Below are 138,511 nucleotides of genomic sequence, written 5' to 3'. Positions count from 1 at the left end.
TCAATTGTGTTTCCAGTTTGAACGACTTGACAAGAGGAAGATACAAGTCTTGGCAATTTGTTATTCTGAATCTCATGGCCTGTTACAAAGGTCAACGTTGCACAGAAGATTAGAAATTGAGCGTAACCCATTGCCCTTAAAGCAGCTAAAAGGGAAGCAAAAGTCATCTAGCTGCTGGGTTGAACAACCAAGGCTGTTGTAAAGGCAATCTTACGTTGACAAATTGCAAGTACCTTGTGTATCCATGTACGTGTGTGCTGCATGCATCAGTTGTCCCAGAGAGGACAAGGCATCAAAAATTTAACAACTGAAAACATTGCAAACCTCAAATAGCAATGCTTAAGCAGAGTATACAAGACGCTACATAGAAGAGGTGCCACCAAGTAAGTGCCACAAGTTTACAATTTTAACAAAAGAAAAACTCACCATTCACACATCCATCCATTTCAGGCTCCTTTCTTTTTCCAAGTATCCCGTTCTGTACATTGGTCTCCTTGAACAGATAAGAACCTTCATCATTTTTAAAATCTCTAGCATTATTGTCATGTTCTCCTAATTTACTAGGCATTAGGCTAGAAAACTCCTTTGCCTTTTCCTTCTCCCTTTTCCTATTTTTATCCTTTGATTTGCTTTTCTTTTCTCTATCTCGGCCCTTTTCTTTGTCTCCCCTACCATCAGCACCCTTGTGTTTTTTCGAATCCTTTCGCTCCTTTTGCTTCTCTGTAACCTTATCTTCTTGGTAAGAACTTCCTTCAATATTTTTTTGAATTTTGGGAGGAAAATTATGAACAAAACCATTTGCAAATCCAATGCCATTAATTTTGACAGTTTGCCCATTAGGTATCCTATTTTTTTCTCTCTTGTCCCTGAATTTTTTATTCCCATCATCCAAGACACCAATCTTGTGCTCCAACACTTTCCCTGGTGGTGTGAGATCTCTATTAGTGATTCTTTCCAAAATCTGCAATTCTTTTGCTCCATCGTCCTTCCTAACTTTGTTTCCCAAATCAACAAAAAGTCTAGAGTCCTGAGTCTCACCAACCTCTAAGCCTGTTAGACCAAACTTCTCACTGTTTTGATGGTCTGAGAAGGCTACAATTGTCTTCTCGTCGGAGGTTTTCTTCTCTTCTTTATTGCTACTTTTCTCCTTCTTGTCTTTGTGCCTGTGTTTTTTGTCTTTCTTTTCTCTGTGTTTTTCACTGCTTTTTTCTTTATCCTTTTCTCTTCTCTCTTTCTTTTCTTTGTCCTTCTTGTCCTTCTTATGCTTCTTCTCTCTGGGTTTCTCCTGAAAAAACATTTATAGAAAAATGTAATGAAGAAGAAACAACAGAGCCATACTACAGCACACTGCATCTAATTAAAGAACCATAAAAGCCAATAACAAAGATCATTTTCAGAGGCAATAAAAGCTACCCAAGATAAGACATTGAAAAAGGGAGAACAATCTTAATGAAAGAAAAAGGAAACCAACAAAGACTTAAACAATGAACAACTGTTGACAAGCTCTGCTTAGTCACCTTCTAGCTCCTGTCTAACTTTTAATTAACAATCAACCAGAGTTCAAGCAAAACACACTTTCAGTAAATGACTTTGTCAAGAAGTCAGAGAATGCAACAATGTCAGCAAGTATATGCTAATTGCTTTTATACCCACATAGGAAATATGGATACATATGACTGGAAATTTATGGCGCACAATGATTATGCAGCTGCGACGTCAAAGAAAAACAAATGCTTACAGCTTTGGCATTCAACCCATGTTGCAAAACCCAAACAACTAAGCAAGAATATAGTCCGTATAAAGCACAAAAATATCTGGAAAACTTTAATTGGAAGTTTCTATCCTAGCGACATATTCCATTTAATACCATGTGCTGGATGTGTCATACTTAATATCCTGATAAATAAGCGAGAATTAAAATAGTTATTGTGTCTGACAGAAGAAAGTAAATAGTAACACAAACAACAGAGAAAAAACATTAAGATATTGCACAGGTAGTCCAGCTTACCTCTAGGTTTACACTTTACACAGAGTAAAGTACTATAGGAAGTTCGAGTGTTATTCTGACTTTCAATCTTATACGAAGAAGCTTCCATAAATGCCCTAAAACACAACTCTAGTTAGCAACACTGGCACCACTAACATCTTACTTTTCACCGTAAAATTCCAAACATAAAAGTTCATGTACATCATGGCCTCCATTTGGCTTCTAGAGAAGTAAACTTGGTTACACGATATTTTCTGCTCCCAACTCAAGCCTTAGTTATTTAAAATGTAAACTTTTGTTATAGCTGCACATTGTAGTAAACAATGCAGAGATTACGGAAATTGACAAAAACTGAAATTACATGTTTGAGAAAGGCTCCTACGGTCATGTTGGCAAACACAGCAGGCGGAAACAGGAAAATCAATCAATTCGAAACATTTATCGTACATAACAATGAAAATGAGCATCCATTCCTCAGATTTTCAAAGACATGCGGTGAACATTCAAAGAAAGGAACCGAAATAGTAGATATACTCTGCTCAAATTTTTAACTAACCTAATCAACTTCTTTAACAGATGACCAATTCATAGCACAAAAATGGTGTACTTATGAAGATTATCTTTATTTGTATTTGCTTCACATATGACTATATGAGGCACATGGTACACTGAAGAATACATGTTTAATATAGGCCCCCACATTTCAGGTGACAAATCCCTGACATTAAATTACCATAGAATGCCATGTACTAAGCATCAAGTTTATTTCTTATGTTTTCAAGAAAAATAAATAATAGAAAGCAACCAACAGATTGGGACAACCATAATAAACTTGCCAAACAACCACCAATTATGTCACTTCCAACCATACAAGTCTTGCTTGCCCAACCATACAAGTCTTGCTTGATTTGTAGTATGATCCTATAACTTCAATCTCATGAAAGATGACACTGTTGATAAACCGTCATGCAAAAGAAATAGGTAGACAATGCCATCCAAAATGAGTACTGAACTGCATTAGAAGATGACAGCCAAAGGAAACTAGAACTATCCAACAGACGAAGCGTGCTGACAAGTACTCTACACTGATTCACCCAGAAATGCACACGAGTTGGCAAGGAAAACACATCATACAGAACAGACAATTCTTATATATGAAGCTATTTACTCTCCAGCCGAGAACAGAACATTCAATCAAAGAAGGAGAAGTACACCGCTGCCCCAAAATTGCCAGTCATTCACACATTGCATTGCAATAACCAAACTGGTAGAGGAAAAGGTAAAATCTTACCCAAGCATCAGGGATATTAAGATACCCCAAGCTTGTAGTTCATAAGATTGTTATAACAGTCATCAGATTGTTACATGTATTCAACTTTTTCCTCCACCTAGGTATATTATCTTCTTGCTTTGAAATGCAAATGAGAGGGAAACAACATCAAAGCCCCTAAGCTAAACTTGGCCTGTGAATTTTTGAGACAAACAAGTCCAGATTTTTGGAAATTAAGATATGATGAGTAAAGTAGTTCCACTTGTTAAGTGGCAAGATGCTGTACCAGCTTACTATCTGACAAATTCCAACTATCTTAAAAGATCATGCATATAGGGCCATAGCCTGACAAATTTATCAACTACTAATCTGGTTAAGAGAAAATCATCATCAATGGTTCAAAGTATGTTGCTTCTCCTGCACAAAATTATCATCTTCCACAACCTTAAGCCATGTGATAAACAGGTAACAGATGCAATGCCGCAAATACGTTATACCGAAGCAAGCTTGCCCAAGTTAATTCAAAATGATCCACAATACTACTATTACTCCCTTTTCTTCATCCAAGCGATTTATCTCAAATTTCACCATAGGTCTGTCTGAGATTCCCCAGGAACCAAATGATATAGGAAGAGCATTTGAATTCAGTGTTTAATGCATTCAATAAACGCAATGCTACCAACATGAGTAGAAACCAGCTACAATTGGTAAAAGCTCTTAAGCTTGTATAAGAGAGTAAAACCTTTAGTAACAAGTTTGCATCTTCATCAGGCCTAGTCTTCTTTTCATATCCGGGAGGTGGAAATGGAAAGCAGCGAGACATTGCACGTGATTAAGGAAACAGCAGAATGGGAACTTTCCACCAGTGGTAGAGCTTCCCTTAGTTTCTGCTTGTGCTGTTCCAGAATGGGAACAGACCACAGATAAACTTCTTGCCCATGTACCATATCCTTGCTATCATTTCCAGATTGGGCATTAATCCATGGTCTTCTTGAAAGATCCCCAAACAAAATTTCCAGAATCCCAGCAACCGGATCCTCACCTCTACTGGTGGTGAAATAATAAACCAAGATATTGGTGAATAATTTAGATAAACTACGGCACTGAAGTGCACAACTAATGCACTGAACAAAATTGTCTCAACCTGAATCACACGTTGAAGAATCAACAGGTCCACAGCAATCTGATCCACAGACAATTCTACTAGAGAACTACACCTGCCCATCATCCAAAACCAAAATCAGGGCCTTTTTCCTGAACCAAGAGAAATATCAATAATTCAAACAACAGAGGCAGCAGTAAACACCACAACCTCAAAATGCAAAAACCAGTTAGTTCTCTCCACCCCCTATCCTAATCCGAACTGATATTCAAACAACAGAGGAGTTTCCTCAACTCTTTAGACGGTTCACAGGGCCAAAACTCCAAACTAGAGCTACAGAACACGCACTAGCTAGTCTCAAAAAGACAAAAATCCAATCTTTTAACCGAACAATGTTGGAGCATACCACAATCTAAACTACTACAGGAGACTCCTTTAACCCAGTAATCCGATCTCTAACCATTACTCTGATCATAACCCTATTTGTTCAACATGGGCAGTTCGTACTCAATCCAACAGATCAAAACCTAACAAGATCAGTCAAGAAAACCATCAAAATGCAATTCCCATTCATTTAAAAGTGAAAAGAAAAGGGACCACTTAAAAATTCATTAAATAACAAGAAAACATTCTTAAGTCGAAAAATTTTTTACAAGATTGAAATCAATATTATTCTCTCTCTTTTTTTTTTTTCTCTCTTTCTTCTCATCAAGAAACCATTTAGAAAACAATTCCAAAGATTTCCAAGAAGTACCATTAAAATATTTATTCTTTACTGGTTTTAAAATACATAGGCATTGTCAAATACACAGAGAAGATCAAGAAAAAAAGAAGAAATAAAGGAAAATCTCAAAGTGTCTCTCCTCTTCTTTCCTCTTTCTTTCTACCTCTCTTGCCCCCAATCCAAAATATACACAAAGTGGGTTTTCTCTGTAAGTGAGTTTTTTGCTTGCGTTTGTTTCTTCTCTCCTCAGATCCTCAAAAAATCTTTGCCGCAGTTCTCGTACATGGGTTTTGCCCAGAAGAAAGGCCACCCCACCTCGCGGATTTTAATCCCAAAAAAGGGGAAAAAAAATTGTGCCCCCGGGGGGCAAGCCCCTCTATTTATAAAGGGTGACCAAGAGAACAAGAAAGAGGTAGAGAGGGAGAGGTGGGGAGAGAAACGTGTTAAAAAAAGAAGGATCCAGACGCATACGATGAAGGGTGGTAATGGGTGGCCAATTGGGAAATAGGAAACCATTCTTCTGTTTCTGTTTGTTTTTGCAAACCTACACGTACATTTTTATTTTATCTTTTATTCTAACTTTACTCGTTTTTTTTTTTTAACACAGGGGTATCCAGGTCAATTCTTACGGGATCCGACTAATTTCCTGTGGCTCGGGCTCGACGCTCCAATCCAACCCGAACGTGATAAATGTGCGGAGAAATCTAGTGGAACGGAGACTCGAACTTGAGACTTTAAGGATCAACGGTAAAAGACGCTACCATTGGACCATTCACGCGAAGCTATTCTAACTTTACTTCATTCAAGCCTTTTAACATTAACCTGGCTAGGGTACAACAGTTGCATATGCAAATTCCGTGTCACCTCACAAAAGTCACAACTCGCATCTGCATATGGGCACGCAGCAGAGCAAAGGTATGTGCATTAAGGTAAGATGTTGCAATCTTGGCTTTCAATCTGTCAAAGAGGTTAGTTAGAGGCCCCGCGGCAAAGGTCGGATATATGTGGACCAAAGCTTTCAATCTGATAAATCTTGGCTGTTTTTTTTTTTTTTTGGTTAAATAAATCCCAGGATTATTGTGTGTTGAAATCGAGGAATACGAGATATATATATATAGTTACTTTCTTTTTTTTTTCCCCTCCCTTTTCCCAAGTAGTGCCAGTTACGAGTAGTGTTCCTAAATCATAACAAGGTAATCTAACGTGTAACCTTATCAATTGGGCATTCATTTTTTGTTATCGAAACAACTTGTAAATGAGTGAATTTTATAACTCGTTGCATTGATTATCTCTGACACAGAAAATGCGGTCCTGAGATCAGGCTTGAACAGTATTATCTATTCAAGAAAAACATATAGTAGCATATATATATATATATATATTATGGTCATCCTTTTCGCTTCATCCGTTGTATCCAAGAGTCAGTCACAAGAAAGAATCTGAACCATTGATTGACCTAATTTAGGCAAACTTCGTTCATTTAAGCATTTGCTCCGTCTGGGGACAGGTTGAAAAAATAAAATAAAAAGAGCACTCGCCACTCATCTCATCATTACCTGTCCGTTGTGTAAAAGAAAACGAATCGAATCTCATGGTCATATGCCATAATAATACTACTACAAGTTAAGAGAGAAAAGCAACCATAAGCTTTTTCGCTGGTGGTCATCATCAATGCATCAAAGTTTAGTTGATCCCATTAATTTGTCATGTTTTTTGTTTAAAAAATTCAGATGGATACGTAATGCATCCATCTGGTTTAATAGTGGTTCGATTCCTATCAAATTACTCTTAGACTTATTCAGGTCCTTCCTTTTTCCCTAATGTAGGATATCTATCGTATCGACAAAAAAAAAAAAAAAAGATTAAGAGAGGAAAGCATTTGTTCCTATTAAGTATGGTGATTGCTTTGTGCATCCTCCATATATACACCAATCATCTTTAACGATGTACATTTTTTAATTGTCTGCACCTAAAATAATGAAAGAATTCATTAAATAAAATTTTAGTAATGCTTGTGAAAAAAATGATATTTTAAAACTGATATATTCTTAATTTTTTTTTTGTTTAATAGAAGTCACGAAAGGCTAGCTGCAATGACACAACCCATAAAATCATACACTTAATGTTCTTAGTTTTTTTTTTTAATTCTTGATTTAGTGAGAGACTTTAATATTTGCAAGAGAGAGAGAGAGAGAGAGAGAGAAAGGAAAGGGTCAAAAAAACAGGTACGTTAAATGTAAAATAGTTAAAAGAGCTTATTTTTTGGGCTGAAGCGAGGAGCTGTATTAAAATCTAATATAAGTTGGGTCCAAGATGAGAGGCATCGACGTGCATTGTCGTCGCCCAAATACCTGCTCCCTGGAGGAGGCCAACATATTATTCTTCTGGACCCGAGTCCACCCTTAAGCGGGATAGAAATGACAGTTGAATCCGGTTCTTTATGGGCCCAATTATTAGTTAGGTACATGGGCATCCTTTGGGTACAACTGCTAGATAATGTAAGTTTGTGTGCAACATGTTACCTTACATGTTTTCTCCAAAAAAACCAAAAAAAAAAAAAAGGAAAGTTACTAGTAGAAAAGGTTAGACATACACTCCACATTGTAACACGTGCAAATTATTCTTGAATTTATGGGACTAATATTCTAACTAAATTGTTAAAAAAAAAAATAGAAACATCATGTGATGGCTATGAAAAGCCACCCAAACGCTTCTTGAAGTACTGCCCTGCCAACTCAAACAGGTATTTAAGACATTTGTTGATAAAGTGGGCTGAGCCATATCCAGTTATCAACTGCCTTAAAATCGGTCTTTTATTGGGCTGAAGTTCTCTAATTGCTCCCCATGGATTGGGTGGTTTGCGTGAACGGGTTTGAGGACGAAGGTGCGCACGAAATCCAATTATCCATGGGCCCAAACCCCTTTCGCAACAACAGTAAAAGACACGAAAGCAAATCCATATGGTATGATACAAAACGGAACATCAATCATTTGTTTGTTGCCATTCTGTATTCTCTACTCTCTCAAGTTTTATTTATTTATGGCTGGAAGTCTTTTTTGACTTTATCTGCTGAAACAGGATTTGGTTTTGCAATTGTAATCTTCGGTAAAACGGTAAAAGGTTAAAATGCAGCAGCATGGTTGGAAAATATCATGACAGAATAGCCAAAACATTTTTCAAAATACTTAATTGCAATTTCTGATCTTATGTTTCCACCCGGAGATTGTATGTAAATCAACCCCAAGTGCTGCTCTGCTCGTTAATTATTACACGGGATTGATAGACAGACAGCTAAAGGAGTGGGGTAGTAAAGATTGGTTCAGTTTTCTCTACATTATATCATTTTAGACAAGCAAGGTTAATTTAATACAACATAAATGACTTTCTCAATCAGGAATACAGGCAGCTAATAAATCACCTCTTTTTTTTTTTCTTCCTTTTTTCGATACAAATTAAGGAGAGGAAAACACCTCTCAGCATACGATCAATTTGCACACCTATTTCCTTCTCTCCGAACAAAATAAGTTAATCTGCATTCCCAATCTCGTTGTAGCATTTCCCTAATCTGTTTCACAGCATATTGAAGTATGGACCTGGGAGGGAGTGTGAGGGTGCTCTTTCGTTGCGCGTGCATGGACTCAATTTTCCAAAATCCTCGATCACAAGGACCACGGAGAGTGAGGAATGGTGGCTCTTTGCTGTTTTCTTTCAAGTTGAATGGTAGCTCACGACAGGACGAATTAAATGCTTCAAAACAAAGAAAGAGTTCCAGTACATATGGTAGTTTGAGCAGCGCCACATTGAAATACATTAATTCGAAATCAGTTTCATTGTAGCAAATGAACCTAGCTGTCTGTACCCAGGCATAAATCCGCAAATCTCTTGTTTTGGAAGATCATTACAATGATTTTTGTCTGCTATATATAAGCAGAAATTTGTGAAGAAGAACCCGGTGTTATGCGAGCGTAGAGCTGTTAATTGGAACGAGCAGCTCGAAAGCTCGATTGAACTCGACTCGATAAGGCTCGAAGTCGATATATGCTCGTTTAATTAACAAGTCGGGTAAGCTCGACACATTTGTTATTCGAGTAGCTCGATTAGCCTCAATAAGAAAGGGTATATATGTCATTTCACAATTCAAAAGTATAAAAATTGAAAATTACAGATTTTTAGTGGAGTTAATTTGTACGAGTTTGAGCTCGTGCAAGTTCGGCTCATTTGTGATAAACGAGTCGAGCTTGAGCTATATGTCTCATTCGGCGAGACGAGTCGGAACACATTTCAAAACTTGTCAATCTAATTGAGCGAGTTCGAACTTTGCTCGAATTAAACTCGAGTCAAGCTCAACAGCCAAATACTCGGCTCGACTCAACTCGATTAATAGTTTTATGCGAGAGCATTTGCCTTCCCATGCTCGTGCGGGTGCGGGCATGCCAACACCAGGCAACAAACATACAGGTGCATAGTTTCTGAAAAAAAAAAAAAAAAAAAGGTAGAGAGGTGCATAATTTTTTCCCCATTACTTTTGAGTGCCGAATTCTAAAGCCATATTAAAATTTAGACTCGGAGCCAGTGTTTTCAACACTTTTTATCTTGTTCATGCTATTGATGTATTTGTTATCATAACACTTGGCCTACAATCAAATTATACTGCTATATCGAATACCATGAAACATTTTATTTGTGTAGACTATTTTTTTCCCCAATACAACAGTATCACATGATTATACACTAAATAATGTAACAAATACAATAATAATACAGAATTGGACTGAAGTACAAGCTTACCTGCCCCAAATTCATAAAATTTAGTAATTCCCCCATCCCACTTTAATAGGCTTATATTTCCTTTCCATCCGTCTCAAATTATAATTTATTTTTTCATTTAAACATGTAATTAACTTACTGCTTATCTAAAATACTCTTATTTAATGTAGGTTATTATTGAGTACAATCTAACTTATTTAATATAAAAATAATCAGTCATACTCCATTTGATGTAACTAAGGGTGTTTTAGAAAGATAGTGAATTAGATTTACTTTTTCAACAAAATTAACTGACTAGCTTTTATTAAACTGTGCGAGAGACAAAAAAAAAAAAAAATCAAACCTATCAAGCTGCATGCCCAAGGCTAATTTCTCATATTATTTGCATTTAAAAAAAACAACCATCAAATACACCTCTGTCAGGATCGTTTCTAAATTGTATAGCGGCCGTGCTGATTGGACACGGCCCCATGACTAAAAGTTTGACCGAATGTTCTCTGCAAAAAATTTAGTGATGCACGGTAGGTGTCAGACAGGGACGTGCTGACTGGGCACGTCCCGAACTGACAGAAAACTGAGTCGGTCAAATTAGCTGTCAGACCGGGACGTGCTGACTGGGCACGTCCCGGCTGACTGAAACTGACCCAGTCTGGGCATTGTCCCCGGCTGACAGAAAACTGGTTCGTCTGGGCATGAGAAGATTCTTGGATATAAAGCCTCCTCCTAGCATGTCTTACAGAAATGTGCAAAAGCTTCTTGTTCTTATCCTCGAAGAGATTACAACCTGTATATATTGATTTCATAGCAGATGAAACTCGTTATCAATTAACTTTATCAAATGGTCCCTGAAATGATGTTTCGGGTCCATTATGGAAAAACTCTAAATGCAAAAGCAACATATCCCACTTAATAGAGAGTTTGGCTAAACTAAAAGGCAGTCCTACAAGACAAATGCAAATTCTTAAAACATCACTTTTTTTTACTAACCTTTTATTCATAATCTACTCAAATTTAGGCTAATCAGACTACCAAAGTGATTAACAAATCTACAAACAAAAGATTATTCAGTCTAGTTTTTAAAGTTGTTAAATTAAAATTCTAAACTTAATAAATTTACTAAAACCCCTAATTATACCTGAAAAGTCAGAATTAATTCACAAAAATACGCATTACCATCATAAAGAAAGGCCAGAACTCCAAACATGAGAAATTTATCCATTTTTGGCACATGTTGAGACCCTAGCACAATTATGCAAAAGTTAGGGGACAAATTATAAATATAAATTATGGACTTAGATCAAAATAAGTGAACATAAGAACAATGTGCATAATTTTCAGAAAATTAAACAATGCCTAAAACATATAAAATATCTAAAGTTGCATATTAAAAACAAAACAAAGGAAAAATAAAAATAAAAGTTTGGTTTTTAAATGTTGGGTTAAAAACCAAGAAAAGAATGGAAACATAAAACTAGAGCTAAATGCCCAGACGAACCAGTTTTCTGTCAGCCGAGGACAATGCCCAGACTGGATCAGTTTCAGTCAGCCGGGACGTGCCCAGTCAGCACGTCCCGGTCTGATAGCTAATTTGACCGACTCAGTTTTCTGTCAGTTCGGGACGTGCCCAGTCAGCACGTCCCTGTCTGACACCTACCGTGCATCACTAAATTTTTTGCAGAGAACATTCGGTCAAACTTTTAGTTATGGGGCCGTACCCAATCAGCACGGCCGCTATACAATTAGAAACGACCCCTGACAGAGGTGTATTTGGCGATTGTTTTTTTTAAATACAAATAATCTGAGAAATTAGCCCATGCGCAACCCGCAGCAGGACTAGTAATTTACCGGCCAATCGTCCGTTGACTAATCAGTACACGTTGCACGTCTCATCGCCATTCAATAAGCAACCTAACCGCTTATATAAAGTGTGTGCGTGTGTGTGGTTTTCTTGGGTTAATCATCATCATCGGACGGCGGCATCAAGTAAGTTGCTTCCCACCAACCAGTCTGCTAAACTACCGCCCGTTAATCACAGTTGATCATCATTAAGACCAGGACATAAATTCTCTGAAATCAGAAATGTTGATACGCATAGGTCTTGCATCTATGCTCCATTAGAGTATACCATTAAACATTAGAAGAAAGATGCGTCATCAAAACTGTCAAAATATCACTCCCGGCCTTAATTGCTTACGATATTTGCTTCTTAAAAAAAAAAAGGTTACATTTCAAATAAAAATGAAAAAAAAGGAAGAAGAAGGAGGGGGGAGAAGATAGATCCTACCTTTTATCCAGTAATCTATAGCAAAATGCAGAACGAACACCCTTGCTATATAACTCCACTCCAATTTCAACTTTCAAGAACCAGACCCTAGTCTCCTTTCTTGCATGCTGCATGCTACATGCTACATGCTTTGCTAAAAGGGCAACTTAAAAGAGAAATACTCCCTCCGTCCCGTTTTGTTAGTCTTGGTTTTTTCTTCACACAGATTAAGAAAGTGTAATTAATTTGGTTGAAAACATAAATTTAGATTAATAATTTCCTAAAATACCCTTATGCTAATCACGAAAAGTGCCAATTAATATCAGTTACAGCTAATGGGTTAGTATTGGAAAAACCCAACGTATTCAATGTAGTGGGTTAGTATTTAATAACAATGTATTAATAACAAGATATTTAATAAGGGTATTTTAGACAATTTGAAAGATTACTACATTTTTTAATGGGAAAGTGGACTATAATTTGGGATAGACGAAAAAGGAAAACAAGACTATCAAAGTGGGACGGAGGGAGTAATATAGAGAGAGAGAGAGAGAAGGGAGGAGTTTTCGAATTTCAATCACTAAGATAAGAAGATCGGGGAAGAAACTCACTCTAAAGAAATGGAATTTAATGGCGGACACCGTCTCCATGTGGTAATGTTCCCATTTTTCGCATTCGGTCACATTAGCCCATTTGTTCAGCTGTCGAAGAAGCTATCCTTGCATGGCGGCGTCCAGATCTCTTTCTTCTCTGCACTCGGCAATGTCAACCGCATCAAATCCATGCTCCACTCAGATTCAGCACCCACAACAACCCAAGTCATCCCTCTCACTCTCCCACCCGTCGAGGGTCTTCCCCCCGGCCTGGAGAGCACCGCCGATCTCTCACCTGCTCAGTCCGAGCTCCTCAAGCTAGCACTCGACCTCATGCAGCCTCAGATCAGCTCGCTCTTGTCCCAACTCAAACCCCATTTCGTACTCTTCGATTTCGCCCAGGAATGGCTCCCGCCTCTTGCTTCTCAGTTAGGCATCAAAACCGTCTTCTACTCCGTATTCGTCGCTCTTTCTACCTCTTATCTCACCGTCCCCGCCAGACTCCCTGAAGCAGAACCCACCAGACCTCCTGCGATTGAAGACTTGAGGAAACCGCCGCCTGGGTTCCCCGAAACCTCCATCAAGTCCGTGAAAACCTTCGAGGCCCGGGATTTCCTGTACATGTTCAAGAGCTTCCACGGTGGGGCCAGCGTGTACGACAGGGTGCTCAGAGGCCTCAACGGCTGTGACATCATCCTCGCCAAAACTTGCAGAGAGATGGAGGACCCCTACGTTGACCACGTGACGCAACAATTCAAGAAGCCCGTGCTGCTAGTTGGGCCGGTCGTTCCGGAGCCCAGGTCAGAGCCTCTCGAAGGGAGATGGGCTTCATGGCTGGGTCAATTCGAACCCAAGTCCGTCATATACTGTTCATTCGGGAGCGAAACATTTCTGAGTGACGAACAGGTCAAAGAGCTGCTGCTGGGGTTGGACCTCACGGGACTTCCATTTTTCGTGGTCTTGAATTTCCCTGCGAACACTGACATCTCTGCGGAGTTGAAGAGGGCCCTACCTGAGGGGTTCTTGGAGAAGGTGAAGCACAAGGCCGTAATTCACGCCGGGTGGGTGCAACAACAGCAGATCCTGGCCCACCAGAGCGTGGGCTGCTACGTTTTCCATGCGGGGTTCAGCTCAGTTGTAGAGGCAATTGTGAACGATTGCCAGCTGGTGATGCTGCCCGTAAGAGGAGATCAGCTGCTGAATGCCAAGCTAGTGAGCGGTGATTTGAAGGCTGGGGTGGAGTTGAATAGGAGGGATGAAGATGGGTATTTCGGGAAGGATGACATAAAGGATGCTGTGGGAAGAGTGATGGCGGACATTGACAAGGAGCCGGCCAAGTCCATCAGGGGTAATCACAAGAAGTGGAAGGAGTTTTTGCAAAACAGTGAAATTCAGACGAAATTTGTCTCTGACCTGGTGAAAGAGATGGAGGCCGTGGCCGGGCTTCGTACAGTTTAATCCTCCAGTATTTGATGTCATGTGTCCTTTAATTTTACTTACTCTTTTGAAGAAGAGTGGTTTCTCATTTGTTGCTTTATGATTCGAATCCATCGGTTACAATAAAACATGTCATGTATCCTTCTTTTAAATGAGAACCTCTTAATTAAGTTTTATTCGTCCAATGTTATCGGGGCTGTACTTGTTGAACACTTGAAACGAAACAGGAGGTTTCTACAATCTACACCACCAATATGGCTTTACAATGGGTTTTTGTGTATGCGAATTGATCAATTTGTTACCATTTTGAGCAGTGTAGTCATCATTTTGGTCATTTAAGATATATACTTGGTTGTTTCATGAGAAGATGAATGGACTGAAGTGTAACCCAAAATTGTTGATGGCCTCGGGCCCCCAAAAAAATTTACAATATCTATAAGAAGAAAAGGAAAAAGGGGATACGAGTATGGGATGGGATATGCTGTGATGTTGTCCCATCTTTCAAAGTAATCATACTTTGGTTTGCCAAAAAAAGATCTTTCGAACTAATCATACCAGCCATCAGCACTTGGGCTGGTGGCCACCGGCAATAACCCTTGTCTCCCATTAAAATGTCACTCTTGTGACTCTGATTTAAATTCAGACGAATGTGTAGTGCATTCGTTTGATTCGATAGTAGTTCTATTTTTATTGATCTTTCATAGACTTAATTAAGCCTCCTCGTAATTAGAGTAAGAGTAGGAGTGAGAACGACAATTGATAAAAAAAATAAAAAAAACTAATCATACCAGAATGCCCCCCAAACGCCTTCTGATTGATAAAAAAATAAAAAAAAAAAAACTAATCATACCAGAATGCCCCCCAAACGCCTTCTGAGTCGTCGTGATGCTTTTGTGTCCCACAAGAATATATTTTTTGTTTCCCAGAAAACAAAAATTACAAACGTCTGTTTGAACTTTCTCTTAGCTATGGCCATTCCTGACTTTGACTGATATGTAATTAGTGGCACAATAATAGTCAACAAAACCTAACAAAGTTCCACCACTGGAAAACGAAACACAAGAAAAAGAACAAGATGTACACAAAAATAAAAAAATTTTTTTAAAAAAAAAAAACCGAGAGGGAGTAGTAGAAGATTTCAATCAAGGCACAAGTTCATTAGAATATTCCCATTACTTTGTCAACGATATAAGTAAGTATTAACCGCAGTTAGCACGTAATTTTTTCTTCTGCTATAGTATTCCCATGTGAAGAAGCACGGAACTTCCCCTAGGAGAGCTGACCTGATCAGCTCGGGGTGTCGATGGGAGAGCTGATCCAAGACCTGCACAGCAGAGAAGATGGGCTAACAGAGGGGCCCGAGGGTTGTCCCCAAGGGCACTCCGACGGCCAAGTTAGTTTTCCGGTGAGTAAAGTTCACGGGAAGTAGTAACAACCGGGAGTAATTTGCCTAAAGTGAGCGTCCTTTGTACAGTGGATGTGTGTTATTATTTATACCTGCAAGGGACTCCGACCTCCGCACGACGCGGGACTTGCCCAGTATAGATAGCATCCCGCACTCAGGGGGATTGCTCCCGATCTCCTCGGGGCGGCCCTTCGCCTCCCCTGGGAGCCCTAGTCGGTGCGGCCCAGGACTGCCGCCAGGAGTCTGGGGGCCAAGGCCCAGCTCAGTCCCTCCTGAGCTGCCGCGTGTCCGGGCCTAGAACGGGGCCTCTGCACTAGCCCCCTAGATTAGGTAGGGCTGTCAGGCAGACCTAATCTATCTCTGCCACGTGGGAGGCCAGAACCGCGCACTACCCTGCCGAGGTCACCTCTGGTACAGTGCTGTCACAGGGACGCTGTTCCCACGTCCTTTCAGCTGTCCCGCCTCTTCGGTTTTCGTGCCCGCATTAAACGCGTTCACATGGGGGTCGGTTCAAATTCCCGACCGTTTCCCCCCATCCCCCCCATAAATAGGGGTTACCATATTCCTGCCGATTCTATTTGCCATTTTCCCCTCTCCTTGCGCCTTCCGTACTCCACTTTTTCCTCCGTGCACTCGAATTCCCCTTTTCCAGCGGCTTCCGGCGTCCCTTTCCCAGATTCCGGCGAGCCTTCCATCCTTCTTCCACCTCGACGTTCTCAGTAAGTTCCCTTTTGTGGTTTCTCTTAGTGTCTCCTCCCCTCCCGGCTGCTCCTTGCTCTTTATGTCGGGTTACTCCGGCAACGCCTCCCCAATACCCCGAATCATTATTTTGTCTTCGCCGTCCCCTTCATCTTCATCGCCATCCTCTCCTCCTCCCCCTTCCTTATCTCCTGCCTCTAGCCCAGACTCCCGAGCTCCCGATTCGCTGGAGCCTTTACCCGATATGAGCTCCTCTTCTGGCCACTCCCCCTCATCTCACTCCCCCACAGCCCGGGAACTGATGGAGGCGGCCGAGCTCGACGCCCGCCTCGGACAGTCCTCCACTTCCTCCCCCAGGTCTCCCCATGGCTCCCCTGGCGGGGCCCAGGAGGGAGTTGGGGAGGACAGGGGTTCTTCCGAGGGGACCCCTGACGATCCGCAGGGGGTCGACCCCAAATTCAACTTCGGCCACCCTGACCGAGAGGAGGCCACCCTCTCACCCGAGGCGGTGGCCGGCCTGGTCAGGGCCTACTCCATTCCCCGGGTCTTCGAGCCGAGGGCTGCGGGGACCGGCGATCGAGCCTGCCGACCTCCCCCTGGGTTTGTGGCCATATATAGGGAGCAGCTGATCGGAGGTCTCCGCCTTCCGGTTACCCCAGCCCTGGCCGAGATCCTGAGCTACTTCGGGCTCAGGATCACCCAGGCTCACCCCAACTCGATCAGGATCATCATAGGATTCCTGATCTACTGCCAACTCTGCTCCATTCCTTACTCCCTCTCCCTCTTCCGAGCTGCCTTTGTCCTCAAGGCATCCTTCCCTGGGTGGTATTACTTTTGCCGCCGGGCTGGGGACCAGAGCCGGGGGGACAAGGGCTGCCAGGAATTGTTCTACAAATTCCCCTCTTCCGTCAAAAACTGGAAGGGGGACTTTTTCTTTGTCAAGTCCATCGGTCTTGATGCCACCGCATGGAGGGTCGGGCCGGTCAAGCTCGACCCCTCCCCCAAGGATCTGGACGTTGAAACCCTCTTCCAGCTGCTGACCTCCAAGGTGAAGCTTACTGCCACCAAGTTCTCCAGCAAGCAGATCTCGGCGGCCGGACTGATGGGGACATTGTCCGGGTCCTCTGGCGAGGTGGAGGCCTCCCCTGTCGACCTTGACGCCTGTAACGCTGGCCCTAACCCTGTAGCCAGTTGCATTTGCATACATATACATATAAGTATATCTACTTACCGTCCTGCTCTGACTGTTCCTGTGATTCTTCTCGCAGTGAGGAAACTGTCCCAACTGCTGGGGGCGTCTACTGAAGAGGCCGTTTCCCCTCCTCGGCCCGGAACCGCCCAAGGGGCTTCTGCAGCCTCCCCGGGCTCAGGGGGCGGCGCAGCCCCCCAGACGGAGGCGTCGCAGCCATCTCCCTCTAAGCAGGCCGCCAACAAGAAGAAAGCGGCGGGGCAGAAGAGGGGCAGGGCTGAGGAGCCCTCCCAGGTCGGGCAGAAGAGGCCCGCGCCGGTCGTTCCCCAGCCGCTCCCTCTGGTGTCATCTGGGGGTCCAGTTCACGTGGGTGTTGGCTCCGCGGAGGAGCACGCCCTGGAGTCCCCTCCTCCGAGCTTGTGGCACTTCCGCCACATCCTCCCCCAAAAGCCGGGCCAAGCCCCCACTATGCACGATCCCCGCCACTTCTGCCCCTCCTGGAAGCTCTCCATCAATGACCGGGTCCAATTCCCGGGGGCAGCTCGGGAGCTGATGGTGGGCTCTGTCCTTCCGCGGGACAGGAAGTGGATGGAGCTTGCCGACCCAGCCGAGCTCCAGGATATGTACTTCTCCTCCCAGGCCCAAGTAAGTTTTTCATCCCTGGGATAATTTTGCCTTCGTGCCTTGGTCAAGTAGCGTGACATGCTGACCTGTCCCCTTTTTCCCTTCAGGCCAACGCTGCTGGCGCCGCCCTGGTGACTCGCTTCTCCGAACTGTCGCCCGACCTGGAGAAGATGCGGAAGAGGAACCTGGATGCGGAGAAGAAGCTGTCCCAGGCCCTCAAGGAGGCGAGCTCCCTCAAGGCCAAATTGGACAAGGCCGAGAAGGAGCTAGACGCTGCACAGGTCCAGCTCGCCTCCACCAGGTCGGAGCTCGACCAGGAGAAGGCCGGTGTGGCCAAGTTGAGGGAGGAGCATGCCATTGAGCTCTCCGGCACCGTCAGCCGGGAGCGGAAGAAGGCTGTTCGGGAGTTCCTTACTTCCGAGCAGTTCGAGGAGGACATTGCTCACCTCAACCTGCCCATCCTCCAGGTTGGCTGCACCCGGGCCCTGGACCAGGTGAAGAAGCTCGACCCTCCCGGCCTCGATTTGACGAAGTTCAAGGACTACAATCCTTCGGCCGAGGCCAGGGTGGACTGGCTCTTCGACGGGTACCGCAAGGGGCACTCCCTGAAGGAGCTGGCGGGCCGGTCTGACACTGGGGCCGAGCTGGAGGAGGTCCCCTTGGAGGAGGTCGGGTCTCCTGGCCGAGCTGCCGGGAAGGAACCGGTGGCCTAGGGCGGCGGCCACCCCAGGAGCCCTTTCTGTCTTCTTATAAGGATGTGACCATGCTCCAGTTGAAGATGCTCTTGGAGGTCCATCTAAGATGGAAGGGCTCCCCCACTCCCGGGCTCCTGGATAGCCTCCGCCATACGCCTCTCAACATGCCTAAGATGTACTTTCAGCTCTTGCTCCGGACGAGGAAATCTCTCTCCATACGCCCCTCACCATGTTTAAGGTGTACCCTCAGTTCCTATCCAGGTCGGGCTACCAGCAGGTAGAACAGACATCGAAGGGGGCTGCCCACTCGGGAATCTCGCGATAGATAGGTAGAGTACCTTGTAATAGATAGGCGGCTCAGAGACTCTGTAAGTCCTGTAATAGATAGGCTTCGAATGCATGTATAAAACTTGAGGATTATTCTGCATTTCTTGAATGCACCAATTCTGTCGATCCGACCTCCTTGGCCGAACAGACCTCCTGGGTCGAACACTTCACACTGTAAACCTTAAGTGCGTTCATGCCGACCTCCCGGGTCGAACACTTCACCCTTCAAACATTAAGTGCGTTCGTGCCGACCTCCTGGGTCGAGCACTTCACCCTTTGAACATTAAGTGCGTTCGTGCCGACCTCCTGGGTCGAGCACTTCACCCTTCAAACATTAAGTGCGTTCGTGCCGACCTCCTGGGTCGAACACTTCACACTTGATCATTAAGTGCGTTCGTGCAGACCTCCTGGGTCGAACACTTCACACTTGAACCTTAAGTGCGCTCGTGCAGACCTCCTGGGTCGAGCACTTCACCCTTTGAACATTAAGTGCGTTCGTGCCGACCTCCTGGGTCGAACACTTCACACTTGATCATTAAGTGCGTTCGTGCCGACCTCCTGGGTCGAACACTTCACACTCTAAACATTAAGTGCGCTCGTGCCGACCTCCTGGGTCGAGCACTTCACACTTGATCATTAAGTGCGTTCGTGCCGACCTCCTGGGTCGAGCACTTCACCCTTCAAACATTAAGTGCGTTCGTGCCGACCTCCGGGGTCGAGCACTTCACACTCTAAACATTAAGTGCGCTCGTGCCGACCTCCTGGGTCGAGCACTAAACACTTCGTTACCCCTAGCCCCCCACTAGGATATTGAGCGAGGGAATGCTGAATGTGCTAGTGTAAGGTGCAGACGTGAAAATTGTAAAGTGAAATAATTACAAGTAAAAGTGGAATTGTGAATTCAGGCCTTTATTGACTGGAAAAACAAGATTTCTGATTCCAGAGTACAGACTCGGATTTCTAGGCTACCCTATACTACAAATAATCGCAGATTGGAGAAGTGCCAAGCACGGGGTACCTCGGATCCATCCATGCTGGCGAGCCTGCAGGACCCAGCTCGACTCACCTCGATGACCTTGTAGGGGCCTTCCCAGTTAGGGTCAAGTTTGTTGGAGCTGTGAGCTCGGCTGATCGAGTTCTTTCTTAGGACGAGGTCCCCGGGTTGGTACTGTACCGTCCTCACTTTGGCGTTGTGATAGCGGGCGAGCTGGCTTTTGTACTTAGCCATTCGAACAGCTGCTTCCTCACGCCTGGCTTCGAGCATGTCTAGGCTACACCGAAGCTCTTCCTCGTTGGAGGTTGCCACGAAGTTCTGGGTTCTGGGTGAGGGGAGCCCGACCTCCGCTGGCACCACCGCCTCTACTCCGTAAGTTAGGGAGAACGGGGTCTCTTGGGTAGCCGTCCGGGGCGTAGTACGGTAAGCCCAGAGGACGCTGGGGAGCTCATCCAGCCAGCTCGATTGGGCGGACTCCAGTCTAGTCTTCAACCCTTGCAGAACAGTTCGGTTAGCGTTCTCAACCTGGCCATTGGCTTGGGGATGACCAACCGACGTGAAGTGTTGGTTGATTCCGAGCTCAGCGCACCAGCTCCGGAAAGGGTTCTCGGCGAACTGGCGGCCGTTGTCGGATACCAGGACATGCGGAATCCCGAACCGGCAGACTATACTCTTCCAGAAGAATCTCCGAATTACCTTCCCCGAGATAGAGACCAGGGGCTCCGCCTCCACCCACTTTGTAAAGTAGTCAATGGCCACCACGAGGTGCTCATATCTCCCCGGGGCTCGGGGGAAGGGACCCAGGAGGTCTATCCCCCATTGAGCGAAGGGCCAAGGACTGTGGATGGGAATCATCTCCTGAGCTGGCTGATGACGCAGCGAGGCGTGTACCTGGCAAGCCCGGCATTTCTGGACCAGATCTGCTGCGTCTCGGAAGACAGAGGGCCAGTAGTAGCCCAGAAGGAGGCACTTTTTGGCTAGCACCCGAGATCCCACGTGTGCCGCACATATTCCTTCATGGACTTCGCGCAGGACGTAATCCCCTTCTTCGGGAGTCACGCACTTTAACCAGGGGGACAAATACGACCTCCTATAGAGGGTACCCCCGGTGTAGGCGTACTTAGCAGCCCGGAGCTGGATTCGGCGTGCCTCGGCTTTGTTTTCGGGGAGGGCACCCGAGCTGAGGAAGTCTATGAGAGGCGTCATCCAGGTAGCCGAGCTGTCTATAGCCAGGACCTGAACCCGACCGATACTTTTTTGTTTTACCACCTCTACCAAGACCTCCTTGCTCAGGTGGGCAAACGAGGAAGACGCCAACTTCGAGAGGGCGTCTGCCCGCTTGTTCTGGGACCTTGGCACCCGCTCTATTTCAAATATTCTGAACAGGGCCGCCACCTCCCGTACCTTAGCCAGGTATTCCTTCATCACCTCGTCCTTGGCCTCGTACTCCCCGCGGACCTGGAGGACGACGAGCTGAGAGTCGCTCCGAACTCTGATTGCGGTGACGCCCATCTGGTGGGCTATCCGCAGTCCCGTCAGGAGGGCCTCATATTCTGCCTCGTTGTTGGACGCAGGGAAGTCGAACCTAAGCGCATAGGTCAGTTCTTCCCCGGTGGGCGAGGTGAGCAGCAGGCCCGCTCCGCTCCCTTCCTTGCTCGAGGCGCCATCCACGAATAGCACCCACGGCTCCTCGGCCGGGGTGTCCGTGGGGGTCGGGGCTAACTCTGCCAAGTTTAAATTAGCCCCCTCCGCAAGAAAGTCTGCCAAGGCCTGAGCCTTGATGGCAGCGCGAGGCCGGTAGCTAATATCATGCTCGGCCAGCTCGACGGCCCACTTGGTCATCCGGCCCGAGACCTCGGGCTTGGTGAGTATCTGCCGTAGGGGCTGGTCGGTCAGGACCACAACGCTGTGGGCCTGGAAATAAGGGCGGAGCTTGCGAGCGGCATGTACCAAGGCGAGAACCAGCTTCTCGGCGGGCGAGTATCGAGTCTCTGGCCCCTGCAGGGCTCGGCTCACGTAATACACCGGCCTCTGAGCCCCCCCATCTTCCCGCACCAAAACCGCACTGACGGCCTCGTTGCAAGCGGACAGGTATAGAAATATGGTCTCCCCGGGCTCTGGTGCGGTCAGAGCTGGTAGCTCGGCCAAGTAGGCCTTTAGGTCGGTGAAGGCCTTTTGGCACTCCTCAATCCAGTGGAAGTCCTTCGGCGCTTTTAGTACCTGGAAGAAGGGCAGCCCCCGGACCGCGGAGCGCGAGAGGAACCTGTTCAGGGCGGCCATCCTTCCTGTTAGCCGTTGGACTTCCTTCACGCTCCTCGGGGGGGCCATATCCACGATGGCCTGGAGCTTATCCGGGTTGGCCCGGATTCCGTCTCGTGACACCAGGAAACCAAGGAACCTCCCCGACCTCACCCCGAAGGTGCATTTCTTCGGATTTAAGCGCATCCGGCTCTCCAGTAGGATGTCCAAGATCTCCCTCAGGTCGGGTGCGAGCCGTTGGTCCGTCCGACTTTTGACGATCATGTCGTCCACGTAGACCTCCATGTTCCTGCCGATCTGGCCTCGGAATAGCTTGTTGACCAGGCGCTGGTAAGTGGCCCCCGCGTTCTTGAGTCCGAATGGCATGGTTCTGTAGCAGTAGGTCCCTTCTTCAGTGATGAAGGAGGTCTTATCCCGGTCCTCCTCGGCCATCTCTATCTGGTGGTATCCCTTAAAAGCATCCAGGAAGCATAAAACGTCAAAACCCACGGTAGAGTCTACTAACCTGTCGATTCTAGGCAAGGGAAAGCAGTCCTTCGGGCAGGCTTTGTTGAGGTCCGTGAAGTCTACGCACATCCTCCAGGTCTGGTCCTCCTTCTTGACTAGGACCGGATTGGCCAGCCAGGTCGGGTAGTAAACCTCCAAGATGATTTTGGACTCCAGCAGCTTGCCGACCTCCTCCTTGATCACCTCGTTCCTCTCAGGAGCGAAACTCCTCTTCTTCTGCTTCACCGGCTTGAAGTGGGGGTCGACGTCAAGGTGGTGGACTGCCAGGTCCGTTGGAATCCCGGGCATGTCATCCACCGACCAAGCGAAGACCTGGGAGTACTCCCTTAGCAGAGCCTTCAAGTCCTCCTTCTCCTTGGCGGGTAACAAGGCTCCAATGCGGAGAACCTGGTTGGGTCGATCCTCCCTTAGAGGGAATTCCTCAACCTCATCCTGGGTTCCCAGGGGCTGGACCTCATCCCCCGGAATGTAGGGCTCCAAGCTGGTTGTGTGGGCGACCACCTTTTCCTGCCCCCGGAGCGTGGCCAGGTAACAAGCCCTGGCTACCTCCGGGTCGCCGTGCACCTCGGCTATCCCTCCCGGGGTAGGGAACTTGACGCTGAGATGGTAAGTGGAGGAAACAGCCCGGAGGGCGTTCAAAGCAGGCCTCCCCATGAACACATTGTACGGGGACGGCTGCCTGACCACCACGAAGTTGACGGGAACAGTCCGGCATTTGGGAGCCTGTCCTACCGTGACCATCAGGGTGATCATCCCTTCCGAGCTGATGGGTGGTCCTGCAAATCCCACCAGAGGTGTCCGGACCGGGGTGAGCTGGTCATCCCTTAATCCGAGCTCCTTGAACACCCTGTAAAACATGATGTCGACCGCACTACCCTGGTCGACGTATACCTTCTTCACCCGATAGTTGTTGGTGACAATGTCTATCACGATGGCCTCATGGTTCCCAGAAGCCAGGGGGACCGCATCCCTTGGCCCGAAGGTGATCTCCTCTTCCATGCGCAAGCGCTTCAAGGAATCGTCGCCTTCGGGGGGTGGTCGCTTGTTCTTCCGAGCTGCATGGCTGTCCCCCCCTGTGGGACCTCCGGCAATGGTGTTTATCACACCCGCCAGGTTCTGGGTGTCCGGGTCGGGAGAGTGGCCCCGAGGAGCGTCCCGCCGCTCTGAGCGGTCCCGACGCCGTCCCTCGTGCCTGTCCCCGTGGTGGTGGCGCCCGGGCTCCTGACCTGGTCGGCGCACGAACCGCCCTAAAAGGCCGCGCTGGATTAGGTCCTCTATCTCCTTGCGCAGGGCCCAGCATCCCTCCGTGTCGTGTCCCACGTCGCGGTGAAAGGCGCAGTACCTGTCCTGGTTCCTTTTGTTTCGGGGCGTCCCCATTTTTGGCGGCCGATCTCCTAGTCCTTCCGCCTCCATAACGGCCAAGATCTGAGCTCTGGGCCGTGTTAGAGGGGTGTAGGTCTTCTCGGGGAGTGGCAGCAGAGTAGGGGTCTTCTCCTTCGAGAGCCGGTCGAAGACGTTTTTCTTGGACGGGGCGTCCTTGTTCTCGGGGGGGTTTGTCCGACCTCTCCGATCCCCAAGCTCCCGATCTGACTCCTTCTTCAGACGGCCTGCCTCCTCCGCATTAGCAGCCTCGTGCGCCCTGCGAAGGAGCTCTTCCAGGTGCACGGGAGGCTTCTTGGCCAGGTCGTAGAAGAACTCCTCTACCCTGAGCCCGTTCGTGAAGGCAGCCATCACCACTTTCTCATCCCTGTCTCTGACCTGCAAACTCTCCGCATTGAAGCGGGTCATGAAGTTCTTCAGTGACTCGTCGGGCCTTTGCCTGATGGACATCAGGTGGGTTGCGTTCCTCGCGTAGACCTTCGAGGACACGAACTGGGCTGCAAACTGCCGAGCCAGCTCGGGAAAGCTCCGTATAGACCCCGGTTTCGACCCCTGGAACCAGAGCCGCGCCTTCCCCTTTAGGAACATGGGGAAAGTCTTGCAGCGGACCTCATCCGCGGCGGTTTGCAGGCGCATATGCGTCAAGAAGACCGAGAGGTGGTCCTCCGGGTCCGTAGAGGCATCGTACATCTCGATGCTCGGAATCTTAAACCTCCGGGGTAGGGGGTAGTCCTCTATCTCCCGGGTAAAAGGCGAGGTTGCATAGTTGTCCTCGTATGGCCGGGGCCTCAAGATCTGCTCGAGCTCATCCCGAGCAGGGTCCAGATAAAGGGGGTCGCGGGGCCGGCTCTTGACAGACCGAGCCCGGGAACGCTCGGACCCATTCCGGGCGGGCTTCCTCGGAGAGGGGTCTCTGGGATGGCTCCCCGCGGACCTGTCGCGGGAATACCTCTCGCTGTCTCCGACCACCGAGGCTCGGGGGCGGGGAGGAGTCCGGGGGCGCTTCCTCCTAGGGGGTTGGTCTCGCGACTCATCTTCCGAAGGGTCAGGGGGTAACTCCTTCTCCTTTCCCTTGGCCTTGGAGGTCTGCGCACCCCCAGCCCCCTCTCCCTCCTTCGCCTGCCGGATTATATCTTCCAGCATAGGAAGATTGTCTGTCACAAACTGGAGCATCTGCTGCCTACGTTCCCCTGAAAGGGCTGAGCCCCCGGCTCCCCGGGATGCCTCAGCCTCCTTTCGTTGGGATTCTTCACCGCCCCCGTGGTCGGTGCTGCCCACCGCTCGCTTGGATCGCGTCTTGGCCATCAACACAATCTTACTTACCTTACGTTTCCCACAGACGGCGCCAACTGAAGAAGCACGGAACTTCCCCTAGGAGAGCTGACCTGATCAGCTCGGGGTGTCGATGGGAGAGCTGATCCAAGACCTGCACAGCAGAGAAGATGGGCTAATAGAGGGGCCCGAGGGTTGTCCCCAAGGGCACTCCGACGGCCAAGTTAGTTTTCCGGTGAGTAAAGTTCACGGGAAGTAGTAACAACCGGGAGTAATTTGCCTAAAGTGAGCGTCCTTTGTACAGTGGATGTGTGTTATTATTTATACCTGCAAGGGAGTCCGACCTCCGCACGACGCGGGACTTGCCCAGTATAAATAGCATCCCGCACTCAGGGGGATTGCTCCCGATCTCCTCGGGGCGGCCCTTCGCCTCCCCTGGGAGCCCTAGTCGGTACGGCCCAGGACTGCCGCCAGGAGTCTGGGGGCCAAGGCCCAGCTCAGTCCCTCCTGGGCTGCCGCGTGTCCGGGCCTAGAACGGGGCCTCTGCACCCCACACATTTTAACAATTCAAAGCCCGGAAGAGAAAATATTCCCAATATCCAAGAGTTTACCTGATTCATCAAGAATCAATCTTTTAAAACGCTTACTTAGCTTAAGGTGCAGACAATTGTACATACCACTTTCATAACTTTGTCTAGGTGTCAGTCAACGCAAATTTAATTAAGCATGTTATGAAGGTGCAGCCACAGAATGGATGATCCACCAGATTTTGATTGCTTGATGCACTAATTTCTGGTACCGTCCAAGTTTGCAAGCCTTCCATTCCATCCTGACGCTACCGTTGTTTCCCGAAGGATGAAATTGATCGAACCTGAACACCCAAAACATGGTAAACCCCAACCAAACGGACGAACTACACAGATTTCCGATACCACTATTACCCTTTTGTTTGATACTTCTCCTCAAATCCTAAACTTGAATATTCAATCTCTGTAAAATTCTCGGGAGCAGAGCACGCGCTGTGGATGATTACAACTCTACTAAACAAAATGCAGGCCAAATAAAGTTGACCAAATGAACCGTTAAAGTATTCAACTGTGTAGCATTCACAGACTCGCAGAGCACTTCAGTCATTAGGAGCAGATGAAAATGAGCAATCACATCTACATCAGTTAAAATTGGAAGCCCTTCCCTGCCATTCATCAACATCCTGAAGATCCACGCATTCCAGCGTCCATACATCTATATAAAAAGAAAACCTTCTATACATTGTTCCTCTCGGCGGAATACAGGAGAAGATGCTGTACATTAGCGGTTCACATAAAACTCAGATAAATATATACACAGAAAGGAAGGCATGACGCCATACATATTTATGTAACCCAGTGGAGTCAGTTGTCCTCCAGCTCACATATGGTGCTGATGTATTCTTCTGCGTCCCAAAGGTATGAACCAAAAGCTATGGCCTCCAAAACATATCTCTTGAGACTTGCAAATGATGTAGAAATTACCTCATTAGTTTCTAACAGACCAGTCTCTTCATCTCCAAACAGTGCAAAACTCTGTCTCTCAATTAGGTTCGCAGCCTCCTTTGATTTTGGCTTCGCACACATTTGCAAACTTTCAGGGTCAAAACCCATCACATAACACCTCAGCTTGTCACCTTTGTTTGCCTGATTAGATGACACTTCGCTCACTGATGTAGATCGCGTGCTCAGGACACGGCCAAACATAGCAGCCTTTGACCCTAAAGCCCACATGTCCGCAACTGGAAAGTGGCTTCCCACATTCAGACCAAGATCAAAGTTCATGTGTAACAGATTCTTTTCCAGAGTATGCCTCAATGAGGCAGCCTTAAGGAAGTATCCATACAAAACCGAAGCTGTATAGACTTGACAGAGCTGAAGCCGAGAGATCTGAGTGACTGCCCACTTGTCTGTTACACTAGAGTTGGCTCTCCAGCCTACGAAAGTGGTAAGGTGCTCCCGGATCATTTCCAATACCTCAAAGCTGTGGATAGATTCAAGTTCCCAGTCCTTAGAAGGCAATATCTCAAGTCTGCCGTTGTACATGCATTTGGAAAGTTGAGGAACCAAGTGCACTCTAATTTCATAAAACTTGGAACATATCACCACATACATAGCATCTTCAATTGCTGCTTGACATTCATGCTCTTTCAATTCAGCAATCCTCCTGGAATTCAGCAATGTCCAAAATCAATAGAAGAATAGGAAATACAAGACACCATTAAGGGGCAAGAATTGAATTCACAAACTTTCTTCATATATTCAATAGTCAAATCAAATAGCTGAAGTTTTAATTATCAGAATTGATTCGTCTAGCTAACAGAATTTCATTTAGGCATTGCACATGTCTTTTTCTCATATAAGCAGGGTGCTGGACAAACATGCGTATCCGTAACTTGCAAGACAAGCTGTGGTATTGAGAGTCTTTTTAAGGTGATCCATCAGCAAATTACACTCACCTTTACAGGCCCAAGAGCCAAACTTTAAACAAAAAGCCAGGAGGCAGATTCAAGGACACAATATGAGTCAAGCATAAACCTGGCAAGTATATAAGCTTAGAGCACTGGATGGAATTCAAACAATGCAGGGACGATGAGGAACACCAATGCTTGCTCCAAGTCCATGCATTGCCTTGCTGGGAACAGAGGTTTGTGACAAGGCCACATGCTGTCTGATGGCGGATACAAGTACGCCATTTTCCAGGCCATGCTGTACCCTCCCCCGACTATGCCATGTTTGTGCTATCCAACAACTATACTATGCAAGTCAAGAGAAGAAACAGGAATCTAAGATATCTAGTTTACAGTACAACATACATGTAATGCAAGAAGTCACATATTAAATACTGACATCATGGCCATCACCAAAAGCAATGGACCCACCGGCAGCACTGACATCCTAATAAGCTTCTTAACGCAATTATGCAGACGCAGAGGCCTATGACCAAATAGAGAAAACAGACTCTCGGGCAAATCATATTTGGGGATACAAGACCGTTACTATCCATGATATTGCCTTACAAGTAAAAGCAGATTACTGGAAATACAATAGCTTCATATGACTCGAAACCAAGACATAGAATGGGCATAATCTCTACTACATGCCAAACATACGCATGATTACCTATTTCCACATTAAGCACTTATTAATCTAGAAATAGCTTAATGCATTTGTTTAAGAGGACTCCTAGCTTCATGGTCACATGTGTCATGATGATAAATTTCCAAATCACAATCCTAAGAGCTTCTTTCCAGTAAAAGTGCATTATAAATATTACAGTAGTAGCTTTGTTTTGTGTTGTCAAGAACAGAGCAAAGAGTACGGAAAGAAACATGGCAATCAAGAATAAGTAAAACCTAATATAGAAAACCATCTTTGACGGGCTGTAGGCGACCTTAGGATAGTAACTGGCTAGAAAGAAGCCAAATGGAATCGTGGAAGATAGTGTCATGCAGTTACGCGCAACTAAAGATAGGAACAGAAACAACATGGTCACAAAATATTATGAGGCCTAGCAAGCTGAGCCAAATCTTGGTATGCGCAGAAGCCTAAGTTAAGCATGATTTTCAGTCTGAAATAAAAGATAAGGCTATAGCCTGAATCTTACACTTGGTATAATCTAAAGCCATATGCAAGCACCGGGGGACAAAAGAGTTATAACAAGAACAAGAAGTAACAGGGTCACAAAGCAACATTGTTCATGACACTGGGCATTGTGACTAACCTCTATTATCCAAATTCTAAACAGCATGAGCAACACGTTAGAATACAAGCAATGTAGTTCACCCATGTTTGTGTCTCTGCAACTCCACATCATTACGAGCCCCAATTTTAGCTAATTAGGCATTTATTTATGCAGACTTCATCCTTACATACCGAGGATTTACCAGATATTAGCTCTTGTTTTGCCTCAAGTTCCTCGATAGAATAAAGAAAAAAGGTTTACATGATTATCATTCTTTAAAAAGGTGGAATTCTTTTAAACTTTTTTAGGTTCAAACAAAAAAATTTTACCTTTCTAACAAATCGTCACTGGCTAAGAAGACAGCAAACAGCTATTAAGCGAAGGAACACTAAGCTAGAGCTCCAAACCAAAAACTGACAGAGCAGAACTTGACAAAATTCATCTTATCAGAACAATATGATGTTGAATCAATGATCTGCTTGAGAGAGATGCTAACGCCCACTCTCTCTGTCTTTCAATCTATGTCTGACACTCGCGCAGAAGAGACACGTGTATGCCACATCAAATTTACGTATAGGCAGCAAATTTCAGCAATAATTTTACTCCAAATATCTATTCCTTAAAATCTTGAAATAACCCTCAAAAGAGAGAAAAGAAAAAGCTACTCCGCAATGAATTGGAAAGGTGAGAGCAGTACCTATGAAGGCAAGCTTCATGGGAGGCAGAGCTCAGGTTCATTCGGAGCAAGGCCTCATAGCGGTCAACCGCCAACTGCTCCAACTGTTTCTGGACAACTTGAGGAAAATAGTCGGGATCATTCAACAAGACAGTACCGAGTAACCTCCCAGCCGGCGTCGTGGGTTGCACCGGCGTGTACAGACCCCTGTACTCTCCACACTCACTACCAGTACCACTAGCCGCTAACACCAAGAACCCTCTCCGATAAGGACTCCTAGTCCTTCCACCAAAATTGATCCGGCGGGTGATATTTCCGGCAAAGTTGAAGGGCGAAACACGAGAAGGGTTCAACTTGGGAGGCAAAGATGATTGGAGAAGAGATAAGGAGGAAGGATACTTGTGAGCAAGGCAATGGTCCATTCACTGTTGTGTTTCAGTTAAACCCCTTATCAGGCTTTTAGCGGTTTACGGGTTTATGGTGGAGTTTGGGGGCACTGCCATAAGGTACGAAAGTACACATGAAATGATGAAATAATGGAATGAGATGATAAGAGGATAAGGACTCGGGGACCGAGAACCATCATGATTGATTTGCGGAAACGGTGGGCTCATTGTAGGGCCTTCCCCACCAATATAATCAGTAGAAAATTAATACTCAAATCACCCCTCCTTAGTCCTTCCTTCCTTCCATCCAAAGAAAATATGAAACCCAAAATTACAAAAGGTTATAACATATAATTTCCCCTCTTATGCTCATTCAAACACTCGCGAGTAAGGTCCGTTTAGCGTTTGTTAAACCGAATGATCAACTCGACAAGGAAAAGATAATTCGAAATCAATCTATTCAAGAATGAAACTAAACCGAATGAAGAATTTGCAGTACTGTAGCTTGAAATAAACACATTCTAGTCCAAATTAAAGGGTTAAAGGTGAAAAAGAAATTTTTATTTGGGGTCATCCATCAAGGTCAATTACGAATTGTCAGTCGTCCAACGAAAGATATTTTAAGGTTGTGGGTCAGTTTAGATATTGCCGGCCGTTTAACTTATTCCAAAACTGCCTTCTTGTAAATGTCTGGTTGATCACAGGTCTCCATCCAAGGAGAGTGACGATGCCAAAATGTGGGGTCTACGTTATCCAATTGCTATGCATTTATCTATCCACGAAATGATTAAAACTTGAAGCATTAGCTTAGTGCTACCGCTAATGTAATGATGATGATTAATTAACGTAATACACTCCAATAATTTTGTCTGAACCCGTGATGGCTCAGCAGAGGCGACTCATTAGGGCGTTCTCTGGTCCTTTGAGGATTCCCCCAGTATCGTTCCTTTGCCTGTACCCATAAACTTTGTCTTGATCGCAACTGTTTCTTCCGTCTATTTTTTATTAGCAATTTTCCAGTCCATTAGGGCTTTCCCAGTCGAAGATCTTCTTCTTATTCTCCAACTCAATATCTACTCATAGTACGTTGTTTGGCCTTCGTTAAAGAAGACGAAAAGGTTAGGCCGTGCATTATGACATAAGCCAAGTTGATGATTGATCGCGTTACACCTTTACCAATTCATCATGTATTATATAAATTCTTTAACAAGGATCCAATTGAAGACTGTCTTGGAAGGCTCAATATGGTACCCATTTTCTAATCCAAACAGGACAAACTTCATCCATATATAATAATAATAAGGGATAATTTGAGAAACCTCCCTTTAGGTTTCTAGTAATTTCAGACAGCTCTCCTCACGTTAAAAAAATTATATATACTTCTCCTCGAACATAGGTTTGGATTTCATCTTGATGATGTAAGATCAAAAAAGTATATGAATGTCCAAAATTGCCCTCATCTAAATTTTCTTAATATGAATAATAATTAAATTTTTTTAAAAGTCAAGAATACACTTGTATACTACCAAAATTATGAGTTTTATTACTGAGCCAATGCCTTGATGTTTTCCATCCTTATAATTTTTTACATCCACGCAAAATTTCAAACTCTTATCGCTTCTTCTTCTTCTGAACAAATTCTTTGTCTAAAATGCCAAAATTCACTATCTTAATTCTTCCTTCACAATCTTTACCCCTTTTATAGGTTTCTTCCATATATTGGTTTGTTTGGAAAGTATAATTGGTAGGTTATTTGAAATTTTAAGAAATTGGCGTTTGTACTGTGTAAAATAAAAAGTGGGATTTTTTACTGTGTAGAGTTCCGACATTGGATTCCTTAGGTGCAGCCTTTTGCACTAAAGTCATGCAAACAATTCATTCGCTCACGTGGCAACTGATTTTTTGAAAGGGCTGCAATAAAAATAACCGTTGGTTGAGGAGTAAAGCCACAGTAAAGGCATTTACTCCTGAACACAGCACAAGGGCTTCACGAGCTCCTCTGTTCGGGCCTCTCTTTACCATTTTCATCTACCAACAGACGGGAAAAACAGCAGCAATCAAACCCAGCCTGCGGCGACGTCCGGCAAACAACCAGATTGACTGCGTTTTGAATCTATCGGACGCATTTCACCCTGCCGCGGTCGACACTTCCAACACCCAAGCGGAATTGGGTGCTCCAAGGCCATTCCACTTTCTCCCTATCTACAGCGGCAGGTACAATTCCCTCGATTTACCATTAGCTGCAATTTACATTCCATAAACCTGCGTTGATCTCTCTTTCTAGTTGTCCACGGCTTCATCAGCTGATTATCTCCCTTGGACACCTGATTTTGTGTTGGCTGTGTGCGAAGAGTAGATTTTGTTTATGCTAGATTAAAATCTACTTAGGATTAATTGAACCCGAATCTGTATGAATGGTGGAATAAAGCTGCTCTGGCCTTCCAAATTGGAAGGTTATGAGCATTAAAACTGGATTAACTGGATAAATTGCAAGCAGGGAGATTTATCGTCTTTGGGCTTTTTTCTTATCATGGAAACAAAAAAATTAATGGGGAAAATAAAATCTGTCCTGAAATTATTAGGAGGATAAGTCGATGTTAGAAGTTAATTTTGCTTTGGAATATGTCTTATTGTTCGGAGTTAAAAACATGTATTATAGTGGACTGCTAATCTCCAGAATTAACAGACGCATGGGATTTTTTGTTTCACACTGGAATTTGAAAGCTAACATGCTGGGAATTTGTTTGGATGCAAACTCCCATTTGCTGTTTGGATGCATATTTTTTTCAATGAGTTAATAATTTTACTGTCCAGCTGCTGCCATTTCGGTTGTTGTGAGGCAGTTCTCTCTTCGGTTATGACCGCTGAGAAGAGGAAGAAGCCTTCTTGTGATTGTATGTCCTTCTACGCTGTATTAGAAAGTAATGTGCGCAGCATATTAATTGGTTAATAATACTTTTGGTTCGAATTTTGAAGCCTCACCTGTTAGTTGTACGTCCCATTGCTCTACTTGTTCGTCAACTGCATCCAACAATTACATCAAGTGCCTTGAGGTCTACCTTGAGGCAAGTGCCTTCGTTGAGTTCCTTCTGCACCTGTTTTTGCTTTCACTATTGATGGTCCAGATCTGTTTCCAAACCACTTTAATTCAATTTATGTTATATCAGTCCACTGCTAACTGTTTTTTCCCATCAAACTTAGCAGATGGCTTCTAGGATTCACTGGACTGATGCAATGGATGAAGCTTTCCTCACAACCTACGTCAGTTGGCGGGAAAATAACATTTGGGACAACAGGAAGTCGCTAGAGACCAACTACGACATGTTGGCAGCCCATTTGACGAGCAATCACATACTGACTGTGACTGGCCAACAATTGCAGACCAGATTCTATCACATCAAGAAGAAATGGGACCTGTTCTGCAATCTGCGTGGGATTTCATCAAAAACAGAGACCGGGGTTGGGTGGAGTGAGGACAGCTACTGTTTCACTGCTGACGATGAACATTGGGCCAACTTGGAGCAGGTATGGACTTGTCGCTTGCCTGACTTCTGTTAATTGAATTTCTCTGTACTTCAGATTTGAAAGGTGACTTCTGCATTCCCTATTGAACTAAAATCTGAGCACTCAATCTTGTTTAAACTGCACTTGTTATTCTCACTTGTGTCTAATCCTTGATGTCTTTTCATCCTTGAGTTACCGGTGACTTCATCAAGTTTTATATGCTGACTCCACTTGTTATTCCATCTTATTTTTAATCCTCGAAGTCTTTTGATGGGTTACGAATTGTAGCTCAGTCATTACATCCTTATTAGATTGAATGATGAAAAGAACCTGTAATTTGGTGCACAACTGAAATATTCAATTCTGAATAGAACTAGATTTGGGTTATAAAGGGTTATAAGGGGAGGTTCCTGAATAATATAAGCATTTTCCTTGTTAAAATAACTTGAATATTTAGAGTTTTCAGTAAGCGCATGAATTTTGCTCTTTAAAAAAAATACAGCTTCAATGAATTCGGATGACAACTCGGGTTACATCCTTTTTCATCCTCGTTGTTAGTCTTTCTTGCTGAATCAGCTTTTTTACGAGTGTGTTTTGGAGGCTTGGTTGTGTTTTCTGTTTCTTCACAAAGTAATCAGTGTGGCTTTGGATTCTTTTATCCTCTCTGTATGGGTTATATTGGAAGTAAGATGTGATAGTAGCAAATCAAGGCAGCATTAGTGAGTAAATTTATAAATCTGGGTTCTTGTTTCCATGATATGATTTACTTGAAGTTGGATTATCCTTCGCTTAGTTGACCATTCTTTTCTGGGCATTGAGATTAACTGGATTAGCTTTGATTGGATTATTTGACTGCAAGATGTGAAAATTGCTCGGCTTAGCTGCTGGTGATTTATCATTCACAACTCTTTGTTTAATATACAAAAAAATAGCTATCGACAAAGTTTTGGATCCTGGATTTAGCTATCGACAAAGTTAATTGAATTAGCATTTTCCTTGTTAAAATAACTCGAATATTAAGATATTTTCCTTGTACAGTATCAACTCCTGTAGGCTGACTTCATATTTGCATTTGACCAGACCAATGCCTCGTACGTTGACTTCAAAAAAGAGAATTCATGCTACTGGTATGATCGGTTGACACCTCTACTGCTTGGAAGACATGCTACAGGCAGCCGTGCCCAGTCTGCAAGCGAGGTAGTTCAACCGGAACCGCCTCACCGAGAACGGTCCAACTCTGCTACTAAAAGTCGGAAGGGAAAAGGTAAAGCCTCTAGCTCGAGGGTGCCTACTCCGGTGAACGTAACAGCAGTTGAGGATGACGACGACGTCTACTATGTGCCCCCAGTTCCTGGTGCAGTTGGACAAAAACGGTCAGCCTCAAGCCTAGGAACCAGTGGTGAACCTGAAGGGAGTAGAGGTTCAAAATCGACACGGTCATCTACTGGTCTTGAGGATGCTCTAAGCAAGATCGGGAATTACACCGACTTCATTCTTGAGGACAGACGGAGTAGGTCGGAGTACGACTCCATCCACGGCATAATGCAGTGCCAGGATGTGATCACCTCAATGGAAATTCCGGACACGTGGAGACTTGAAGCTAACTGTCACTATGCCAAATATGACAACGAGGGTGAAAGGATTATTTTTCTTAGAGCTTCTGCAGCCGATCGCTACGGCTACATCCTGAAGTTGATGAAGGCGAAAGGCTTGGCCTAAGAACACTTTCTGTGGCATGCCACTTATGTGGAATGTTTGTACTATTAAAGATCAGTCCATTGTGGATGATTGTACTTGTATAACGTGGTTGTTTGTGGATTACTTGTCCATTTTTTATTAGAGATATTTGGTTCCCAATATTTATGTGTAATTTGTTTCTTCGTGATTGTGCATAACACTTGCTTGTCCTTGATGCTAATGTCATTAACTTGTCCTGAAGCATATTAAGCGTCTTAGACAGTTTTTCGCATATTTATGTGTCATAGACAGTTCTCCTTGATTAAGTTGCTTCCAGCCATCTTCACATTGATGTTGCCAAAAAAGTAAGTCATTTATATGTCTATCAGGTGATATTTTTTTAGTTCTTACAGTTCAAGTGCCTTAGCGTGGAACTCACCTGTCCAATTTTTTTGCAGGTCATAAAGGGCATGTTTGGAGTACTTAGGCCAATTTTTTTTTTAAATAGTACTTCTATTTTTCGATCTCTCTTCAGACAAAAAAAAAAGAAAATATTATCCATCTCTTTATAAAAAGTTAGTTGAGAGTCTCCCTTCACTTCTCAAAAAATTACGTACATACAGAAAATTGCTCCAATCTTTACTTGTATTGCTTGCTTGACATTTTTAATAATTGCAAAAGCCTCTAAAAATCAAGGGGGGCAAAAAATTAATTAATAGCTATTTTGTTTCTACACTTCAAAATCGATGATACTACAATTCAAAATCGATATGTTAAGAATGGCTACCTAAGTAACATATTATTCCTATTTTGTTTCTTTCTTTTTTTTTTAAAAAAAAAGAAAGATTGCATCTCTTTATGCAAGAGGCAGTTTTTTCTTTTTATCTGACTTCTAAGTTCTACTAATTCGAATAAGTTTGCCAAAGTAAAAGCATACTACTGACATCCGGACTTGCTTGCAGAGAAAGAACCAAATTCCCCCCATCTTGTCTAATGTCATGCTACTTTTTTGTTTTCTATTAAAGCTCATGGACATGGACGTGATGTTACTCAAACATCACGGGTGGTAGTAGTTGATTTGAAAGATGACTGGTCCATCCAAAGGTTTATTAAATAGCAAAAAGATTCTTTTTCATGGTCACGGGTGGTATTTGTCAGCAAGTTTTAATTGTCAGAAATGACTTTCCGAAGATGTTCCTAGTCAGAAATAGGAATGAAAATATAAATCTTCTTGCAATCACTTGAGTTGTGTCAACATAACTGAGCAAGAATTAGAGAGCAGCAGATACGGAAGGTGGAGAGATACGGAACTGAGCAAAAGAAAGTGACTGAGGAAGAAGAAACCCACGGCCTTCGTCAGCTTCCATCTTTCATTGTGGAGAGGCAAAGTTGCTTGCTAAAGATCGTTCCAATCTAATCTTTTTGGCTGTTCAGGTATATTACTCTCTCTCCGTATGTTAAAGTTATATCCTTTCCATGCTTCTACTCGGAACTATGGATTTTGTTGGAAGGAGATGGGAGGAATATTTTTGGTTATGATCTTTAGCCTAAAGCTGTTATCTTTGGCTGTTACGTTGCATGATTGGTATGTCAGGATCTGTAGTGTGTTTGATTATGGACTCCTAGGTTGTAGTTTTGTGCAATTTTTAGTCCAAAATTTTGAGGCACAAGTATATTAGTTAGTCCTAAAACAGTTGTTTAGTTTAGTTAGCACTAAACTAAAAGTTTTTTGTCCGTAAGCACGTAGTAGTGCATATTAAAAAGATACACATGCGAGGAAAGTCATGGCAATCCTAAGGTATAAAATCCAACTTAATCCAGTTTTCTCAAGTTGGCAATCCCTCGGTTGAGATAGTACGGCCTGTAATTAGTTTCGCATGAATTGTTGTTTTATATACTCTTACGTAATGCATTTATATATTTATATTAATATACATAATATTAATTATACATTTATACATATTAATTACATTTATAGATCTGTCTCCAGAAAGATTCAGAAAGCCTTATAAAGGTACATAATTTTTACTTTTAAGCATGCGGATACAGGTTGTAATGTGTTGTTCTAGCTTTAGTTTCTTTGAAAAATTAAATAAATAACATAAAATTTTTTTTATGTGACGTATATGAAATAAAAAATAATAGGGAGAAATATATTTATGATATAAGTAAATAAATTTGTGTAAATAATCTATTATTCAAACAAACTCATTATTGTAAACATATATACAGATATATACTCAATTATCATGGCCTGGAACAACCGCCGTGGTGCTAGAGGACGCAATGCGAACCGCATGAGGCAAGATGAGGAAGATGAGGCTTTACTTCTTATGAATGCCTCGTTAATGTTAATGCATCCGTCACTTGCACACGTGGATAATAATCAACCACTTCCGCAACATGATGGTTCATTCACAGATAGGCAGTGGGTGGAACGCGTACTCTACGGTCATCATAGACGCTCAATAGACAACATGCGTATCACGGTTGATAATTTCTTGCTGCTGTCCAATATCCTTGTCGAGAGACAGTACGTTCCGCACAATTACCAACAGCGCGTGCCCATACAGGAGGCGCTTGCTATGACCTTAATGTTGGTCAGCCACAAGCATACGCACCGTGTCTTGGGGACAATTTTTGATCGATCCATCGAGACGATTAATCGAAATATAAAAAAGGTGCTCCGAGGCCTGTGTCTATTTGCAGCTGAAATAATACGACCGGGTGACCAGACTGCAGTTCATCCACGCATTGCAAATTCAACTAATTTTTATCCATGGTTCAAGGTAATGTTGAAAGAATCGAGTGATTTTTGGCTTGATGTACTAAGACGATTGTAGAAAGTTGATTATATATTTTTTACACATATTAGGATGCTGTGGGAGCGATGGATGGCACTCACATCTCAGCTTGTCCTCCGACAGGCGAGCAAATGGCATATACAAATCGGCACGGGTGGCAATCACAGAATGTTCTGGCAGTTTGTGACCATGACATGCGCTTCATCTATGTGTATGCTGGATGGGAGGGAAGTGCACACGATGCGCGAGTGTTGGAGTCAGCATTAGCATATCCGTCCGATTTTCCACTGCCGCAACCTGGTAAGTGATGGGTCCAATATTTCAAGTCAAGCATGTGCTATGCTTTATGTCCACAACTCCTATTTTTTATCACGTTTATTAATTAGAATAATTTTGTCAATTAGGCCAGTACTACTTAGTTGATGCGGCATACAGGAATGCTCCTGGTTTCATGCCCCCGTATAAGAACGTGGGGTCCGAATTTCCGGCAAAAACCTTGTTCAATACTCGACATTCGCAACTTCGCAATGTCATTGAGCGCACATTCGGTGTGCTTAAGAAAAGATTCAAATGGTTAAAGGGTCCGGTAGATAATTTCTATATGAGCACTCAAATCAGTATAGTCATTGCTTGTTGTGCGTTGCACAACTTTTTAAGGATGCACCAACCAGAAGATGCCCATTTTCAACGGTTTGAATCAGAAGACGTGCCCTTAAATGAAGAGCAGGCCATAGGCGGGCTAGCACCTCAGCCGTTCGCATTAAACGTATCTCCTGCAGAGCTAGCGGAATGGAAAGCTAAACGAGATTACATAGCGACTCAAATGTACGCAGCACGGGGGCGACGCCACCGTTAGGTGTTCATCGCATTACAAAGGATTGTAATTGTCCCTAAAATTTATTTTCCCATCTGTAGAGTAGTTTACTTAAACTGCCCTCGATTTCCAACTTCTAAATTAATCTGTACCGTTTGTGTATTAAGTGAGAGTATTGGTTTTGCGTAAACGTAGTATAATGTCAAAATTTTCAAAGTCAAAGTCAAAATTTTCAAAGTCAAAGTCACTTGCTTAAATTCTATAATGTGCACCTGTCCAAACGCTAATTTACACGATTTACCTACTATCCAAACGCTTATTTCATATTTACGCAATCTTAAAAAGTTACCTAAAAAATATCCCAAATAACTTACAATCCAAACAAACCCATTGTCTATCAAACTATTAATCATAAAACTCACAATTCTTACCTTTTCCCCAATCAAACGGCCAAGCCCTCGGTACCAAATTCTTCTAACCTCTATTCTCAATATTTGGGTTGGTCATACTAAATCGGCCCATATTTTTTCTTTAAATTGAGAACAAGTTTGATTTCTATTAAGAGGAATTAGGAAAAAATCAACAAAGTACAAGTTTAGAGTAGTAGTTTTAGTACAGTCTATTAAATTATACTTTCTCGTAATACAGTTACTTTTTTGTGCTCAATAATACGAATAATTGGATTGTTAGCGGTGATGATTGCTTCTATCATTGTCAATAGCAGCTTACAATATATTGATGAGGTAAAAGCTTTTAATGAGTTTTCTATGTGAAAATTTTAGATTTCCATTTTTAATGGATTTTTTGTGTGAAAATTTTAGATTTTCATTCTATTTCAATATATAGATAGAATTATCAAGATTTTAATAAGTAGGGTAGCAAAATAAAAAAAAGTTACAAGTTTCGGATTAGCATTTATAAGATCAGAAATTCAAGAGACGCTTTGAGAAAGGTGATAGGGATGGTGATGGTAGGGTGATGCTAAGGAATGAGACATCTACCTTAATTAACATATTTGAATGATAGAAAGTTACAATTTAATGGTCATAGTTGAAACGGTTTAGCCACAATATATGCCTCGTCAAAAAGAATTTTTTTTATTTTCTTTTTTCTATTATCTTTTCCTTTTTTGATCAATGGCTTTGCCTTTTAAAAAATTATAAAGGTTATTATAATCATTGTTTATCGTTGAGGTAGGTAAGTTAATATTAAAAATCTCAAGAGAGTTCAGTGTAATCGTCAGAAACCTCAAAAAAGGTTTTTGAAATTATACCTAATAATAATAAACCTAAATAATAATAAGAGATAATATCAGAAACCTCCCTTGATGTTTCTTCTAATATCACATGATACCTCTGAAGTTTTTGAAATATCACTTTCGTCCCCTAATAATTATAAAAAGACTCTATTAACCCTCACTTGATATATAATTTACATATAAAATAAATGAAGCTCAAAAAAAGAAAAGAAACGAAAGCCACTTTTCTTTCCTTTTTTCATCATTTTCTCTTACTTATTTTTTTGAATGACTATACAATATTTTAGTTGTAAATTATAATAAATTGAATTTTATTTATCTTTTATTTTTTATAATTGTGATAAAGACATGTATGATTTATTTGCTTATTTTGAGTTGATTTTTATAATGATTGGTACAATTTAATGGTTTGGGTAATGATTGAGAAGATGTTAAACAAAAAAATATAAGGTTCATAAGAAATCGGTTTTGAGTATATAAAATTAAATTGTTGCAAGTGTGTTTCTTTTCAAATATCCTTTTTATTTTTTAAATTTATATTTTTACAGGGTATAGTATTATGATGTGGTAGTACTACAAGAGATTGTTTTTAAAATGATAGTTTTCTTGAAATAAATAAAATATTTTAGGAATATTTTCATTAGCAAGTGAAAGGGTAGTTTAGAATTTTTAAAAATTTTGTTACACAAATAACAAAAGTAAGGGAGATAAGTGATATTTTTAAAATTTTAGGGGTGTCTGTGACGACCCCACCTCCCCTTAAGGCGTACCAGAGGGTTCGGCGGGCCGCCTGCCCAACTCTCGTCGGGACTCAGTCGTTGTTTAATCAAATCCAGAACAAATCACAAGAATAAATAGGGCAGCAATCCAAACTTAAAGTGGAACTTATATACATCGCTATCTCAAAAGGAAGTACAACCATCAAATGTACAAAGGTTCTCACTTCACCATACAACTAACCCGTGCCAAGCACTAGGGCGAGAACCATTACAAAAGAAACAAAAGACCTAGACTAGGCTAGTCTATGCTCTCATCCTGCTCACCGTCCCCTGTTAAGGAAAACAAAACTAAAGGGGTGAACTAAAATCTCAGTGAGGTTCCAAACAGATAATCAAACAATCAAACAATCAATTCAATATATTAAACATGGAGTATCAATAATTCAAGAAACATTTACAATGGAAAGCAATAGTAACATTCATTAAAAGGATACGGCTCACAAGGAGCAATTCGTTCATTCGTTCATTCGTTCTCCTGACATTTCCCCTTATTCCTCCAATCATTTGAAAATACATTTTTCGTTTATCAATAAACCCTCGTTCGTTCGTTCACCCCCGTCCTGGCCGTTGGCCAGTCTCCACCAACCTACAGGGTAATACTCGAGTATACCAAACGTTCACCCAAATCCCTAATCGCCCGACCGAGTCCGCTTCTGGCTCGAGACGACCGGTAACAAGGGGCAATGGCCAGTTCAGCCCAAAAGACTTACATTCATGCGCAAGTAACATTTCAATCATTAAATCCTTGAAAATTGCACAGTTATTTAGGTCGAGTGCGATAAAGTACACACTCGCCTAGAAAGATCGTTTTGAAAATCATTAAAAGCAATTAACACATTAGCAAATGATAACAACGAGCCATAAAGTCAAATAAGGAACACTCACCTAGATATGCAAAATAATGTGCAAAATATTCTTCCAGATATTACCCTTAGTCACCAATGAAACCTAAGGTTGAATAAGAGAACATATTACAGTTTATCGAGCAAAACATTTAAGGGAAACAAAGAAACCCGACTAATTAGGAGTAAAACGTATAAAGATGACTTTCAAGTAAGAAGAGGGTTGTTTGAACCCCAGGATGAAAAATCATGTTTTAAAATGGAAAATCGGTCATGATATTGGCCAAACAAAAGTATACAAGTTCAAATAGAAACCTAACCCTCGAGCGAAAATTTGGTCAGCACGCCTTTTGTGTTTACCTAATTTTCCAGCCATTTTGGCTTCATTATTTTCCCTCAACCACAATCCAACATCACACATAAGCAATTCAAGTCAAGAGCCGTTCCATAGGCTCACAATATCATAAGAATAAGAATTACAACAATCACAAGTGCAGAAATTCAACTTAGCACAAGACAGATTTGATGTACGAATGCGGAAATAACATATCCGAAACTACGCTTATCGGATTGAGACGAAACCTATGCCGGTTCGAAGCTAAGACACAGAGCTACAACATTCATGAAGGTCACTTAGTCCAGTTCCTAATGTAACTTAGTCAAATTCTCAAATTACTAAACCAGAAACCAATTCGTCGGCTGTTTAAACACAGAACACTGTAATGGACATATCTCAGAGTACACAAGTCCGAATCAGGTGTTCTTAGAGGCATTTGAAAGCTAATTTAGAATACTACAACTTTCATGTTTTGGCAAAAAGCTAAATCAGAATGGATCTCAGTCGAAAAATGTGATAAACTGGACTTAACTGATCACACGGACTGCTTGGGAAATACTTAAAACAGTAAGGGTATTTTGGACTTTTCACGTCCTACGTTGCTCCGATTGAGCTGAAATTTTGTAGGCACCTATAAAATACCATTCTCTACAACTTTCCTTCTTTGACCTAAGGCCAATTCGACCTCTAACATAGGGATTCAAATTCGGACAGAATGTTGGGAAAAATTTTCCAGATTCTGGAATTTTTTGTAAACAATGGAACTTTCTTTAATTTCTTGGTCTAATCACTACCAAAGCCTCTCTTATAACCTTAATTTCAACATATATACTTCATACAACAAATTGGGCAGAAATTCATCAAGCCCTAGCTCATCATATAAATTGGGGAAAACTTCCAAATTCATCACACCCACTTGCATAATCATGAAATCAAGCCAAAACTTAAGCTAAAACACATCTTAAAGCAAGATTCAAAACAACAAAGATCATGATCAAATGTTGATACCTCAAAAGCAAGGCTTGGTAGAGTGATCCTTCACCCCCTTTGATATTTCTTGGTTCTTCAAGCTTCCCAACTCACATTTAGTACTTTAATCGGTTTAGAATTGGATTTCTTACTTGGGTTGAAGCAAATCAAGAAGGAAATTTTGTTTATCTTGCTCTCCTTTTCTCTCTCCCTTAGCTCAGCACTTAGCAAGAAAAAATGAGGGAAGATGGAGCTTAGTTATCTTATAGGAAGTCAAGAAGATTAGAGCTAATTGTGACCACAATTTTTGACCAACACTTGGCCTAATCTTGACCACAAAATTTTTCTCTTTCTTTCCCTTGCATATGAGCCACAATTTCGGTCAAGCTTGCTGCCAAGAGAGAAGATATTTTGCTCAAGTTCAATAAATTTGTTTGGTGAGAAAAATGGTGGTCAAGTGGTGCGTTCAATCGGTAGTGCGCGGGACCCGCCGGTTCGCGCCGTTTTTCTTAAAAACTCACGTACTAGGGTTTTTACTTCCCATTCACTAACCTTATATCATTGCTACCAATCACATATTATTTCTCACTTAAAAGTCACTTTTAATCCTCAAATTTAATCCTTACTCTGTACCGAAAATTCATCCGGTGAAAAATCGCGAAAACCCTAATTTTGCTCCAAACTTGAAACCGAAGCGTAAAACCCTATTTTCTAGGTTTACTTACACTTATTGTGAAATAATTGGGTAGTGGGCTTTGACAAATAATAATTTTCAAATAAAAGGGTATTTTTGAGAAAAATACAAGAAATTTGCGAGTCCTCACAGTGTCAGGTGATATTAAGAGAAACCTTAGAGGAGGTTTTTTATATTATCCCTAATAATAATAATAATAATAATGTTGATGATGATGATGGTGATGATATTATTTGATTTTTTCATGTGGACGGCTTTCTAAAGCAGAAGTTGACTTGTCAAGCAACGATTCACCTGGGGCTGCAAACGAATCAAGCCGCTCGTGAGCGGCTCGAGTCGAAATCGAGTTCAAAATATTAAGGCCGGCTCGCGAGTTCGAGTATATATATAATATTTTTTATTTTTTTTTATTTTAAGTACATATATATTTTTTATTTTTAAGTATATATATTTTTTTATTTTTTTATTTTAATAGTAAAATTACATATATATCCTTAATATTTTTATTATTTATTAAAAAATATATTATTTTATTTATTTTTTAAAAAACAAAATAATTATTTTTTTAATTTTTTTCGAGCTCGACTTCGAAAATTGCTGGCTCGTCGAGCTCGAGCTCGAACTTGGTAAAATTTAGTCGAGACTCGGGTCGATTAGTTCAAAACTCGACTCGACTCGACTCGTTTGCAGCATTCACCCCGTCCTAAGTTGGACCTTTTTTTTTTTTGGGTGGGGGCATCTATGCTTATGGGTAAGAATACTTTTTGTGGATTGCATAAGAATACTTTGTCATTTGTTCTTGTAGTTTTATTTGATGTGAGGGCATAAACCAAGTAACAGGGCATCACAAGCAACGATTCACTGTGTCCTACGTTGGACCTTTATTCTTTTGTGGGGGAATCTATGCTTATGGATAAGAATACTTTTTGAGAATTGGATAAGACTACTTTATTTGGATAGTCAATTTTTTTTAAAAAAAATTTCGCTTGCATCATAAACACATTTTTTAATATATCATTTTATATTTTCAATCATCTTTTTATCTCACATACATCACATCACATCACATCATAAAAAGTGCTACAGTAATTATTTTAAATAATTGTTTGGAATAATACTCTGTCCATTTCATGGGGGACATAAACCAAATAATTATTTGGAATAATTATTTGTTATTTATTTTTGTAAGTTTTATTTGATGCGAGGGACATAAACCAAGTGACTGGGCATCACACAAATCGAAATCCTATTGAAACTTGTCATAAAGTATTCTCTCAAACTTGTCATAAAGTACGTTACAGTAGAAACAACTATAACCAGTACTTATTAGTTATTACAGCTCATAATAATTTTGTCTTTTAATGGGGTTATAATTTTTGGGGTGTCTGAAAAGTGAAAACATAGGAACATAAGCATGAAACTGTGTGGTAATAATTTTGAATTCCTCGACAATAGCAACAATCACCGGAAATATGGCATAGCATCTCTGTTCTGTCCCATGGAATGGAGTTGGTACTCGACTGCATGGAAAGAGTTGCTGAGAGAGGCATGCCAAAACTAAAGAGCATGCAAGCAAATTTCTTCAATTACAAAACTTCTAAATTCTCAAAAATTCGGTGTCAAATTTTTCCTAGTTTCGGTTGTTGATTCATATCCATATATGCCTCTGAAAAGTCACTGGTTCGGAGCAACAAGCAAGGCTCAATAGGCCAAAACTCTTGAACAAACTTATCAGATTTTTTTAAAAGACATTTTACTCCCTATTAGGTTAGTATTACTAGTAGTTAAGCTTTGGGCAAGGAGATTCCTGGTCCCTGGATGTTCGAGTGAGTCAGTCAGATCCCGATTCCGATTCCGATTCGTCAAAAGAATCTTGAGTGGTGGTTTTAAATGGCCATTGGCCTGAGGAGCGTCAATTTAACAACTCTTTCGGTTTGTAAAAAGTAACAGTGTAATACTCAATTACTAGTTTACTACTTCTTTAGTTCTTTGGCAAGCTTTTGGCTCAAGATCGAAACAAACAAACATCCAGTTTGTTACTTCTACAACTCGTTATTCTTGCTTCTGCACACAAGTAAGTTTGCTCTCCTATTGCCCCAAACACAAGCCAAGTTTTCTCTCCTATAAGATACTAATGAAGAATGATGATGTCTTGGGAGATGGCATCCCTTTTGAACAGGAACGTACCCTGAGGCAAATGTGCTATCAATTGCTCAAGTTGCCAGTAGGGAAGAATAAGAATCTGCAATTTCCAGGGTTGCACCCAGTTTCGCTCAATCGCGAAAACATACAACTGCTAAAGCAAAGAATGTATTATGCAACATGGAAAGCTGATGGAACGCGATATATGATGTTGATTACCAATGAAGGCAGTTACTTGATTGATAGGAAGTTTCGGTTTAGGAGGGTTCAGCTTAGATTTCCTTGCAGGCACACTGATGGTTGTGGGGGGAACGCTCACCACCTCACTTTACTTGATGGTGAGATGATAATTGATACAATACCCGGTTCGGGGGAGCAGGTAAGAGGATACCTGATATTTGATATAATGGCTATTAATTCAATCTCCCTTGTGGGGCGACCTTTTTGTGAACGTTGGGAAATGATTGAGAAGGAAGTGATTGAGCCCAGAAATTATGAAAGTAATCAAATTCAAGGGAGCCAGAATCCTCATTATAGATATGATTTGGAAACATTTGGGATGAGAAGGAAGGATTTTTGGTTCCTCAGTACAGTCAACAGTGTGTTGAAAGACTTCATCCCAAAGCTTCCGCATGCTGCTGATGGCCTTATCTTTCAGGCTTGGTTTGATCCTTATGTTCCTCGAACACATGAGGGTCTTCTGAAATGGAAGTACGCAGAGATGAATTCAGTTGATTTTCTGTTTGAGATGGTTGGCCATCACCAACAGCTTTATCTTCATGAAAGAGGGAAGAAGAAGCTGATGGGAGCAACTAAAGCTGTGTTCGATGATGGTAGCAGTCCCTCTTTGTACTCTGGGAAGATCATTGAATGTTCTTGGAATTCTGAACATAGAGCATGGAGTTATATGCGGATTAGGTCGGACAAATCAACTCCGAATGACTATCGCACATATCTACAAGTGATGAGAAGTATAGAGGACAACATCACTGAAGAGTCCTTGATCAATGAGATCAGTAGAATAGTTAGACTACCAATATATGCATGTAGGATACCAAGTGCCAAGAAGCCTAATGATATCAATATCATTAACATTTATGTTGGTTCCCAGTAGAATATGTTGTCTGCCACTCCAGTCGAGGAATCTAGTTCCCAGCCCTGCAGAAGCGAGTGCTGCATTGAGAAAAGAGATTCTTCATCAGATTACATCCTTGGGATTTGAGAACTTTAACATTTAATTTCTGAGATGAGATTTTTTACTGGTAAAAAGTCTCTGTTGTGCTGGGCCGTTCACACACTTTTTTCTCTTACAAGTTGCAACAGGAGATGATAACTTAATGATCTGATATAACCTACTGATTTTGAAACTTTGAAGTTTATAAGGCCTGTAGTTTACTGTTGAATATGCATGCAAACATATTTCCCTAAATAGAATGTTGGGAGCATTATGAGTGGATAAAGAGGTATTCCAAAATCTGAAGAGTAGCTTAAGTCCCTGTTTAGAATCAAGAACTTGATTAGCCATTTTTCACAGACGAGGATAAACGTAATAGCTGTTTAGCCTTGTTGAAGTTAGCTTGGTTTCAGTTCCGGATTCTTTCAGAGAATTTATTTGTATTTGTTTGTGGTATCCATCCTGTATGTAAAGTTAGCTTACAAAGAATTACTTGGGATTGACAGCGAAAATTTTATGTTGGTCCAAAGCAACTACTAATCTGTAATTGCTCCTTCATGACGAATGGAAAAGTACTACGCGAACATATAAAGCCCCACTTAATTCCATTTCACATGTTAAGTGGATCTCATTGAGCATATGAATTGACAAATGGGATTTTTATATATTCACACATGGAACTTTTTTTTGGTTACTCCTAGATCAACTACAAGGCATGCCAAGTTGTTGTTTCAGATTGACATAAAATTTATCGTCACATAGCATAGGCTGGTATGCTGCTGAGAAAACCAGAATGTGGTTACATATTTCTAACCTCTTTAAGAATAAACTTCCATTAACAGGATGTATGTTGCTAATAATACATGTAAGAATGAAGCCACTCATAAAATGGTGCAATAACTACCGAGTCAAGTGTGAGGGTAATAAAACAGAGCTTCGCTGATCACAGATTCCTCGTTACTTCTCAGAAGGACTGATCCTACTAGTTTCAAGTTTCAACATTTGCTTGACAAAACCTACGTATCTAACACAACTCAAACCATCACCTCTCCAAGTGGTATAAGATGTTTCTGATAATGTTAGAAATTGAGTTTTGAAACTGACCAATGTTCCCCATAAGCAACAACTTCAAGCAGGAGCAACCTAACAAACGCTTTCGTAAATGCATGTTGATAAAAGGAAAATTTGCCATGCATCCAGAGCCTCTACTGCTAAAGAAGGCAATTATTCCAATCAATTCCAAGGGGGTAACCAACGTCAAGTGTTGAGAGCACACAAACACAAACTCATCGAAGAAATCACATTCTTGGACGCATCAAGCAAAGTGGGCACAGAATCATTTTTCCTTGCTGATTTCTTAGATGACATGAACCCTTTTCCTCTGAAAAAGAATGGAATTATATAGCGTGATGTCATATGGCATCTTTCAATCAGCCAACTTCATCGATATATTCTTGTTAAGTGAAATACAATTAGAAACCGCTTACTCTTAGGGGTCGATTGTCCATCAATGAATATTTTTTGAACCAAGAGATCCAATTGATTCAAGCTTAAATGGTCAGTAATTTCTGAGCAAATTTTCCGTATGCTAATATCTTGTGAACCACACCATTTTTCTTCACTTTGGTTTTATAAACCACATAAACCAAGAAGAGAAAAAAAAATTGATAAATACTTCTAAATCTTCCTTCCATCAAAGCGCGCTGATGTTTGAAATAATTGTACCACTTTTAATCACGAGGACGGGAAGTACAATACAAATATTCAATGAATTGGCCTATCAAATTAGCATGTTGTTATGGTTAAGTGTTTAGTGAAGCTGGGAAAACTGGTACAAGTGTTTAATACAAGCCATTCTCTCCCAAAAAATTTCTACTTTTTTCGTAAACATATTTTTTCAATTTTTTTTAACCTTCTATATATCAAATCAAAATGGTACCTTTTTTTTTATATAAAAACCGCAGAAAATAGCAATCCAAAGAAAAATTTTCTCAATTGCACCAACAGAAAAGTTGGAATCTATCTCAAACTTAGCCCATTCACAATATATCTTCTAACACGCTAAAACTTAAAGAACTCAAGTACCAAGGGGGCATGGGGAATGGAATCAAATGCTGCTAGAAAAGACATTGTAGGAAAGGGATGACAATGAAATAATGACAATTCCTATTAGCAAAACAGGAAGGAAGGATAAGATGTACTGGAGAGGAAATGAGAAAGGAATCTACAGTGTCAAATCTGGATACATGTGGGCAAAGCTGCTAAAGCAAAGAAGGAAAAAAGATGATCGAGGAGAATCGAACCAGAGTAATAACATGGAGGATCTAGAGTATGGAAGGAACTATGGGGACTAAATATGAAGTACAAACTAAAACATTTCATATGGAAGTGCCTAAGAGAGGTCTTACCAGTCAATGAAGTAGTGATGAACAAAACTAGAAAGGGAAGTCCCATGTGCAATAGATGGGGGGAAGCAGTGGAAACTTTGGAATATATGCTATTCCATTGTAGAAGAGCTGATTTGGAAAGCAGCACCTATACATTGTAGAAGGTCCGACCGATTGAACTGAAAATTGACCAATCACTCGGTTCGATTCTCTTTAATAAACCGTTATTCAAAGACTGGGTTTGACCGGGAACCAGTAAAATCGGATTTTTTTTCCAAATTTTCCATTCTAATGGTTTTTTTTTTTTAATTTTATAACAAGCACCACCAAACAGCAAAGTAGAATCAAGTTAATAAGAAAGCATTGTGTTTTTGTTAGAATCTCATGCAACATCCTCTGTACTAAATTGAGGAATTTTTTTAAAAAAAAGGTTGTATAACTTTAAAATATCCAAACTTAAAAACAAAAAAAAAAAGAAAAAAGAAACCAAACTCACTACCATCCCGATGGCTTCTTCCTTCCTTTTTTTCCTACTCCTTTGATTTTTGAATAGCGCTAAGAATTAGTGTCGAATGAAGTTAGAAATCTAGATTAGGAGAAAATTTTCATTCTCTAAATTCACTAAACCCCATTTCATGCAACTAAATTTTCAAAGATTTGAAATTAAATTGGAGGAAAAAAAAGGAAAAGAGCAAAGAAGGGAAGAGAAAAATAATGAAGAAAAAGAGAGTTTTCATATGTGTTTGATGTGTTTGGTTTGTGTGGGATAAAAGAAAAGGAGAGAATTATTGACCTTATGATAGAGAGAGAAGAAGGAACAAAGACAAGATAAAAAGGAAAGAAAGAAGGAAGAGGCGGCTCCTGACAAAAAAGAAGCATTAGGTTTAGCATTTATTAGCTTTAGAAGCCCTTCCTCAAAATTTTTTTTTATAAGTTTAGTTTGACCCCATATTGTTTTAGTAAAGTATAAAATTAACCTATTATATTTGTACTTATAATTTTTAAATTTTTTAGGTGGAATCCTTTTGGATTATATCTAAACTCATCAAATATGTATATAAAGTTATAAACCACCAATTTTAGGGAAATTTTTATATGTTATATTAATTATATATATTTGTGACGTATCGAACCTATCGACCCCTGACCTTTGAACTCTATCGAATCACTATCTAGTCCGAGTTTTAAAACATAAGCTTAGAGAGGCTAAGGAATTCATTCTGACATTGGTGGGAAGAACTGATACAGGCAACAAAGGGAGAGGAGGGGCAGGACCATATTGTTGTGACCATAGTTATTAAAACCAACCCAAGCATCAACTCGGCAGGAGGACCGGATTGACAGGTTAATGGTTCAACCGGCGAGTTATACTGTATAATAAAAAAATATAATATGATTAAATAAATTTATTAATTATAATACAAGTACAGAAATTTTAAAATATTAACAAACCATAATCTATTCATATTTCATAGGTCATACACACAATCCATACTTATATATGTTCTTTAGTTTATGAATTCGTATTAATATTATACACAAATATAAATGGCAAATCTAAGTATCAAAGAAAGAAAATAACCCTAATTTTTCAAATTTCTTTTCAATTTTTCTCATTTAATTGTCAAAAAGATGACAAATGCCCATACTAGTGTGGCCAATCAAATTAAAAAGTTGGATAAAAAGGTAATTTTAGAAAATTTCCAAAACCCGCCTAGTTCAGAAAAAATTGTCGGGTTTAGCGGATCACCGGTTCGATTGTCCGGGTCAAACGGTTCAAAACGTGTCATCCGCAACTCCGATCCAATTGCTAAACCGGCTTTGTTCCATGGTGGATCCACTAATTTGACCGGTTCAACTGCGCAGACCGGATTGGGTTTAATAACTATGGTTTTGACAGCAAACTTGCTATGGCAAGTCTGGAAGGCAAGAAATGACAGCCAGTTCAATGAGGTGGAAAGGGACCCTTTCATTCCAATCAACAAAGCTTTGAGAGAATGGAGAGAATACCAAGAAACAACAAGGAACCAGGAAGGTGAAGAAAATGAGTGGATCAAAGACAAGATTGAATGCAGAAAATGGGAACTCCCCGAGAAAGGGAATATAAAGATTAATACAGCTGCAATATTCAACAAAAAATTGAGCAAGACAGAATGGGGAATAGTTGGGAGAGATGACAAGGAAAGGTTGATACCAACTTGGGCTGTTCCAAGAACATGCAGCCAAAATGGCAAGATGGAAGAGAGTCTAGCGATAAGGAAAGCCATCAAAATAGTCACACTGGAAGGCTGGAAAAGGGTGGAGTTTGAATCAAATTGCAAGGAGACAGTGGACAAGATAGCATTTGCAAATCTGGGGTTTAATTTGCGTGTGGATGATAAAATGTCTTTTCCCTATCTAACTATATGGTGTCATTGTTAAATTGCTGTAGGATATTAAACAATTAAAAAGCATCGTACTCGAGTATCCTAATGATTGGAGAAAAGAGATTAATGGGACGAAAGGAGTACTGATAATATAGATTAATCGTCAAGACATGCAATGGAACATTAGCCGGAGAACATGACATAATAACGGCTTGGGATCCTCCATAAAGATTTATAGCCGTTGAAACTCTGTAAAAAGGGGTGCCGACAGCAGATGGCAACGTTCACTAAACAGCACCTCTGCAAATCTGGTATGGCCCGCCCATTTTAGTCCAGTGAATGCAGACGGAGGAGTTGTACAAGTTGCAGAAGAATGCACTTGAAAATGTAAAACAAATTGGGTACAATTGCCTTTGACAAAAAGAAAAAAAGAAAAAATTGGGTCCAATGGCGTTTGGTGATTTGGGTTTTGGGGGGAGGAATTGGATACAATGGGTGAGACTGGCACGAAAAAAGGAGGACAAAAAATTGGCACTCAATTTTATTGGCCAAAAAATAAGGCTCTTAAGCACTAGAGAGATGTTAAGATTCTGTATCCGAATTCTTTCCAGTGATCTACTTCATGCTGACTTCAAAGGGTGACACTTGGGAACTTGCAAGATCCATAACCTACACATGAAACATGGCTCGAGAAATCAGTACTGCGTAAGAAAAGAATAAATATGGATGCCAACATTTAAACTACATCAGCAGCATAAACATGCCCCATGAAGCCAAGGTAGTAATCCCATCCAGCCATAATTCAAAGCAGTGGGCAAATTCCGACCGGTAATGAATAGGTCATCTAGCATGGAGTTACCTGTTATTCTGTCACCAACCCACAACGTTCTACTGCGCTATGTCCACTGCTATTAAATGCCCTGCACGTTCTACTGAGCCATGTCCACTGCCCTTTCTCCCCCCACCACCACCACCACGCGGTTTAATTCATTCTAGTATATTATTAAAGGCGGTCTTTTTTTTTTTTTTTTTTTTTTGAGGAAAGTATTTAATTCTAGCAGTATTAAAGCTGTGCAAGAGTATTATTAAGAAAGGAGCAAATAAATGGTCAAATTCAACATTCATGACTCAAGCATTCAACAACGTTCATGCAGAATAATAATCACAATTGTAGTACTTACTTGGATCTCGGATGGTCTGGGTTGCAAGGCCGCTGAAATAACAGGTCCCACCAACCTTCCTGAATTGGGCCCAATATGAGCTAAAAGCAAAACTCGCGTGGTGGACCAGTGAATTCGGTTCATAGCATTTCCCACCCGGTTGAATCGGGTCACAGGTTCCATTCCCCTGCCCACATGCATAACCCAGTGCCGCCGCCAATGCCGTCCGGTTTGCTCCCTCGCCCACCACGCACCAAATCTTCCCCTTGTAAGGCTCATTATTAGTCGGCTTCGGCAACGGCTCGTACTCGGATTCCGGCGTCTTACCAGACAGATCAATCTCATACACACGAGTCCCATTCGGGTACAATAACCCGAAATGCCGCTCCGTGCCCGGACCCGGCTTTTGGTTTTCGTTGTACAGAGCAAAAATAAAAGCAGGCAGAACCACGCCGGGTCTGGCCGGTGTCCCGATCTTCGGCTTAGCCATCAACTTCTTGACCACGTTCCGGTTGTAAGTGGCAGCATTGTATATGTTCGCTCCAATCTGGTCCACGTCCCCGCCGTTGGGCCAACCCGTTTCCGCAATAAATACCCGGATATTCGGGTACCCGAGCTTCTTCATGGCAAAGATGACCGCGTCCAGCATTTGGTCCAGCAGGTTAGTGTAGGTCAAACCGGAAACCGGATCCGTGTAGGTAATGTTCTTGGACGCCAGCAGCGCGTAGTCAAGATTGATGCTGGCAGGTTGGGATGCCCACGCAAAATAAGGGTACACGTCAATGAAGAAAAAAGACTTGGTCCGATCTAAAAATTGTAACAACGGCTTCAAGACTTTATCAGAAACGTCGGACCTAAAAGAGCCACTGGACGGAGGGAACGAAGATCCCAACACGTCCATAGCCAATGGAGTTCCGACCTTGACTTTATTCAGACCAAATGTTTTGACCGAGTATCTGATTCTTCGCATGGCCGGAACCAGATTAAACCAGGTTGTTTTGTCGGGGCCGCTTAGGATTTCGTTGCCGACCAGGAGGTACCGGATTCTAGTCTTGCGGTAGAAGGGGACCACGTTGGTCTTGACCCATTGGTCAGCTAGGGTTTGGTTAGAGGAAATGTTGGTGATGATCTCATTGGGCACCATCACCGAGACTTGAAGGGGGGTGCCCCCGAGAGCGGCTAGGATTTTTGGGTTTGCATCGTAGATTTTGACACCTTTGGCTTTGAGGCCTTGGATGAGCTCAACGGACTTGCTTGGGGTGGGTAGGTTGTTCCCCAGTTGGCCGTAGCATATCCCTACCTTGGCTGACATTTCTGCGCCTGCAATATATGAAAAAACACAATATGCACAATGATCAGAATGTGAAAGTTCACTGTGTGTGTGGAAAAAATAATCCAGATGAGCGTTTTGTTGATGATGAAACTTACCGGTGATGGAAAGGGAAGCAAGAAGCAGAAGAGAGGAGAACGCTAGAAAAGTAAAACGAGCCATGCTAGTGTTTTGCAGCTTGGGCGAGAGAGATGAGGGTTTATTGAGTGGGGGTCCGGGAGACGGGAATAACTAAAAAAAATTTTTAATATACGACAGCAGAGGAGCATATGTAAGTAACTATGGGAATTGAGCCAAGTGAACGGAGAGCAAGAGGTGAGCTTTGGGAGCGTATAAAATGTAAAATGTCTCAAAAGTGAGCCGAAAGAGACCCCTAAAAATTAAAATTACAGAGTGAGTACTGGTTTTGGGTGTGTTTGGATTGTATGTTCCGTTATTTTTTATGAAAAAAATTATTGTAGTGATTTGATATATATGAGAAAAAAAGATGATAAAGAAATGTGATCACGAAAAACGATAATATTTTTTGACAAAAATAAGCAATCCAAACACACCCTTTATCTTCTTCTTTTTTTTTTTTTAGAAAAAAGAGGAGAAGCGTAAAGAGATAAATCAGGGGAATTATGCAGAGAGTGGTTGTGTCTGACGAATAATGATGGCGGTGGGAGTTGGAATGGAAGAATAGGCAGGAGAAACTTCACCCCAATTGGCCAACAGAGGGAAGATCGTGAGTGGGTAAATCTGACTCCTTTTGGGAATTATTGAGGCCCAGAGGAAAGAGGAAAGGGGGCTGGGAATCGAATGAAAAGAAAAGGAGAAAAAGGTAACTTGGTCTTGCTCGTTCGTTTATTTGCATTGATGATTTAATAATTAATACTAATTCGGGAATAATTACGAAAAACTTTTATAAAGCAGTAGATCTGCATAATTGTAGAGAGATGACGTCAATCTTTTTGGTCAACAAGATTGGCTTCCAAATTTTCGTTTTGTGCATAAGAGTTGATAAAAAAAAAAAAAAAGATAATGTATAGACCGACGACAACAGCGTGTATAAAATTAATTTCATCCAAAAATGACATGCTCCAGTTTTTGAACTTCTCCCGTTTTTTGTTTTTGGTGTTAATCATTATGTAAAAATACAACGGACACTGATACGGACGTATTCTTTGATGGCAGAATCGTACCTGTCATTGTTGGTCTCTCCCAAAGACTGCTCCTTTATTAGGCTTTTAACACGCCTTTGTTCTGCCTTTATTCGGCTGTGCTTCCGCACTTCCTTCTAGAAAGAGTCTCAGAGTCCACCACTCAACAGTCACCATTGCATTGCTTTATGCTGCTTTCCTTTCCTTTCCGCTTCATCAAGACATCAACCGTGTGTCGCACTCTTGATGGTTTTTCTCTAACGAGGCTGAAGAAACCCAAAATCCAATTATTGTTACTTCGCAATTTGTCGACTCTTAGCAGAAGTACATTTTTGTTTTTTTTTTAGTACATTAAATCAGCTGGTATACACTTTTTAATCTTGATTAGGCAATAGACTTCGAACTTATTAACCCACCTATTGATTAGGAGAGAGCAACTCTAAGATCCATTTTTCTAATCGGCTCCGTTTGATCAAAGTCTCATACTGGCTATTACTATATTACCCTAAGAGTATGAGGAACTCATAGTAGTAATTGGAGCAATACAATAAATTTTTTTAAAAGTCTCATACTGTCTATTACTATATATTACTATAATTGCTGTCGATGGATTATTAAAAAGAAAAGGGATAATTGCAGAAACCTCCCTTGAGATTTCTGATATTTGCACTGACTTCTCCTGTGATTTAAAAAATTACATTGACCTCCCCAATTAGTAACCTCAGGGGAGGGCAATGTAATTTTTTAAATTACAGGAGAGGTCAGTGCCAATATCAAAAATATCAGGGGAGGTTTCTGCAATTATCCCCAAAGAAAAAGAAAAGATGATTAAAAGAAAAGGACTCAGGCTAAGGTTGTTCAAAAACAGAAATTGTTACCTTGGAGTTGGAACCTTGAAGGAGTGTGTACTTTAGTCGGTTACGTGATCAACTTGCATTTTCAATGTGCATTATTATCTGTTTGACCGTGTTAATTACGCTTTCATTCTGAACCACGCCAGTACGTACGTACATAATTAATGATGAGTGATCACACATGGTGGATAAATTATAAGGCGGGTAAAATACAGAAAATCACCTTGTGATTTTACCATTTGACACCGTACTTTTTCATTATTTAAAAACATCCACACTATCTCTTGTACTTTGGACTAAAGTAAAATTTGACCAGTAACCTATATGTTACCTGCAAGTGATGCATTATTATTTTTAAATATTTTTTATTTTATTATCATTTTTTCTTTCAATTTTGATGCTTTGACTTAACTAATGAATTTTTACAAATTTGAGAAATTAGTGATGCACTTTTAAAATTTTTGAAAAGTTATTCATACCCTCTTATTGTTTTGCTCTGCCGTCTCTCTCTACTGATGCTAGTCGCCACCACCGCCCGCGGCTTTGTCTCCAAAGATTCTTCCAAAAACAATGGCCCCAAAATCCAAACTCATCCAAATGTTCGAGAAAAAATTTCATGAATTTCATAAGCTTCCATCATAAAATTCTTGAAAAATTAGACAAATTAGATGAGTGAAAATGGCATCCCTCTTCGTTTTTCATTTTTCGTCCTATAATCCGGTAACCGCCGGATGATTCACAAGAAAGGCAGTAGGTATCAAACCTAGCTAACTAACTTTGAAAGCCATTAAAAGAAATCAAATTCGAGGTAATTATAAGAATTTTGCTAAAAGGGCATAGCTCCAGGAGCAGGCTTTCCACCAGTTGACGTTGTTGGGACCGGAATCTTCTCAATCTCGAATGCCCTTGGGATCTCTGGAGGACTTGCGCAACGAATCAGAGCCCAATTTACACCTTCAAAGAAGGGATGCTGCTTTAATTTTGGTTGCCCCGCGTTTTGTATGCCAACCTATATTGTGGCTCTTTTACTAGCAACTCTCTTACAAGATCTCTAGCCGAAAAACTGACAACAGGAGGCTCCGGAAATCGAAGGGGCTGCCCGGTAAAATTGAATAAGGTTGCTTGATTCCCAGTTCTAGTGGAGGGGATGGTGGTGTGAAGTGGTGGAGGAGGAGGAGAGAGGAGGAAAAAGAAAGAAAAGATGAAAATGAAAAAAATAAAGAATACAAAAAATGAGCTAATGCCAAGACGCCCTTGTTTCGATATTGTGAGTTATGGAGAACGTGAAATGGAGGAAGAAGGAAAGGAAGAATAGAAAAGAAAAGGAAAAAAGAGGAAAGGAAAGGAAAATAAAATAAAAAAGAAAAAAAATAATAATAGACAGGCTACCAGTTTACAGCAGGTCAAAAAACGTAATTCTATTTTAGTCCAAAGCATGAGGGGTAGAGTGGGTGTTTTTAAATAATGAGGAGGTAGTGTGTCAAATAGTCAAATCACAAGGAGATTTTCTGTATTTTACCCTTATAAGGTTGATAATTAGATTTATTGAATATTATAAATAAATATTTAAAACTAATGATAGGTGCAAAGGGTAATATAAATTAATAACTTAGTTTATAAAAATAAATTTAAATAAGTTTATAAAAAATTAAAATAAATGAAATATAAATGAATAATTAAATTATTCAATTTATTTTTTAATTTATCTAATTAAATAAATATAATTGAGTTGATTCACTTATACTCTAGTACTCATTTTAATCAATCTAAACCCGTGCAAATCACTCATCTCGACGGCTCTACTTGTGAGATAACTGACAGAAACTTTTACTAATAATTGGACTGCAAGGCAAGGGGACATTGAGTGGGTCAGCAGGGCCTCTCATTTTGCAATCTTCTCGGCATTGAAAATCACAGTGGTGAGTGCTCCACCGCCTATCAGCGAGGTGGATCTCTTCTCATGTCATTCTTGCATCTTAGTAAATTACTCCCTCCCTTTTTTTATAACTGACGTTTAAGGTTTTGCACACCAATTAAAAAAAGTTTTTCATTGTTTAAATCTATACACTACTTTCCTTTTATACCCTCATTAATTGTCCAAGGTTTTGCACACCAATTAAAAAAAGTTTTTCATTGTTTAAATCTATACACTACTTTCCTTTTATACCCTCATTAATTGTCCAATTCACTCATGTTTTTTCTCACTAGAGTATTAAATGGTGCTATTTTACTAGGCCAAAAGCAATGCAAATTAACTCCCACCAATTATGAAAAGAGAGATAAAAGGGTAAAATTGTGAAAAAATAATTAATGCTGCATGGGGATAATAAAACGACAGATAAAAATACTTAAGAGTAAACTTCTTAAACGTCAGTTATAAAAAAAAGGGAGGGAGTAGTAATTATGCTGAATGCTTCATAGTCAAAATTGGTGGGAGCAGCAGCCCAAAGTGGCCAGCGTATTAAGGACCCTACTCTCACTCACTTGCGTCACTGATAACAACACAGAATTAAACACATCCGGGCGATTGCGAGACAATTCTTATTTTATCTGTGATTTTTAATTAAAGCTAACTACTCCTAAGAAAACACCACCACAAATAACAGGTACATTTTTTCCCTGCGTGCAACAAAAATCATAAATCCATCCAAAAGCGCTTGTAGAATTGGTTGTGTTTGGATTGCATTTTCCGTCATTTTTCATGAAAAAATTACTGTCGCGATTTAATATATGTGAGGAAAAAATGTGATAGGGAAATGTGATCACGGAAAACGATAATATTTTCCGACGGAAACAAGCAATCCAAGCAAGGCATTAGTAACTCTTCAGTTAGTTTTGCGGGCGTTGAAGCCTAATGGTGTAAGAATGTATGCACATTATATTTGTGAGAGAGGACGCTTAAAATCTTTATAAACATTGGCAGAACCAGAGTTTGGGGTTTGGGGGACAAGACTTATGAAGATATATATTTAATACCCATTCTCATATTTTTTGTAAAAAAAGAAAAAATGTTGGGGGACGAAGCACAACACTCATAATGATATAAATGAAAAATTCTAGAGTTTTGAAGCGATATAAAAAGACATTTAAAAAATCTTAGTGGGGACAAACTCAATTCTACCAAAAAAAAAAAAAAGGGTGAAACATTTACAATTACTTGGAGGCATAGTAAAAGAATTTCTGAGATCTTAAAGAGGGGCTAGCGCCGGTGTTCACAAACATCGCGAGGCACCGACGCTGCTGTTTCAGCAAAGAAAATAAGAACGGGCCTTGGGATGGTTGCAAGGACCTCGAAAGGGGAACTAGTGGAGGTCTGGGCACTGCAGGAGATAAAGAAAGGCAAGGCCATAACCATGGCAATCGAACAGGCTTCGTTAATGGCCGAGGAAGCTGGATGGATGAAAGACAATTGGGGTGGTTGACATGCTCAAGAAAAAGGAGGGCTGAGGACCGCACAATTGCCACCATACAGCGGGCTGAATGGTTCTCGCTCTCGCTCTGCTCGTTTACTTTCATCAGTAGGCTATAAGAATGGAATTAGTCATTATGCAGCAAAATTTGCTTCTGACCTCTAGCCTGGTAAAGAATGAAAGCTCAAACAGACGGCACAGGATGATTTGGAGGGACAGCCGCCCTGGTTCTCATTACTAGTTTTATGTTGTTACGCACACGGGTTTGTCCACTATTTTTATGATTATGCAAACAAACCAGTTGCACACAAATTTGACTCCTTATTTAAGTAGGTGCGTAAATCTTTTTAAGGATAATCAATATGAACTTCTAACAATAATGTCGCCTTTAATTGCAACGCACAGTCAGATGCACGACTCTTTTCAAGCCCAAAATCTATGGGTGCTAACAAGTCGAATTTAATCGAATAGTTTGCAATTTATTCGATCAAAGTTTGAAGTCAAATTCGCATTAATTGAGTTCGAACTATTTGATGTGTCGAACTCAAGTTTAATATGCGAAATTCGAAAGTTTGCCGAGTATTTGATAAGTTGAACTCAAGATTAATATGTGAAGTTTGCAAGCTCGTCGAGTTTAATTAGATCAATCAAACTTTACATATATATATAATTTTTTAAATTTATTAATATGATATGTATATTTTAGCTCTTGTTTAAAATTATATAACATATAAATTTATATTTGTTAAATTTAATTAAATTTGATTGAACTCGAAATAAGTTTAAGTGGATTCAATGAACACGAATTCGAGTAATACAAAATAAAATTAAGTTTAAATTCGAATTCAACTTTTTACAGGTGAGCCCCTGCCCAAATCCCAACTGAATCACTGTAGAAAAAAAAAAAAAAAAAAAGACTGAGCACTTTACCTTTTCAGTCGAGATTCCCAGCTGTAGCCTCCCAAGCGAATGATACCGACTGCTGAGCTCGCTCGAAACTCACCCAATCGCCATGAAACTCATCCCACGCAGTTCACTTATTTCCATTCTGAGAACATCTCTTTCCTCCTTGTCTTTCCGCCCCATCTCCAACACCGCCTCAGACTACCCCGCCGAAACCCTAACCCCATCGCCACCAATTTCCCAAAACCCATATGCAAAACCCAACCCCCACCCCAGGACCCGGACCCCATCGGAGAAACAATTCGAGAAATGGATCCAAAATCTCAAACCCGGGTTTACTCCCTCCGACGTGGACGAAGCCCTCAATGCCCAAACCGACCCTGACCTCGCCCTCGACATTTTCCGATGGACCGCCCAACAGCGCGGCTATAAGCACGACCAGGTCACCTATCTCACCATGATTGAAATCGCCGCCACCGGAAAACGGTACCGCGTCGCCGAGACCCTCATCGAGGAAGTCGTTGCCGGAGCCTGCCCGCCAAGCCTCCCTCTTTACAACTCCATGATCAAATTCTGCTGCGGCCGTAAGTTTCTATTCAACCGAGCGTTTGATATTTATAAGAAAATGCTGAAGTGCGATGATCCGACAGTCAAACCCTCTTTGGAAACTTATACATTGTTATTGAATTCGCTGCTTCGGAAGTTTAATAGGTTGAATGTGTGTTATGTTTATCTACACGCTGTTAGATCGTTGACGAAGCAAATGAAGGCATCTGGGGTGATACCGGATACTTTTGCGTTGAATATGATTATAAAAGCTTATTCCAAGTGTCTTGAAGTGGATGAGGCCATTCGGATTTTTCGGGAGATGGGGTTGTATGGTTGCGAGCCGAATGCTTATACTTACAGTTATATCGCAAAGGGGTTGTGTGAGAAGGGGAGGGTAGCTCAGGGGTTGAACTTCTTTGAGGAGACTAGGGAAAAAGGTTTTGTACCAAAAGGGAGTACATATGTGATATTGATTTGCAGTCTTGCTTTGGAACGGAGGTTTGAGGATGCCATTGAGATTGTGTTTGATATGTTGGATAATTCTATGTCACCTGATTTTCTGACTTACAAGACTCTTCTGGAGGAGTTGTGCAGGGACGGAAGGGGAAACGATGCTTTTGAGCTTCTCCAAGAGATGAGGAAGAGAGATACTTCTATGAACGAGAAAACTTACAGTGCTCTGACGAATGTATTGCATTTTCTGAACCGGGAGTAGGCCGCCATTGTATCCCTTTTTGGTGCATTGGAGGGCTCAAAGCCCATTAGATATGTAAAGAGCCTTGGGGTTGCGACCCCAGTTACATCTGCACATAACCATTCTCTAATCTGCACTGGGGGCTGTTATTGCACTCATCTTCAATCATGATATACTTGTTAGTGAATCCGTCTCCAGTACCACTTTCCTGTGGCCTTTCTTCCATGCTAGCTTCAGGCCATGAATTATACCCCACAATTCCGCCACAATGTCACTAGATCATTGTTTTCCATGAGAAAAATTAGAGAACCAAGTTCGTTCTTTGGCTCTGTGGAGTCTGAGAGGTTGTTTTGTTTGCTGAGGCCCCCATTTCTAATTCCCGGAAATCATCCAAAGGAAGTTGAGATGAATTGATATGCATGTGCATGCGGTATCATAATATCACTATATCAGACTAGTTCTTCGTTCAAGTCAGCAATTGTTGCGAGAGGAGAGTGGGAAATGATGGCCCTGTTCCCAAATGAGGTTAGGGGTGCTATCTTTCTTGATTAGTTGAGTAATGCAATTTATTGCAACGCTATGCTTTAGGCAAATTGGTGGGTTTCTGTCATTTGAGTTCGTTCTTCTATCTTTTGAAGGGAAGGAACAGGGGCGGGAAGACATTTGTTATCAATTTAGCCAGAGATAGATAGATATGATTTTGCTGCTTCTCTGAAACTGCTTGGTCCAATTGTGATTGCTCGAATAAAGAAGCTAGTAAATTCATCAAAGAGTCGAGCATTTTCTAGAATTACTCCGCAAATAATATTGGTAAAATTGACTGCCATTGTGCATAAGCAGTAAAAAATTGGCAATCCCACGACTCTACCTCTAGGAGCAGTGCCCGGGCACGACAGAATGATCAAAATGTTGCTGCTGTATTAACATCTAAGGATCCATGTTAGCAAATAAATAATTTACCTCATCTAAAATTTTTAAGAACAAATTCTCAGGGTAATTAAAAAGGACTGCTTTAGAAAAACAAAAAAAAGTAAAGGTAATCTCTACTAGGTTAAATCAATGATAAATACGAGGTTGAGTTGCTGACGAGAGGTCTGCGAGGGTGGGTTAAACAAAACAAAATGATATGATTTGCTGGTTTCACGTCTTCGCAGGAGATTGAACTGCAGCTGCATGTACATATCTATCTTATCATTGGTACGTATCTCCGGCCATCATTTAGCTAAATGAGCTTGTGTATCGTGAAGGCAGCTGAGGCGTGCTAGTAAACTCCGGGCTGGTATCTGTCAATAAGTCGCTGTTTGTGGACATCTCTTCGTTAGCTTTCCACCTCTGCAAGGCTTGCGGCAGGCTCATATTGAGATCAATGCCAAAACTGTCTTCTTCTTCATCATCGGAACCAGGCATCCACTGCTCTACGAGGGGAGACAAGACATTAACTGCATGCCCCATGATAGGTCTCTGATGTTGGTCGCGAGCTGTGCAGTGGGCTGCTAATTCTGCCACTTTCCAAATGCTTTTGAAAGTTTCTTCATCTGGTCTTAAGGAAGGATCTAACGAGCTTCTGATCTCGTCCTTGTTAAAAATCACCCTTCGGAACCAAGTGACCAAGTGAGCTTTCTCTTCTGGTTGTGCATCATCCAAGGCCTTCTGTCCGGTGATTAACTCCATCAAGATTACTCCAAATGCATAGACATCAACTTTCGTGGTCACTCTGCCAGTGGCTGTTAAAGAACAGAAAGTGCTCTTTTAGTAGCTGTAAGAAAGGGAGGAGACTGTATTTTAGTGCCTAACTCTCCATTGAAGCATTATACGTCCTTATGAAAATGGCTTTACCTAAGAAAATAACCGAAATATTTTGCTTCCACTATAATACGAAACAGCCAAATCATGGTTGTGAACTATTAATCTAATGAAAAACTCGGTAATTAAGCCTGCATGCGCCAATTAACTTGTTAAACCTGTAAAATGCATTTATACAAACAATTGAGTTGACATAACTCATCTTTGGGGCCTCAACGTCTAATGTATGTTTGACTTGGTAATAAGACAGTAAGATCAAAGATGTTGTGTGATATGGGAGTTGACAAGATAAGGTACAAGACCCACAATTAGTCAGTTAGTAGGACAAATAACTGACGCATCCAGAGAGGGATAATATGAATGCTGTGAACGAGATAAACTGAGATGACCTAACTTGTATATGAGCATGAATCCACTTACCAGCATATTCTGGTGCCAAATACCCAAAAGTTCCAGCTAGTCGCGTCTCAACTGAGTGCTTCCCATCAGGAGCAATCTTAACCAAACCAAAATCTGAAACCTTAGCCCTCATATCATCTCCGAGAAGGATGTTAGAGGGTTTGAGATCCCTGTGGATGAAACTCTGGTTTGCCAATCCATGCAGATATTCAACGCCTCTGGCAACGTCTAATGCTATGGAGAGTCTTTGTTTCCAAGTGAGTGGAAGGGTGCCCCTTTCTTGCCAACTAATTAAATGCTGCCCCAGTGTCCCTTGAGGCATATACTCGTAAACCAGAAGTCTCTCATTTCCGTTGACACAAAAACCATGAAGAGCAACCAGGTTCTTATGCCTAACCTTTGACAGGACCTCAATTTCAGCTCTAAACTCACCTAGACCCTTCTTGTTCATAAAAGAAGATTCCATCCTCTTCACGGCTATCTGTGTCCCATCATGAAGTTGTCCTTTATAAACAATGCCAAATCCACCTTCACCCAATATGTTTTCTTCGCTGAAATGGTTTGTTGCTTCTCGGAGTACTTCTATTGGTATGGCGACACTGATACCATCACTAAAATGGAAATCATAGTTTTCAGTATCCATTTGGCTGGGTAAATCGCTTGATATTGCATCAGAATCACCCTCAAGCGAGGTTTTCCCATTTTTACTGCCCTTAGCTGACTTGTATTCACGACTTAGCTTCTTTACATAATAACGTCTATAAACTATGAAACCCAAAACAACAACCATGACAACAGCAACAACAATAATAACAACAATAATCCACGGTGAGACAGAAGCCTTCGCTTTGTCAATTGGACCAGATGATGCATTTCCTGGAGGGAAGCTAGGGGGCAACTCTATTCCAATAAAGGGATTACCAGAAGTTTTCACCGACACACCTGGGGCAAATTCTGGTATTTTTCCAGAGAGATTATTGTTGGAAACATCAAGAACCTTCAACTTTGTCAAACTGGTCAGGGTAGCTGGTATAGAACCAGTAAGTTTATTGGCATGCATGTCCAGGGTCCTTAATGAAGTAAGGTTTGCAATTGCAGGTGATATGAGGCCAGGAAAATTCTGGTTTCCAAAATTAATCACACTTACACTTCCTGAATCACAGACAATAAAGCGCCAATTCTGACAAGGATTATTCCCTTTCCAAGACTCGGCTAATGCTGATGGATAATTCAAGGCACCAGCAACCTGAAGCAATATTGTCACCTGCAGAGCACAAGGGCCTGGACTGGTATTGCAGAAATTATTTTTACCGTCACTAGATCCATCACTGACCTGAACACCTGCAGGAAACTTGGGTACTGGACCCTGGAATAAATTATTCTCCAAAGTTACATTTTGCAGCTCAGGAAGCGATGACAGAGAAGGAGGAATCACACCGGTTAGCTGATTATCACGAAGCTGAAGGTCAAAAAGGGATTTGCATCCAGAAAGATCGGGAATTGGCCCTGAAAATTTATTAACATGTAGCCAAACCTGAGTTACTTGCGACATTGCTCCGAGAACGTCAATTCCGCCCGACAAACCGGCAATCTGATTGTTCAGCCACAAGTTCTGAATCCCTGACTCAGCAAAAGAAGGTGGCAGACCCCCTGTGATGTTGTTGTAAGAAAGCCGCAGACTTTGTAAACTTGGGAACGACCCAAAAATGTCTGGAATTTCCCCAGCGATGTTAGCCTTGTTAGCAATGAAGCTTACGAGGGCGGTCGAATCGGCCAGGGTATTCGGGATTGTCCAGGGAGGGAGATTCAGGTTCTCGCCAATGCTGAATGTCTGCAAACTTGTCAGGCCCATGAGGAAATCAGGAGGAACAGAAGTAAAATTATTGCCGTCAAGGTAGACTTCTCTGAGGGACGTGAGGTTTGACAAGGAAGGGAGCGGCCCCAAAAGCTGGTTCCTTTGAAAATTGAGGGATTGTAGGCTGGAGAGTTTATTCAAACCTGATGGTAATTTGCCTGAGAGAGATTTGGAGATGAGAATAATGGAGATGACTCTGCCTGATGAGTCACACTGGACGCCTGTCCATTTACATGGGGTGTTGCCACTCCACCCCGGCGGGGCATTGGAGAAACCTTTGGCCAGTTCTGCCATGATGGCGGCATCATCAGCAAAAACATGGTAGATGAAGAGGGTGGTGATTAATTGTAAGCACCGGACCGTTTTAAGAAACTTTTGTTTCCCTTTTCGCATTCTTGCTGTTTTTTATGATATTAGGGTGGAGGAAGGTGGATGAGGTGGTGGTTCTCATTCTCCGTTCTCTCTCATCGTGCATGAGAGAGATAGAGCCTGGGGAAGCTGGGGGGCTAGGCCGTTGTTTGGGCCGGGTGGGGGGGGGGGGGAGGAGATAGGATGAGGGCTGTATCCTATTCCTACCCCATTTAGTTGCTTGGTTTGAGGGTGCAACAGAGCGGAAGAGGAGATACAATTGTTTAGGCCTTAGGGAAAGTTTATAACTGCCATTGCCAATTAAGAAAAAAAAGGGTAGATTGGTGCTGGTCTAATTTAAGTTACCATAATTGTCGAATATATTTAAAAAAAAAAAACAAAATTAGACGAAAAGGTCCAGTTCCTCGATTTTTTAAAAAGTTCCATTTAGTCTGCGAACGTTTAGACTTGTTGATACGGTTTAAGGAGATTTTCATGTGTTAAATTTTTTTTTTTTAAAAAAACTCATGATTTAATCAGAAAAATATGCAAAGGGACATTAGATAAATATAAATATCATTGTAAACAATAAATTAGGTAACTAACTTAATTTAAGAATCTTAAGATTTAATGGCGACTTCTTGTAATGTACCGCCCCACGAGATTTATTTCCCAAATTGAACAAACCTTCCACCACGGCATGGGTTAATTAAAGTTTGCCTCCTGAACTTTTCAAGCAATCACACTGCACCCCTTGAATGGTAGAGATATAAATTTTACCCCTAACGAAAAGATGCAAATATTATATCTCGTTTGCCACCAAATTACCCTAGGAAGAGTGTATATTCTCCATTTTTTTTAGGGTGTTTAAAACGTTATTAATATCCAGAAGAAAAAAAGGCATTATGTAACTAACTACATAAACCCGTTATAAAGTTAGAACATAATTTTCATAATATTCTAAGAGAAAAAATAATTTATTCTGAAACATTATTGAAAAAAAATATTATATGTTTATTTAAAAAAAGAATTTTTTATTAAGATTTTTCTATTGTTGAGGCGAAGAGTTTAATCAAAAAATTCCTCAGAAATTTGTAGGTTTTTGATGTATGATTTTGTAATATATATATATATATATATATATATATATATATATATATATATATATATATATATATATATATGCGCCAAAGAATTATATGTTCCTTTTTTTGTAGTGATTTATTTCTATTTATTAGTTGCAAAAAATATGATTTGTAAAAATTCCAATTCCTGTATCTATGTTACATTGTCACTTTTTTTTTTGGACAAATTAGTGACTAAATAAGTAACGATAAAAAAGCAAGACAAATCAGTGGCTTCTAATCTCTTTTAACCCCAAGATTTTTTTGTAAATAAATTAATTATTTTGTACAAAAAATTTCAATAAGTAACGCAAAAAAAAGTACCAAGTACCAAAAATTGGAATGTTTTTTGCTAGTATTTAGCCGCTGATTTGTCGACGAAAAGGAAGAAAAATGACAGCGCAACCCACATATGGGAGTTGGGTATTTTCTTTGAAGAAGACAAAATGGGGTGTTTATTTATAAGAAGAAAGGAATTTGTCAGGATCAGGATAATCTTGTCTAAAAGTTCCCATGGGTAAAAACATACATGCTCAGAAGTTTAGTAATTTGTAATGGTTAAACAATTATTTTTACTGATAGAAACAGGAAAAGTGCTCAAAAAATAAACTTCAGGAGGCAAAGTGATTTTAGGACCAAACATTAAGGGATCACTGCTATTTACCCTTAAATTTTTTTAATATCTATTTGTCCCCTAAAAGTTTTTGATATTTATACGTTGACTTTAAAGCTTATGCGTTTGTGCATTTTACCTAGGGATGTGAATCGAAATCAAAATTGATAATTTAGAATTTTGAAATTTGATTTTTTTTTAAATTTTTGTATCAGAATTTTCGATTGAATTTGATTTCAAATTCACCAACTCCAAATTCGAATTCATTCCGAATTCAATTTAGAATTCAATAAATTCCGATTTCACCAAATTCAAGAATATAATAATAATTATTATTAAATAAATGTTATATTACATATATATAAATAATATATATACATATGAAAAACAAATTGAAATCGAAATAGGAATTCCAAATCACCAAATTCAGGAATATAAAAATTATTATTATTATATAAATGTTATATTACATATATATATATAAATATATGAAAAACAAATTTGAAATCAAAATAGAAATTTCGAGTTCTGATTGAATTAGAAATAAAAAATTTTAATTTGAAAAATTTCATTACTGAATTTAAACTAAATTCGCATAATTCAAAATTGAAAAACTCAATTTCAGTTTCAAATTTTGAATTATCAATTTCAAAAATTTCAAATTCAATTCGAATTCGATCAGTGAATTGAAATTTTTCGATTTTGCGCGTTCTTAATTTTGCCCCCTCGAGTCTCTTTTACACTCCAACCTAAACACAGCAGCGTACGAGAAAAATATTGCCTTTTGCGTTGCCTTAGCTGACGTGGAAAATTGTGACTGGACAATGGGCGTCCTTCTGACGTTGGAGCTCCATTCAACTACTATGATCGCGAGTGCACGCGATGAAAGCTGTACCTTGTATACCACAACGGCTGATATAGCTCACCCTGATGCAAAATTTCCTTTAAACATACCAAAAAAAATCCAGAGAATAAACAGGTAGATAAAAGTGATCCGAGAATGAAATTCCTCAACGCTGCTTCAATATTTGCCCTTCTAATTTTTGTTACATCAGGTAAATATTCAAAATGCCATACTTTTGTTATTGAGTTTTGTAAATTTGTTGTTAGATCCGGTCATATGTTACTCCGTTTTTAAGCTCACAGTAATTGAAGTTTTGTTGCTTATTTGTATTGATATTCATAATATCTTTACAATTTCTTCTTTTTTTGATCCTTCCTCCAGCATCGGCTAAAAAGTCGGGGGATGTTACAGAGTTACAAATTGGTGTGAAGGTAAATTAATTTTCTTCCTTTAGGCTTTATGTATATAATTTTTTAATTAATTTAGCGCATTCGTTCAGCATTAGAGGTAAAATTATGTGCAATTGACCAAGTTAAAGATTGATTAAATTTCAGAAAATTTGTTTGGTTGCTATGTATTTGCTTTCGATAGATTCGGGGACTGTTCGATGTTGTTTGAGGAAGTTTTGCACTCTCCCTTGCATTTTTTTCTGCTTAATCTCTTTACGCATTTGGTTTTTAGTCAGAGATAAGTGAAAAAATATTTGATTTTTAGTGAGAGGTAAGTGAAAAATCCTCTGTTTCTAAAAGTTTCAATGCTCAGTAGTGTTTAAATAATTTAAATGGTTATTTTTTTTAATGTATACTTGTGGTATTTTTATTCAAGATTAGATTCTGTTGCTTTCAACCATCCTGTCTAACTTCTCGATCTTGCTATCCCTGCTGCAGTATAAGCCTGAATCCTGTGAAATTCAGGCTCACAAAGGTGACAAAGTCAGAGTACATTACCGGGTTAGTTGCATGTTCTTCATGCTTGTTCCTAACTTGCTTTCTTGATCTCTCTGTTCATGTTTTCTTTTTACTTTTCTGGAATAGGATGGGAATGCCTCCATTAAGACCTAGTCACACTGATTATGTTAAAAAGATAAATATTAATATGTATTTCTACCATGTCGTTGGAAACTGCTGTTAGGAATATGTGGTACTAGTGTCTGCACTGATTATATCCTTGTTTGCGTACTCATTTTGTATAACAGCCAGCTAGATTGTCAGATAATGTTCAACACTACCTGGTGATGGGGGGCTCGTTGTTACCTTACATATCTTGGGAAGAAGGGTGAGGATTTTGGGAGGAAAGGAAGGGAAAGATTGCTTTTGCTTGATTTGACCTATCTTGGGTTTTTGTTTCAGGTTTTTTGACCTAGCATTGGGGTGTTCATTTGATTTGGTTTACTCTGGGGCATGGTAGGACTAAGTAAAGAAATAAAGAATCCATGCTCTAACGTTTGGTGCTTTAGGGTCTCCCCGGATGGTTTTTGTGTGTGTGAAGGTTAATCTAATTTATGTCTGAATATATGTTAGTACTTTCAAATGTTGTTGAAGTTCATTTGTTGACTTCTCAAGTCGTATGAATTACACTTCATCTCTTGGGAAAAGAGAAGGCACCTTTCTTGGATTTGGCTACTTTATTTTGTTCTTGTCTGCGCTGACATTCTTAAATTCTTTGCAGGGAAAACTTATAGATGGCACTGTATTTGATTCTAGCTTTGAAAGGGGTGACCCAATTGAGTTTGAGCTTGGAAGTGGTCAAGTGATTAAAGGTACTACTTTACTCTCTATCTATCTCTTCATTTTTTAACTTTTATGCAATCACCAAACCACCAAAATGTAATTGCATGGAGCAACCATGATTGAGAAATGGATATTATCTGCCAAGAACCAAAGTAACTGCTGTGTATCATTCTTGCTTAATCGGAATTCAGGAATTTAAATACTATGATTATCTTTGCAGTCTATTGAGATTTTATAGCTCTCGTCCTTGCTTTATCAAAAGCTCTTCTTATTGGTTGGATAGAGATTTATGCATGTTGCCATCCATTTGGGCGTACTTTATTTCAGCTTGAATGAGAATACAGAATTGAGATAGCAAAGTAAACTAGTCCAGGTTTTTGATACTTATGCATACTTTGAAGGTTTTGGAAGGGATTGAAATCTCAAAACCATAAAAAAAATGTTTATATTTTGATCAGCCATCCTTGGAATATACTTTCGATTAACAAAATATAAAGACATATTGACAAAATGGAGATTTGCCGGTGAGTGATGTTAAACTTCAAATAAATTTTATTTGTTCTTCAAAATTATGGTACTTTGTAAGCAATGAGGTATCAGACCCATTCATTAAGCATCAAGTCCATATTTTTGCAACTAGTAGTTCCAGATGAAATCATATTCTTAATATCTTTTTGTTAATGACTTTCATGTATTATATCCATAATCTAGCATATTCATTGTCTTGTTGCTGATTCTGACTGCAATTTGTTATGCTTTTCTACAATAATTTCTGGTATATATCTATATGAGGTAAAGTACAGGGTTATAATGAAAGTGTAACAGCATGCTAATTTTTTTTTTTTTTGAGCAGGATGGGATCAAGGACTCTTGGGAATGTGTGTAGGTGAGAAGAGAAAGTTGAAAATACCTGCTAAACTTGGATACGGAGATCAAGGGTCACCACCATCCATCCCAGGTAACAAAAAATCTTCTTTCTGGGTTTAATGCAATTCATTTTAACAGCACAGCTTCAGAGACTTGACTTTTATTGTTAGTTAGTACATATCTTTGCTCAATATAATGTTACTCCAGGACCTGAAATGTAGATTTAATTGTTCTTCCTTCATGCTCGAATATTGTTAATCTGTCTGATTTTTGTTGTATGTCACTTCCACTTTATGCCTATCGTTCTTTTGATAAATCCTAGTTCAACGATTAGTAGCTAGAATTCAATGAGGAAATAAAATTTTGGTTTGAGGATCTGGCTTGTCACTTATGGTCCTGTGCTATCTGATTTGTTCCATGTCCTTTGGCTGAATTTTAAATATCATATAGAACAAGTGGCGTAATTTCTGTCTCTCTGCAATTTGCAGGTGGAGCCACTTTGATCTTTGACACCGAGCTAGTTACAGTGAATGGAAAACCATCAACAGGAGAGCAACCAGATGATAGTGAACTATAGGTCCTGGGTAGCTTAATTTCTGGAGGTGGGTGCTACCCTGAATTAGCACTTTGTCATTAAAACAGTTGTTAGACTTCGATTTCTTGTTCCGTCTTTAATATTCGGGGAACCCAATTGATCTGCAGCTTCCTTGTAGATCCTCATTGCATGGACCTTGATTCGTTTGGTCCGAAATCCTAAGCCTGTAGCCATCTGTCGTTCTCTTCTAATTGTTAAGATAATTTGGGTGGCTTGATGTCTAGCGCTTCACTTGAAAATTTTGACACATTGAAGTTTAAGTTTAATTTTGGTGTCGGGCTGCATATGATTTGGATTATTAGTACAGGTCAGGTGTATGATGCAATTATTAACAGGGTAAATATTACTGCAATTGTCAACATCTGCATTTCCTCCTTTTTCACCCTTTAATTCCCAAAATCCTCGGTATCACCTCACATATAACCTGACACTGTGTGGCGTTAAGATCCATGCATAGGTTTAATTGAATTTCCGTGCCTGATTTTCAGTTCGAAGATGGAGGGTGAAAAAGGATGGAGACAGCAGAAAAGGGATGAATTTTTTTTTTGGGTACAAAAACTCGTATAATTATAATTTAAGCAGGATTAGAGGATGCGCTACTCAGGGAAGATTTCTTCCCCTGTTGAGGATTAACGTCAGGAAAGCCCATTGGATTCAAATTTTTGCTTAAAAGCTAAAAAACTGCAGTTTGAAGAATTACCGATCTTTTTTATGCCACCCAGAAGAAATTTATAAAAGGACAAGTAAATGGATGATAATGAAGCTTATATTTGTCATAACTTCAAACGGTCTTGTTCTCATCCAGTAATTGAGACACGTTATTGGTCCAACAATTCCAAGAAACAAAAGAAAATAGTATGTGTAGAAGGCCATTCCTTTACTGGTAAAATGGATTTCATGCACTGTGAAACGTCATTGTTCAAAAGATATTTCAAATCTTACAAGGAAAATAAGAAAAGGGAATAGTTGTCATTTTTTTTTTTTTTGAATTAGAGATCTTATAGTTATCTTCCAATTAGTGTGAGCAAAGTTAAGATCATGAGATGCAGCTATAAATGTTTGTCAAATTCATCCCATTTGAAATGGATAATAATGGCAGTTGAGTTAGTTAAGGATTAAGAAGTTTTGCACGCCATATTCCCCTATCGAACTTCTTTACTTTAATTAGACCTAAATCCCACTTGCCAATGAAGAAGTACTGCGTTACTCAACTAGCGGTACGAACCGTTATTGTTATTAATACCATAATTGGTAATGGCTACTTCAGCGTCCCCGTTCGGCAATTACAGTTGATCAGTCAACCCGTCCGTCTTGAGCTGGTGGCCATCACCAAGACCTTTAAGCTTTGGTGGGATGAACCCTTGTCTCTCATCAAATTGTTATTCTTGTGGCTCTGCTTCAAATTCAGACTGATGTATAGTGCGTCCGTTTGATGATTTTATCTTCATCGGTGCTCATAGGCTCAGTTGAGCCTTCACATATTTTGAATAGGAGTCGGAGTAAGAATGACAATTGACAAAAAAATAAAAAAAAATCAATCCATCCGCCCGAGAGAGTACTGCTTATCCGATACGATTCAAATCAATTAATTTTAGTATTAGGACAAGCGAACTTTGCAGCAACACAAAAAACCACAAAATCCGAGCCATTATTATTAGACCAAAATTTCGGTAGATTCATTTTTTAAAGATTTAAATGTTTCAAATTATGTCACACTGAAGTTCAATGTTTCGAACGATTGAATCTTTAAAAATCGAATTTACTTAAATTAAATTTCATCACTATTGTTATTACTATAATATGTATATATATTTTTTTGGGGGGTGAAATTCGGGCCGTTGTTTACCTGACTCATCCGGTTTCCCAAGTACCGAAGGGCAATTACCGGACGGAGGAGTGCTTAATCCGCAAAAACAGTAGTGATGATCTCCAGAAGAATCCTGACCCTTCGTCACTCCTTTCTACTCTACTCAGTCTGCAGTGCTAGTTACCTGCTAAACCCTTATAGAAGACTCTAGAACCCAAGGCTCTTTCAGCTCTCGTCTTTTTATTCTCCGTTAGCACGCCATTCGAAGAGCCTCTCCCCAAGTAATTTAGCTCAAACAGTCTGATTCGTTAGATACATTCTTCTTTTTTCGTGCGAGAATAAAAGTAAAATACTCCAGGGGTTTACAATTTGATATAGGGTTGAGACATGGATGAGGATTTTGATATGCCGTCGGCCGAGGGGATGGGCATGGGGATGGATGACATGGATCTGCCGGAGGATAATTCGTTGAAAGTTGGAGAGGAGAAGGAGATCGGAAAGGAAGGGTTGAAGAAGAAGCTTGTTAAAGAGGGTGAAGGCTGGGATGCACCTGAAAACGGCGACGAAGTAGAAGGTAATTGTTTTGTAATTAAAGATTCACTAATATTTTGGTATTTCTTCAGTCTTATAATTTTCTTATTTCTCGCTTTTTTCCTTCCTTCGATTGCTGCAGTTCATTACACTGGCACTCTATTGGATGGGACGAAGTTTGATTCCAGCCGTGATAGGGGCACACCGTTCAAGTTCCCCCTCGGTCAAGGTCAGCTAATCCTTAATCCATACTATGATTCCGCCGACTTTCATTTTTAATTTGAAGATTCTTCGTCGGTCTTAACTTGGGTAAAATAGTCTGCGTTATCATGGTAATGATAGTTTGACAATATTGGATGTTGTTCTGGGTGCTGTCTATGCAATTTTCTTTTCATATGAACTACTATATTCGTTATATATATATATGTGTGTGTGTGTGAACTACTAGACGTAAATTATACAAATCGCATAAATGCTTAGCGGCGAATCTGACTCATTGCTACATGGTTTGCCTGGAGTATCGCTGTGTAATGTTGGTGTGTAATGGGATAAAATATTTCAATTTGCATGGTGAAATAATACCTTATAATGGATTGTTTCAAAGGCCTAAAGTGAGTGGGAGTATGAAGGATTGGTGCTAAGCTACCCAGACCAATGCAGTTGGATGTATAGAAATTTTGGGTTAGAAGACCAGCAAGACTGAAAAGTTTGTGTGGTACTTTGAAAATTAAAGCTGTGTTCATAGTGCTCGAGATAGAGAGAGAGAGAGAGAGAGCGAGAAGTCTGCGTTACTTGACAATTGAAGCTGTGTTGATGGTGCTTCAGAGATAAGAGAGAGAGAGAGAGAGAGCGGGCTGTTATGTGTGTTCAATGTTGCATCTAGAAAATGTTATGGTTCTTCTGTTTGAGCAATAGAAATGCTTGTCATCATTAAGAAATGAAATATTCTGATAAGTTTTCTTGGGTTCCAACAGGACAAGTGATTAAGGGATGGGATCAAGGTATTAAGACAATGAAAAAGGGCGAAAATGCTGTTTTCACTATACCACCTGAGCTCGCCTATGGTGAATCTGGCTCGCCTCCAACCATTCCTCCAAATGCCACTCTCCAGTTCGATGTTGAATTACTTTCCTGGGTAAGTGTCAAGGACATCTGCAAGGATGGAGGAATATTCAAGAAGATCCTTGCTGAGGGAGAAAAATGGGAACATCCCAAGGATCTTGATGAGGTTTTAGGTAAGTTCATTATTCAGTTTTCATATTGATTTTGCTGTAAGGTTGCCTTTGTACCCTGCTGATTATGTGCATATATTTTTTGGTGCAGTTAAGTATGAAGCTCGATTGGAAGATGGGACAATAGTTGCAAAATCAGTTGAAGTGGAGTTCACTGTTCAAGAAGGTTGGCTTCCATTTTTAATCCATATATTTTACATTCCAAGCACTGGTAGGTTTTTGTGTTTAATGACTGGAATATGTTGTCTTATATTAGGTCACTTCTGTCCTGCTCTTGCCAAGGCTGTGAAGACAATGAAGAAGGGAGAAAAGGTCCTCCTGACAGTGAAACCACAATGTAAGTACAAGTTGCTCAATGGAAGATGCATGGTCTTTTTGATTAGAGATTTGCAGGTCATATTTCATGGATATAATTTTTTTGCAGATGGATTTGGTGAGAAGGGCAAGCCCGCTTCTGGTGATCAAGGTGCTGTCCCACCAAATGCTACATTGAATATCAATTTGGAGCTAGTATCATGGAAGACTGTCTCTAATGTAACGGATGACAAGAAAGTCATCAAAAAGATCTTGAAAGAAGGAGAGGGTTATGAGAAGCCCAATGAGGGAGCTGTGGTCAAATGTTGGTGTTATATCTTACCTATATATTTTTTCTTTTTTGGGTTTTGGGAGATTTTTAGACCCCATTTCAGAATATCAAGCTTACAATTTTCCTTCCTTTCTGTAGTGAAACTTGTTGGGAAACTGCAAGACAGCACCGTTTTTGTCAAGAAGGGTTATGGTGATGATGAAGATGACCTCCTGGAATTTAAAACAGATGAAGGTAACTTTTGCTAGTCTGGACTTCAGATAATTTTTTTTGCTTTGAACTATTTTGCTTTCTTGTTTTGACTTGGCACGCTGAACAGAACAAGTTATTGAGGGTTTGGACAAGGCTGTGATGGCAATGAAAAAGGGTGAAGTTGCTTTGTTGACCATTGCACCTGAGTATGCCTTTGGTTCAACCGAGTCACAGCAGGAGTTGGCTGTTGTTCCTCCAAATTCAACAGTACAGTATGAAGCCGAGCTGGTTTCTTTTGTCAAAGTGAGTTATCTGTGATTTGCATGCATGTCCATGCAAGAAGTCCCATCCACTAGTATTTCCACCTGCATGTTTAAGTGATAATTTCCTTTATCTTGTTTAGGAGAAGGAATCTTGGGATATGAACACCCAGGAAAAGATTGAAGCTGCTGGCAAAAAGAAGGAAGAAGGTAATGCACTATTTAAGGCTGGGAAATATGCGAGGGCTTCAAAGAGATATGAGAAGGTAAGCATATGTTTATTATGCAATACTGGGTTTTAATATTTATAAATTTGGAATTTTGTTTAAATCAAGTTTTTCTGTATGCAGGCTGCAAAATACATAGAATACGATACTACTTTTAGTGAGGAGGAGAAAAAGCAGTCCAAAGTGTTGAAAATTTCTTGCAATCTGAACAATGCTGCATGCAAGCTGAAACTGAAGGATTACAAGCAAGCAGAAAAGCTCTGTTCTAAGGTTTGAAACTATCTGAGGAGAATCTTGTATTGTTAAGTAATTGTTAGCTAATTGGTGAAAGTCCTCGTGTCCTGTCTAGGTGTTGGAACTTGAAAGTTCAAATGTTAAAGCGCTTTATCGGAGAGGCCAAGCTTACATGAACCTGGCCGACCTGGATCTTGCTGAGCTTGATATTAAGAAAGCACTTGAAATTGATCCTAACAACAGGTATATTCAGAGTTTAGCAGATTCCATTAGCCAGTTGCAGACTCAGTCTGAAGTGGATTGGATCTTAATAGGGGTCTTGTTGCTTGGTTTTGGCTCTAATGGCTTTTGTTTTGGGCCCAGGGATGTGAAGCTTGAGTACAAAGTCTTGAAGGAAAAGGTGAAGGAGTACAACAAAAAAGACGCCAAATTTTATGGAAACATGTTTGCCAAGTTGAATAAGTTGGAGTCAGTTGACTTAAACGTATTCTCTCTTGCCTTTGGATCTTTCCTTTTCATTTTGTTACAAAGCATAACCAATTGAGGTTAAATTTTATATATGTATGTGTTGCAGAAAACCGCTCCCAAGGATGCAGAACCAATCAGCATTGACAGCCAGGCTTGAATTTGAGAATAAAAGTCAAAAGTAGCTGACATTTTACAAGTATTGGTTGCCGGGCCTTCTCTCTCTTTTTTTTTTTTTACTTTTTCCGGGAAAAAGTATGAATGTGAGGCTATCTGGTCTTTGGCATGGATGAATGCTTTGAACCGTCTGCAGATTAATTGCTGATATTAACGCTAGTGTTGAAAAATGATTGATGTTGAAACTTTTATATCTGGGTTTCTTCTCATGTTTCCTCGAAATGTCTAATGAAGAAAAATGGATGATCCGAATACTTCCCCTCTACATTTGTGCGGGGTGGATTGATTTGTGTGCTAGTATTTTAGGATGTCATTTTTTCCGTGGATAGCCCTGTTGGCGAGGTTATGCTGGCTGTTTCAATCTGTTGATCTATTTGTCAAGTACCAAGTACCAACTGCTGGCATACATTTGGAACTCAATCAAGGGCATGGTTCATCTCTAAATCCATGATGCTTAGGCCCGGGCATCGATATGAAAGTTAATTTAACAGGGATGCTATCTAGACTTGGCGGTTGGTCCAACAAAAAAATGACTTGGCGGTTGGATGTAATCTAGAGCCTACCCATTTAAGCATTTGTTCAGGGCCATAATGAAAACGTTATGTGTATTCTATTTAATGCTCTGGAAACCTCGGCAGTTAAGGAAATTACCCCTAATTTGTTTCTTATGTAACGATCAGTTAAGGGAGTGCTTGTTTCACATATTGGAATCGGAAATGAAAATGGAATCAAGGATTTTGATTTTGAAATTAAATTTTTCATTCCAATATCTAGCATGGTTCATGTATTGGAATTAGTATCATTCCAATTCTTGATGTTTGGTTTGATGAGTGTTTCAGAATTAAATGTAATTAAATTTTAAATTTATCACTGATATAACAATTTTTATAAAATAAAAGAATTATACATACGATAAATTAACATCTTTATAATTGTAACTATAATAGTTATTAATTTTTTGATAAAACATAAGAAAATCATAAATCATAAAAAAAATTAATACTAGAAAATAAATATAGTGGCTGCATTCATAAGGAGTAAATTCTCAAAACTAATTTTTTAAAAGGTGGCGATTTTTGAGTATCTTTTCAAATGGTGAAAAACGCATTCAAAGAATGCGTTCTTCCAAATAAAAACATAACTTTCAAATATATTATTTTAATTTTTATAAATTTATTTAAATATAAAAAATTGGTTAAATAATGCATAACATACAAGGTCTTTATGAGAAACTAATAGATTGTATAGTATATTTTATACCAACTCTTTATGAGAAAACATACCATTTTTTTATGGAAAAAATTGGTTAAATAGTGCCCAAAGAAAAACTAGTATGTTTTGTATTTATCATAAATAAAATATGTGAAAGTTTAAAAAAAAAAAGAAATTATCCATAATATACCAATTCTTTATAAAAAAACTCACAGATTTTATATTTAATGCGCTATTTAACCAATTTTTCATATTTAAACAAATTTACGAAGGTAAGAATTGTAGTTGCCTCCCCCAAAGTTGGGCTTTTGCGCGCGCGCCGCTGCCCAAGTCTTGTTTGTTGTGCTCCCCTCCGTTCTCTCTTTCTACTCTCGGCAGCTTATTTTATTTGATTTAGAAAGGATTCAATTCCTTCACTCAGACAACTCCAGAACTCTTTTTCGCTGCCGCCACTCCTTGGTGACTGACTTCATCAGTAAATCAACTTGACTTTCTTGAAATTTCTGTAAGTTTTTGTTTTCTTAATTTTTGTTTTGTGTATTTTTAAGTTCTTTTGGTGGACTAGAACTGGAATATATGAACTTGGAAAGAATCTTGAATGTTTTTGGATATGCGCTTGTGTGATAGGAAAAGCTTGTAATTTTGCATGCATATTACGCATTTGATGAAAGACCTGAATGATGAACTTGATTTCAGATGGGTTATTCTCAGATTTTTTTTTTCAAGAAATTTTGGATATGAGATGAAAACTATATGGTGAAGAAGAAGAGAAAGGAAATCTGACGAAGAAAAAGAATAGAAGGTGCGGCGTGTGATAGAGAGAAAGAAAGGTTGGTCCGTCATAAATGTTACTGTATTTGAGGGGATAAGTTGAGGGTTTTGTCCAAAATTTTCTAATTTGCTCGGGAATGGGATAAGTCTGATTTTTTAGAAATGATTTCAAAAATTGCATTTCAATAGACTTAACTCAAGCAACAAATAAGGAGTTTATTCTATTTTGTGATTCCCAAATCCTTTAACCAAACAGTCCCTAAGTTCTGTATCAATTGTTTTTAGGGTTTGTCCTAGAGGCGTCCACTGAATATTACTAGTATTTAATAGGGATCCAGTGTATTAGTACGTTGGAAAAGTGAAATTAGAATGAGGAAATATCTAAATGAAGGGGTTTTATAAGTGCTCATTGGTATCTCGTAATTTTTTAATTTGATTAATAACATTTTCTATTTTGATAAATAGCACAAAAGAATTCTAAGCACTTCTAACCAAACATCTTTTCCCCCAATCTAAACCTTTGTCAGAATTATTATTATCTGCTAGCGTATGTTCTATTGGAAAATTCTGATCACAGTGTCCCAACAACTGTGGGGAGAGCCACCCGAGGGAGTGATCAAAATCAATTTAGATGCATCCATTTCAGCTCAAATGACACAAACAGGAATAGGAATCGTGACAAGAAAATGGGCAAAAAATATATGGTGAAAGCACGAGGACAGCTAAATGAGCTGAACAAAGGAACTGCTATTGCCGTAGAAGCTGAGGCCATCAAACATGCTCTAATTTTGGCTAAAGAAGTTGGCTAGAATGTCATTCAGATGTAATCAGACAGTAAGAATGACATAAAAATGATCAACTCCAGATGTGTTAGTAATAACAACTTAGCGACCGTCCGTGAGGATATTAAGGACGCGAGCGATATGTTTGACCAAATGTCCTTCATTTTACAATATCATTTTACAGATCAGGCAATACAATTAACCAAATGGATGTCAAGTCAGAAAAGCCTACCCTGTTTTCGCTTAATGAAGCTGCGGAGGCAGATATAAGGGTAGTTGCCCTTTTTTGTAACTATCCTTGTGTTATCAAGTATTTATAATATCATTATCGTTTGACCAAAAAAAAAAAAAAAAAAGTCCTAGGACTTCCATGTATTAATTTTCACTTAACCCTAATAAAATTCCAAAATTAGGTATTTTTAGCATTTCAAAGCAGCACTTGTAAGTCATACTTATTTTCTTTAATTTGTTTTATTCTCCTTTTCCATGAGATAAATGTGCATGCTCCAAATAATTTATGAAACACAGTCAATAAAACGAAGGGTGCAAATGAGTTGAATCAAGTTGAATTTTGATCTAATCGAAACGAGTCTCAACCTAGGTTTATAAAGCTCGAGCTCGACGAGCACAAAATGTAAAGCTCGACGAGCTTAAAAAAATTTTAAAAAAAATTAACAAATAATAAATATTAGAGACATATATGTAATTTTACTATTAAAATAAAAGAATATATATAATCAAATTTAAGCCGACTCGCGAACTAACGAGTTTAGTATTTTTTTATCTCAATTTCGAGCTCGAATTTGACTTGATCAATTCAAGCTTAACTGAACTTGGACTCGAGCCACTCGCAGCTCCACGTAAACAAAGAAAAAAAATGACAGTAACAAACTGCAAAGCTCAACGTTCCCAAACCCAAACAAAAAAAAAAAAAAGGGGAAAGCATATAAAACGAAAAAAAGTTTAAAAAATAAAATAAAAAGTGACATTGAGTAGTAATTGGTAAATGCCAAGGAAATATTGGACTAATGGTTAGGAATGAAATTCCAATATTTGGAGATTTTGGATTTGAATCCCCCTTCATTTTCCCAATTTTTTAAATCTTACTCATCTCATGGTGGAAATTTTTTTTTTAAAAAAAAAAAGTAATTTGTAGACCAAAAATTCATGGGCTGAATTGGAGACTACCAAGAAAACAAAAATAAAAAAAAAAGCCCAAGTGAGCTAGGCCCATCTAGAGGGAAGCCCAGTTACATTGTCCCATTTAGGGTTTTAGCGCTGTTCCATCGGTATCTTAAAGATTTCAAACCATACTAGGTTTTGCTTTTCAGAGCGGAGAGGACTTTGCAGGAAGACTCGTTAGAGTAAAATCTCTCATTTCTTCAAGGCAGCTGCTCTAATCCAACATGGGTATCCTCCGAAAAATCCCTGCTTTCTTGCACTCTCTCTTCGTCTATCAATGACTTTTTAATGGCCTGCTGGGTTTATATTTATGTAACTGTGGATTGTTCTGATGGAATTTTGAATAGGTATCTCGCGGGACTCTATGCACAAGAGGCGTGCCACTGGTGGCAAGAAAAAAGCTTGGAGGAAGAAGCGCAAGTACGTTTGCTGTTTTTAGTTTATCTTTGCTGTTGTGGCTCATATTTGGCTAGCTTATTCATGGTGGATTCATCCTCTTGTTAGCTATAGCTTTGGTCTTTTTTGATGTCACATTGAATGGGTTGAACATGAAATTTGGGTTCATACTTGAGAGATCAATTTTCTTTTAATTTTTTGTACTGGCTGAGTTTCATTTATCCGATGGGGTGTTGGAGTTTATGCATTTTGGTTTTGGCCAACGGGTTGAGAGCAAAAGATGTCCAGGATTTGTTCTTTCCTACACGATCTGAATTTGAATTATTCTGGCGTTCCTCCGATGTTCTGATCGTTGTGTGTGGAACTAATTGTAGTATGGAAAGAAGAAGAAAATGATTGTCCCATTTTCTGGAGTCTTTATTTCAAAGTGATGAGTGTGGCGTTATATAGAGTAGTTGTGTTCCTGGTTTTACAGATTTCGTTTCTCGTTGTTGATCTAAGTGAACTTGCTCTTTTTAGTTGACATTGTACTTATGGATTTTACTACCTCTTGCTGTTTCTATATACCTGTGCATCTTTACGGCATTAATTAAGTGTCTTTCGTCTGTATCAGCATGTTTTGTTTGGATTTTAATACTCATGACTTCTTTGCAATGTAGTAGTGGCTATGACTTCCACAATTAAGTTTCAATTTGTCTCGTGTTTTTCATCTTATGTAGATGTAATTTTTATGTGGTTTGTTTTCCCCATTTCATGCAATTGCTGCTGCCTGCTTTCCAATAGAACAAAGTTTTTGCACTATGTTTTGTCCCATGATAAATATTGAGGTATTCCTCATGTGTGATCCAAATTAGGAAAAAACCCGGCATGGTTGGTTGTGAAACTGGTTCTGCATTTACTGCACACGTTTGTCTGCTTTGTCCTGGGCTTCTGCCTGATATATATATATGTTTTTTGTTTCTTTTAAAAAGGTATGAGCTTGGTCGCCAGCCAGCAAACACTAAGCTCTCAAGCAACAAGACAGTCAGGAGAGTCCGTGTCCGTGGAGGCAATGTGAAGTGGAGGGCCTTGAGGTTGGACACAGGAAACTATTCTTGGGGTAGTGAGGCTGTCACTCGGAAGACCCGTATTCTTGATGTGATGTACAATGCCTCAAACAATGAGCTTGTCAGGACGCAAACTCTCGTGAAGAGTGCAATTGTTCAGGTTGATGCAGCCCCCTTTAAGCAGTGGTACCTTCAGCATTATGGTGTTGACATTGGCAGGAAGAAGAAGGGGCCTGCTAAGAAGGATGCCACTGAGGTATATTGACATCTGTAGTCAATCTTATATACACTAATAGTGTACACACTCATGGTTGGATGCATGACACATATACAACATTTGGATATCAAATTCAAATTATTTGTTATGCATCCAATGATGGTAGTGTATAAACTATCAATCTATAGAAGATTAATCCTTTTGTATAAGCACTTTAATTGTGTGAGGGTACCTGCGTCCACCATAATCTCCTTCAACAATTCTACTTCAAGTAGTTTGTATTATTGTATTTAGTAATAAGCACTTTAATTGTGTATAATATGCATATACTAATTTGTTGAACCAATCCTCACCCTTTGGACGATTGGTTACTTTTCTTTCTGCACCTTAGTGGAGCACCCAATAATTGTGACCAATCTGGAAAGAAACAAAAAGAAAAAGAACCAAGGGAACAGTGTTTCTGATGTTTCCAACTAGCCAAATTCCATGATTTTTACTTGCTTGTACTATTATATGGCAGGATGGAGAGGCTACTGCTGAGGAAACTAAGAAGAGCAACCATGTTGTCAGGAAACTTGAGAAGCGCCAGCAAGGCCGCGCACTTGATCCTCACATTGAGGAGCAATTTGGGGGTGGTAGATTGCTGGCCTGCATATCTTCTCGCCCAGGTCAATGTGGCAGAGCAGATGGGTAAGCTCAAGCAGTCATACCGGCTTTCTTTGTTTTAGTTTACTACTGTTTCTCAGTTGCAGCGCCATCACACTTGTTTGCTCTTGTTGGATGAGTTTTTTGCAGTTACATCTTGGAGGGTAAAGAGCTCGAGTTCTATATGAAGAAAATTCAGAGGAAGAAAGGCAAGGCTTCTGGTGGTGCTGCTTAATCAGAATTCTATTTTCTTTTCTTGGGGGTCTTATCATAGAATTTTAGGTTTTTATGCTTCCTTAGCTTTTGTCAACTGTACTTTAGTGGCACAGGAAAGGTTGCTGGAACATTTTCAGCTACCTAATTGCTAAAATTTTGAGTCTTTTCTTCTCCCTTTATGAATTAATTATATGGTCGTTGTTAGACATTTCAGAGTACCAGTCTTTGACGAGCAAGCTGTCTGATTTGCTCGTGCTTTAAATTCGAATTTCCACCTCTTTTGAACTTCTTTATGTTTGCCCTCATTTCTTTTCCCATTTGATCCCCATGAATCTGCTCGAAAATTTGACCGTTTTGGTGTGTTATTGTCAGCTGCAGTTTCTCGTCTCGTAGTTACTAACACTAGACCTGAAAAGCGTTTTACAATTTGACAAACTGAAAAGCTTGTTCTCCAGAGCGAAAAGATTTAGCCGGGTGACCTCGGTCAAGGTTTTCAGATCAATGCCATCTAGGGTTCGATCAGTGGTTGCTAGGTCGTTGAAGCGGGCCAATGGGGTAATATGGGTGAATGAACATGTCGGTACACGTTTAGGCAATGGACTCCCATGGCCCAGTTGCTTACAAGCAGTGTGTGTTCGGTAAGTGGCCCAGTTGCATTAGCGCTCTTAGTACAATTATCCTGAAATAGGCCTTATTGTTGGGTGCTCCCCCGAGTGGCGTTACGTGACATCTTCCGAACCCGCTAAATCAGCTGTACGTATCTCCGCTAGGTGGCTCAAATCTTGGCCTTCCAAATCAAGCCTGAAGGCCGAAATTTGTTTTATTATTACTTTTTTTTTTTGTCAGCAAAAATACATTTGTATAATCTATTCTATTCTAATCTAGGGGGAAGGGGAGTCTAAGGAGGTTGTTGTAGGGGGTTAGTGGGTATACAGGCTCAACTAGATTAAAGGAGTGCCTAAGGAGGTAAGGAGGTTGTTATAGGGGGTGGATATACAGGCCCAACTAGATTAGATTAAAGGAGTGCCTAAGGAGGTTGTTATAGGGGGTTAGTGGATATACAGGTCCAACTAGATTAAAGGAGTACTCTGACACAATTCTTAGATTTTTTTCGCTGCAGCAAGGAGAAATTTAAGCCCCTCCCTGATGGGTTGTTTTATTATTGGTTCAATAGTCGAAATACAAGTATTGGTGCAGATTAGGCACCATATTGCTTCTTCCCTCAAACTCCACGAAAATAATAATAATAACCACCATCTGGTAAGAAGGGGAAGGCACACGCATGGACAGGTACGAGTTTACCAAATATCAGATGCATCAAAAACTTGTCCATGGAAACGCTGATTTTCCTTCCAAGTGCAGGAAAAAGCACTTAAAAAACACAGTTGTAAAGCAGGATTGGCATCGGGCAAAGTTTGGTAGAACACATTATTATAACAATGGCCCTCCTTTGTCTGTGCGTTCTTTCTCCCCCATGGAAGGAATATAATGCTCACCAAAGTGCATGGGAAAGACCATAAAAGAAAAGGACGTCCACAACCACAACTCTCTGGTTAAGAAGAAGGATATTGATTACTGCTACTTTTAGCACTACCCTTTTGCCTCAACCAAACAAAAATGTCAGCTTAGTGCATTTTCATTTTTTAATCCTTTTCTTTTTGGAATTTTATTCATCTACTACACTACACCCATATATCTATCTCTTTGCTTTTCTTTTCACCATAAAGCCGGCTAAACTTTGGATTAGACTATTCAGAATCGGACGAATAACACAGATAGATAGCTCGCAGAATCTCTCAGTGGAGGGTGATTCCCAAAAATAGTGGATCAATTGCGTTTTGAAGAAGTAAAATCCCAAATGGGGGCAAGGTCCAAGTCCTACAACATGACGTGCAAGAAAAGATGTACCCACATCATCTTTCACTCTCCCATTCGTGTGTGTTTGTAAAAGTAGAAGACTTGGAAATCCCGGGTCATTCAATTTGCAAATTCCTTAAACTCTCTGCTTCTACATGAAGCCTTCAAGAATTTTTGAAGCGACTTATTATGCACATTGGAGCCGCCTCAAGGCACTGAAACCAGTTGTACTTGTACTCCAATCTAGTAAAAAAACCACTAATTATTGGTCCAATCAAACAGCTTGTATTTGACAAAATGAAAGAAGTTAAAGGACGAAGCCAGCACACCAAATTCCGTGCATGGAGACATCTGGTTTTTCTCACAGGTTTAAATATACAAACGGTATATGTATTGTTCCCTACTTTCAATGTTACCCCATTTCGATTAGACAAATGCAAACGAAAGACACAAAAAAGGGCAACAAGATATATTGCTTTTGCCAAACCAATCAAAATTCGTACCACAAGCTTAAGCTATTTGAGGGTCATATAGGATTTCTAAATAGCGACATTTTGCACGCTTCTTTCTATCTCCTCCCTCAAGGTCTCCCCCTCTCTTTCTCTGTCTTTTTTTTTTTTTTTTTTTTTGGTGGGGATGGGTTTTGGAGTGGTGGATTTAAAATCAATCAAGCTTGAATGATCACTCGTGCTAGAGACATGGTTTAAAGTTGCGGTCACGGTCCGATCCGTTTCACATTGATCTCAATATATCAATCGTGATGTCGGCAAGACATAAATTTTTGAAATATTTAATATTTTAAAAATTATTTTAAAAATAATTAAAAATTAGCAAAGATAATAAAAATTTGAGTTGGTTCAGGATGATTCGGAATAACTCGACTGTTTTTATGCGTCTCAGCTGAATTCTTGACAATTCATTATCTCAAAATTATCTCGTCTCGATATCGGATCGAAAAGCCCCTGTTCTTGTGACGACTCGGCTGAGTCTTTGAACCATGGCTAGAGACCGCCCACCTGAATGCTCAGGGACGAGCTGCAGCCGGAACAGATGGCTGGCCCTAATGAGACCAGAGTCCAGGCCAGTAAAGGAACGAGTACAAAAAGAAAAAAGAGAAATGAAAAGCATATTTCGTGTGAGGAAATAGCCGGTAGACTTGACTTGGAATGTGCTACTACTTGCTTGTATGACCATCCATTAGGTACACTTCATTCCTTGTGTCTAAAATTACAGAGAGTTCAATGAACTTTAGATTATGATGTCGGTAAACAGTGATTTCTGCGTTTAATTTAATGAGAATTTTTGTTGTTGTTATTATTATTATTTTCTAAAGAAGATGATCGAAGCCTAAAAGACATCTTTCAAACAGGGGAAATAATTGAGAGACATGCATGTGTGTGTGTGTGTGTGTATATATATATTTACATGATTGCTTTGTTGTATAATTCGTGTTATGCGACAAGTCTGTCACTTAAACAGATTTGTTGAATAGTGTACTAATTTGTTGTTTAACTCTTCCCCAGTGAAAAGATCATCGTCTCAAAAGAATCTTTCTGATAATTGCATTACACACACACACACACACACTGATCAGGAGACCAATAATACAAATCTCTCATTAATTTAAAATATGTAAAGGCTGCAACGCAGCAGAAATCTTTTGTTAAACCCAATAAGCTCTTCTTGATTGTTAACAAACCGCCTCCCATCCAATTAGGTAATGTATCTATCTCCCTTGGACTAGAGGCATCTTTCCATACCTCAAAACTCCACTACATTTGCCTTCACCTTTTCCTGTTCATAAATATATATATTTTTTATTTTTGTTGACAAGAGGGAGGGACACTAAAAGGATATAAAATCAAAGCCAGATCCATTGGGTCTAGTCAGAATCTCACCAATTGCCAACCTGGGATTCTTTTGCTGCCATTTTCTTTTGTTTATATTGTGCAAACTGAATAGTTCCAAATCTGCTTGATTGGCTCATTTTCTTTCTTCTTCAGCTGCCACGGTGAAAGAAGGTTCTGTCGCTGGGTGGGTGATAGTAGTAATCCTGGAAAATAATTCAAGAGCCCAAAAATTGTGGCATGAATCGTGGTGGTTGACTAAAGCTCCAGTTAACCCCCAGTCTTAATCATTTGTATTAAGACTTTTGCAAATAGGAGGTGCCCACTCATACAGCTGGTTACAACAACATTAGTGAAAAATCATAGCCACCAGAAAACGCGATTTGACATGATGCAACTTTGACACCAACCCAATGAAAATCTAATAAAGATTCTTCCTCCGTCTATCTTGTTCAATTGAATAACCACCACCGATTGGTTTACGTTATACACTCCGATTCTGGGAAAATGAGAGCTCTTAAAGAAATAACCACGGGGCAATGGCTCGGTCGCCGTCAGGGAGGGGCTTAAGTTTTTTCTTGAACTGTAGATGAGGGTTTAAATCTCATCTGCAGCGAAAAAAATCTAAGATTGTGTCAAAACACTCCCTTAATCTAGTTGGGTCTATATACCCACTAGCCCCTCCTATCACAGTCTCCTTAGATTTCGCCTCTTCTCTAAATTAAAATAGAATAAGTTATACAAATATATCGTTGCTGAAAAAAAAAAAAAAAAAAGAGCTCTTTTGAAGAAAAGCTGAATTATCATTGCTCGAACAAGAATATATATTACTATATCTTACAGAGATGATAGTGCTGTACGATGCACTGGAATACACATGATTATCTAGCCAAGAAATATGCTACCGATAGTGTAGTACAGTAACCTCCTAATAAAAATGCTTCCAGACGAATCAATCACTGACAGAGAGATTAGACCTATAAATGGGTGACAGCCCATTCATCAAAAAACCAATTGAACTGCTAGTCTCTTCGTATATGTACAGTAGCCTACTCTTGCTTCCAGGCCTTGACTTGAAAATAAAGTACGCAGTGCTCAAAGCTCAATTTTCATGTGGCACGTTTGGTTTGCAACTGCAAGATAACGAATCCATTACAACCTTAAAAGAAACTAATAAGGCGAAATTATACGGTCATATATAATTCCCCGTTTCTCTTTTTATCTTTACCAGGAAAGGTTTGTGAATGGAATGCTGCATCCGTGTCAGGGTTATGGCTGTACCCCATCCGAACAATGCTGTGCAAGTCATCTTCGCAGAATCCGGCAAACTGGATCAAATTGATGCATGGAGTTAAATGATCGAAAAAAAAATTATCCAATCGTGTTATTTTTCCTTTGATCATGTTCTGTAGTTACATTAACCCCACAATTGTCCGTGGAAAATCACCTGAGATAGACCTTCAGTAAATCCATCTACATGAGGTAATTGAAGTCCTAGGGTGCGGCACAATGCAGTGTCTATCTGGTCCACTGAGCCATTGTTGCTCTGTAGTTCCTGATTTTGTTGGGACGGGTTCTTGTACAGAGCTGGTTCCGAGGCATCCATTGGGAACAGTGGGGGAGGTACAGAGGCATTTGGTTGATATAGCTGAAGATTCGGGAGGGGACCAGTGCATCTCAGTTCAATGGAATTAAATTTGAGGATATAAACAACAATTTTACACGAAAGATACAATACGCTTACATCCTTAGATAAGATATTATCCATGTTATCTAATCTTGGATTGACTGAAGCTAACTTCATCGACAGGAACTGCAGTGAAAAGCACAAGAAGATCATTAGCAGAAGTGACACACAGTGATTAATAATGAACCGTGTAGACATGCCTGACTGATTTTCATTCACCTCGACTTGGCGTTGCAATGATTGGACATAATTTATAATCTCATCGAGCATAAGGGCTTTTCCAGTCACCTAGATGACAAAGTCAGACATGTTACTACAAAAATCCCTTGTACAGCAAGTCTAAAGCGCTGCTAAAAGAAAATCCCAATTGCAACTTTGTCTAGGCACCTTATTGCAGCCTGGTACAAGATCTTGGAGAAGCTTCATTCTTTCACTGATCTTCTCTCGTCTGACCTAATTAAATCATAATAGAAACAAAGCAATTAGAAAAACCGGAAATTCATGATGGAATGATTCTCCTAAAAAATGGATATATTGCTCACTCTTTCTGCTAAACTGTGGCTGTCTGTAGCTTGACCCCTTCTTGCTCTGACATGAATGTAGTCCTTGGGAGGCTCAGGGGGCCTCTGATTTGCCTTATCATCCCCAGTTTTGTTGTCGCTACCCTTCCTCTCCTCAATTTTAACGCCTTGATCATCACTCGCAGTGGCTTCCGTCATCTTGGATCGCTTCGCATTTGAATCAATATCGGCTTCAGCTCCCTGGAGTGAATATCTCTCCCAAATTAATTACTAATCACTTTCTCAATTCACTTAAAACTATAGAAAAAGAAATTGGTCTAGGGTGGGGTCGGTTCAATTTTCCACGAAACAATACCTTGTTATGATTAGCCGCCTGACTTGAACCATCTTCCTTGGCTTTTCCTCTGGCAACAGCTTTCCTTTTCCTGGGATTCGATTCATTGGGAGTTTTCAACCCAGTTTCCCCACTTGGCACTTGCTCAGATACAGAGGACTCCTCGTTAGAATTGGCAGCAGCTAGAGGTACTTTGTTCACCGTGTCATCTGAACTCGGAATTAGGCCATCGATAGGCCTCGTCTCCATCTGGGATTGACCTAAATTGTTGTTTTCGAGTGGAGGAGATCCACCTCGCTTGAGCAAAGGGCTACTTGAGGCCCTCGGCAACTTCCCATTCGCCACGGTTGGAGTACTAGACCCATATGGCAACTCCGCATTATTATGTACTCCAAACTGACTCGTTCTGCCGTTGAAACTGCGACTCCCAAAGCAAGAAAGCTTGGCAGCCCGCTCGGCAAATCCTGGATCAGCCGAGAGGGCAGGCAAAGGCGGGTTCGGGGCCACAGAATTTCGCAAATTGGAGAAATTCTCGTTCAAAACCGGCACCTGTAGCTTAGGTGGGGAGCTCAAGGGCATTGTACTGTAGCAAGAAGTGTTACAGCTAGCATAAGAAGCTGCGCCGGGTGGAAATGGCTGCGGCAGGTCGCCGGAGCTGCAAACGGGGCCCAGTTTTTTAATTAATTCTCGGAATGCAAGAGCCTCAACAGGCACAGAGGAATTGGGGGCCATGGCGGATGACACCATTGAGCTCAAAGCCGAGCCATGTCGGGCATAGTGACCAGCTGGTTTGTCCCAATTGGGATTCAAACAACAATTTGAAGCCTCGCCCAACGAGCAATTTAGCTCCGGAGCTGGGGAGAAAGAATTCCAGGCTTCAAATTGGAGAGGCAGTTGAGTTCCAGCAGCATTCAGGAAATACTCTTTATCCATGGAGCTTCTATACCTTTTGATTTTCGTTATGCCTCTAAATTTTGGTACTTATTTTACTTGCATAAATTGATTATACCACAGTTACAAGAAACAGAGCGATCGGAAAAGAAAGTAGGAGTCGCAGTGAAAGGGAGAGAAAGAAGAGAAAGGGGGAAGGGAAAGGGGAGGGTGCTGATGAAGTTATATAGTCGAAAAAGGAACGGTTTTTTTGACCTTTTGTGTCTTAGTTTAGGGTACGTTTGGTTAGATGTAAATGTCTTCCGCTAGGAATGTTTTATTTTATTTAGTATCCAACTACGCGCCAAAATCCATTTTCGAGACAATTTGTTGATATTTTACTAGTGACAAATGAAAAATTCTCGCACAAGGTTCTGTTTGGTGTTCATAGGATAGATTCTACAATAACAACTATAAGGAGATTTTGACAAATAACATGATGGTAATTGATGGAGTAACTAAAACTAGTCAGAATCTTACAAATATAAGGAAGAGTAACTTTCCAAGTAAAAATATGCTTAATAACAGCAGTTCTAGTGGTCTAAATGAACAGTCCAAAAGGGAACTTGCACCAGTGCAGTTTAAAAATTATTTGCAATGTATGTGCGCGTGCGCGTGCGCGTGTATATATATATATATATGTTTTTGATGCGCCCAAAAGTGTACGTGTCATTTTTATCAAACCAACCAAACACAACTTTACCTATTTCTCCCTCTTTTCCTTTTGGTTTTTTAATTTGGACCGTTAAAGTGAATTGAATTGGATGAGTTTTCAATTCACGGTTCGATTTTGTCTGAATTTATTTATTTATTATATAAATTAGATGAGATGACTTTAAAATTTAAAAGAAAAGGAATAAAAATTTAATATGAATCGATTTAAAAGTTCAAATTTAGATCGGTTCTTAATTGAATTTGACTGATTCAATTAATTTTTTGGGCATTGTGATCGGTTCATGATGAGTTTGTCATTTGATCGACCAAACCGACTGATTCTCCCATTTTCTCATAACACCGGAGGCGTGAAAAGCGGAGGAGAGGGGGCGGACTTGGACCTGGACTTGGTATTCAGTCACTGGTGCCGGGCCTCGAACGTCAAAGCACCAAATATGTACTCAAGCCTACATTGCTGCCTGGAAATTACCACCATCATCATCGACGTTTTAAGCACAACGTAGAGTAGAACCCTCCATTGTTCACATCACGTTTCATGCTTTCTACTATTATAAATCTATTTCGCAACTTCTTCGTTCCGGGCCGCTGCTGTAACCATTCAACTTTATAGGTTTTGCCGAAACTTTACCACAAAAAGTGCTTTTGCAATTTACCGCCGTCCATTCTACATTTCTACTCCACTCAATCAAGCGAGTTGTTATTATTAGGCGCAAAACAAAAGTATGTTGTCATTATTATCTTTTTAAGTGGTAACCCAAGATTCAGTATTAGTGCGTGGATATCATAGTATAGAAAAGGTATATCAAAGTGGTGGATAGAAAAGGTATATATCATAGTATTTAGTTTACCTCTTCCATGGCGTTTGGAAAAAAAAAAAAAAACTTCCGACTCCTTCTCACGTCGTTGCACGTCTAAGAGCCAAGAACAGGGTTTGAATCTTAAACTTGACAGCGAAAAAAGATTCTAAGAACCTCCTTTGCCCACCGACCACTTCCAAAGTTTGCCTTTTTCTTATGTTTGGTTTACATGCAAACGGTAAAATTTTATAGCTCTCTCCATATTTTCATTAAGAAAGTGCCCTACCAAGTTTGTTGAATTTTATCGAGGTAAAATAGAAATGTTATAAACACTGTGATTTTAAAAGATATAGGCCACCCTTTACCACTAAAACTCGATCTAATTCTGTTGTTATCCTCATATTTTATGTATTTTCAATACACGAAAATGCTAGTTCTGATTAAGGGGGAGTTTTGTATATGTCTTTATGGTGAAAGAAGTTGGACGTCAAAGCAATTTCTTTGGAGCCTTCTTTTTTTCTTTTCCCCTCCCATAAGCAAGATTTTCATTTACCGACAGATTAATATTACATTTTATTTGGGTAATGATATATTTTAATGCAAGTTGAAAAGGGTGTTAGAAAAAAAAAAAAAAAAACTAAAACATGTTTATGGATATAATTTCCACTTACTTGAATGATAGAACACATTTCTCAGTCTCTCTTTTTTTTTTTTTTTTCTGGGTTTTGCTGGTGAGTTTCTTCGTTTTGGCATTGTTCTTCATGATATCATCCCTACGGCATAATTACGCGCTTCGTACCCGTTTTTCGCATACACTCGAAAGATACAGAAGATTTTTCTTTCTTTTTCCATACTTTTTTGGGGGGGCGGAGACATACAGAAGATTGTCTGTCACCCTGTTGAAGGATGAAAGGCTGAAGCTCTTGGGCTTAGCACCACACAATTTGGTGCTTTCTATCCTCGGCTGTCCAGTAAAATAAAAAAGGGTTGAATTTTTTATACTGCAATGATTAGAGTCAACAGAAGTTGTCTGTTTGGATTAAAGTCAAAGCTTATTCACTAGAGTGTTAAGAATTCTAATTAGTAAAATATATTATAGTTTTCTACTGATGTTTTGCATTCTTTATCACAGGAAATGCTTTTAATTAGTGCTATTAACGTCTGCAGATTTATCTTTTCATTTTTGTTTCTCTCTGTTTTTGTAAAAAGAAAATTTTTTTATCTTATTACTCAAATCGTTAACGTGTTTCGGGCAGGTCAGTCATTGCATTAACTTCCATTTTCTCCGGTTGAACCGGTTTTGGTGGGGGATTCATACTACATCCATTAGAAAGAAATTTCCAGTAATTACGCAGCTCTGTTTCTGAGGTAGCGAAATTAACATTTTAAATTCCACAAATGTTTCCCACCCTTTGGACACCAAGGAAAGCAACCGCTTCGGCGGTTAATTATTTATGGACTTTTAGAAAGGATATTTCTCTAATGACAAAGTTTTGGTAACGAGTCAATTTTAAGATTTTGGGGAGGAAGAACCGGCATTTGTTGATTTTTTTTTCCTGGATGTCAGTAGCAACTAGGAAGATCAATGGCAAGAAAATGTTGGCGTAAAAGTCTAAGAACTGACAGAAAAAACTAAACGAAGTGAAAGTTGACATAAGCAGAGATCACGGCAACTCAGATGGGGCTAAATGGAGCCTTTGACAAATAGTTCGAACAATCTGCAGATTTAGAACTTTGATGATTAGCAGTAGCATACTACTATATAACTTGAGCCCAGGGAATGGATCTTCATCGTCTAAGGACCTACGTGATTAGATAAACCACAGAGGATCTCTCTTTTAGAAAAACTACTACTATTCCACAGATTAGTGGAAATGGCGTTGTTTTGCGTTCAATGAAGCCCAGTAGATGGCTGAGAAGAAAGAGGTGCGATCACCTTTATGCAGCAGCCGGCGCCATTTGTTTGGCAGAGAAACCAATCTTTTCTTTTCCATCCACAATTCAACATCGCAGGCGGTCTCATTACTGCACTTTGGGAGGAGCCTAGATCATACGCCCACATAAATTTGTTTCCATTCACCTTACTGCTCCAATTTAACAAAATTTTTATTTTTATTTTTAAAGAAAAAAGGCCATATGATCTGATCTGATCTGATCAGCAGGCAGTTACAGTCGAAAACTCTCTGGTCATTGCAGGTATTTTTTTTTTTTTTTTGTTTTTCAGAAAGAAAGAAAATACTTAAAACCTTGCCAAACGGGGCAAGCGCCGAAAGCCGTTGGGGGATGGTAGGGTGGTAGCTAGGTTGTGCAGTTGTTTTGTACATTATACAGAAAAGGAAAATGGGAAATGAATAATAATTTTTGTAAGCAAGCCTATGCTTGTCGTTAGGTGTGTGTCAGACTGAGACATAAGAAGAATGGTTCAGCGGTCTGGGGATGAATGATAATCATAAATGAAGGTATACACCATACAATGATGTCCCTTTTGTCCTGTATATTTCAAGTTGAACAGACACCATTTAAGCCAAAGCATTTATGGTAAGCTGCCGCAGCTCTGCTGCTGGGTAGCTTTCTTGGAGTAGAGGCTGGAGAGTCAACACATTTCAGCTCAAAGAAGATCAATCAAAGAATGCATGGCTGACCCGGCATTCTTCCATCTCCAATAAATAATCATTCCGCCCACTCTTCCTCATCATATTAAATATGCATCAACGGTTTTGCCAACCCTGAACCTAGCTATCATCATCTCCCTTTTCTCTTCTCTTCGGATAATGCCATGATAAAAGAAAAGAAAAGAAAAGAAAAGGAAAACAAAAGCGATTGTGCTGATTTGCCGAAATGCACCAATTGTAATGTTTGTGTGTTGCATCACCCCGTCATCAATTCACTGATGGCGGTGAGGTGTCCTAAGCCAGAAAGTCCGACCAAACAAATAGTAGGCGTCTTGGATCCAACTAATGCAAGGAGATGAAAGATGGTCAGCCAGTAACAAACAATTTGGAGATGAAAACAGAGAACTATTCATTAGTAGTAACTAGTAACTCCAACTCTTCACACCACGTGGAAGATGATCTTTCTTGATTTGTTGTTTGATTGGTAGAATAAAGCAGCAGGTTGATTGCATTGGTGGAGTAGTTAGCATAAAAATTTTGGTCAAGATCCAACCACCGCTGAGTAAAACTTTTGTTCCATAGCTGACCGGGAAGCTCTAGTATATACCCTCAATTTTGGAGGATCTGTCACTGTCTGATGCTATCTATTATGAAGACGGCAGTCGTCTCCTTCAACACATATTGCTTCGTAGCTCTCTCTGTCCGCTGGCGAAGATACTGCTAGTTGATTTATAATCTTTATCAGCCAGCATCTTTTGGGCGGGCTTCACTAGCTAGTTGATTGCCATTATGCTAATGAGATTTTGTCCTGTCCAAGACGTGCTCTGCATTCCCAGCCAGCTTCCAACCAACCCTGGAAATCCCAAAAAAAAAAAAAATCAACTCCTCTTGAGTCCCCCTGACCAATAATTCCAGATAGACAAATGGAGTCGCTTAATATCAACCTGTACTTTAGATTCCAAGTACTCGCTTAATTAATATCACTCCTTTATTTACTCAGTGAGTGAGTATTAATTGCCGCCTTTTGATGTCCTATCGCAGTGGAAAAGAAGAGTTGCAGCGTGCAGTTTTTTGTTACGCTGTCTGTGTCAGCTAATCTGATCATAAAAGAAATTGGAAGCTGTTTTGTTGGTCTATGCGGTGTCGGGTACCTACTACAACATGCTGCTGTTTAGCAGATCACTATTGTAGAATCAAGATCCCATGACGCCTGCACTTAAAAATATTAAACCTTAACGGTTAAGGAAAAAGGAAAAAGAGTAAGCCTTGTCCTTATCAAAATGCTGTCTCTTCAAAATAATAAATAAATAATACAAAATGTTCGCATGATGGGGTCTGCTCTGCTTTTTCATGGTTTGCCTTTTCTTAGTTGCAGGTCACCTTTTCACGGTTGGTCCAATACCACCATCCATCCATCTGTTAAGACCACATGAACTAGCTTTTAATTCTATACCAGGGCCCGACACGGCCCCGATACAAAAGCCCATTTAAGATCTCCCTCCCTGTCATTTATTCTTCCCTGCAGAAGATCCTTTGTCAGCGGTGGATGGATGGATGGGAAGACTGCGCATTTTTTATGCAATTTCCTTAGTTGCGCGCTAACTGAGAAATAGTACCATGCAAATTTCGATGGTCGTGCAGCACAAACTAGGAAGTAGGAGTAGATTTAGAAAAAATTCTATGGTGCTCGAAAAACAAAAAAAAAGAAAAGAAAGAAGAATGCCATAATAACCAACGCATTCTTGTATCTAAGGTAATAAATTTTAATGCATCAAAAAGAATCCCCTAATACATATATTATTGCTATAGAATTTCGAATCCTTTTCTTGATTTAGTCTGTGCATTTCCTATTCGATGAAAATTAAGAAGAAGTTTGTCCCTGTTCTATTTCCTTATAAACTGCTGCGCGCTACTCAAAAACTTAGCAAATTCAACAATAGTAGTAACTTCTTTTTTTTTTTAATATTGTTATCAAGAACGATTCCTTTTATATGCATTCAATATAAGTTGAAACAAGTGCAACTATTTTCCTTTTCATGTTTTTCTTATCAAAAGAGAGGTACCGTGTGAAATTTTTGATTCAAGTCTATAGTTTTCATGAAACGTAAAAAGAATACACGATATAGTACCATACATATTGGACTGTGTTATAATTTATAGTAGTAGTTTGGACGAATTAATTACTCGTAAAAGGAAATTCCTATACTTGTTTTCTTTCCTTTTTAGATTTGGTATCTTCGAACTTTAATTCCCTATTCTGTTCAATACTAGGGTTACTACTTAACACTCTTAACTGCCTTCACAAAACTATATATAATACTAGGGTCTTCCTTCCTCTCCCTTCCTTCACAAGCAAAAGAAAAGCACTCAAAACAACGCAGGCAGCAGGGGAAAGAAAGACAGAGAGAGCAGAATTGTAGTACATTTCTAGGTTTTGAGGGGTTTAGTCAGTGACAAAAACCTAGAAACCCTTGTCTACAACTCTTGTCTGCGCCTCTGCTATTTTTGGTGTTGGTTCAACACGCGCGATGGCGTTTAAGGGCAACCCTTTTGCCCTCTTGAACCACGAAGACGACGGTGGCTGTTCACAGCTTCTCTCTCCCCCTAGTGCCCCGGAATCCAGAAAGCCCGCCGGCCATAATAATGGTAGCAGTTGTTTGGCTTGAGTTTTTTTTGCATGAATTAGTTATAGAGTTGCATGGTTAGCAATTGCATGTCTTGAAATCAAGAAAAATGGTAGCAGCAAAAATCTTCCAAACTTTTCTGTTTGACTTTCTTTCCGGTTTGCTCGTTTAATTAGGTTATTGGTGTGATATGTGGATTCTAAGACGTGCAAAATCCGTGTAAACATTAAACAAAGCAATTTGGTTTTGTTGGTTGATAAGTGCAGGCTATCCGCTGTGTGTGTGTGTGTTTTTTTATCTTACCTTTACATGTTAATATGGGTCTTGGTAAAATTTATGCGACGCAAAATTGCATGTTGGGAAATTTTGGGAAGGCAAGAAAAGGTAATTTTTCATTTAAAGAATGTAAATATCTTTCTTTTTTTTTTATTATGGGAAAATTTCGTTTGTTTTCTATTTTTTAGAGAACCTTTTTCTTTTGGGTTGTGCGAATTGTATGCTAATATGTGTTCTCAAATATCTTTCTGTGCTCTTGTATTTAAAGTCCTAGTCTTGATTTTTATTTTTTGGTAAAATTTATTTTATTAAAACCCTTGGTCCAATTAATTAGGGGGGGGGGGGCAATATATCAAGTGTCAGAAGGTTTTACATTTTGATTATTTTGCAAAATCCGTTTTTCCAAAATTGTACTTCTAATTTGGACATGGATGTTGTGCAATCTTGGAATCTGTTTTAAGAATTAATTATTTTCTGCAGTCGTGAAATCTGAAAGAAGGAAAGGAAAGCAAACTGGAAGAGGAGGCAGAGAACGCGGCTCTGTAAGGAACAATAATGCCCAGGAAAAAGGCATTCAGAATAATAATTATCATCACAGCAACGATAACAGGCGCTATGATGGTGGCCAGCGGCAGAATATGGGAGATAATGGTTATCGAAAGAATGATGATGTTCACGAGCAGAACAATGTTGACAAAAGAGGTTATCGAGGAGCCAACTGGGGAAGCTGGAACAACGATTACAACAAATTTGTTAGGCGTGGGGATGGCGAAGTGAAGACTTATGAGGGAAAGGAGGCTGTTGGCGGTAACGAAGAACCCAGGAAGGGGTAAGCATCTTTTGATGAAATATCTATCAACTTAATCCTGCTGCTTGTCTCTTTCTTTATTCGCCTCGAGTAATAGTTCGTTCGTTTGAATTACAATTTTAATTGATGGATCCTTGATCTACAAACAGAAACATGCATGTTAGCTAGTCTGTATCTTTTATAGGTTCTTTTCGCCCCTTCAAAGTAGGATGGACAACCAAATCAGCAACTGGACTGGTTCCTGACTTTTGACATTGTATTCTTGCTCTTTCTTATAACAGGAACCTAATTGTGGGGGTATCCAAAGGACGAGAGCCAGAACAAATTCCTAATGGTGGAAAGGGCTTCAGTGAGCAGAAACGACAAGATAACGTAATACTTCGATCTGCTGCATTTTTTTTTGGTATGCGCGCGCTGTAAAAAGTTAGTTAGTTCGATGTAGATGGGATATTCACACTCTCTTTTCTTAATGTTGGTACGCAGACGATGACTTTGCAACAATATGACAAGCAGCTTCTTGAGAAGAGGAAGGCCTTGGAAGCTTTCAAGAAAGAGGAAAGGAAAGTGACACTGGACGAGGAACTCGACTCGATGCAGCTTGTTGGCAAGAAGAAAGATGACGTTGCTTCTGCTAAGCAGGTCGGGATTCAAAAAAAACCCTCCATTTATGTTTTCATTCTCCTCGCTTTGTTTTTTCTCTCAGTTTCAACAACCATATGTAAAACTTGCAATATGATCATATTCTTTCTGCATTATTTAGAATTCTGAGACAGAGAAGCTCAAGAAGGACGATGGCCTTGGAACGACGAATGAGAAGGTACGATGGGTGAGTGGTCGCCATGCAACCACCACCACGAAGGATGAAGCTCTTAAGGCTGGTGATTCCCCTAAAGTTCCTAGTAAAGCTCCTGAGAGTGGGAATTCCCATAGGAATCCTCCTGTCAAAACTCCTGATGTTGAGGACCGCAAACAGTTCCCCGTGCTCGAGAGGGTGTCGAAAAATTCCAACCCTCGTTAGCATAATAACTTGGACTAGTATTATCCACTACTTCTTTGAGAAGTATGTTGAACGATCATAATTTCTTTCTGGTTCACTATCTATCATTCATGAAATTTTCTTTTGCAGCTAGCCTTTTTGCTGCTAGTCTTTGCTCTCGTTTGTGTGTTCTTGTTGGGCATAGAATGCCCAATCGGCTAAATTATTTATGCCATGGGTTGAATATGTGTTCTTGTTTTTACTTCGGATTTAATTATTAGTTTAGGAAATTACTTATCCTGGCGTTTGTGGAGTAAATTCTTGAATTATGATGAAAAAAAAAAGAGTTTCTACAAGTAAGGCTATTGGTGGAGGCGTTTCTAAAATGAGGTTGTTCGCATTTGTTGAATGCGAACTTACTTAGCTCGCATTCGGCAAATGCGAGCTAGGATACATTTTTTTTAAAAAAAAAAAGTACCTCGCATTTCTCTGTCTCTTTCACCTAAACCCAAAAACAGAGCTCCGTTCTTTACGTCAAACATTCGGCATTCAAATCCATAAGCAGAGGGGCAGAAATTGGAACGAAACTTTGCACACCCAGCTCACTCTCTCGTCTTTTGCGTAGCTAGACAGCAGTCCAAGCTTCCAAGAGGAAATTGCCCAAAATCCCTCAATCTCTTTCTTTCTCGTCGGTTGTTGTCCGCCATTGTTGAGCTTCCACCAGACGCCATTTGCACCCCAACCAGCTGCCATTTCTGCCTCAGCAGTCATCCCCAACCAATTTTGTGACCCTTTGCGCTGCACATTTTCTTTTCCCTTCGCAAATGGCTTTCAAATTCGTGGCTGTGCATCGCAAATTGTCTCTGAAGTATGTGGCTTTGTGACTATCCTGTCTGGAACATTCCTTCTCCACAAGACCAAGGACATGGGAGGTGTAAGCAGCACTAGTAACACGCCCGTGCCATCTCCGGTATTCCTGGCATCACGCCAGAATTCTGCGGTCTGAGCTTTGAGATGAGATTGCATTCTGCGGTCTGAGCACAGTGACCTCGCATTTAAGAGATGCGAGGTAACTGACCTCGCATTTCATAAATGCGAGGTCTGGTTTTCTTTTTTCTTTTGTTTTTTGGATTTCGTTGGAGGAAAATTCAAGAGATTTCGCATTCAGCAAATGCGAGTCGAGGGAGCTCGCATTTGCTGAATGCGAAGATCCCTTGGACAGAACCCCACACTCAAAATGCCCCATTTGTAGAATTTTTTTAAAATTCATCATAATTTTAGAAATTTCTCCAACTTTGTGGTGTTAGATTATTAATACTACTGTGACTCGTGTGTGATGTGGCGTAAGGAATCGTACTCGGGAAATAATTTGTCTTTTCTTGCACAACTGAGTTGCATATTAACAAAGGCCTGCGGCTTCTTTTGCTTGTTTCTGACTCATACCTTCGGGTTATTTGATTACTAACATGTCTTGTAAACTTGGACCGGGTGAATGGCAGATTTTTTGTTTCTATAGTTTCTATAGCTTTTTTTTTTTTGGACGGTTAGATGATTGATTCATTGCGGTTGGCCCAATTCCGACACTTGAAGAGTGAAACTGAATGTCTTACTTCTTCTCTTATTGGAGATTTGCTTCAAAATGCAATATAAAAGCGGAGGAGAACAATGAAGGGAAATTGCTCAATTGAGCAGAGTGCAAGAATTGTTTTAGCAATCAGTCGTCTTTACAGTTTAATAACAACTTAAAAAAGTTGATAAGGGTATTGAGAGACCTTTAATAGCTGTTGTATCAATTGGTTTGGACAAGAAATATTCCCTTTAATAACTTTTGTTCATTAGTTTTGGACAAGGAATATTAAAATATTTAACATCATAAACAATTTACAACACTCAAATCTAAAATTAACTACAAATCAATCTATAAAATCATTACTAAATTGTTATTTTAATAAAAAAATGTATTTAGAAATATTTATATTTCATAATTATTAATATATTGTTTGGATCCAGGTCAAATACGAATCTTATATTATGTATCCAACCTGTTTTTTTTTTTTCCTTTTTTTTTTGTTAGAGGAAACGGATTCGGATCCAGATTTGGATATTGAAATTATTTTTCAATCCAAACTCGAAAAAATTTATTGGATCCGAATCAGATCCAGATTTAAATCCGTTTCATTGCCACCCCTAGCGATCCCCCGTCCCCCCCAACCCCAGTTTAAAGCGGAGGGGAATTACCTCCCCCCAGTTGCCATCCTTGCGAGTATCTAATGGAAACACACACACGTTTGATGCAAGAAAGACTGGGCTTGTTGGCATTCACGGCAAAACTTATCGGGCCTTCATGTATTGACAGAAAGTTTCCATGTCAGAATATTTGGGCTAATGCCCATTTTGCCTGTTGTTCTATCAGGACTCCGAAGTTCCAGATTTCGTCTTCTTTGAATCCAGATGCCCTCAACCGACGGGCTTCCTTATGCTTACAAAATTCGTGTCTTTACTTGTATGATTCAGGGGCGCAGCAAACTACAGTGTAAGGTTGATTTTCCACGTCACATGGCACCAGATTTATTTAGTATTATTGTCGGGATGAAGAGAAATCTGGGGCGTGCAATGTGCAGTTAGTATTATTGTGGGTGCACCAGATTATAACATAATCCAGCCCTTATCTGGTTCATTTTGTAAGCGAGGAAAAAGACGAATGAGGAGTTGTTGTTTGTGGGGGTGTGTGTGGGGGGAGACATTTTGGAGATGATGCTATCGAGGACTGAGGGAATGACACGTCCGTGGTGTAGATATGCGTACGGACGGTGATCTGATCCCAGTTGGCAGCAAAAGTAGCGGCGGGTGGCGGACGGAGCAGATGCAGAGGATCCCATAGCCACCTCACATCTCCAAGGACTGATCGGGTGTATCCTCCCTCCGCCATCCGCGACCATGACTCCGCCCATCGATGTATGTCATCATCCCATCATTCATCATTTAAATCTCCAATTATTCCATCTGAAGAACCGCTCTTCTGGCCGTTGCTGTATCTATGTTGCATTTGCAGCCCCATGCAAACCCCTTTTTTCTTGTGCTTGCTACTAATTTGTTTCTTTTCTCCTTTTTAATTTTATTTTTCTCGTAAATACTACCATGAGTCGTACTAAGTCGTCTAGGCCTATAGTTAGACGACAGAAATATTTTTATCGGTCAAGTGATCGTAAAATCTTTTATTTTCATTATTTAACCATCCTCTTTCTCTCGCTTCATTGTAAGGACTGGTAAGGGTGTAAAACGAAATCGAAATCGATAATTCGGAACTTTGAAATCGAAATTTTTCGAAATTTTGGTATCAGAATTTTCGATCGATTTCGATTTCGAATTCGTTCCGAATTTAATTCGGAATTCGGTAAATTTCGATTTCACCGAATTCATAAATATAAAAATTATTATTATTATATAAATATTATATTATGCATATATATATATATATATGAAAAACAGATTTGAAATCAAAATAGGAATCCCGAATTCAATTTCGATTTGAAAAATCTCATTACCGAATTCGACCAATTTGAAATCGGATATTCCGATTTTCATTCTGAATTACCGAATTCAAAATTCTGAATTCAATTCGAATTCGGTCAGTAAATCAGAATTTTTTTATTTTGCACACCCCTAAGGACTGGGGCTTTTTTCTTCTTTTCCCTTTGTTTTTATAGATTACAAACTATTTTTGAACAATATTCCAACTTCTCAAAAGAAAATTGAATTTTTCCATCTGAAGATTTTATTGACTAACTTTTAAATGCTACGGAATGGACCCATGAGTGTTTGGATTCTTGTTTTGTGTACGCAGCATCCACCAAGTGCCTAACGCACTTTAGACTGACTGACTAGAGATGGCAATAGGGGCGGGTGCCCGCGCGGGGGGCTCTCGGGGCGGGGGGAATTTTTTCCCCCCGCTTAGAAACGGGGTGGGGGACGGGGAAGTATACCCCCGCCCCACCACCCGCAAAAAATATATATATATTATATATATAATTATATATAATATGTAAGTTAATTAGTTATAAATTTATGATAATGATATTATTAGTTAGATGTATTATATAATGTATAGTAGTTTATGTAATATAATTGATATTATCAATTATATGAATAATTATACGTGTCTACTAATAAAATTTATTAATTAGTTATACTAAATTTACTAATACATTTATACTAAATTTCTAATTACACTTAATAGAATAACACTTTTTTCTCAAAAAAAAGCACAAACACAATAATGAATTAGTGATTGCATTTGTACTAAAAGTGAAAACTTGACTATTTTAGTTATATTTATTTCATCATATTGGATTGTATTCAAATAACTTCTGTTTGATTGTTTTTATGAGTTTCAATTGTAAAATTATAATGAATAATAATTTGGTGATGTGTTGATATTTTAGTACTTGATTATTTATTAAAATTTAATTATAATAAAATTTTATTAACCCCGCGGGGGCACCCGGGGAGGAAGCGGGGCAAGGCGGGGCGGGAGCGGGAGGCGGGGGACGGGGGGAACTAATAGGCAACGGGGCGGGGGACGGGGGAGGGGTCCCCCGCCCCAATCCCGCCCCGTTGCCATCCCTATGACTGACAGTTAGTCAGCTTAAAGCCTTCACCGATCTTTAAAAATCTCAAATCAAGCATCCACAACTCAACTCACATAATAATGAAATTTATATCATGGTTTATCACGTCCTCAACGCATGTTAATGATTAACTATCTGATTCCCCCTTCTATTGTACTTGATTTGGTGGATTATGGTGTATTCTGGGCATGACTTAGGTGGCTTTAGGTAAGAAGGTTTTGGAACGGAGAATTGAAATAAATTTCATAATTGTTATTTGGCCTATTACTATCGGAATTGAGATTTTGAAATTATATCTAAAAATTTGGAATTCCTCGGTTCCCTAATAACCTGGAGGGTTTTGGACAAAAGTACAACTCTTATTCATATCTAATTTATAAAAAATTAGGAATGGCAATTGGGGCACTCGTTCCACGAGGACTAATAGGGCAAACATTGGGGCTGGGGGAATTTTTTCCCCCATTAGAAACGGGGCCCGCCCCGTCACTCGTTAAAAAAATTAATATATAATTATATACATATATAATTATAATAATAAATATATTTATATTTATATTTATTATATACACGCATATATTATCAATATAATTATATTATATTATTATATACACGTATATAATATATAATATAAATATCTATATATATTATAATTATTTAATTAAACATAATAATTATTATAAACATATTAATATTATACTACTGTATACTATAATTATACTAATATATATTATATGTGTGTATATAATTATAATATATATGTCTATATAATAATATATTATATAATTATATATACTATATATTTATAATTAATTTTATTATTATAAATATAATAATTATATTTTATGTGTATATACTAATATATTATAATTATAATGTATATTTAATTTATTATATACATTATAATTATATAATATATTAGAATAATTAATATTTATATATATTATATAATTATAATTATATATATTTATATTATAATATTAGTATAATTATATTTAATTATATATAATATTTAATTTAATTGGTTACAAATTTATAATAATGATATTATTAGTTATATGTATTATATAATGTATATTAGTATATGTAATATAATTAATATTATCAATTATACTAATAATTATAACTATTTACTAATAAAAATTATTAATTAATGATACTAAATTCACTAATATATTAAATTAGTAAAAATTTCTTATATCTCATTTCGAAAGAGCTAACGAATCAAATATCAATTATAATAATGGTATGCATTTCTGATACTGAACAAAATAGATGTGTTGAAATAACTGACTCTATTCTAACTTATGATGAATGTTCTCATATTCAAATTCGATTCCAAACGTACGAACCAAGTGCCTACTTAAAATTGATCACGACGCGTTACGATTATGGTGTAGTCAAATCACAAATGTTCTTGTGAGTAAATTTTTTTGGTAAAGCCCACCTGTCGTCTGGACCCCTAAGATCGATTAGGCGTGTAAATTTCAACGTAAAAAAGTGCGATACAGCTCTTCCCCCCGAGGGACAAAGGGGTATTGTCTTTTGTTAACTTTGACGACCTTCATGGCCAAATCTTTAACTGCTTCTTCGCTAACACAAATCAAAATTAACATGCCAAACTTTAAATGCCTGCTGATATATATATGTCAAATGTGAATTATGGTAGTAATCACGATTTTTTTTTTTTTTTATTAGAAGTGAAAGTAATCAGGATTAGAAACACACATACTGGAATTCCCAGGTTCGAATTGGGTACGGGCCAAAAAAATTTTTTTTGTGTCGTTGGGAATTGTTCCATCAAAATAATAATGCTCATAAATCAATCATGTTTCAACTTTCACCGTGTTGTAGAAGAGCAACTAACACAAGAATAAACCAGCGGCAGCAAGATAGTGCTGCTTTACGAGAAAACAATTGCTTCGAGATCGTGCAACCATTATATTAGTAACCAGCTACGGTCAACAAAACGAAATGGAAATCCCTACTTGGCCTTCTCAGAAGTCAGAACTTGGAAAATCTTTGTCCGTAAAATTATAACGAGAGTGTTTGGATACCCAAACTATCTCAAATAATATTTTGCTTGTATCATAAACACATTTCCCAACCTATCTTTTTATATTCTCAATCACCTTTTTATCTCACATACATCACATCACAAAAAATGCTACAGTAATTATTCAAAATAATATTTCAAATTAATGTTACGCTAGCTAGTGAATGAATATATATATACTAAAATGTTAGATATATATATATATATATATATATATATATAGTAAAATGTCCACCTGCAAAGTCAGCTAGACTTGAGTTTTGTTTTTGGTCAAAATAGTAACTTTATTTTTCATGGTAAGAACTTTACAGTAATTGGACAAGGATCCAAGCAAAAAGCATAACCATCCTATAATGTTCATTGATGCATTAGCATCTAAGATTGGGGTTTATCCATTCTTCATCTAACCAGATGATTACTAGTATGAATTTTATTTTTTCGATAGCATCACTGCTACAGGAATGGCTACTACATTAAGTGTTTTGAGAGTAGGGTTTTCAAAATTTAGAAGCAAAATAATTAATTGATTATTTATTTATTTATATAATTGGCCCCTAGTTAATAGCTAATCAAAGTCTATCGCAGGCAAGGATTTTCAACATATCATGATATCGATGACAATTAAGATCAAACTTTTGGACTTCAACATTATTATAACACATAACATTATTATATATATATATATATATATATATATATACATAACACATAACATTATTATTATAATCTCGAAGCACAGCATTCAACATGACGTGACGTGTCCTCCCACCCCTTTGAATACCACGTGCCTTTTTTTTATTTTTTTTTAATTTTTTATAGTACTAGTGGTAAAAAAGTATAAAGAAACCATGCAAACGTTCACCGTTTTCTCATCATAGGAATAGGATGCTTCTTCGTGGTATTATCTTTTTTTCTTAATCGATTTGATTTCATATTTAAGAGCGATATATATATCATACTGACGGTGCTTTTCATAGCCGCCGAGTACAGTGATTAACCATTTCCATTCTGGTGATTAACAAACTAGTAGTTAACAGTAGTGCAACATCCAACCAATCATAACTCGACGCGTGAGGTGGAAAACGTGAATTTTTGTCACTGAAAAAGTTAAGAAACGCTTGGGATCAACTCCTGCAAATATTTACGCTTTTAAAAACGCGAAAACAAACATCCCTATTGGCTTTATAAAATCAGTGGTTCAGTGCAGCATGGCATCAAGTACGGGCCGGGGTCGACTACGACGAGAGGAAAAAAATTTCTTTTTCAGTACGATGGAAGGATGGGGATTTAAGAGGGCAAAAGAGAGAGGGAGGATGAAATTAGAACCTCTAATTGTTGGAGATGATGAGTGTCTGTTGTTATTAAAACTGCCTAATTTTGTTAATACACGTCAAATGTGTTAGCTTTTCTTTTAAATTGGATCGTGATTTTCTGCCAAAAAAAAAAATTACATTTTTTATAAACACATTTTTTAATCATCTCGTTACCTCACATACATCAAATCGTTACAGTACATTTTTTTTTAAAAAAAAAAATCTTAATATAGCAATCCAAACAGGGATTGCCAGGGATATGAACAAGGTGATATGAGATTTATAGTTCTAACTTTCATACTTTTCCCTTGTATAAGATTCAAAATCTACTGCGAGTCCCTTGAATTTTTAGTGCAATTGTAGTTGCATGGTGCATTTTTGGCAAGGTCAACCTAAGAGCTTTTAGTACAAACTTATTCCGCATCTCTATGAACATGAAATTGGTTATTCGAGGCCGTGAACGTTGAAATGTCTAGTTTAAATTGAATAACTTTTGGTACAAGTAAAGTTACCACCGACCCAAATTACATCATACCATGCCATTCTGGTAGAATATGTTTTGAAGAAACCAATCAAATTTGGTTCGAAAAGAATAAATGAATTAGAAGCCGGCTGTCAAATTGAAGATGAAGAAGAAGTAGTAAAAAAAAGGCCAGAGGGGTTTGCCGGCCCCTTGCATGAGGAGTGACGAGTCCTTCCGCGTAGATGCCAGCTGCTATGGCCACGGATTCCCTGATTGCCTACGCAGGCTACACCTTGGACCACTCTCCCTCTCCCCTCCCGGGACCCACCCCAACTTCACACACTCACACACTACCGCTACTGTACTACACTTGCACTCTCTCCTAAACGAAACACTTACACGCCCCCTCCCCTCCTCCTGTCTCATTCCCATCAGTCTCTCATTCTTCTTCTCTACACTAAACTGTACCCAGCCCGCCACGCTGCCCAGTGCCCTCCAACTCTCCAACTCTACCTCCCCAGCCAAGCTAAGGATAACAAAAGGGAAACCCAATTAGTGGTAGAAGTGCCTTAGGTAATCAGGTATAAAAATATATTATAGTTAGTTTCTTTATTATTCTTCTTCTTATCAAAAAGCCCTCAGACATATGAAACAGAGCAGTAACTCCACCGTGTTCTGCTTAGCCTTTACTGGCAATAAAGGAAAAAATTTCCCATGAATATTACTACTCATAATAATCATCCACATTTATTCCGATCCTGTTTTTCCTCCGTTTTTCTGCTAAAATCTTGAGAGATCAAGGAAGGGGGGCTCTTGCCAATTTCTTGAAGGGACAAGAAATGGCGAAAAGTGGGGTGCTGGAGGATGGAGATGGTGATCCGGTGGTGGCGGCGGCGGCAAAGGTGATGGAATTGAAGAGGGAATTGCAGAAGATTGTCAAAGCAATTGCTGAGGGTGATGATGTTAATTTGGACGCCCTGGATAAGGCCCACCGGTTGCTTTGTGCTCTCAAGGAGTTGAAGATTAAGAAGCGATCCTTGTCTTCCAAGATTCACGATTCCTCCTCTCTAACTGTCCCCGACGAGTTTCGCTGCCCGCTTTCCGAAGAACTCATGAGGGATCCTGTTATTGTCGCCACCGGTCAGGTACCCACCAATTATCCTCCTTTCTTTCCCTTGCGAGGTTTCCTTGGAATTTTTAGTTTTTTTTTTCCTGTTTGGGGATAATTCCATGTGGGTTTTGGCGAATTGGGACGACTGTAGTGACATTGTGGGGTTCTAAAGATTGAAGAGATTTAAACTTGATACTGGAATTTGAAGTGGCAAGTGTCTTCTGACACCGCCCAAAAGTACAAAGGCAGACGAGAAGAAAAGGGCAACTTTGTTTCTTTCGTGTTCTTTTGTTTGGTTGTGCTGGTTTAGTGTTTATTTTTCTTGCATTTGTCTAAATTTAGTATGTGGGTTGCGTGTTACATGGCTGAATAAATTTGATGAATTGCTCATCATTTGAATGGATTATGGAAGTAGCAATTTTCCCATGGGCTGATAGAAGCTCTTATGTGCTTGATTTGGACTATAGAACGCCAAATGGCCTTTGGTGGCGTAATAGGTTTTAGTTGACTGGTATACTAGTGAATTGTGAGGGAGAACGCGGAGCTTGGGTTATTTTTTGTTGTCTTCACAAATGGTTTCGCAGGACTTTCTTAAACTAGTTTAGAATTGTGGCTTCAGACAGAGATCAATTCTGGAATTGATGAGACCGAAAGCCTCTACTGCTTGTGAAGTAGAGTACTATCCATACGACACATGTGTGGAAAGCAAAGGCGTATTGCAGTTTATTTTTTATCTTTTTCATTTGAGTAGGGTTAAATTTGGTGATTTTTTTTCCCTTTTGGTTGATATTTTGTTTCCCTTCCCCGTGATATTTTACTCAAAACTTTCGCCACTAATCTTGCAGACTTATGATAGACCCTTCATTCAGAAATGGTTAAAAGGTGGAAATAGGACATGTCCCCGGACTCAACAAGTACTTTCGCATACTATTCTTACGCCTAATCACTTGATTAGAGAAATGATATCACAATGGTGCAAGAACAATGGGATCCAATTGCCAGACCCCACGCAGTATTCTGAGGATGATGGGCCAACAGAAGCTGATAGGGACCGTTTCATTTCTTTGCTTTCAAAGATGTCTTCTTCATTATCTGATCAAAAGGAATCAGCTAGGGATCTGCGGCTGTTGACCAAAAGGATGCCTTCATTCCGAGCCCTATTTGGTGAATCTGTTGACGCGATACCTCAATTGCTATCTCCCATATCTAAAAGCAAGTCTCCAAGTGATATTCACCCTGACATGCAAGAAGACATAATCACAACCCTTTTGAATCTTTCCATTCATGACAACAATAAGAAGCTTGTGGCAGAAACCCCAATGGTTATTCCTCTTCTTATGGATGCCTTACGATCGGGAACTATAGAAACAAGGAGCAATGCTGCAGCTGCTCTGTTCACATTGTCAGCCCTCGACTCCAATAAAGCACTGATAGGAAAATCTGGTGCATTGAAACCCCTGATTGATCTTCTAGATGAAGGTCACAACATAGCAATGAAAGATGTGGCATCAGCAATCTTTAATTTGTGTATCCTTCATGAGAATAAGGCAAGAGCTGTTAGAGATGGTGCTGTGAAGGTGATCCTGAAAAAGATCACAAATAGAGTGCTGGTGGATGAGTTATTGGCCATCCTTGCCATGCTCTCAAACAATCAGAAGGCTGTGGAGGAAATGGTAGAGTTTGAAGCTGTTCCATGCTTATTTAGTATAATGAGAGAGACCGCATGTGCTCGCAACAAGGAGAACTGCATCGCTATTCTTTACACTATTTGTTTCAGTGATCGGACAAAGTGGAAGGAGATGAGAGAAGAAGATAGAACTTATGGTACAATCTCTCAGCTTGTTCAAAATGGTACTTCAAGAGCCAAGAGAAAGGCCAGTGGCATTCTTGAGAGACTAAATAGGGCTGTCAATCTTACCCACACAGCATGATGCAGCCACTCCAGTCTTACCCTGCACAAACCCTGTAAATTCTACTACAATCCTTTCTCTCTTCCGTACTGCTACTATACTGCTGAAGGCAGGCAGCTTGTGGGTTTTTCCTCAAAACTAGCGTTATTGTACATTCTGTGACGTCACCAAGGTTTTGATCTTGAGGTTTATGGATTTATTCGTACAGTCTTTGTGAATGATTACAACAGGGAGCTTTTGGTATAAGATTCTGTCTTTTATATTGCTCAATAATCAGTGCACATGGCTTTGTTTAGTAGGCTGCTTCCCTTTGTGCTGCTACTAGTTAAAAATGTCCAATCCGCAGCTCTCTGCGCCTCCAATTTAAAGTCTCCAATTTGTGTTTATAAGATTTTCTTTGGTGATTGCCTAATTATGCTTATGCTTAACCTAGGTGCATCCCTGTTTCAATTATTTGAACATTAGCAAATGCTTGCATTGGTTTCTTGAGTTGTCTGCAGGCAACAAACTCCGCTTCCCACCGGTGGATAAAGAGGTATAAATATTGTCGCTGTGCGAAACATATTCTAATCTCCCACACCTTTTGAATGCTAGTGGTCAGTGGATAAATCATCTTGCAGTTCTGGTTGCAGAAAAGAATTGAGCAATTGACTGAGTTCCCCCCAAACTTGCAACTGTTATTGGTGCATTTGTGCTGGAGTTTTCGTTGGTTCTAATAAACCAGATTTTGCCTTCTTCTCTATGTGAAATGCTTACAGCGTTATGAAGATCATGGAATGATTCGATGAATAGTTACCAGTTCTGACTTCTAGAGTTAAGGGATTACAACGGGAGAAGCGTGCCCGTATTGAATGCGGTGGTGGTCCAAAACTTCATCTACTCCGACCATGCGTTGAGACCCGTTTCTGAGCGTTCGTCAGAAAACTGAACAAAAAGGGAAGGCACAGAGAGAGAGAGAGAGAGAGAGCGATGATTTCGAATTGAAGTTAAATGGGAATTACAGGATTTAATTGCCATCAAAACATGGGCACTTTGAGTTATTCTTTGGATTGGAGGAAAGGAATTAAGAGGATAGTGGAAGACGGTTTCTATTGATTTTGGTTGGATAGGACATGGAAGGAAAAGAGAGGTTTCTATAATTCTATTCATTTTGGTTGGATGGGACATGGAAGGAAAAGAGAGGAAATGCTGAAATTTTGTTTGAATTGAGAAAGGGGAAAAAAATCGAAGATGAGAAAAAATGATTTTTTTTTAAAATTAAATTATTTATATTAAATCTAGTTCGTTTCACTAGTATTTCTTCCGGCCAAAACCATTAATCCAACAAATTTACTGTATCATTATTCTTCTTATCCTTTCCTTTCCCTCCAATGCCTGAGTTACCTTCCCGGTGGTTTAGCGCGGTGCGGTGGGGTGGGGGCGCTGGAAGGAAGTAGTGAAGATACCTCTGAATTGTGATATATATATATATATATATATGCATGCATGCATGCTTCTCGTGCGGATTACAAAAGTATCAGATTCTTGGAATCTCAGGACCTTCATGTCCCGCCACCGGTAGCAGTAGACGTAGCAGTCTTTTGGCATTTTTTTTACCACCTTGTGCGTGCATGGAATTTCCAACATGTTAAAAGGTATAATTATTGACCAGTGGTAGCCGTGGTGGGTGAATATTACTGGTAGCCTTGCTTCGCTACAAACATACTCTAATATTAATGTGTGATATGATATCCCCCCTCCTCTTTCCAAGGTATCAATACCATAATGACTTCATTAAATAATTCATTCCGAACAAGAAAAAATTGCAACGAGCGGGGTAAGACGATCACGATGTGATGGCCACAAAGCAATGTGATTTTTAAAAAAAAAAAAAATTGCTTGTATGTTGGTTACGAGAATTTCCTTGTCTTTTTTTTTTTTCCCCGAAAACGATAACAATTATATAATCTATTTTATTCTAAACTGCAGGAAAGGGAGAGCCTAAAAAAACTTGTGTCAGGGGTTAGCAGGTATATAATAAGCCAGGTATATAGATCTTATTAGATCCAAGGGGTGTTTTAACACCATCCTTGAATTTTGTTCGCTGCAGGTGAGAGCTGAACGCCTGCCTTCAGCCATTGGTGGCCACTGAGCCAAGCTCACTGGTCATGAGAATTTCCTTTTTCAAGTTGTTGATTTGTTTCATTTGCTTCTTCTTCCGCCAGAAAAGTGCTGCTATATCCACTAGCCACTGGCTAAGATTGCACTTAGGTTTCGTATCCCATGTGTACATACATTTTTTTCATACGTATATATAGGTTTACAGATATCGATATAATGGTGCACGTTCCGATACACTCCTATTTCATCCATCAAAATGCATCATATACTACTAGTATTATTCAATAATCTTGTTAGGTCTTCTAATTCGTGAACGGTAAGCACACTCCATTCGTGAATTTCTCAAAACTATCACCCTCGAAACGAAATGATGAACCTTCTTTTTCCAAAATTTTCCCTGTTTACTGTAAAACACGGAGAATTATTTTTTATTCTCAAGACCGTGCGTGCATGCACCATGTTGAGCCTCCAAATTATTATTATTGGCTTATAATGAGCAGAAGTGCAGTGCATTTTAGTACCCGGCCCCACTCCATGGGCATCTATCTGTCAACAACGTAGACAATCATCGACATTTTCTTAGCACCCTAACCCCATCCTGTTGAAAATGAGGGTCTACCATGTGTAATGGCGGACCTTATGTTAACTCAAAACGCAACACATCCCGGGCAAATTTAGCTTTATATCTTCACTTTTCTGCCCATGTAGAGGGAACACGAGTCTTGCATAATTGGTTTGATCACAGACACTCCAGCCAGCATCAACCATGAAATGATAAATGCACCAAAGAGAGAAAGACATCTCTATTTCTAATCCTACCATGAAATGCCGCACCAAAGGGGGCTTCAGCTGATATATCAATTCAACTCTTCTGGTGGGCAATTCGATGTAGTGTCAATTGCTCGTACATTCTTAATAATACAACTGGGAAAACTGGGATAGGAGCCTACCATATCTTGAACTAAACAGTCGAGAAACGCTAGCATGATCATGTCTTTTTATTTTTTAATTTAAAAAAAAAAAAGCCTTTCAGTCTCCAGAGTATTGAATTTTTCCACCATGAAACTCGACATTCGCAACACAACACTGTACATGCATCGCTCTGATCACCTGTACAATTTGGAGCAGACCAATGGAACGACATTAAATTATAGTGATCTTTCGGTACTATACAATCGGGTTGCATCAAGCTACATTCCATGCTTTACGGTTTACACTTTTACAGTACACAGGGAATGTTTTCTTGGGTTCTGAGACGCAATTAGCATTTTTGCACAACAAACAAGAATTACAACCGAATTCAGACTGCACAACGTTTAGTCCATCCTGTAAGCCCAACCGTGCTGGTCCAGAAATGCTCCTACTGCTTCTTTTATGGCCAAATTCGGCACCAGCTGGGATTTAAACAGTGGTTCGCGTGTAATTGGATCAAACTTACCCACCTAGCTCATTACAGTAAATGAGGATTTATTTTGTATAAAACCAAAGTATAGCCTGAACAATTGGCACGTAAAAATAGCTTTGAACAATTGACACGAGGATTAAGAGAGAGATGATTTTTACCTTTTCCAAATGGTTAAGGATCACAGCCCGCTCATATGTAAATCCACTAGGAGCGATGACAGGATCACGAAAAATGTCAAGCGTAATTTTACAACAAAGATAATCTGGCACCTGAATCCTCAAGTGTTAACAGAACAGAAGTCGAATGTGACCAATGAAGAACAGGAGTAGTAGTAGTAGTCCACAAAGAAATGGATTGTAAGAAATAATTACCTCGGTTGGTATATCATCTTCTGCAGCTTTGTAGAAAACCCTACTTAATGCTTCCAGTTGCTCGGTATTGGACTTTGTATCTCCATCAAAATAACCATTGGCATTAGAAGAATCCAGTAAATTTTTCTCCTTGAGAGCTTCTTCACAAGTTTCTCTGAGACACAATAAACAGCAGATAATGAAAATGAAAACTTTACCCGCAAATGAACCAATTAAATAATAGAACACTATCAACGCCAATCATAACAATAACAAACAAAATCACAAAAGATCACTTACTTCAAACTTTGAAGTTCCCAAGAACGATTGGTGGATTCATGCTCCCACTCCAAGTATTTTGCTTTTGCAAGCTCCAGCCAGATTTCCTCTACCATGTAACCTTTCGGGTTAGCACCCCTTCCGAAATCCAACGCCTAAAAAGTAATTCAGTTGGGACTTACTACGCACTTTCAGAGTCAATTTCCTTTCAGAAGCTTTAAGTCAGCATGCATAGAATAGAACAACTTAAGATGCCAGTTAAATGCCACACTAAATACAAGTTTTCTAGTTTTCTAGTATCAACATATACATCTCAATATGCATATATTCAGATACCCCTCAAAGAAGATGGTTTGTATGTCTATAACATAAGGAAAAGATCAAGAATTAAAAGAACAATTCTGTGCTGCCAGCATAAGTTCGCAGATCAGTAGCTGGAGATATCCTATCTTGGAATTTCTCATTATCTATGCACTTTTGTACATTTTCACATATCATCATCTGGATTACAGCTTGGAAGTATCCAAGGGTGCCACTCATTATACAAGATTGAAATATTGCCAACTAAACCTAGGCAGATCATGCAGCTGCCTAGTAGCCAGGGTAGACTAGCCAATGAACATAATGATCCTGGGTTCACCAACTTCAAGAGTGCAGGAAGGCAAATGGTATTTAAGAAACTTTGATGTTGAAGCCCAATTCTACTACACAAATGGCCAATGGAAACTACTCAATGAAGGGCTTCACAAACTAATGCATCACAAGTGGCACACTTAATGAGTGTGCTTCGAGGTATGATGTGAATAGTTAAAGATGGCGTAGGTAGGTAACAAAAACAGTGTGAAGAGCATTTCTGGAGCACAAGAAAATGACATTTTACCAAAGCATACTTTAAGCTTCTCATATACCAAAATAAGAAACACAAATTCAATTCTAAAAAATAGCAGTTGGTCTTGCCATTCTTATAGCTTCACAAAGTCAACAATATATAAGTCATAAAACATAATTTCAACTCATCCCAGACTTCATTAGCCAATACATTATGCACCATGCATGTTTGACTAAGTATTGCAACTCCCCCCAACCTTTCCCCTTTAGTCAAAAGGCTTAGTCAAAGACAAAGGAAAAGAAGAAAGAAGTGAAAAGTAAAACCATTAACGTCCATTGGCCACAGGTTGACCAAATTATAGTCTACTTATTAACATCAAATACTGGACAATAGAAAAAGAAGTTGGCAACTAGGTGTGACTTGGAACTACAAAGCACCATTAGAGTATCAGGAATCGAGATCGAGTTGAAGACCAAGAAAAACTATTTAAGGTCTAAAAAGATTATACAATTCTAGATTAATGGCGTATAACGTTCCTAGTTACACCAGATGTCCTCAAAGGTGAGAGAGAATAAAATGAAGCCCCAAAACAATGGAAAAAAAATTTTAATGTTTTGAGAAAAGAAGGTTAAGAAAAAAATGATTAAGAGCAAGACTGAAGGTAATTTTTTATCGATACTGTGTTGAACTATCATTTATAATGACTTCATCTCTCAAAGGAAGAAAGCAATATTTAAGACATAAGCATTCTGTTTCCATTGTGGTTTGAGTAAGAAAGAAGTGGGGAAGAAGACAGGGAGGTTTTTTTTTCACTGCCTTGGCAGGGTAATATACAAGCTGTCAGATATATAGCACAAGCAATGAACAGCCAACAAGAGGACAAGCCAAGGGATGCATACCACGAAAGATGTAAGACTTCTAACAATGCCTCAGTTGAGCAAATCATCTTTAAAACTTCAATCAAGTGAAAGCAACCCATTCTGTTTAACAAAAAATTAGTCTCCTATAACTCAATAAATGATATAACCAGCCTTCCACCCCCAAACCAACCTTGCCCGACCCCACACACACCCAAAAGGAAAAAGGGGAAAAAATGGAATGATGAAGAAGAAACAGAAGCAGAAGAACCCCTCATCCTATCCAGAAAATCTAAAAAGCACAGTTGCAAAAAAGTTCTGTTTGCTAGATATGGATATACATACCCAACAAATGCCACACTGCTGAAGACGCATTAGACAAGTAGATTTATGTACAGAACAATAAACAATAATAAAATACGTGCTAAGGAGTAACAAACTTATGTGTATGACCCAAAGAAACAAATACCTTTTCTAGTTCCTTGACCCCTTCAGCATACTCTTCTCTTTGCAGCAAAGCAAGACCTAGCATGTAATGGGCCTATAAAGCCAGAAAGCATTCCCTGTTAGATAGCTGTATATGAGAACTTCAAAGACATTGGAATACTAACATTTCAATTCGTGCAATGAATTTCTACATAGGATGTGGATTTTACAAATATGCTATCTTTGGAAGCAACATAAATGTTCCCAGAAAAAGCAGCTATTCAGCGACTAGAAGACAAGTATCTCAAAAAGAACAATAAGCCACAAAATTCTTAACACAAGGTTATATTGTCATCACAACTACTTCATCACCCCCCCCCTAAAAAAAATAAAAAAAGAAAGCCCAGCTGTCAAACATACCACTAGAAACCAAATTTGAGCAGTACATAGGTCCCTGATTGAGTAGCTGATCAACTCTATACTGAGTTAAATAAAAGCATAAAATGAAAATAGTAAACGCGACTTGACAAATTGCAGCCTGCTTATCGAAAAGCTTTGTACCGCTTGTGCCTTTAAGCAAAGAGACTACTGTGACTGCTTTTTGAATTAGTGACCCTTTACTCAAAATACAAAAATACTACCCAAGGTGCCCATACCTCAGAAGATCACTGATAGTGCCACAGGTGGCTCAAAACATAACACCATGTACAACACCAAACAACAAATTATCAAAAAGACACGCAAATTGACAATCAAATATCTTTAACAGAACAAATTTGTCGAGAAAAAAAAAATCTCATGAGCAGGATTCCAGATATAGTAACAGTAGTGACATGAAAATTGATGACAACATGAGTCAGCTTTTTAAGAAACTCTTTAATCCAAGCCTTTTGGTTGCTGGCACCTCTTCACAACAGCACAATCATAGCAACATAATTAACGAAGAAACTACTGCATATGACAGCTTTCCTATCCACTCTTAACTGCATGAGGATAAATCAACTTTTAGGGCATCTAACAAATGCCTGGTGAACTTGCATGTATTTGCCCGGTAGAAGATTTCTTTTACAGTCATTAAGAAAGAGTCTGTACATATTGGCAATCTATTTTGACAAATTGGGGAACCGACATCATATTAAATGTTGAGATCACTTTAGGGTAGATATGAACAGATTGACTCAAATCAATAACGTCACAGTCCGCGACAGAATAAAAGCCCTTAAAATCCTAAATGCCAAGATGCTGATGAAAGTCACACGTTAAACAGTACAAATCCCTGCGATGTTCCTAACAAACACCGAGCTAATTAATCACAAACATTTGGCAAAGACACAAGCAGCATGATTTTTCTACTCTCGATAAAAGATGTCGGAAAACTTGCAGCGTCAACACGTAACAAGCATGAATTCCAAAAGAATGCAAAACAAAAATGGTATAACAAAGGTTGGCGACAAAATCATATCTTTACTGAAAAAAACTAGTCCACAGACCTTGACAGAATGGTGATCGATCTGAATAGCTCTTTTACAATCTTCCTCCACCCTTTTCCAATCACTACAAATTCATATGTCAAATCACCAGTAACCACATCATCATCCTCATAACCACCACAAATTGAAACGACAAAATGAACTAGGAATCCCAAACACTACTAATAGGGGAAGTACATACTTGCGCCTCCGATGACACAAGGCACGATTTGTCCAATATATGCCCACATTAGGGCACAATGCAATCGCCTAAATAACCATCCAAAAGAAGGGGGAAAATGAAAAATAAAAGAAAGGGCAGTGCCGGGGTTATGTATACATTTGTATAAGTGTAAATTCATGCGCGTGGAATACAGAAAGGTGGGTTTACCTCAGTATAAGCATCGATGGCAGCACCAAATCGATCTTTCTTGAAGCAAAAGTTGCCTTCTTGCCGGAGCTGTTCCGCTTGTTTGGCCACCGCTGCGGCATCCATAGCGGCCGCGGCCGCGGCGGCAGCCACCGTGGGAGACATTTTACCCTCTTTTTTGAAAATTCTGTGCAAACCTGTAATCGAAAATTTATCTTTTATCTATCTCAAAATTAATTTCTTTAACAGCAAAATCTCGAAATTCTTTGCTGGGTACAAGCGTCTGTGATGCCTGTTCGCTCGCGACGCCCAAAAAAATTGTGTTGTACGTTTGGGACGGAAGAGTTGGGGCAAAAATTAGGAAGTAAATATTTGGAAGGGGGAGGAAATGAAACCAAAAATTTTATTAGAACCGAAGAGTGTTGAAATTTTACTAATCTCGCGAAGTTTCACGATGCTTCCAAATTTCAGCTACCTGACTTAGGGAGGATGGGACTGGAAGAGGACATGTATGTGGAATAGAACGAAAGAGACAGAGGAATACAGACCCCCTTCCCGTTTACTGCTGCAAATCCTCTATCACTACTGGTTTTCCACCGAACCGGCCCCATGAAAACTACTACAGTACCGTGCCCTTGGATGTATCGTGATGTGATGCGATGGGACGTGAGATAAAAAATTGATTGAAAATATAAAATTAAAAAATATATTTATGATTCAAATGAAATATTATTTAGAATAATTTCATAATTTAAATAAATCGAGTACTAGCAATACAATAAGCTTTTATCTATTGAGAACTTTGATTAAAATACGAGATAACAAGGGGCTAATTCCTTAAAATATATGTATAAAAAAAAATTATCCGTCAAATGCACGTTTGACTGAGGGCTTTCTTATTCTATACGGGCCGTGCTGACGAATCACAAAAAATCTATCCGGTCAACATCCAATTTGAACTGAGCATTTGTGTCAGCGGACGTGCTGACTGGGCACGTCCGCACCTGACACAAACCTGTCAGCACGTCCCTCAATCTCTCGCTTTCTCTGTCTCATGTATATCATAGCAGCTCCTCCTCTGCTTGCATTCGTTCCTTCAGTTTGGCTTCGGATTCATACAGGTTAGTAATTTAAATTATTATTACAGCATTTATTAATTACATTATTTATATTATGTTAATTAAACATGTTAAGTAATTATATTAGTTATTTATATTATGTTAATTAAACATGTTAAATAATTATGTTAATTATTTATATTATGTTAATTATTTATGTATTTACATGTTATATTATACTGTCATCAAATGACATTAATTAAACTTGTTTTCTGCATTGTGTGTTGTTGTTATAGTTTATTAATTAATAGTTAATGTAAAGTGTGATAATTTATTTATAATTTTACAATATTGAAGTGTTAAAAAAGAGTTAACTAGTGTATATAGTGAAATAGTGTTGTCGACTACGACTTATTGTTTAATCGTATAATTTTTGGCGAATTACTATGTAATATAATTCATATAGAAATACTAGAAATAACTAATTAAAATTATTGCTTTTTACATGCATAAAATATATTAATTAACTAAACATAAGAATTTTTTGGATTGCATAAAAAAATGAAGTAATCTGCAAATATTAATAAAAAAATTTTTGGATTGATATTGATGTAGATGAATAATTCATGTACGTAGTAGGACTTTTGTAAGATATCATATATGTTGCGTGCAAGGTAAAAATATAGTTAAAATAATTATCCAAAATATAGTTAAAAATGTAGTTAAAATATAATAAAAATATAGATGCAAAAACGTTGTCTCGAAAAAATAATTATCCGAATTGGTTGTATTATTATGTATGCCAATCACAATCACAAAGTGATTATAATAATTAATTCCTGTTTATTAGAATACATGAATCGTTCGTTAATTAACAACTATTATGCATTTAATAATGATTTAATAATAATACATGTGGAAAAGGCATCTAGGGACATGAATCATGAGGTTAGGTTAATGTATTTATTTTAAATATTAATGAAATGAAGTATATTTAGGATTACGGTTAAAATTTAGTTTAATCAGGTTAATTTGAAAATTAAAGTACCCTAACTCTAAAAATCCTAAAGCCTAAAACTTTTTTTTTTTTTAATGTTATCCGATAGACCTTTGTGTCAGCGGACGTGCTGACTGGGCACGTCCGCACCTGATATTTGTGTCAGGTGCGGACGTGCCCAGTCAGCACGTCCGCTGACACAAATGCTCAGCCTAAACTAGATGTTGACCGGATAGATTTTTTTGTAATTCGGCCGTGCTGAGTCAGCACGGCCCGTATAGAATAAGAAAGCCCCTCAGTCAGACGTGCACTTGACGGATAATTTTTTTTTATACGTATATTTTAAGGAATTAGCCATAACAAGGACTGTGTTCATAATTTTGTTTAGATAGAATATTATTTAAAATAATTATTATAATATATTTTATAATATGATATATGTCAAATAAAAAAATAATTTAAAATATAAAAATATATTTATAATACAAATAAAATATTATTTAAAAAAATAAAATATTCGAACAAAGCATAGTGCTACTTTAAACTTTAATATTTTTACTTAAATCTCGTGCATTTGAACTTTGAAAAATGTATACATCAACACATCAAAATAAAGAGCGAAGAGTCCAAAAAAAAAATAAATAAATAAATAAAAGAGTGGATGGGGCTCAAAACTGCCTTCAGACATTTCTATGGGCAGTCGTGGAGGCGGTTACGTCAGACCCGGGTTTTGATTGGATGGTTCTAGAATTTGCCTCAAATGTTAGTTCGGGTTCTCTAGTTCGCGGAAGAGAATGGGTAATTTCTCAGTAACCGGAGAGGAGAGTGGACTAAAGATCTCTAGTTGACCAGTGCAGGCCTCGTTTGGATGTGACTGGGGAAAAAACTAAAGAGCGAATCTTCTTTTCAGGCCTCGTTTTCGTTTTCATTTTCTGGTTAGTTCTCAAAAAACGAAAGGATTTATACGAAATCAAGGGGAAAAAAAATGAATTGCTGGAAAAAATTTAAATATACACATAATTAAAAACTAAGAGAGAGAGAGAGAGATTAGAATTTAGAAAATGCGTGTTACCTCCCAATATGTTTTTGGCCATCTTCTTCAAGGTTTATCCTCCTCCAGGATGATGATATGACGATGGTTTTGGAGGGGCTTCCCAGAATAAATTTACAAGGCCTTGATGATACAACTTCTTAACTAGGAAAAATAGGGTCCGGGAGCGTATGGATAAAAGAATCATATCCGCATGCCTTCCCTTTATAGAGCGAATAGGTTTTCATTTTGCTTAGAAAAGCGGCTGGAGAACTTTCAGTGCAATGCAAATTCTGACATAAATGCCAGGGCGACTTCTTTCCTCCTTCCGTTCCGCGTGCTGCTCTCGCAAGATTTATTTATTTAAAGACCATTTGGATTGCTATTTTCGTAAAGGTATGTTTCCGCATCATCGATTCTGAAAAATATTATATTTATCAAAAACATAAAAATTTTCCTGCAATCCAAACAAATCTGTATCTCGACATGCAGCGTTGAACTTGACCGTTAAATTTTCGGGGCTGATGTGTAAGTTTTTATTATTAAGTATCTAGCATGATTGATCCACTTGAAAAGAACAGGGAGAGAGAGAGAGAGAGTAGAGCAGTTCCTGCAAACAAGATGAAGCTGTAAATTGACCGTAATGTACTTCGGCACCACAGCGCAAAACTGATGAAAGAAGACATCTGCGCTATCAAATATACTACTACTACAACAAACCAGACAATCAATTCTCCTTCTAGCTCCCCAGGAGACTGGACCCTTGTCCCTTGCTTTCATCAAAACTCTCCACAAACTGTAATCTATCGCGGATGCTACGTGCCAGTCGCAAAGCTTCCTGATCTAACTTCAATTTCCGCCTTCTCAAACTCTGACATGATCGGCCATATTCACCGATCATTTTCCAGTCAGCTCAAGGTAACAGAAAAGCACAAGGCGGAAAGGACGTACCTCAGAAGCCCATAAGCAGTCACTTGCCTTGCGAGGAATTATGTGAATGTGAGTCTGAAAACGCAACCACAAAGTGTTTCATCCATCAGTTCAATACCCCCATTCCAGTCAAACAAGCCATACATCCAGTTCAAACAAAGTCCCAGAAACTTACATGAAATATGACTTGGCCAGCTGCAGCGCCGTTGTTAACTAACAGATTAAATGAATCTACAGTATGAACTCTCCATCAATAAACCTTCTAAGATGATGGTGGACAGCAATAAAAATATATAACAATTTCACTAGCCCATTACAGATAAAGTAGTACATCTAAAAAGACATTATTAGATTCCTCGGGAAGACAACAGAATTAGCTATGCTCTGGGGACACCAGCGACTGCAACACTTCAAACATTGTCCTCGCTATCGAATTACCGAAGCAACGCAGGCAAAACTTTGGCAATCATCATATACTTTAAATGTTCAAAATTTAATAGTATATCATGATGGTTATTTTATTGCTAAAAGACATCCAAATCCACCATCTGCTTGAATCAAAAACAGCAGCAGTAACTTGTGTCAAGTGAAGCAGAACTCATCCTCTTTTTTTTTTTTTTTGTTAAAGGTTTGTCTTGCATCATTCTCAACAAATCCCTAAAGTTGTCACTTCTCTAACTTACAGGAAGCCTACGAAGTACGAACTTTGGGAGTCAACAACTCCTTTAAGTTATCCACAGTAGGTTCTGTCAACCCCAATCCCAAACTCCACTTGCAAAAAGATGCTTATATATGGGGAACAAGAGGTAAAAATAGTCTATCAAAAAGGTAGCACAGACAGACAAATCATACTTAATCATCAGAAGGCAAGGCCTTCCAATGCAACCAAACAAGCAAGGGGACTAGATGAACTCAACCCCTGTCAGAACCACCCCTACCTGCTGATAACAAAAAATGATGTAGACAAGAAATACATACCACAACCAGTGGCCTTCTTTACAGCTTTGCTAATGAAAGGTACTTTAGAACACATAGCGCCTACAACCTGCACAATATGGTCATTCGATCAGTGTAACTAGTTGCACGATCCAATTATACCCTGTAATGAAAAGGACTCAACACCCGTTAAGATTATGAAATTTTCTACTATTTTCTATTAGGATAAAGAGACAAAGTATAGCATTTGACAAGAGGCACTTACTTCTGGAGGAGTTGCCTCCAAAGAAGAAAAATGGCGTTTTGGGATAATAAGTGAGTGCCTGAGAAAACACATTCCAAGGATTCATAAAATGTCAAAACCATATTTCATCTAACAAGCAAAACAATAACATAAAAGCACACCATTCTGCACATTAATGGTTGTCAAAAAATTTGATTAGGTTGCAGTTTTTACATGTAGACCAAATCAATTTAAACGCATCCTATTATCTGAGACTACTAAGATTGCCTTTGAGTGTTTCTTGATTCACAAAATAAATGCATAATAAAGCGCCGAGTATGAAGTTCTCTGAAACAGATAAGACACATTGGTTCGTCTCTGGCTATTAGTCCACCACCCCCAATTTTGCCTAAATCCTGCATCACTTCTTTGTGTCTAGAGTATGCATAAATCAAACCTAGGTAAAGGAGAACGATTGATACTCTGATGACAAGTGGAGAAGAGTAAATGTTGTCACAGAAAAAGAGGAGTAATTCATAGCTTGAGTTGGCAAATTCAGGCATCAGAGGGGGGTAACAATTTCAAATAATTACTCCATAGAGAAGTATGAAGTCAACAATCCTCTATGATTTATGCAAAATAAGCTCTCAATGCATAGACTAACATGAGATCTGTTTGCCAAACTTCAAAAACATGGATGAAATATTTTAAGCAATTGGATAAAGCACTTCTTTATCATCTTATTTTGCCGACGTCACCGCATTTTGTCCAGAGAAAATGTACGGAGACACTTTAAACTCTTAGACATGAAAAGAACAAGACCACCTTACCCATGATACCTTCCTTACCCATGGCTCAGAGGATTTGAGTCCAAAATGCAGAGACATACATCATCTTCATAGACCTGTAGTGAAATCAAGCCCGAGAAAGTATCAAAGTACCAACATCAGAAGGGGAAAAGGTTCTAGCTTTATGCTACTTTGGCAGAAAATATTAATATTAGGCGAAACAACCACCTCTACTCTCATTAAATAAAATAGCAGGGATAATAGCATAGTCACCAAGTACAAACGGTAGAGTTTGCAAAGTGGCTTAAAGTACTAGAGATGTCGACTACTTGCATGTGCTATATTAAAGCTTGTTCTGCAGTGGTTCGTCAATTCATCAAACCACAAAGCCTGAACAAGTTGAGTTGTCAAACATGGTTTGAGCACAACTCGAAAAGCAAAAGATTTATTTACTTGCATATAGAAAAATTGAAGCTAATCATTCAAAGCGACCAAGTTTGGCCTGATAAACGATCGTTTGAGCTCGGGATCCAGGACACGAAACCAAGCTCAAATACAAACGTCAAGCTTCTTAAAACATTCAAATCAAGCTTGAACAATGCAGTGGCCGTTACTGAGGTTTCAAGTGTAACTTCCTTCAGATTTCAAGTTCCAGAGATGGGACATGAGCTTTGAAACAATAATTGGGTTAGTCCCAATAGTACAAAAACATTAAAAGTTAACATACCAGCAAGAAACATAATCAGAAATCATATAGTAATCGAGCTTTTTTAGGATATAATTAAACCCGAATTGCTTTTTTTCGAAAGAAAAAAAAAACTAATATACCGGAGTAAGCCTTTATAAATCCCAAGAAATTGATGGCAGAATCAATTAAAAAGCTACAACAAACAGCCTGATAAAGAGAAAGCAAAACAAAAAAAAAAGAAAAAAAAAACCTTCAAAGCCGGAGCTTGGCCTCGAACAATCTTGCAAAAGACGCAATCAGCAGCTTCTTCTTGGCTTTGCCCAGTCTCAGAAGCACAATTCGAAGGGAAGACGGCAGAAGAGCATTGGGGGTGGGGTTGAGTTTGGGGAGGAATTGGGCGAATATGGGAAGAAAGAATGGCAAGACGTCGTCGTGCAGGCGCCCCCTCCTCCGACATCATCAATGCATCTACTCCTATAATACTGGTGCAAGTAGAGTCCAAAAGGGATGCTAGAGAAAGCCGCTGGTTGAGAGCGAGCTTATTATCAACATAACAGCAGTAGGTGTAATTTTTGACGCCAGAAGGAACCCAAAAACAGAAACAGACAAAGGATAAGGAAAACTGATTTGTTGTTGAATGAGCTAAAATGAGCTTTGAGGCAGAGGTGGAGTGGAGATAGATACCTTCGAGAGGAATAAATTGTCGGTGGTTGGCGCTAATTTATTATTGTAATCACTTTTTAGTGGTAGGTTCTGCTTTATCCAAACAGAGATGTATGTGGCGCTGATGAACACCACCGATTGTTTGCTTACAGATTTGATAGACGATGTCCAGTAGCCAGTACCATGTAACCGTACCTATTGGTTGTTATACGCTCCCACGGCGCCCCCCCCCCCCCCCCGGGGGCACCAAACAAAAAAATAAAAAATATATATGTATACATATACAAATCATAGCACAATGTTGGTATAATAAATTAATATATTTTTAAGGCTTTTATTTATACATTTATTTTCTTTTGGATAGATATTTTATACTTTTATTAACATGGCAGTAATTTATGCTGATCATTTTAACTTGAGTTTAGCAACTAGCTTACAAGTTTTTTTTTTTTTCCTTTGGCCCTCTTTTTGTTTATTAAACTTGGCTAATTGGACCATATAAAAGAGATACGTATGTGTGTGTGTGTATATATATACATACATATGTATATGTATATTAAGTATTATCACATTTTTGCTTAGCTGGCAAGTTCGATTTTTTTGTCAAAATGATCTCAAAATTTATAGTAAAAAAAAACAAAAAGGTGATATTAGATTGTAATTCACAGAGAATTCTAATAGGTATGCAAAATATTGAGACGCAATACGAGAAGAACAAATAAACAGTGATCTAATTCATACGCAGCACTTGATTAAGAATTAAATTAGAAAATGGTATCCAACTTTGAGGTAAATCAGTACAAATACACCAACAACCATAGATAGGGTTAAGTCGAGTAATAATATATCAATTTCCATTTCAGGTGGAAATTGTAAAATACTGAGTGCATTGCCTCGACGGTTGTTGTTACCAGTAGCTTTTCAAAAATGTCGCAAGACTCATTTTGCTGGCTCTTTTCAGTTATTAGCTTTTGCTCCATAAAGACAGAATAAAATGCAGATATCAGCCCAAATTGTCGAACATATGAACCTTTTTCGGTGAGAGCTGTTTGGATAGCACAAATATTTCGCTTGCATCGTAAATACATTTCTTAACTTATTTTTTATATTTTTTAATTATTTTTTTATCTCACATACATCACATCACATCACAAAAAGTACTATAGTAATTATTTCAAATAATACTCTATCAAAAAAAAAAAAAAAGAGCCCCAAATGCCTGTGTCAGTGAAAGAAAATACAACCTCACCTACTCCTTGAGGCGAGAGAGAGGGGGAGGAGAAGGAGAGGAACCAAAAAGTCGAATCCAGTGGGTCAAATGAGGATCGAGAGGTGTACCAGGATGAGCCCATAGAGCTCCCCTAGAAGTTAGGTGGTTGGCACAGCTCCTTCTTGGCCCGGCCCACCAAACACCAAAATTCCAGATAATTGATTGCTCTTTATTAGGTAAAAATTTAACGTTTTTTTGTGAATATTCTTTTTACATATTTTTTTAATCATTTTTTTACTTCACATGTACAACATCTTAAAAAAGTGTTGAATAAATTGAAAAAAATTAAAAAGTTGCAACCCAAAACAACCAGTAAAGTGATGTTTCAATTTTATCCCTAAGACTCGTATCAAATTATCATTTTGGAACTAATTTGTTTCATTTTTAGAATGTGAGACACTAAATAATTTGTTTATTTTAAAAATGAGAGGCCAAAAAAATAGTTTTTTTCTCCCCAAAATGTGATGGACGAAACATGTTATTTTCCATTTATCATTCTCTGTTTTGAAAGGCTTCGGTTTTGGTATACAAAACCGATTGCATTGCTCTAATTATTTTTACAAATCTTGTAACATATTTTGGCGTTTCTTATTTTGCAGCCTTTGGGCATAGGATAACAAGGCAAAAAATAAAAAAAAGTGGGCTCACCGTAAAATTTTGAAATGACCACCGCCCCTATTTTCAGTAAACTTTTAATAAGAATTTTGAGTTTTTGCGGTCAAAATTTAACTAGCACAGATTTTAGTAGTGTCCATCTTTGTTTTTCTGCAGAAAGGGCAAAAACTACCCCGTTTGGACAGCCATTTTTCCTTAAAAAATTGCGTCATTTTTCGTGATCACATTTCTCTATTACCTTTTTTTCTCACATACACCAAATCGCTACAATAATTTTTTTACAAAAAATCTAAGAAAATGCAATCCAAACGGGAGGGTAGTCCATTGACCTGGAATGATTATACAAGCCCATACAATTCCACATTTAAATGCAAGGTTGGTTGGTTGAATGGTGAAAATCATCAATCCAAAGCAGGAAAAGGATTTCAATCGTTTCCCCATTTTGACAATACAATGATACGATTGATGCTAGATAAACACACTTTTAATCAGAAGTTTAGGGCCATTCTGCAACTATGCAAAGTTTAGAGCGGTCAAGTTCCCCCCCCCCCCCCCCCCCTAAGAGAATGGGTTTTTTTTCCCCTTTTTTTTGACTTTTTGAGTTTTCCTCGGATAAAGCATATGCATGCACTTATGACTCTATCCCCCCCCCCAAAAAAAATTAAAAAAAAAAAAACGTTACAGGTTATACCTGAAAAAACATTTTTCTTCCTCCTTTGTTCAAAGATCTTGAATTTATTTTTGTTAAATTTGTAAAATGACGCAAGCATATACTTTACCACTCCTTGTGCCTCAGTTGCTTGAGTTTTACACAATTGAATACAACCAGATGCTAATTCATAGCGTAAAGTAACCACCACTAAATTAGTCTTCAAGGTAACAGTTGTACTTCTGTTATGCTAACCCTTGGGATGTTAGACTTTAGTAGAGGACATGGGCGGGATTTGGACAAAACTTAGATTCGAACTACAAAGTATGAACCAGACCTATGCAGTATCATATTAGACGTGGGATCAATATGGACGGGACTAAAACCAGTTAGACTCATTTTAATACAGTCCAAATACCCCTTAAATTCTATTTTATTTTTTTTAACTCTCTTTTTCCCTACCCAAATGTCTCAATATTACCTTTTTTTTAAATTATCATTTAGTTAGTTTGTTTAGTTTTGTAATACATTTCACCATCAAAGTCATGGATTCTGCTGAAATGATTCATTTTTGTACCTACCCGCAATTTTTACTTCCTATGACGGCCTTGTTTGGATTGTTATTTTGCGTCGAAAAATTATGTCGTTTTTCGTAAACACATTTTCCTATTATTTTTTTTCCTTACATACATTAAATCGCTACAGTAATTTTTTCATGAAAAATGATAGAAAATGCAATCCAAACGGGGAATGTTGCCCATGTTTTCTCCAATATACGATCCTATACATATTTGTACGGCCTATGTCAGGATGAAGTCGATCAATTCTGATTTTTTGCATTGTGGAAAAAACCATGCAGTAAAATCTACGTCAATTGATCTTTTTTTTTTTTTCAAAATTCAGTTATCGAGCACTAAATTTCATGAGATTTAAATGTAAACATACTTTCTGAAGTTCAATTTGGACATAACAAACTTTGCTGATCAAATGTCTCAAAATTGTTTGATGGTTTTTGGCTTTTAGAAAAATCAATAATATTTTTAGATTTTGGGAGAAAAAAACATCCGTGGGAGTCCTAACTAAGTCCCAATTGGACTCATATTTTAGATGGATATTATTGGGTGTAATTTCCGTTAGGTTCAATCCCATGTTTTACATATTAATCCCGTCTGGATTAAATTTGGGTATGAAAGCCAATTGAGTCTCGGGGACTTTTTGCCACCTTGGAAGCCATAATTATTGAGTTTGTCTAAATGAGCAGGTAAAATTTGACCGAATGCGTTTCGTTGTTGTTGGATCTAAACCTTACACCGCTTCAGCAATTGAGAGGATACTTTTTTTTTTTTTTTTTCTCGATAACAGTAGATGTTCTATAATCTAATATAGTCTAATCTTGAAGAAAGAGGTAACAAGAGATGATCAATTAAAATCAGTCATATATTGTGACAATTTTTTGAGGGAGAAAATGGTAGAATCCCTGACGTCCAGCCAACTGGCCAGTGGCAGCTCTGTTTTCAAACTCGGACCGGACCGGCCGGTCGAACCGGTTGAACCGGGAACCGGCCAGGTAGCCGGTCCGAGTCACATTAGAAAACCGGAAATTTAAAACCCGGTCAAAGCCGGTCAAAAACCGGGTTTGACCGGGTTTGACCGGGAAAAAACCGGTTTTTCCGGTTCAACAGTATTTTTTTAAAAAAAAAATTCAAACTTTTTAATATTATGTTTTGACCCCCTAAATTGTTAAAACTTATTGATATACCTCAAATATTTGATACTTTATAAATATTGTCCTAAAATTTGATGTTATTTTTCAATTAAATTCATAATTTTAATTCTAAACTTGTTAATATTTATTAAATAATATAAATTGCTACTTGATTGTTCTAATTTCTTTGTATTTTCTTGTTAAATATATTTGAAACATCAAATATATATGAATATGCCTTTATTAATATCAATATATTATTAGATATTATATATATAACATTTTAATTTTAAAATAATTTTTATTTATGACGTCATCCGGTTCGACCCCTATCGACCCCCGGTCGAACCCATTGACCCCTGACCCCTGACCTCGGCCGAGTCGCTATCCGGTCCGGTTCTGAAAACATAGAGTGGCAGCAATTGAGAGGATACAGCCTCCGCATATTATCACCTATACTATACAACGTAGAGGAATGACTTTTGTTTTTTGGTCAAAAAGTAGTGAAATGATTCAGTTCCTGAATTTTCAAGATTGCGTGGAGGAGGAGGAAGAGGCTCTGTGCCCAACTGATTTTCCAATGCTTTAGTTTCATAAAAGCTTTAACAAAAGTCAAAGAACTGCAAGAACACTATTGTGGACTTCTCCCATGTGTTAGCTTCTTTTTTTATTATTTTTAATAAACAAAGCGTCGTCCATCTCATTTTGCATCCGTGTCAATTTTTGCATTATTTGGACCTTGGACTATAAACTTTTATTCATGTAGAATTTATACACCATGAGTTTTTAATTGAAGTGTTAGCTAAACATTCCTTTATCTCCCAGTTTCTTAAATCTCATGTCCTCTTCATTAGATTTTTTTTTTTTTTTTTTTTAAAAAAAAGAGGTGTTAGATAGCAACCCAAACTGCCATGTTGTCCTACTTACAAACCCAACCGCGACAGGTTCCGCTGACAAGGGGACTTTTGGATAACAAGTTGATATTTAATATTTTCATTTCAAGTAACAAGTAAGATATAAAAAATTCATTAGCTTTTTCTCCTTGTCAATTATCATATCACGATTGAGTATAATAAGAGTAATTGTGAATAAAAGATGGGTGTCTTGTTAATACAATCAAGAGCATTTTGCATATCACACAAAAAGTTTAAAGCAATAAATTCTGATTTTGGTTTGGAAATTGTCATAGTTGATAGAATGCAAAAAAAAAAAATTTTTCAGGTGCGTGTGTGTGGGTAGGCCTGTCAACGGATCGGGTCGGACAGAAATTCATTATTTTGGACCCGGCATATCAAATTGGATCCAAATTCACCCCGTTTATCCGACGGAATTCATTATTTGATTTCAAATTATTTGCTTGCATCACAAATACAGACTTCGTTTGGATTAGCTGTTTTTGGGGTTGTTTTTAAAAAACAGCACTGTAGCATTTCGTTTTTAAATACAAGTCCGTTTGGATTAGTTATTTTTGGGGTTGTTTTTCAAAAACTATAATGAAAAACTTTTACTGTAGATGTTTTTTAGATTATTTTTAGAAGTATTTTTAAAACATATTTTTGAGTATTTTTATAATTTATAATTTTTATATTTATATACATTCATGCATTTATAATACATTTATAAATATTTATAAGTAAATATATTTATATAAAAATATAAAAATATGTAAATGTATTATATTATATATAATACATAATATAAATATATTTATAAATGTATAAATTTATATTATTATAAATGTATAAATTATAAATGAATATTATATAAATGTATAAATGTATAAGTTATAATATTTATATTTTTATATAAATATACATTTATGCATTTATAATACATTTATAAATAAATATATTTGAATAAACATATAAAAATATATTATATTATATATAATACATAATATAAATGTATAAGTGTATATTATTATAAATGTATAAATTATAAATGAATATTATGTAAATGTATAAATTAATATATTATAAATATATATTAATATTATGTATAAATGTGTTAATATAATTAATATAAATGTATAAATGGATTAATATTATGTATAAGTGTAAAATTAATATTATGTATATTAATATAAATGTATAAATGTATTATAGATATATTATATTATATGTAGTACATAATATAAATGTATATTATAAATATTCATAAATATATATATTATGTATAAATGTACATTTATGTATATTATAAATATACATTAATATATATTATGTATAAATGTACATTTATATAAATGTATAATATATATAATATATAATATATATTATATTATATATAATTTATAAAATTTATAAAAATATATAAAAATATTTTTAAATAAAATAAAATATTTATCATATGTATAAATAAATGAATATATAATATATAAACATTTAATATATATAATATACATTAATATTAATTATAAATATTATAATTTATAAATATGGTGTTTATATAATATTTCAATTTGTAATATGTATTGTATATTTCGTTATATAAATATTTATATAATATATAAATGTATAATATATAATTTTCAATTTGTATAATATACATAATATTGTATATATATATATAATATAATACACATAATATAATGTATTATACATAATATACATTTATACATTATTACATATTATGTATATTATATATTATACATAACATTATTATACATTCTTATGCACAATAATGTACATAATAATATTATACATTAATAATGTATATATTATAATATAATGTACATAATATATTATGTATGAATATTTATACTTTTATGTATACAATATTACAGATTAAATATATTGTATTATGCATAATATACAATATTATGTATAATATTAATGTATATAAATATTTATATAATATATAAATATATAATTTTCAATTGTATTAATATAATATATCTATATATATATATAATATACATAATTGAAATATACAAATTGAAATATACATATGGATTTGTTTTTGATATAATGTTTGGATATGATGTTTTTGAAATTGTTTTGGAAATACACATTTACTGTAGCATTTAAAATATGAAAAACAGTTTTTCAAAAATAGAAGCAAAAATAAGGAATCCAAACGGACCCACAATTTTCAAAGCATATTTTTATCTTTTTAATCATCATTTTAGTTCACATACATTACATCATAAAAAGTTTTACATTAATTATTTCAAATGATATTTCGAATAATTTACTATCCAGCTAGATTCAATGATACGGCTGGTGCTAGGTTAATACATTTAATCAGAACCTCAAGGACCATTCTGCAACTACACAAAGTTTAGAGTGGTCAAGCATTTTTTTTTTCCCTCCCATGAGAATGAATTTTTAATTTTTTTAGTTTTCCCCGGATAAAGCATAAATTTGCACTCATAGCTCTGAGTGACACATACAATCACGTAAGAGGTTATAGATAAAAACATTCTTCTTCTTCCCCCTTTTGTTCAAAGATGTTGAATTTATTTTTGTTAATTTTGCAAAATGACGCAAGCATATACTTCACCACTCGTATTCTTCTTATTATTATTATTATTAATGATGTCCAGAGTCCAGAGTCCGCATCCTTCCTCAGCAAGGAAAATGGGAAACAGCATAGCATATGCTCCCACTGAGTGCAAAGTCATAAGCCATTTCCAAGTTCCAACACCATAAAAAGTGTGTGTAGACTGTAACCAATAATATATAATTCAACAGACAGAAAAAGCCACCCCCTCGGCCGCCGATCGAGTCCCGTCCCGGCCAAGGACTGCAACGCATTACAGCGGTCTACTATTCTAATCATATATCGCTCCTCTTCAAATTCACAGAGGTTTTACAGAAAGTGGGAGAATATCAATTCTTCCGCTCAGGCAGCGTACGTCCGCCATGAGCGACGGACACAACAATGACCTCCCAAATCATCCCGTAGCTTCTCTGGACCTGAAAAGTCTCAAGGTCATCTCCGCCCTTGGCCGTGGTGCTAAAGGCGTCGTGTTTTTGGTTCGATCAGAAAACAGAGAATCTCTTGCTCTCAAAGCAATCTCCAGAGCTTCTATCGAGAAAAATCACAAGACTGATGCTGCTTCTACTGATCGCCGCCCGGCCGACGAAGAATACAGAAGAATTTGCCTCGAGCGGGATATTTTAGCCTCCTTAAACCATCCTCTCCTGCCTAAACTCCGCGGCGTCTTATCCACTGACAAGATCATCGGTTACGCCATCGATTACTGTCCCGGCCGCGATCTTAATTCCCTCCGCAGAAAACAAACCGAGAAAATGTTCTCCGACGACATCATCAGGTAATTCATTCCTCTTGATCAATTTTTTAACCAAATTAAATTTGCATGTGCGCGCACACACATGACACATGTATGTACGTATATATAGGCAGGCATACAGATAGAATAGTGCCTTTATGTAGAAACTCAATTTTAATTGTTGCGGGAAATTTTTTTTTTTTTTTAATAAAAAACTACAGATTTTACGCTGCTGAGATAGTGCTAGCTTTGGAGTATTTACACGGATTGGGAATTGTGTATAGAGATTTAAAGCCGGAAAATGTGATGATCCAGGAGAACGGTCACCTAATGCTAGTGGATTTCGATCTCTCCGCAAAGCTCTCCGCCAAATCTCCCGAGACTCGTCAACTCGGTGACTCGTCGCCTAGTTCCTTGTCGATCAAGAACAAGCATAGGAATAGGAAGAAAAACAGGCAGAGATTTCCAGAGTTCTTAAGCTTCTGCAAATCCGGGATAACTGAGTCCGACTCGGTGCATCCGGTTGAATTCAGCAGCGAGTCCGGGAGACAGGAATCGGATTCCGTAGAAAAGTCCAACTCATTCGTGGGGACGGAGGAATACGTGGCTCCCGAGATTTTAATCGGGAAAGGCCACGATTTCGCGGTGGATTGGTGGTGCTTGGGCGTCATGTTGCATGAGATGCTCTACGGGACGACGCCGTTTAAGGGGTCCAACCGGAAGGAGACTTTCTATCGGATTCTAGCGAAAGATCCGGAGCTGGTGGGGGAGCCCACGCCCTTGAGGGACTTGATCAAGAAGCTGCTTGAAAAGGAACCAAAAAGAAGGATCTCCGTGGAGGGAGTCAAGGGGCATGATTTCTTTAAAGATGTTGATTGGGCCCATATTTTGGAAATCCAACGGCCGCCTTTTATTCCAGCGGCCGAGGATACCCAACAGGGGAATAAGGACATTGACGTGGAGTCATTTGTGCAGCAGGTGTTCAGCGCAGGGATCGATGGTGATGAAAAAGTCGGCAACAAGGAAAATTCGGAAAACAAGAAGAATATTTTAGATGATAAAAACAAAGGAGTGTGGGTTGAAGGGTTGAATCATCCTCCCGCTCAAAGCGCGAATTTTTTTATTTTTTAGTTCATATCGTATTTTTTTTTTCTTCATTTGATTAATTGGATCGATGAGCGCGTATGACCCATATAACCATCCATCCCCTTATGAAGCCCTAACATGTAATCAAATCCAAATCTCTGATTTATCTACGAAGGATACTAGGATTATTCAACCATGCCACATGGAGAAGATTAGTTCTTAATAGATTTCGAGTTGATTAGCTCCATCGTCCGTGATGGCAAATAGTCAAAGATCCATTTGCAGTTTTCAAGCGGCCATGTTATTAGATTGTATGCTACATTATTGGTCCGTTGTTGACATCTGTCCTGATTCTTGCTTTAGAAATTTGACAAATTTACCCGACTCGGATTCACACAGACTGGAAACCAAAATTTGCATGGCACCGTGTGGTCCAGTAGTATCTGTTTCTCACAGGTTTGCTTTTTCCTAGTCCATGATATATCTCAACGCTCAATGAAAGTTGGATTGAATCAAACCCCCTTTCCTCGCCAAGGATATAGACATGTGGCATCCTTTGCATCCGTCTACAACATGTGAAATGCATAGCCAGGCTTATTATTATTAATTAGCTGCGAGCGCCATCCCTAGCGTTAGCAGCCGCAGCACCGATAAATGAGACCTTCTCGTGGCACTGCCAAGGCCGTGTTGCCAGCAAAATTAGCGGTCTTTACAACTGTTAACTGCCTAATAAATGTGGCATATGCCCAACAAACAAAATCACATAACTATCTCTTCTTTCTTGGCAACACCGTCACGTTTGCTTAGCCTCAGCCACACTTAGCTTATCTTTACTTTTAACGGTTTTAATGCTGTTGTCGTTTTGGGTCCTATAATTCTCTCTTGGCCAGGCATGATGCTGATATCAATAATGAATTGGCCTCAAGAACAACTAAGTTAGTCACGTTGTTGAGAATTACTCTGTAACCACAACAATCATCTGAAAAGGACATGGCTTGTGAGATAAAGCACTGGTATATAGCAGTGTATTAATTAGAAAGCAATGCAGCGCGCTTTGCAAGTAAAGTTGGTCAAAGCATAATTTGTCACTTGGGAGTTGAGATTTGATGTTAAAGCTGACGACAAAAGTTCTCTTCCACCTACGGCAAACAATGGCAGTCACCATTTTTGGACTAGTCAAACAATGGCCTTGCCAATACATGCAGTCAAAGACAAAGAACATAACCAATAACCTGGCAGTGGCTACGCAAGGCTTGGAATTTGCGTGATGGCCAAGACAGCATGGTCTCCCGATTCCCGCAGCTAGTTTTGAATGGGGAGTCGTCTGACAACCTTAACATGGGTGTGATTAGAAGCCCATATGAGTGCGAAATGCTTCCGGATAACTTGTGTATCTTCTCATCTGCTTACCGGAAAAATTGTCTGTTTGGATCGGAGATTATTTAAAATAATTATTATAATATTTTTTATGATATGATGTATGTGAGATAAAAAGATGATTCGAAAGATAAACAATTGTGTTGAAAATTAATGTGATGGGAAGCAAATCATTTGGAGGCAAATAATGGCTATCCAAACAAACACACTAACGTGATGGAGGAGTTAATTCGTTCCTTGTGGCCCGCGAGTTTTTTTTTTTTTGTTTTTGGTCAATTGCCATCTTTGATATATTGAAGAGGTAATAATTACAAATGCCTAGTAACTCATATTGTATGC

The 138,511-nt window shown here is 39.0% G+C and overlaps 17 protein-coding genes and 1 long non-coding RNA gene across 29 annotated transcripts in view; 11 read left to right on the top strand and 7 right to left on the bottom strand.

The window, feature by feature from the left end:
* Window positions 1-5,568, bottom strand: part of LOC113743271 (uncharacterized) — a 7,002-nt gene extending 1,434 nt beyond the window's left edge. Inside the window, exons 1-6 of one of the 9 annotated variants that reach the window (XM_072081102.1) lie at window positions 5,247-5,568; window positions 4,766-4,886; window positions 4,402-4,474; window positions 4,000-4,304; window positions 427-1,285; window positions 1-79 (exon numbers count right to left, since the gene is read on the bottom strand). The exon at window positions 1-79 is cut by the window's left edge and continues 1,434 nt beyond it. In XM_072081102.1, coding sequence (XP_071937203.1) covers window positions 1-79; window positions 427-1,285; window positions 4,000-4,080 — 1,019 coding nt within the window. In that variant the 5' untranslated portion in view covers window positions 4,081-4,304; window positions 4,402-4,474; window positions 4,766-4,886; window positions 5,247-5,568. Of the gene's footprint in view, window positions 80-426; window positions 1,286-3,999; window positions 4,475-4,569 lie in introns of all 9 variants that reach the window. The other 8 variants (XM_072081083.1, XM_072081101.1, XM_072081087.1 and 5 more) reach the window with 8 other exon arrangements.
* Window positions 5,569-12,685: 7,117 nt separating this feature from the next.
* On the top strand, window positions 12,686-14,320 carry LOC113743266 (anthocyanidin-3-O-glucoside rhamnosyltransferase-like). The gene has a single exon (XM_072081077.1). It carries the CDS (start codon window positions 12,735-12,737, stop codon window positions 14,163-14,165), a length of 1,431 nt encoding a protein of 476 aa, XP_071937178.1. The 5' UTR covers window positions 12,686-12,734; the 3' UTR covers window positions 14,166-14,320.
* A 12,343-nt stretch (window positions 14,321-26,663) lies between these two features.
* On the bottom strand, window positions 26,664-30,468 carry LOC113732561 (UV-B-induced protein At3g17800, chloroplastic). Its single transcript, XM_027258414.2, has 2 exons — window positions 29,904-30,468; window positions 26,664-27,688 (listed from the first exon to the last, which is right to left on the bottom strand). Exons 1-2 carry the CDS (start codon window positions 30,302-30,304, stop codon window positions 26,887-26,889), a joined length of 1,203 nt encoding a protein of 400 aa, XP_027114215.1. The 5' UTR covers window positions 30,305-30,468; the 3' UTR covers window positions 26,664-26,886.
* Window positions 30,469-31,999: 1,531 nt separating this feature from the next.
* LOC140037078 (uncharacterized) lies at window positions 32,000-35,667 on the top strand. Of its 3 annotated transcripts, XM_072081060.1 has the most exons (5): window positions 32,000-32,482; window positions 33,083-33,162; window positions 33,245-33,333; window positions 33,473-33,793; window positions 34,853-35,667. In XM_072081060.1, exons 2-5 carry the CDS (start codon window positions 33,126-33,128, stop codon window positions 35,489-35,491), a joined length of 1,086 nt encoding a protein of 361 aa, XP_071937161.1. In that variant the 5' UTR covers window positions 32,000-32,482; window positions 33,083-33,125; the 3' UTR covers window positions 35,492-35,667. The 3 variants fall into 3 exon arrangements, with proteins under 3 accessions (XP_071937161.1, XP_071937166.1, XP_071937170.1); XM_072081065.1 differs by lacking the exon at window positions 33,083-33,162; XM_072081069.1 differs by lacking the exons at window positions 33,083-33,162; window positions 33,245-33,333.
* A 2,031-nt stretch (window positions 35,668-37,698) lies between these two features.
* Window positions 37,699-39,109, top strand: LOC113743229 (uncharacterized). The gene is made up of 3 exons (XM_027271196.1): window positions 37,699-38,238; window positions 38,325-38,553; window positions 38,658-39,109. The coding sequence occupies exons 1-3, from the start codon at window positions 37,699-37,701 to the stop codon at window positions 39,107-39,109; spliced, it is 1,221 nt and encodes a 406-aa protein (XP_027126997.1).
* A 6,551-nt stretch (window positions 39,110-45,660) lies between these two features.
* On the top strand, window positions 45,661-47,659 carry LOC113732555 (uncharacterized). The gene has a single exon (XM_027258402.2). It carries the CDS (start codon window positions 46,081-46,083, stop codon window positions 47,200-47,202), a length of 1,122 nt encoding a protein of 373 aa, XP_027114203.1. The 5' UTR covers window positions 45,661-46,080; the 3' UTR covers window positions 47,203-47,659.
* A 4,483-nt stretch (window positions 47,660-52,142) lies between these two features.
* On the bottom strand, window positions 52,143-54,845 carry LOC113732550 (probable glucan endo-1,3-beta-glucosidase A6). Its single transcript, XM_027258390.2, has 3 exons — window positions 54,604-54,845; window positions 53,197-54,495; window positions 52,143-52,684 (listed from the first exon to the last, which is right to left on the bottom strand). The coding sequence occupies exons 1-3, from the start codon at window positions 54,665-54,667 to the stop codon at window positions 52,647-52,649; spliced, it is 1,401 nt and encodes a 466-aa protein (XP_027114191.1). The 5' UTR covers window positions 54,668-54,845; the 3' UTR covers window positions 52,143-52,646.
* A 5,977-nt stretch (window positions 54,846-60,822) lies between these two features.
* On the top strand, window positions 60,823-62,578 carry LOC113732537 (pentatricopeptide repeat-containing protein At3g25210, mitochondrial-like). The gene has a single exon (XM_027258369.2). It carries the CDS (start codon window positions 60,924-60,926, stop codon window positions 62,076-62,078), a length of 1,155 nt encoding a protein of 384 aa, XP_027114170.1. The 5' UTR covers window positions 60,823-60,923; the 3' UTR covers window positions 62,079-62,578.
* A 577-nt stretch (window positions 62,579-63,155) lies between these two features.
* On the bottom strand, window positions 63,156-66,607 carry LOC113732520 (receptor-like kinase TMK4). The gene is made up of 2 exons (XM_027258348.2): window positions 64,281-66,607; window positions 63,156-63,781 (listed from the first exon to the last, which is right to left on the bottom strand). The coding sequence occupies exons 1-2, from the start codon at window positions 66,505-66,507 to the stop codon at window positions 63,276-63,278; spliced, it is 2,733 nt and encodes a 910-aa protein (XP_027114149.1). The 5' UTR covers window positions 66,508-66,607; the 3' UTR covers window positions 63,156-63,275.
* A 2,488-nt stretch (window positions 66,608-69,095) lies between these two features.
* LOC113732545 (peptidyl-prolyl cis-trans isomerase FKBP15-1) lies at window positions 69,096-72,519 on the top strand. The gene is made up of 6 exons (XM_027258377.2): window positions 69,096-69,254; window positions 69,425-69,474; window positions 69,931-69,993; window positions 70,712-70,802; window positions 71,627-71,731; window positions 72,129-72,519. Exons 1-6 carry the CDS (start codon window positions 69,200-69,202, stop codon window positions 72,215-72,217), a joined length of 453 nt encoding a protein of 150 aa, XP_027114178.1. The 5' UTR covers window positions 69,096-69,199; the 3' UTR covers window positions 72,218-72,519.
* A 1,665-nt stretch (window positions 72,520-74,184) lies between these two features.
* Window positions 74,185-78,211, top strand: LOC113732530 (peptidyl-prolyl cis-trans isomerase FKBP62). The gene is made up of 14 exons (XM_072081042.1): window positions 74,185-74,323; window positions 74,421-74,616; window positions 74,716-74,802; window positions 75,548-75,808; window positions 75,897-75,971; window positions 76,062-76,142; window positions 76,230-76,424; window positions 76,530-76,625; window positions 76,711-76,886; window positions 76,987-77,109; window positions 77,194-77,340; window positions 77,420-77,547; window positions 77,668-77,788; window positions 77,879-78,211. Exons 2-14 carry the CDS (start codon window positions 74,430-74,432, stop codon window positions 77,927-77,929), a joined length of 1,728 nt encoding a protein of 575 aa, XP_071937143.1. The 5' UTR covers window positions 74,185-74,323; window positions 74,421-74,429; the 3' UTR covers window positions 77,930-78,211.
* A 1,223-nt stretch (window positions 78,212-79,434) lies between these two features.
* On the top strand, window positions 79,435-80,336 carry LOC113732514 (uncharacterized). The gene is made up of 2 exons (XR_003458784.2): window positions 79,435-79,663; window positions 79,855-80,336. It is a non-coding gene; the product is annotated as an uncharacterized lncRNA (long non-coding RNA).
* A 1,651-nt stretch (window positions 80,337-81,987) lies between these two features.
* LOC113732507 (small ribosomal subunit protein eS8-like) lies at window positions 81,988-84,702 on the top strand. Its single transcript, XM_027258332.2, has 5 exons — window positions 81,988-82,121; window positions 82,241-82,313; window positions 83,261-83,591; window positions 84,073-84,242; window positions 84,348-84,702. Exons 1-5 carry the CDS (start codon window positions 82,118-82,120, stop codon window positions 84,430-84,432), a joined length of 663 nt encoding a protein of 220 aa, XP_027114133.1. The 5' UTR covers window positions 81,988-82,117; the 3' UTR covers window positions 84,433-84,702.
* A 4,197-nt stretch (window positions 84,703-88,899) lies between these two features.
* LOC113732504 (transcription factor bHLH62-like) lies at window positions 88,900-91,729 on the bottom strand. Its single transcript, XM_027258318.2, has 8 exons — window positions 90,681-91,729; window positions 90,347-90,565; window positions 90,192-90,257; window positions 90,024-90,092; window positions 89,862-89,930; window positions 89,565-89,765; window positions 89,346-89,445; window positions 88,900-89,250 (listed from the first exon to the last, which is right to left on the bottom strand). The coding sequence occupies exons 1-8, from the start codon at window positions 91,590-91,592 to the stop codon at window positions 89,213-89,215; spliced, it is 1,674 nt and encodes a 557-aa protein (XP_027114119.2). The 5' UTR covers window positions 91,593-91,729; the 3' UTR covers window positions 88,900-89,212.
* A 17,509-nt stretch (window positions 91,730-109,238) lies between these two features.
* LOC113732497 (U-box domain-containing protein 9-like) lies at window positions 109,239-112,108 on the top strand. Its single transcript, XM_027258310.2, has 2 exons — window positions 109,239-109,959; window positions 110,771-112,108. Exons 1-2 carry the CDS (start codon window positions 109,654-109,656, stop codon window positions 111,854-111,856), a joined length of 1,392 nt encoding a protein of 463 aa, XP_027114111.1. The 5' UTR covers window positions 109,239-109,653; the 3' UTR covers window positions 111,857-112,108.
* Window positions 112,109-115,053: 2,945 nt separating this feature from the next.
* LOC113732487 (E3 ubiquitin-protein ligase CHIP-like) lies at window positions 115,054-123,186 on the bottom strand. 2 transcript variants are annotated; one of them, XM_027258279.2, is made up of 9 exons: window positions 123,048-123,186; window positions 119,942-120,117; window positions 119,753-119,820; window positions 119,572-119,635; window positions 118,125-118,196; window positions 115,991-116,124; window positions 115,712-115,865; window positions 115,499-115,609; window positions 115,054-115,377 (listed from the first exon to the last, which is right to left on the bottom strand). In XM_027258279.2, the coding sequence occupies exons 1-9, from the start codon at window positions 123,067-123,069 to the stop codon at window positions 115,252-115,254; spliced, it is 927 nt and encodes a 308-aa protein (XP_027114080.1). In that variant the 5' UTR covers window positions 123,070-123,186; the 3' UTR covers window positions 115,054-115,251. The 2 variants fall into 2 exon arrangements, with proteins under 2 accessions (XP_027114080.1, XP_027114073.1); XM_027258272.2 differs by lacking the exon at window positions 123,048-123,186 and adding an exon at window positions 120,396-120,565.
* A 426-nt stretch (window positions 123,187-123,612) lies between these two features.
* Window positions 123,613-127,290, bottom strand: LOC113732496 (adenylylsulfatase HINT3-like). The gene is made up of 7 exons (XM_027258295.2): window positions 126,821-127,290; window positions 125,943-125,998; window positions 125,137-125,194; window positions 124,914-124,980; window positions 124,111-124,166; window positions 123,957-124,010; window positions 123,613-123,876 (listed from the first exon to the last, which is right to left on the bottom strand). The coding sequence occupies exons 1-7, from the start codon at window positions 127,028-127,030 to the stop codon at window positions 123,745-123,747; spliced, it is 633 nt and encodes a 210-aa protein (XP_027114096.1). The 5' UTR covers window positions 127,031-127,290; the 3' UTR covers window positions 123,613-123,744.
* Window positions 127,291-135,021: 7,731 nt separating this feature from the next.
* Window positions 135,022-137,138, top strand: LOC113732475 (serine/threonine-protein kinase OXI1-like). Its single transcript, XM_027258254.2, has 2 exons — window positions 135,022-135,751; window positions 135,931-137,138. The coding sequence occupies exons 1-2, from the start codon at window positions 135,339-135,341 to the stop codon at window positions 136,838-136,840; spliced, it is 1,323 nt and encodes a 440-aa protein (XP_027114055.2). The 5' UTR covers window positions 135,022-135,338; the 3' UTR covers window positions 136,841-137,138.
* The last annotated feature ends 1,373 nt before the right edge of the window (window positions 137,139-138,511 follow it).

This window comes from Coffea arabica, chromosome 1c (assembly GCF_036785885.1).
Source record: "Coffea arabica cultivar ET-39 chromosome 1c, Coffea Arabica ET-39 HiFi, whole genome shotgun sequence".
Classification (NCBI taxonomy): domain Eukaryota; kingdom Viridiplantae; phylum Streptophyta; class Magnoliopsida; order Gentianales; family Rubiaceae; genus Coffea; species Coffea arabica.
The sequence above is the reverse complement of the archived record's forward strand: the minus strand, read 5'-3'. Positions and strand labels throughout refer to the sequence as shown.

Excerpts from the sequence above, each read along its gene's own strand:
- LOC113743266 (XM_072081077.1), top strand. The coding sequence starts at position 12,735 with ATGGAATTTAATGGCGGACACCGTCTCCATGTGGTAATGTTCCCATTT.
- LOC113732561 (XM_027258414.2), bottom strand. The coding sequence starts at position 30,304 with ATGGACCATTGCCTTGCTCACAAGTATCCTTCCTCCTTATCTCTTCTC. Across the intron at positions 27,689-29,903 it reads CATGAAGCTTGCCTTCATAG|GAGGATTGCTGAATTGAAAG; the intron begins GTACTGCTCTCA and ends GCTGAATTCCAG.
- LOC140037078 (XM_072081060.1), top strand. The coding sequence starts at position 33,126 with ATGACCGCTGAGAAGAGGAAGAAGCCTTCTTGTGATT. Across the intron at positions 33,163-33,244 it reads GAAGAAGCCTTCTTGTGATT|CCTCACCTGTTAGTTGTACG; the intron begins GTATGTCCTTCT and ends CGAATTTTGAAG. Across the intron at positions 33,334-33,472 it reads GCCTTGAGGTCTACCTTGAG|ATGGCTTCTAGGATTCACTG; the intron begins GCAAGTGCCTTC and ends CAAACTTAGCAG.
- LOC113743229 (XM_027271196.1), top strand. The coding sequence starts at position 37,699 with ATGGCCTGGAACAACCGCCGTGGTGCTAGAGGACGCAATGCGAACCGC. Across the intron at positions 38,239-38,324 it reads ATTTTTATCCATGGTTCAAG|GATGCTGTGGGAGCGATGGA; the intron begins GTAATGTTGAAA and ends TACACATATTAG. Across the intron at positions 38,554-38,657 it reads TTTTCCACTGCCGCAACCTG|GCCAGTACTACTTAGTTGAT; the intron begins GTAAGTGATGGG and ends TTTGTCAATTAG.
- LOC113732555 (XM_027258402.2), top strand. The coding sequence starts at position 46,081 with ATGAAGAATGATGATGTCTTGGGAGATGGCATCCCTTTTGAACAGGAA.
- LOC113732550 (XM_027258390.2), bottom strand. The coding sequence starts at position 54,667 with ATGGCTCGTTTTACTTTTCTAGCGTTCTCCTCTCTTCTGCTTCTTGCT. Across the intron at positions 54,496-54,603 it reads TGCTTCCCTTTCCATCACCG|GCGCAGAAATGTCAGCCAAG; the intron begins GTAAGTTTCATC and ends CATATATTGCAG. Across the intron at positions 52,685-53,196 it reads CCAGACCATCCGAGATCCAA|GTTATGGATCTTGCAAGTTC; the intron begins GTAAGTACTACA and ends TTTCATGTGTAG.
- LOC113732537 (XM_027258369.2), top strand. The coding sequence starts at position 60,924 with ATGAAACTCATCCCACGCAGTTCACTTATTTCCATTCTGAGAACATCT.
- LOC113732520 (XM_027258348.2), bottom strand. The coding sequence starts at position 66,507 with ATGCGAAAAGGGAAACAAAAGTTTCTTAAAACGGTCCGGTGCTTACAA. Across the intron at positions 63,782-64,280 it reads TTTGGCACCAGAATATGCTG|CCACTGGCAGAGTGACCACG; the intron begins GTAAGTGGATTC and ends GTTCTTTAACAG.
- LOC113732545 (XM_027258377.2), top strand. The coding sequence starts at position 69,200 with ATGAAATTCCTCAACGCTGCTTCAATATTTGCCCTTCTAATTTTTGTT. Across the intron at positions 69,255-69,424 it reads TCTAATTTTTGTTACATCAG|CATCGGCTAAAAAGTCGGGG; the intron begins GTAAATATTCAA and ends TCCTTCCTCCAG. Across the intron at positions 69,475-69,930 it reads AGTTACAAATTGGTGTGAAG|TATAAGCCTGAATCCTGTGA; the intron begins GTAAATTAATTT and ends TCCCTGCTGCAG.
- LOC113732530 (XM_072081042.1), top strand. The coding sequence starts at position 74,430 with ATGGATGAGGATTTTGATATGCCGTCGGCCGAGGGGATGGGCATGGGG. Across the intron at positions 74,803-75,547 it reads CAAGTTCCCCCTCGGTCAAG|GACAAGTGATTAAGGGATGG; the intron begins GTCAGCTAATCC and ends GGGTTCCAACAG. Across the intron at positions 77,789-77,878 it reads TGGAGTCAGTTGACTTAAAC|AAAACCGCTCCCAAGGATGC; the intron begins GTATTCTCTCTT and ends TATGTGTTGCAG.
- LOC113732507 (XM_027258332.2), top strand. Across the intron at positions 82,314-83,260 it reads GCTTGGAGGAAGAAGCGCAA|GTATGAGCTTGGTCGCCAGC; the intron begins GTACGTTTGCTG and ends TCTTTTAAAAAG. Across the intron at positions 83,592-84,072 it reads CTAAGAAGGATGCCACTGAG|GATGGAGAGGCTACTGCTGA; the intron begins GTATATTGACAT and ends ATTATATGGCAG.
- LOC113732504 (XM_027258318.2), bottom strand. The coding sequence starts at position 91,592 with ATGGATAAAGAGTATTTCCTGAATGCTGCTGGAACTCAACTGCCTCTC. Across the intron at positions 89,766-89,861 it reads ATAATATCTTATCTAAGGAT|CTATATCAACCAAATGCCTC; the intron begins GTAAGCGTATTG and ends CCGAATCTTCAG. Across the intron at positions 89,251-89,345 it reads CCATTCACAAACCTTTCCTG|TTGCAAACCAAACGTGCCAC; the intron begins GTAAAGATAAAA and ends GTTATCTTGCAG.
- LOC113732497 (XM_027258310.2), top strand. The coding sequence starts at position 109,654 with ATGGCGAAAAGTGGGGTGCTGGAGGATGGAGATGGTGATCCGGTGGTG. Across the intron at positions 109,960-110,770 it reads TTATTGTCGCCACCGGTCAG|ACTTATGATAGACCCTTCAT; the intron begins GTACCCACCAAT and ends CTAATCTTGCAG.
- LOC113732487 (XM_027258272.2), bottom strand. The coding sequence starts at position 120,531 with ATGGGGCCGGTTCGGTGGAAAACCAGTAGTGATAGAGGATTTGCAGCA. Across the intron at positions 118,197-119,571 it reads TCGATCACCATTCTGTCAAG|GCCCATTACATGCTAGGTCT; the intron begins GTCTGTGGACTA and ends CTGGCTTTATAG. Across the intron at positions 116,125-118,124 it reads GGGTCAAGGAACTAGAAAAG|GCGTTGGATTTCGGAAGGGG; the intron begins GTATTTGTTTCT and ends ATTACTTTTTAG.
- LOC113732496 (XM_027258295.2), bottom strand. The coding sequence starts at position 127,030 with ATGATGTCGGAGGAGGGGGCGCCTGCACGACGACGTCTTGCCATTCTT. Across the intron at positions 125,999-126,820 it reads GCCAAGCTCCGGCTTTGAAG|GTCTATGAAGATGATGTATG; the intron begins GTTTTTTTTTTC and ends ATTTCACTACAG. Across the intron at positions 123,877-123,956 it reads ACTGCTTATGGGCTTCTGAG|AGTTTGAGAAGGCGGAAATT; the intron begins GTACGTCCTTTC and ends CGATCATGTCAG.
- LOC113732475 (XM_027258254.2), top strand. The coding sequence starts at position 135,339 with ATGAGCGACGGACACAACAATGACCTCCCAAATCATCCCGTAGCTTCT. Across the intron at positions 135,752-135,930 it reads TTCTCCGACGACATCATCAG|ATTTTACGCTGCTGAGATAG; the intron begins GTAATTCATTCC and ends AAAAAACTACAG.